The 144,179-nt window shown below is 43.9% G+C and overlaps 2 protein-coding genes and 1 pseudogene across 4 annotated transcripts; 1 reads left to right on the forward strand and 2 right to left on the reverse strand.

Annotated features, from left to right (window-relative positions):
* Positions 1 to 20,281: 20,281 nt before the first annotated feature.
* Adam19 (ADAM metallopeptidase domain 19) lies at positions 20,282 to 106,123 on the forward strand. Of its 2 annotated transcripts, none has more exons than XM_027938598.3 (23): positions 20,282 to 20,693; positions 24,770 to 24,855; positions 29,476 to 29,546; positions 57,182 to 57,260; positions 63,898 to 63,974; positions 72,671 to 72,863; positions 73,534 to 73,599; positions 78,378 to 78,449; positions 82,648 to 82,814; positions 84,660 to 84,744; positions 86,053 to 86,192; positions 88,208 to 88,385; positions 89,689 to 89,778; positions 91,395 to 91,590; positions 92,901 to 93,009; positions 94,600 to 94,804; positions 95,803 to 95,880; positions 95,976 to 96,084; positions 97,082 to 97,226; positions 98,052 to 98,136; positions 98,446 to 98,670; positions 101,827 to 101,979; positions 102,589 to 106,123. In XM_027938598.3, exons 1-23 carry the CDS (start codon positions 20,597 to 20,599, stop codon positions 102,640 to 102,642), a joined length of 2,760 nt encoding a protein of 919 aa, XP_027794399.1. In that variant the 5' UTR covers positions 20,282 to 20,596; the 3' UTR covers positions 102,643 to 106,123. The 2 variants fall into 2 exon arrangements, with proteins under 2 accessions (XP_027794399.1, XP_027794400.1); XM_027938599.3 differs by lacking the exon at positions 20,282 to 20,693 and adding an exon at positions 21,362 to 21,876.
* LOC114095376 (large ribosomal subunit protein eL42-like) lies at positions 37,306 to 37,678 on the reverse strand (annotated as a pseudogene).
* Positions 106,124 to 109,256: 3,133 nt separating the features above from the next.
* Positions 109,257 to 121,594, reverse strand: Nipal4 (NIPA like domain containing 4). Of its 2 annotated transcripts, XM_027938762.2 has the most exons (6): positions 121,543 to 121,594; positions 117,978 to 118,217; positions 114,757 to 114,813; positions 113,492 to 113,582; positions 110,979 to 111,139; positions 109,257 to 110,533 (listed from the first exon to the last, which is right to left on the reverse strand). In XM_027938762.2, exons 1-6 carry the CDS (start codon positions 121,577 to 121,579, stop codon positions 109,905 to 109,907), a joined length of 1,215 nt encoding a protein of 404 aa, XP_027794563.1. In that variant the 5' UTR covers positions 121,580 to 121,594; the 3' UTR covers positions 109,257 to 109,904. The 2 variants fall into 2 exon arrangements, with proteins under 2 accessions (XP_027794563.1, XP_027794565.1); XM_027938764.2 differs by lacking the exon at positions 114,757 to 114,813 and having other exon boundaries at positions 121,543 to 121,579.
* Positions 121,595 to 144,179: the final 22,585 nt, after the last annotated feature.

Raw genomic sequence — 144,179 nt, forward strand, 5'->3', positions numbered from 1 at the left:
AGGACTAGCAAAATCAAATGCCTACAAAAGAAATGAATGATGTGTGCTAAGAATCAGGGTGTCTAGCAAAATGTTCCACCTAAAAGGAGCAGCTTATACTGAGCGCTAGCCAATTGTCCCTGTGGAAGAAGTCAGGTTTACTATTGCCAGACCTGAGGGTTCAAAAGAAGCCAGTATCTAGATTTTAGAAGAAGAAGAAGAAGAAAAAAAAGTGTGTGTGTGTGTGTGTACATACGTGTATGTGTATGTGTATGTGTGTGTGTGTACATACATGTATGTGTATGTGTACGTGTGTGTGTACATACATGTATGTGTATGTGTACGTGTGTGTGTGTGTGTGTGTGTAGTTTTTGAATGTTGACAGTTGTTAAGAAAAATGACACCAAACTTGGAAATATGGCAAAAGGATGACTGTAGTTCTTTCAAGTGACCTCCAGGAGGATGTGGTTATCCAAGTGTGCTCCCCATCAACAGCATCAGCATCACCTGAGAGTAAATCATCAGCATCTGCCCTGGACCTGCTGCATCAGAAGCTCCAGAGTTGAAGATCACCACCGAGTTGTGAAAAGCCCTCCAGGTTTCCACCTGAAGATTGGGTTTGACAACTACTCTCTTTCCTGCTCAGAGCACTGTGGAACTCCAGGGGAATGTGGGATTGCGTGGCTTACGACTGGTATTTTATTATTATTATTAATTAGGATCCTGGAATTTTATACCTCCAAGAAGCTGGATGTTAACTTGCAGAAAACCAGTAAAATGCCAGTGATGTTTTTCTATCTGATAGAGCTACAAATGATTTTTGTCTGGTAGATAAATGTGAAGGATGTGATTTTGCTGCCTGAAAGCCATTAATCAGTTTTGGATTTCACATAATCTTAGAGTTCCCTTTTTCCAGTTTTTCCTATCCTCTTTTGAACTACGTTGGTCATCTTGCTGGCTCTCTTATTAATTAATTAAATATAATTTGGCAAATGCTCACTGGGTATTTTTATGATAATTATAGTATTTTGAAAATTATTTTTGATATGACTATAATTCAAATTATTTTTAAAGTATTGTGTTGGTCCATTTGGCTAATAGATTATTAACTCAAGACTTCTGACCTATAAAATTCCACCTGTCTTATTAAGTGTACAGAAAGTATCCTTGATCTATTCTTCTCGGCTTCACCTCCCTCACCGCATTTCACTACCTTCCTCTGATCTTGTGGGGTATTTATTTGCCTTTTCCCAACACTGAGCCCTACCCATCTCTGTTCCTTTGCTCTTTATAAACTCTCCTCCTTCAAGATTCAACCGAAACCACCTCCTTCATGAGGACTTCTGCAATCCTTGCTCAAACCCAATCTTCCCTTTCAGAGCTTCCTCAATCCTGAGCTTCCACTCATTGCAGGATGGAAGAAAATGTTTCCTCTTGTCATATGTAAAAGTCAAGTCTTATTGACTATCTTCTAACAGTGACTTTCAAATTTTAATTTGCCCACAAATCACCCTGGCTTTTTAGATCTTGTAAGAATGCAGCTTCTGATTCAAGAGGTTGGGACTGGGGGCCTGAGACACTGCATTTATAATGCGCTCCCAGATGCTGCTGATGCTGCTGCTCTTTAGAGATTCTAGTGAGGATCTAGAGGATAGACTCTTAACTAGGCACCTTTATTTCAGGGCAGATTATAGGACTTTGCATATAGATGAGTGAAAAATTCATAGACTCAGAAGTCCCTTAGGTGTGGCTGTAAATGCAAAATGCTGCTGTTCTGAGATCTGTGCCTCCACTTCAATGCCATGGAGTGGAACACTCACTGGAGCTTTCTACCCTCTTTCCCCTTATTCTTAGGGATTGTGTCCTGACTGAGGGACTTTGGGAAAGATCCTCATCCTCTAGAATGCCAATTTCATATTCTCTGAATGGGATCACGAACACTTAGCTCAGGTCTTTTCAAATGGGATCAAATAAGAAAATGCAAGAAGTGTCACAGGAAACGGTTGGTGTAGCTGGGTGTATTGATGCATGCCTGTGATGACTTGGAAGCCGAGGCAGAAGAATTGCAGATTCAAGGCCAGTCTGAGCAATTTAGCAAGACCTTGTCTGTCTCAAAATGAAAAATAGAAAGGTAGTGGATACAGCTCAGAAGTAGAGCACTCCTGGTTCAATCCCCAGTCCTGGCCAAAAATAAACAAATAATAAAGAAAGAAGAAGAAAAGATTGGTGTAATCTTTGAATCCCCAAAGGCTTTATTTATCAGGACAGGAAAAAAAAAATATAGCTGGGGGAGGGAAACCAGTAGCTACTGAACGGAAACAGCTGCAGGAAGCTGGCTTCTATGATAAGTTTTACATCATTATCTCTATCAAAAATATTTGACTTCCGTCTTCTAGTCTGGCCTGTAAGGAGCTTAGGGGTCACCACTCCATCCCAATGACAAGTAAAAAGCTTAACAAACTAGAAAATCAACAACTCTTCCTAAGGTCCTGAGAGAAGGAGGGTTGCATATCAAACCCCTGTCCCCCAAATTAGAGACAGATCTGATACAGAGAATCCCAACTCACCAGAGCAGCAGCCTCCTGGGAGATGGCGCTGGAGTTTGAAAACCTGAACTCTAACTGGGGGACTGCTCAGGATGGACAGCTCTGAGCGTTAAAAACACTGGGGAACCAGTTTATGGTGACAGAGTTTTACCTCCAGTGGCCCTACTCAAACCTCACAGTGAATGTCAAAGCAAAGCCTCCTTGGAGGAAATCAAAAGGAACTGTTTTGAAGTAGGCCAAACCATTCTGCTCCTGTTAAGGCCTGTCCTCAGGAGAAGCTATTTTTACCAGGGCCTAAGCTGCTAGGGTGTTATTAGATCCTAACCTACCTGAGGAAGGGAAATACTAACTCCTCTTCCCTTCAGCCTTCCACATGGCAGAGGGAAAAACACAAGGCCAGCCCCTCCAGCCATCTTGTCCCACCTTGGTGGGTGTGTGGTGGGGGTGGGGAGAGAAGTGTGAGGGGAAATGAGAAGCACTGTTAAAATTCACAGCCCAGGATTGGGGTTGTCGCTCAGTATAGAGCGCTTGCCTAGCACATGTGGGGCACTGGGTTCCATCCTCAGCACCACATAAAAATAAATGAATAAAATAAAGGTATTGTGTTCATCTACAACTAAAAATAAATAGATAAATTCACAGCCCAAGGACACGGGCTCTCCAAAATTCCGAGGCCTACCCATAGGACCATATAATGTTTCTCTCCCCAACACCTTACTACTACGTCACTTCACGTTACTTCAGTTTTTTACCTTGAACATAAGATCTTTTCCAAATTTCAACCAAAAATACCAGGCATAAGAAAAGACAAAAAAAAAAAAAAAAAGGTTAAAGAGAATAAATAAGCACCAAAACTAGATATGGAAGGGATGTTGAATTTTTCATTCCAGGAATTACACAAATATTTGATTGTGTTAGTTTTTTTTATTGCTGTGACCAAAAGAACGGTTTAGAGAAAAAAATATTTTCAGCTTATGGTTCAGAGGTTCACTCCATGATTGGCTGACCCCATGGCTCTGGGCCTGATGTGAGGTAGAACATTATTCTAGAAGTGTGTCGTGAAGGAAGGCCACTCAGCATGGAAGCTAGGAAGTAGTGAGAGAAAGAGAGAGAGAGAGAGAGAGAGAGAGAGAGAGAGAGAGAGAGGGCAAGAAGCCAAGGATAAGATATAATCCCAACTTGCCTACAGTTACCATCCATTCAAATTATTAACCCATCAAATGGATTAATTCACCTATGTGGTCTCTCACTATTGCCTAAAAAAGCCCTAACTCTGAACCTTTCTACATCTGGGATGGTGCTTCCAAAACATAAGCTTTTCAGGACACATTTCTAGACCCAAGTCGTGACAACAATTACTAGGCTGGGGAGTTTAATGGAAAAAGTAGGCAACATGCAAATACAGATAAAAATGTAAGCAGAGAGATGGAAATCCAGAGAAAGAATCAAAAAGAAATGCTAGACGTGAGAAACCTAACAGAAGTGAAAAATATCACCAGGTACAGTAGTGCACACCTGTAACTCAGCAACTTAACGAGGCCCTCAGCAACTTAGCAAGACCCTGTCTTAAAAAAAAAAAAAAAGGACCTTTAGTAAACTGAACCCAGATGAGGAAGAATCATTGAGCTTGAGAGTATAACAATAGAAACTTCCAAGCCTGAAGAAAAAAAAAAAAAGAGTGTGTGTGGGGGGAAACCTCCCCCCGCCAAAAAAAAACACTAAGCAACAGAACAGAATACCCCCAAACTATGGGACAACTATAAAATATATAAATACATGAAATAAGAATACCAGAAGGAGAAGAGAAGAATAGAAGACATATTTGAAGCAATTGCTGGGTTTCTGTTCTCGCAACTAAAAGGCTCAGGGGTCACTCCAGTTAAACTGGGCTAACTGGGCTGCACGAAATTACCCCACAAGAGACACAAATACCTTTTTCTTTGGGATCACTCCTCTGACCTTAAGGGTCCGCAGAAAGAGAGAGAGAGCTCGAGAGCATGCGCTGACCCCTTTTATTGAGGAGAAGCGATTCAAATGAGGCAAGGGGTCAGGTTTCAGGGGGCTGAGTCTATCTTCATGATGTCCACTGTCAGCAGGTTGACTGACACCTGGGTAAGCCACACCCAAGGGCACAGTAAGAGGAGGGGACACACACAAGGCACTTCCATGGAAGATTCTATCCTAAACAGGGAAAGGGGTTATATTACAAAGGAACAGGTGAGCATAGCTTCACCCATGGGGCTGTAGCAAGACACACCCATGCCAGAGACACCGACCCTCGAACCCAAGAAGCGGGGGAAAGCTCTGCCACATTTCTATGACTGAGTGCCTCAGCACCCAGCCGGGGAGTGTGACTCAGTCACGTGTAAGGTTGGCCTCCCACAAGCAATAATGATGGATAGTTGCCCTAAATTCATATCAGACATAAACCACAGGTCCAGGGAGCTTAGACAACACCAAGCAGAATAAATGCAGAAAAAAACCAAAACCCCACAGAACAACAAAACAAAAACTCACACACACAAAAATGCCTAGGCTTATAGTATGCAAATTTGTGAAAATCAAACATAAAGAAAAAATTTTGAAAGAATCCAAAGGGAAAAAAAATATCACCTTACCAAAGGAAAAGCAAAGAATTAGAGCCACTTCTTTCCAGAAGCCATACAGAGTTAAAGATGGGAATATAATATTTAAAGTGTTAAGAGAAAAGTTCACCCATCCAAAATTCTGTGCTCTGTAAAATTTTGCTTCAAGAGAGTTGAAGAAATAAAAGTTTTCTCAGGCAGACAAAAACTGAGTAAACTTGTTGCCAGTAGACCTATTTTGCAGGAAACATTAAAAAAAAAAAAGAAAAAAGATTTTGTACAGAAGAAGAATGATAGAGCTCAGAAATTTTGATCTACATAATGAGGAGCATCAGAGAATGAGTCAGTAAAAGTAAAATAAAACTTATTTTCTTATTCTTAATTGGTCTAGGTAACAGTTTGTTCAAAATAATAATAATGGCCAGGCCAGTGGTTCATGCCTGTAATCCCAGTGGCTTGGGAGGCTGATCATGAGTTCAAAGCAAGGCTCAGCAATTTAGTGAGGCCCTAGGCAACTAAATGAGACCTTTTCTCTAAGTTAAAAAAAAAAGAGCTGAGGATGTGACTCAGGAAGCCACCCTGGATTCAATCCACTGGTACTAAGTAAATAAATAAAATAGGGGCTGAGGTTGTAGCTCAGTGGTAGAGTGCTCACCTTGCATGTGGAGGGCACAGGGTTTGATCCTCAGCACCACATAAAAAAATAAAATAAAGGCATTGTGTCATCTACAACTAAAAAATAATTTAAAAAAATAAAATAATAATAGCAACAGTGTATCTAAATATGCAAGCTTGTAAGCACACCCATATATTGTGCTATGCACACATTCTCCTTCAGTTCACATGGAACATTCAGCAAGATAGAGCACATTCAGAGCCATAAAACACATCATAACACATCTATGTGGCCCCACAGTATGGCCCCGCCCTCACATGGCTGGCCGAAACTGACAAGTTCCTCACCCATGCAAGGGGCACCACATCCAGAGGTTCCAGCCCTTGTGCCTTGCCCAAGGGAGTGGCATCTCAGTTGGTAGGAAAATTCAAAAACTCCTGTGGTCTAGGCCACCTGGATGCTTGCAGGTATCACCAACATTGATTACCGCTGAAGAGCTACACTGACACACCACACAAAAGACACAGAGCATATCCAATCTCCACCCCAGGACCCATCATCCTCAGACCACCTTTTACTACAGAAGCCACACTTGCAAATTGGTAGATGCAACTGACCTACCAGATGCACAAACACCTATGTAGGGATACCAGTAGCATGACACAAGGTAACACAGCGCCTCTGAAGTAACACCATAACTCTGTAGCAACAGACCCAAACGAAAGGAAATCAATGAATTGCCTGAATTGAATGAATTTAAGAAAACTTAATAACATACAAAGCATACAGATAGACATTCAATAAAATTAGGAAGAATTGAAGATATGAATCAGAAGTTCATCAAAGGGAGAAAGATCCTTTTTGAAGGCTGGGTGCTGGGTGGTACAGCCCTTTACTAGCACACAAGGCCCTATGTTTGATCCCCACCACTAGGGGAGAGAGAAAAAGAACAGGAAGAAATTTTGGAGCTAAAGAAGTCAATAAATAAAAATGAAATATATAGTTGAGAGTGTCAACAACAGAATTATTAGGGAGGAAAAAAAAGAATTTTGAGCTTGAAGATAGGTCTTGAAATAACCTAGTCAGGTTTCTTTTTGTTTGTTTATTTGTTTGTTTTTGTTTCTTTTAATGTTTTTAAGACCAAAGAAAGCCATTGAGACTTATGGGACATCCTTAAACAAGCAAATTTTCACATTATGGGTATTCCAGAAAGAGAAGAGAAGGGAAAAGACAGTTAAAAAAAAACTTAATGAATTAATTGCTAAAATCTTTCTAAATTTTGGAAAGATAGGGATACCCAGGTCCAGGAACCTCAAAGGACCTCCCTATGAGGCATGCTATAGGCAAACTCTCAAGAAATCAAGACAAAGTATTTTAAAAACAGTAAGAGAGAAGTATCAAATCATTTATAAGAGAATTCCCATTTAGTAGCAGAAGACTTCTCAGCAGAAAGCTTACAGGCAAGGAGAGAATGGGGTGATATATTCAAAGTCCAGAAAGAAAAATATTTCCAAGCAAGAGTACTATATCAAGCAAAGCTATCCTTTGGAAAGGAAAGGGAAATAAAGACTTTTCAAGATAAAAACAAGCAAACAGGGGCCAGGGCTGCGGCTCAGCGGTAGGGCATTTGCCTGGCATGTGTGAGGCACTGGGTTTGATTCTTGGCACTGCGTATAAATAAATACAGTAAAAGTCTATCAACAACTAAGAAAATGTTTAAGAAACAAACAAACAAAACAACAATAACAACAACAAAAAAACCCAAGCAAACAAAACATAAAACAAACAAAAACCCTTAGGGAATTCCTTCAAGAATGGCCTGCTGAAACTGACAGGTGCCTCACCCATGCAGGGTGTACCACATTCAGAGGTGCCAGATTGGCCTTCCAACACATGTTTAAGAAAGTCCTATGCTAGAAGCAAAAGGATGGTGACTACCACCACAAAAACCCACAAAAGCATAAAACCCAATAGCAGAGCAGATACCCAGAAGAGAAAGACAGGCGGATCAAGCCCTATTGGTACAGAAAACCACAAAACCATGAAGACGAACAACAATACAGGAGGAAATTAACTAAGGTTATACACAACAACTAGAAAAACATTGACAGGATGAGGGTGTCTTGTCAATAATAATTTTGAGTATAAATGGATTAAACTTCTCAATTAAAAAATATAGATTGACTGAATGTTTTTAAAAAAGACAACTGCAACAACAAGAAACCAAAAACCAACAAAACACTGCTTACAAGAAACAGTTTTCACCCACGAAGACGTACAGATGGAAAGTGAAGGAATGGAAAAAGATATCCCATACCAAAGAAATGAAAATCGACTTTAAACAAAAAATTGTAAAAGAGACAAAGTCACTATAAAATGACAAAGGGATCAATTCAACAAGAGGGAATAACAGTTTATATGACTGGCATATATACATTATATACACTATGTGTGCCTATATACCCAGTGCTCCCATTACATAAACATTATTGAATCTAAAGGGAAAGATAGACTCATATTAATATAACAGTAGTTAAGGACTTAAATTCCCTACTTTCATCAATAAGCAGATCATTCATAGCAAAAATCAACAAGGATACATTGGAATTAAACTGTGCTATGGATCAAATGGACCTAGTAGAACTTATAGAATATTTCATTCTATAGATTCAGAATATACACTCTTCTAATCAGCATGTGAAGCCTCGTCCAGGATCAACCACATGTTAAGGCACAAAATAAGTCCCCAATTTAAAAAAATGGAGTCATAGTATGTGTCTTTTTTGTCAAAAATGGAATTAAACTACAAATCAAGAAGACAAACTAGAAATTGTAGAAATACATGAAAAATTAAACAACATGCTTTTGAATGATCAGTGGGTCAGTGAAAAAAATCAAAAGGGCAATTTAAAAATTTCCTGAAATAAATGAAAACACAGCATTTAAAAAGTTATGAGTTACAGCCAAAGTAATAGAAGTTTATAGAGGTAAGTGGCAAGTGCCTATGTGAAAAAAACAGAAAGATTTTTAAGTGACTTAAAAGAACAACTTAAGGAACTAGAAAATCAAGAACAAATCAAACCCAAGATGAGTAAAAGGAAAGAAATAGGAAAGGACAGAGCCAAAATAAACAACACAGAGACAAAAAACAAACAGAAAAGGCTAGTAAAAAAAAAAAAAAAAAAAAAAACAAAAAAAACGTAGATTCTTTTTTTTTTAAGAGAAACAAAATTGGCAATCTTTTCCCTAGAGGTTTGCAGTAACATGGATGGAACTGGATGATGTTTTGTTAAGTGAAATAAGTCAGGCACAGAAAGATAGATAATGTATGTTCTCACATGTGAAGCTAAAATGTGTGTTAAAGAAATAGAAAATAGAATAATGGTTACCAGAGCCTGGGAAGGAGGTGGGGAAGGGCAGAAGGAGAGAGGATGGTTGATGGGTACAGAGATATAGTTGGACAGGAAGAATAACTTCTAATGCTCTATAGTGCAGTAGTTAATCTACTATGTCTGACAACCATTAGTTAAGTATTTCAAAAGAGCTAGTACAGAGAGTTTTGTATGTTCCCAACACAAATATATATATATATATATATCACCCTAGATATATGTATCTAGGGTGATAGATATGCCAATTGCTCTGGTCTGACCACTGTGCATTGTCACATGTATTCAAATATCACACTATACTCTATTGTTATAGTTTGTGCCTCAAATGTCCTCTAATGGCCCATGTATTAAAGGCATGGTTGTGGAACTTTTAAGAGGTAGGAAGTTAGGTAATTCAGGACACGCCCTTGAAGGGGATTGTGGGAACCTGCTCTTGGCCTCTCTGTTTGCATCCTGGCCATGAGAGGAATGAGTTAAAGGCCCTTTAGCAGGAAATATATGGTTTTAAACTTTACTCAAATTGAATTTATAATCCCTGTGACTTTCCTATATATACCTAACAAAAGAGTGTAGAAAAATGAGCAAATGCTAAACTATATTGATAACTTATTATTCAGAGTCTGAGGCTTTAGAAATCGTCCACACACTTGGTGTATTAATGCAGGTTCATCCACATAGCAAATGCAGCTCTGTATTATAGGATATAGATCAAGGGTGTACGAGTGCAAAGGTGGGGGTGGGGGTTTAGGTACTTTTGCTTGATTTTGATGTGACCCTGAAACTGCTCTGAAAGTAAACTTTATTAGTTTAAAACATTTGGCGGGAGGAGGGTCACATGGGAACAAATAAGTATTATCTATTTGCTTGGCTGTTCTGCCATCGAAGGGGGGCAATGCTGGAGTTTAAGCTCATCTGAGGACAGGCTGAATTCAAATTTCTAGAGTCATAGGAAAACAAAGAAAAAGAAAAAAAGGAGGGAGGCTGAGGCAAGATGATCGCAAGTTCAAAGCCAATCTTGGCAACTTAGTGAGACTCTCAAGTTTAAAAAAAAGAAAAAGAAAAGAAAAGAAAGAAAGAGAGAAAGAAAGAAAAACGTTAATTTGAGCAGGAATTTGAAGCACCTGCAAACCTGGGGCATGATAGAACTCACAGCCACAAACAAACACCTGCACCTCTTCAAGCTCATCTGTGGCTCTGTGGTAATAACAGAGTAGCACTGTGGGTGTTGACAGTGGCTTTGGTGTTATTAACATTTTGGTTTCAATCTAGGCTTGTCTCCAACCTAGTAGCTACATAAACACTCTCTAGTTACTCTTCAGCTGCCACCTCTGGCCTCAGTTGCCTCAACCCTGGAGTAGAAATAGCAATAGTATCTACTACAGAAGGTTTTCCCATGGAGAAAACAGAAGAATAAATGGACTAGCACATCATAAACTCTGTATGATCCACAGTAACTACACTACTAGTTGAACCATATGGCATTGCCAATGTTTGTTTGTAACTATATTAGATCATTTTTTTTTCATGACTAAAATGACATTCCTGTGACTAGATAACGTTATAAAGAAAAGAGATCCATGTATTTCACAGTTCCAGAGGGTCATGTGCATCATCTTGGCTCCGATGGCCTGGTACGTGGCACACAGTGGTGGGAGTGCATTAGGAACAAAAGATCATATCCCCAGATGGGAAATCAGAGAATGGGACTAGGGCCCCTCAATCCCTTCTGAGGTTATGCCCCCACTTGACCTAAGGATGTACCCCTAGGATTAAGCCTCCAACAAGTGAGCATTTGAGGATAATTCACATCCAAACCATGGTACTGACCTACTAAATCACACATTCGTGATATTTGACCTAATATCTCCTCATAGGATTGTTATGGGCATTAAATTAGATGATAAAGGTGCTCTGCTTAGCACCAGCCAAACTGCTCACTAGTCAATAGTATTGATTGTTATTATGTGGCACTTTGGGAACTGTGCCCCATGTTGAAAAAAATCAAAAGACCCAAGGTACACATCAGGAAACCTGATCATGCGCTGTAATTGGTCATTTAATTTACTTGTCAATTACTTCCTTCTTTTATCCCACCATGATCATTATAGTGGAGTTGTCTTGGACTTCTGTGTAGATTCTAGCAGATGCCAAGTACATAATAGAGGCTCAATAAATACCTCTTGAATGAATGATTTGAAGGAAGAGCTTTATGGCTGTCAAGGGGCTGAGGAGATTTGCTTCTCCTGTGGATTATTGAAAAAACAAACAGAAGACTAAAGTCTTTAACATAAGCAAGAAACTTGAGTAAAAGGCCCTATTTATTTATTTATTTATTAAATTTTAATTTGTTATCTATGACAGCAAGATGCATTACAATTCATATTATACATATAAAGCACAATTTTTCATATCTCTGGTTGTACACAAAGTAGAGTCACACCATTCATGTCTTCATACATGTATGCAGAAGAGGAATGTCCATCTCATTCTACCATCTTTCCTACCCGCATGCCTCCACCCTTCCCCTCCCTCTCTTTGCCCTATCTACAGTTCATCTAATCTTCTCGTGCCTCCCACCTCCAACTCCATTATGAATCAGCCTCCTTATATCATAGAAAACACTCAGCATTTGGGTTTTTGAGACTGGCTAACTTCACTTAGCATTATATTTTCCAGTTCCATCCATTTACCTGCAAATGCCATGATTTTATTCTCTTTAATTGCTGAGTATTGTTCCATTGTGTATATATACCACATTTTCTTTATCCATTTATCTACTAGGTTGGTTCCACAGTTTAACTATCGTGAATTGTGCTGCTATAAACATTGATGTGGCTGTGTCACTGTGGTATGCTGTTTTTAAATCCTTAAAAATGGTGTGGAATGAGATGAACATTACTAACCTAAGTACATGTATGAAGACACGAATGGTGTGACTCTACTTTGTGTACAACCAGAGATATGAAAAATTGTGCTCTATATGTATAATATGAATTGTAATGCATCTTGCTGTCATATATAACAAATTAAAATTTAAAAAATAAAATAAATAGTATAGGCTGAGGAGTGGGATAGCTGGGTCAAATGGTGGCTCCATTCCAAGTTTTCCAAGGATTCTCCATACTGCTTTCCATATTGGCTGCACCAGTTTGCAATCCTACCAGCAATGTACCAGTGTGCCTTTTCCCCTACATCCTGGCCAACAGTTGTTGTTGTTTGTATTCTTGATAGCTGGCATTCTGACTGGAGTGAGATAAAATCCTAGAGTAGTTTCGACTTGTATTTCTCTAATTGCTAGGGATGTTGAATATTTTTTCATATATTTGTTGATTGATTGTATCTCCTCTTCTAAGAAGTGTCTGTTCAGTTCCTTGGCCCACTTATTGATTGGGTTATTTGTTTTTTTGGTATTAAGATTTTTAAGTTCTTTGTATACCCTAGAGATTAGTGCTCTATCTGATGTGCTTGTGGTAAAGATTTGCTCCCGTTTTGTTGGCTCTCTGTTCACCTCATTTATTGTTTCTTTTGCTGAGAAGAAGCTTTTTAGTTTGAATCCATCCCATTTATTGATTCTTGGTTTTAATTCTTGTGCTATAGGAATTTTATTAAGGAAGTCAGGTCTAATCCAACATGATGGAGATTTGGGCCAACTTTTTCTTCTAATAGACACAGTATCTCTGGTTTAATTCCTAGGTCCTTAATTCACTTTGAGTTTTGTGCATAGTGAGAGATAGGGGTTCAGTTTCATTTTGTTGCATATGGATTTCCAGTTTTCCCAGCGCCATTTGTTGAAGAGGCAGGCTAAAAGGCCCTATTGTTTTAATTCCTTCCATCAAAATGGATTCTATTGGATCCATAGTATTCTAACATGGCTCCCTCACAGAATATTTGTAAAGCAAGAGAGTTCTTGGGTGATTATGCATCTATTCCTATGGCTCAAATCAAGAGAACTGGGAATACCAAGTCCTTCAACGATGCAGAGTGACAGGAGCTCTCACACATTGCTGATGGGAATGCCAAATTGCACAGCCATTTTGGAAACTAATTTTTTTGCAGTTTCTTATAAAGTTCAACATATGCTTAACTATGATATCCAGCAGTTCCACTCCTATTTACCCCAGAGAAATGAAAACTTGTGTTCATTTAATATTTGAATATTTATGGTCACAATATTCCTGATTACAAAACCAGACACACCCAGGTGGCCTTCATCTGGAGAGTGGATGACTAACTATGGAACTTCCATACAATGAAACACCACTGAGCCATCTAAAGGAAGGAAGCATCTGTGCTCTCCATGAAAAAGGAGAGATGAAAATGTCTACATCCTGCATGGTTCCATTTACAGGACATCTTGAAAAGGGCCACACCAAGAGATATGAAACAGAACAGTGATGGCTAGAGCCTAGGCAGAGGGGTGTAATGCAAGAGGGAGGTGGAAAACTTTGGGGGTGGTCTTGATTGTGAAAGTGGTTCTTCAAATGTATGTTGTTTGTTAAAACTCATAGAACTGTAGACTAAAAATTGGAGACTGTTCATGTGCATAAGTTATATCTAAATAAATAGGAATTTTAAAAAAAAAACGAGCTTGTTCCTGGAAAAATGAATCACAAAGTCAGTTATCACAGGGCAACGTTATTTCCATAACAGGGGCCAATGAAGACCGTTATCTTGTGGTGGCTTGGAAGTTGGTGCTGAGTCAGAATGAGTTGACTGTTATTAATTATATAATTAATCTTATTAAAATTTTGTTGCACTTTGTAAATGTAGGGTAGGCAGGGGATGAGAGAAGAACAAAGTCCCATTTCTTGTTGTAATGGACTCACATTCTAGTAAAAGGGAGTAAGCAAAAGACAGGGACAGTATGCCATGATCAATATCTGATAATAATTGAAGACTGAGTACGTGGTTGGGGAATGTAGCTCAGTGGAAGAGCACATGCTTAGTGTGTTTCATTTCCAGCAAAACACTCTCTCTCTCTCTCTCTCTCTCTCTCTCTCTCTCTCTCTCTCACACACCCACACACACACACACACAAAGAAGTATGGCCATAAGTCATCTAATGATGGGGACATGTTCTAAGAAGGGTGGCATTAGGTGATTTTGTCATTGTGTGAACATCATAGAGTGTACTTACATAACCTAGATGGTACAGGTCAGTGACGACATGGCCTCTTGATGTAATGGAGAGATGTAAACAGATGTTTGAGGCTGTGGCTGGATTAACAGTGCACACTATTTTGCAGAAAACTTTTTTTTTATAGTGATCTAAAATAATGATAAAAAAATATAGAGTGATAAATACATAACCCAGTGACATAATTGTTTATTATCAAGAACTGTGTCCTGGACATCATCGTGTGTGCTATACTTTTATACAGCTGGCTGCGCAGTAGGTGTGTTTACAACAGAATCACCATGAACTCATGAGCGGTGTGTCCTGCTCTGGCTTTTCTATGGCTATGATGTCACAACTTTCCTAGCTCCCTGCTAACCTCATGGGACCTTCTCCTGTATGCAGGCTGCCGTTGACAGAAATGTCTCCATGCAGTATTCTACTGTACATAATTAGACTTGTCATGCATTACATAACTGAGTGCATGAACCAGGCGCCGTGAATAACACCCACCCCTCTGCAGCAACTGGCAGGAGAAGGAGGGGATGATTAACTGACATTTGCTGACTGTTTACTGTGGAAGACCGCTGTTCTAAACACAGAGCCTGAAGGAGCTAGGAACTGTCGTTACCATCATCCTGTATAGATGAGGCAACAGAGTCACAGAAAAGTTGATTCCTTTGCCCATGGTCACAGAGCTAATAAAGAACAGAAAAGGAATGTGACCCCTGGCAGGACGACTGTCTCTTAACCATAATAGAACACTATAGCTAGGAAGAGGCAGTGATTCAGCCACCTCAAATCCTGAATTTTAGCATTACATGGTATAACCCTGGCTCAGTTTCCTCAACATCAGAGTGAGAAATTCAGTATATATAAAGAGGTCAATTATGCAAAATGCTCTGCTTAATTCAGCTAAGACTTCTCTTTTTCTGTTTTTTTTTTTTAAAAATATGTTTATCATTTACCTACTCCACTTACTAAAACAATCACTTATGGTAGAAAATTAGAGAGAGATTTAAAAAATCCAAATAAAACAAAACAAAAAATTCCTCCATAGTCTCACCATGCAGAGGTTACCCCCGCTAACATTTTGGCACATTTCTTTCTAGTCTTTTTAAAAAAAATGTCCTTTATTTACATAGCTGAGATCATACTTCAATGTAATTTTGGATCCTGCTTTTTTCCCACTTAACATCAGAGCCTAAACTCTCATCATTTTAAGTGGCTGCACAATAATCCATCATATGGATATTATATAATTTATGAACTGTTCCTTCACAGTTGCATATTTAGGTTGCTTCCAATATTTTCACTATTATAAATAACCCACTATGAACACTCTAGTCCATAAATCTGTGTGTGCGCTGCAGATTATTTTTTTAGGATGGTTTCCCAGAAATGCAATTACTAGGTTAAATGTCAGAAATATTTTAAAGGTTATGTAGAGATGTAGTATTCTTTATAAAAAGTACATACATTCTTTACAAATAAATGGAAAGACTTCCAGGAGTCAAGAGCCATGTACGTACTTGTTCCCGAGTTTTAAGAGTGGAGCAGGGTGGCTGTGAGACAACTAGGGACGCTCTGACTTCTCCATAGTGTGTTGATCATTGGGCTTTTTCTCCAGCTACCTTCAGCTTGAGCTCCTCAAGTGTTAGGGGCACATGCTGATTCAAAGATCATCTGGCTGTCAGCTAATGGAAATAAGTTTCACGTATGAAGTTTGGATGTCTGTGGGAATTGCTCACAGCATCAGTTAAGCATGGCACTTGAGCATGTTTTACTTCACATAGTTGGTCGCTGTCATTATTGTAACAGCTCCTCACAGCTCCTGGGTGAAACAGATCGGAGGGGAATATTCCCATTCCCAGGTCATTCATTAGAAGCCCAGACCCACAAAGGAGAAGTGACTTACTCAAGGTCACAGAGCTGGTTGGAGAGAGCACCAAAACTAATCTCAGAGGTCTAGGACTGTGGCCTCGCATACAGATTGAATTAGTCTCCCACTCCAAATTCCTATGCCGAAACTCTAAACCCAATATGATTGCATTTGGAGATAGTCTATAAAAAGTCAATAAAGGTTAAAAAAAGTCATAAGGGTGAGGTCCTGCTCTGATAGAACAGAAGTTATTGTTACTCTTTCTTTCTTTCTTTCTTTCTTTCTTTCTTTCTTTCTTTCTTTCTTTCTTTCTGCACTGGGGATCACACCCAAGGGGGTGTTTTACCATTGAGATGCATCCCTAGTCCCTTTAAAGATATATTTTTAAATTTTGAAACAAGGTCCCAGTAAGTTGCTGAGAGTCTTGCCAAGTTGGGGAGGCTGGCCTTGGGTTAGCAATCCTCCTACCTCAGCTTCCTGAGACACTGGAATTACAAGCCTGTGACACTGCTCTGGTGAACTGCTGTTCTTATAAGAAACACCAGAACTTGCTTGCTCTCTTTCCGCATGTGGAGAGAAGATGTTTGAGGACCTGCAACATGACCATCTATAAGGCAGAGAGACCTCACCAGAAACCAACCCTGATGGCATCTTGATCTTGGACTTTTAGTCTTCAAAATTAAGAGAAGGTAAGTTTCTGTTGTGTAGGCCATTTGGACTGTGGTGTTTTGTTAGCCTTAGCAGACTAATACTAATACTAATGGTGCTTCCATAACAATATGGAATTGGCTTTGGAAATGGGTAATGGGGAGAGGCTGGATAAACTTGGAGGTCCATGCTAGAAAAAGCCTGGATTACCTCGAAGGACTGTTGGTAGAAAAGTGGATGTTAAAGATGATTCTGGCAAAGGTTCAGGAAGAAGAGTTATAGAGAAAGCTTCTATAGTCTTGGGAAACACATCTATCACCATGAACGTAATGTAATAGAAATGTACATGTTAAAGGTGATTCTAGCGACATCTCAGGTGGCAACGAGACATGTTATTAGAATAGAGGAAAGGTGGGCTGGGGCTGGGGCTCAGAGGAAGCCTACTTGCCTGTCATGTGTGAGGCACTGGGTTCGATTCTCATCACTGCATATAAATAAATAAAATAAAGGTCTATCAACAACTAAAATTAAAAAAAAATAGAGGAAAGGTGACCCTTGTTATAAAGTGGCAAAGGACTTGACTGAATTGTGTTCTAGTGTTTTGTGCAAAGTAGAAATTGTGAGTGACAAATTTAGACACGTATTTAGTTGCAGAGATTCCTAAACAAAGTGTTGAAGGTGTAGCCTGGTTTCTCCTGGATGCTTGTGCAAAATGTGGGAGAGGGGATATACAGTGAAGGAATTGTCAAGCCCATAAGAACCAGAACTTGAAAATTTCAGCCCATTCATATTGTAAAAGATGAGAAAGCATATTGTGGAGTGAACACCAAGATTGTGGCTGAAAAATTGCTCTGTAAGATTAACCCCATTTTTAGCAGAAGTCAGGTATTGGGATAGGATTGTACAAGTAAAGACACTACCAGTTTGGATCAAAGGGAACAGAATCAGGATGAAATAAAGGAAAGCTCTCGGATTTCTGGAATTCTACAGGACAGGGCAATAGAGCTTTTAGGCTTAGAACTTGCTTTATCCTTCAAGAATGGCACCTGCCAATAATCCCAGTGACTCAGAAGGCTGAGATAGGAGGATTGCAAGTTCAAGGCCAGCCTCAGCAACTTAGTGATATCCTATACCAAAATAAAAAATAAAAACAGGTTGGAGATATAGCTCAGAGGTGAAGTGCCCTGGGTTCAATCCCCAGTACCCCCACCCCCCCAAAAAAGAAAAGGGAAGAATGACCCTTAAGGCATTTCAGAGATCAACTGTGCTGCCACTTCATCCATGGGTACAAAGAGCAAGGCTGTTCTATAAGTTGGACCCTCTCTTCTTTGGGTCCAGTACTTCAAGGGCAGGGCTGTGGCAAAGAGCTATGGGAGGGAGTCCACTGCTTAGGACTGTGCGGATGACACTGTTGTGCCAGTGGACTTGAGGGCAGACCATCCAGCCAAAGAGATTGCAGAGCTTTAAGAAATAGTGGACTTTTGCCAGGAGTGGTGGTGTACTACTCAGGAGGCTGAGGCAGGTGTTTTTCAAGTTTGAGACCAGCCGAGGAAACTTAGTAAGACCCTAACCCCTAAATGTGACTATATTTGGAGATAAAATCTATAAGGTTACATAAGTTCAGAAGAGTGAGGTCCTGCTAGGCTAGCACTGGTGTCCTTAAAAGAAGAGGAAGAGACACCAAACAGTGCTTTCTCTGCACATATAGAGAGTCCATGTGAGGACACAGTGAGAAGTCAGCCATCTACAAGGCAGGAAGAGAAGCCTCACCAGAAACCAACTCTGACTACACTTGGAACTTGAGAATTCAAGCCTCCAGAACTGTGAGATAATAATTTCTGCTGTTTAAGCCACTGTCTGTGGTATTTTATTATGGCAGCTGGATGAGACTTATACAGAGACTTACACACCAATGACCAGAACTACATGTTTTATTTTCCTCCTGGGGAACCATAGGCAGGCTTTGACACACCTATCATGGTTTTCAGGAGTTCTTTGGTCTTCCTAACACATAACATTTTGTTCAACTGTACAAATCTGGGCTTGATCAATGAGGCTCAGTGGAAGGAACAGATTCATAGGATGTCTGGGGCCTCATTTTTAGAACTGAGCTTTGCTAAAGGATCTTAGACAAATCACTTTTCTCTGGTTATCAGTTTCTCCATGGCAAAATAAGGTGGGTTACTTTGGATCCTGAAGTTGTAAAGATCTGGGTTTGAATCCAGACCCTGACTTATTTAGCCTCTCAGGTTTGATTTTCTCATTTCTAAACAAGGATAATACTCTTAATTAATTCATTAATCCTACTCTATAGGATTAGTGAATTAATTAAGAGATAAAGTATGCAGTATCCCTAGTACATATAAAGGCCAATAACAAACTTTTACATGGAACCACCATTTGAACAACTATACCCCTCCTTGGTATTCATCCTAAAGAATTAAAGTCACTATACCACAGTGATGCATGCACACCCATGTTTGTAGCAGCACAATTCACAATAGCTAAACTATGGAAGCATTAGCAGATGAATGGATAAAGAAAATGTGTTATATACACACAATGGAGTCTTATTCAACCATAAAGAAAAGTCAAATTATGTCATATGCAGGAAAATGGATGGAACTTGAGACCATTATGTTAAGGAAAATAAACCAAACTCAGAAGGTCAAGGGTCACATGTTTTCTCTCATAAGTGGAAGCTAAAGAGGAAAAGGGAAAAGAAGTGGGGGATAGGGAATCTAATGAAAAATCAAAGGCAGGTCAGTAGAGGCAAGGAGGGAATGGGAGGAGGAGAGGGAGGGGGGAAGTATTGGGGAGTGATGTTGGCCAAACTATATTGTTATATTGTGTGCATGTATGAATATGTAACAATAAATCCCATCATTGTGTACAACTACAATAAACATATGGAAAGAAAAAATAACAGGCCTTTATTATGTTAAATTAGTACACATAAGGTGCTGAGGGTAGGGTCTGATACTCCTAGCTGTGATTTTCTCATTCTAGAGATAAGTAGTCAGTAAGTGATGGTCGCTATTTTAGGTCTCATCTTCTATTTCATCCCAAATCCTTTACCCTCACCATCGGGAATTCTGCCCCCTGCCCCTCCAAGGTCCTTGGGCTTTCTGGCCTCAGCAGTTCGTCCAGTCTGGTGCTTCCGCCTAGTGTTCCATTTCTCCTCCTCCGGAGCTCAGATGTCTTCCCCTTGGGATTCCTGATCTTTACCCCCCTCCCCCAGCCAGAAGAAATGGCTGGCTCCTTGATTTGTGTCCTGCTAAGAAAACAACTCCATATAGTACTTAGTTCTCCGTGCCTAGTGGTTGGGTTAACTCTTTAGGAGCCTGCCTCCAAGAGTGGCGGCCTCGGGGGGCACAGCGCTGGGTCCGTTGCCTCTGTCACCCACAGCGACTAGCACAGTGCAGGACTGACTCAACCGACCGCGATGCAACGAGGGGTCTAGTTTTACTCTTAACAAACCCAAGCCCCCCGACTCTCCCCAGGCCGCATCCACCGTGAATCCATCTCCTCCGTGGGCTCGGGTGACCCTAGCGGAAGTCCCCTTCACCTGAGTCAGCCTGGCTCCCCAGGGGTTTCGTCGGCTCCTCCCCTGGCCAGTCCCAAAGCCCCCTCCCGGCCGCGCCTCCGCTCCTCCATCCCCTTGGCCGAGCCCCGCGGGGCTGGGGGCGGAGCGTCTCGGCAGAGGGCTGGGAGCCGGGAGCAGAGGCTTTTAGGCGAGCGGTCGGCTGCAGACGCGCCGCCACTGCCGCTGGGCCGGGGGCAGGCATGGCAGAGGGCGTGTGAGCACGGAGAGCGAGGGGCCGCCGTCACCATGCCCGGGGGCGCGGGCGCCGCCCGGCTCTGCTTGCTGGCTCTGGCTCTGCAGCTGCTCCGGCCGCGGGCGGCTCGGGAGCTGGGATGGACGAGAAGTAAGTGGCGGGGCGTTGGGGGGATGGAGGAGGGTGGGCTGCGTGGCTCAGGGACCTGGGAGTCTCCCCTGTCCCCGGAGCGTCGGGACCGCGATTTCTGCTCCCCCTTGCAACTCCCCGGGGCCTGCGCCTCGGCCGCCCCAAGCCTAGGATTCCAGGCTTTGTTTCCACTTGGTGCCCCCCGGGAGGTAGTGGAGATGGGGAGACCTGGAGCTAGCAGAAAACAGCCGGTCCTCTCGCTGGCTTGCCTTCCCCCTCTCTTTCTCCTTCCTCTGTTTTTCTGCTTTGGGCTTCTCTTTCCGCTGCTCTCCCGATCTCTCCTCTTTTCTCATGGTCCCTCATCCTCGCTCCGCCTGTCTCTAGTGTCCAGTGCCCTGGCCGTGCTCCAGCATCCCAACCGTCTGCCCACGCGGCCTGGAGAGCAGCCCCCTGGCACCATGCTCTGTGCCAGGCGCAGGCGGGTGGGAGAAAATAAAATGCCCCCGGGACTTGCTGGTAAGGTGTCTCGCTGGGTATCGCCTATTGTGATGTGCAGACCCTGGAACTGGCGATAACCATTGAACCACCCCACCACCCTACTGAATAAAGGTCAAGTCCAGAGCACCCCTTACACAGATGAGAAACTGAGGCCCACAAAAGGGAAAGGACTTGCCCATAGCTCCGCCACAGATTGAGGTTGTGCAGGCTGGAAACCAGGGCTCTCTTTCCATCCTATCCGACCTCATCCGGCCTCAGTTTCCCCTTCTGTATAAAGTAAAGGGATTGGACTCAATGCGTAAAGCTTTGTTCGGTGAACTCTGCTGTTCTCACAACTAGTTTCCCAGACATCACTCTTTCTCTGGGTCGATCTCAGAGGCGCTCCCCGGGGGCGGTGACCGTGTTCTTTTTATGACCCCAGAAACCTTAGCCCTCACTCTGCCGCCGCCGCAGACTGGCTGGGCAGACTCCAGACCGACGCTTGCAGGACCAACTGTCAGCGTTTTTAAATCAAGAGAGAGCGAGCCGGGTGGGGCCTGGACAGGCTGCATTCTCAGCCGAGGTAGAGCGAGGAGGCTGTGCTGGCGGGGACCGTGCGGAGCTTGCAGTGCGAGATCCCAAGGTCCTCCCGCGCGTCCGCGGGCGGATGGAACCGCCTTTTAAAGCTCTTGTGCCAAAAGGGAAATCATGGCCCTGGGGCTTCACGGTAAGTCCAAGAAATGAGAAATTCCATAATTTCTCCATGGTTAGGGGCTTCTTGAGAAAGAGGGAACTAGGTTCTATTCGTCTCTGATTTTGAAGTCCAGTGGGAGGCATGAGTCTGTGCTTCTTGCAGGAGAAAAGCAGGCAGAAAGGACAGGAAAGCCAGTGCTCTGAGTCTGAGTCCTCACAGACCTTAGCTGTACAATAACCTGGGAAGTAATAAAAAGTGGAAAAGAAATGAAATGACATGCAATCCCCAATTCACAGTTGCTATTAATATTTTTGTTTTCCCCTATCGTCTTCTTGTGTGCCTAAAAATATATATTGATAACATTGGAATCGTACCATAAAGTTTTGTGTCTTGCAGTTTTCACTTCACATTACAAGCATTTCCCAAATCATTACATTCTCCAAAACTACAACTGTTTTTTTCTTTACTTTTTTGGTACTGGGTATTAAACCCATGCTTTACCACAGAACTACATTCCTACACCTTTTCATTTTTATTTAAATTTTGACACAGGGTCTCACTAAGATGCTGAGGGTCTTGCAGATTTGCTGAGGCTGGCCTCAAACTTGCGGTCTTCCTGCCTTAGCTTCTACATTTGCTGGGATTACAGGCATGCTCCATCATGCTGAAAAACAACAACAACAACATACTTTTTATGACTACAAATTCCATCAAGAGACTGCAGAAATATAATTTTCAAAAAGTTAGAAACTGGACTCATACAAATGTGGCACAGATGTACTCATTTCATTAATAAGGCAATGAATAGGAGGGTAAAGTTGGTGGAAAGGAGAATTACAGTAACAGGGTCATAAAGGTATTGGAGAAAGAGTGTTGAAATCTTGTGGCTAAGACAGATACAGAAGTGGTGGATGCCCCAAGCATAAAATAACCGTAATTCTTGGTCATCTTTCTACCATGGCAAAATCATTTGTATCTTCCCAAGAGAAAACTGTAGTTCATATGTATCTTTATAGAGTATAGGCTTTTAGTCAATAGTGAATAAAAAGTCAAAGGTACATTCTTTTAGATAAGTCAGTAATCCATGGGAGGGCTCCAATCTGACACTAGAGAGAGTTCTGCTTTCTCCTTGCCTTGTTTCCAAGTTTGTACCAACTTTTTGATTGTTAGAAAAAGATGTGATAAATATCATTTAGTGCCTTTAAATATTCCATTAAATATCATATAATTCTTTTTTGTTTAAATAATCTAGATTTAGGATAGGGATTGTGCCTGTCTTTTCCCCCCATGAGTATTAAGCACCTAGCATAGTACCCAGCACATAGTCAAGAACTCAAAAAATATTTGGTAATGTGTTGCTTCTGATTTTTTTTAACTTGTGTTAGAAAGCTAATGCTTGTTGAATAAATTATTTTTTATGATTTTTAAAATTTTTTATTCTAATTTCTTATACATGACAGCAGAATGCATTTCAGTTCATAATACACAAATGGAGCACAATTTTTTCATTTCTCTGATTGTACACAATGTAGAGTCATACCCTTCGTGTCTTCATACATGTACCTAGGGTAATGATATTCATCTCATTCCACCATTATGATATATTTTGATTGCAAGTATATCACCTCAGTAATCTGAAAGGAAAGATAATAATCAATCATAATCCATCCTACAACTCTAATGGAACTACAGCCATCTTTTATATCACTCATTACATTCTATGTAATTGATAGGGTTGGTTTAGAATGAATAGTTTTGGAGCCTTTACCCCCATCCCCAGAAGTCCTTTGGGCTTAGCTTCTTCTTGAGACTAATTTGCTTAGGTCTTAGGAAATTCTCATTTCATTAAGATAATCTGGAACCCGTGTTTAACATCTGCTCTTCCCCTTGAATATATCTACCCCATAATTTCAATTCCCCTTCTTGCAATCTAGAAATACTGCTGCCTACTTCTCAGGGTTGGCGTGAGAATGATTTGTTGAGTAGGAAGTAAAATACATATGCAAACTTGCCATTAGCTCAAGTTACATGTGATTTCTCTCCAGTGGGAAAGGAATTTCACATTGACTTCCCCCCCAAACATTGTGAGATGGGCAGGTGGGTATCACTATCCTCAACGAGAAAACCAAAGCTCAGTGGGAACAATACCCTTGAGTTTAACCTCTAGCTTATACCCAGAATCCCACCACTTCATTCCTCTCCACTGATGTCATTCAAGTCTGAGCCACTGCCATCCCTCACCAGGGCTCCTGCTAGTCTCCAGCCTCCTTCCTGCTTCTACTCCCAGCCCCTCCATGCTTCCCCATCCCCCCACTCCCATTCTCCACTCAGCAGACAGAGTGATCTTTTTAAACCTAATACAGATCAGATTGCACTGTGTTTAAAACATCCATTGCCTTCCAAGTCTATTTATAATAAGATCCAGGCACTTTCCATGGCTTTACATTTATCAGACCCGCAGCTGTCTTGCTGACCACTCTCTCACTGACTTCCTTTCACTCTACCTTCTCATTCCTTAGGCCAAGTCCATTTCTGCCCAGGCATTGCACTAGCTGGGGGGATTGCTCTCCTGGGGACACTTCTCCCTCTGTCTCAAGTACGCACCATGTGTCTCTATTCCATGACCCTATTTTATTTTCTTCAGGGCACTTAGCACCACAGTGTTTGTTCCTTTTCTGTCTCTCACCTCTGTAAGGTAGATTTGGTGAGTACAAAGACCTTGTTTGTCCTGTTCACCACTTTATAACCAACACCTGGAAGAGTCCACAGCCCCGGAGGAGTATCAAGAACCTGCAACCAGCGGGTCTTCTGAAGACCCCCTGCAGAGTTCTCTCCAGGTGGCAGTAGTTGTCACAGAAAGTACATATATGGCTTGGCTAAGGTATGGAGGGTCGGCTTCCCATGGTTCTGCATCTTGTATTGGCAGGAGGAAGTGAGGAAGGCAGCCCCCAGCTACAGCATGAACTCATAATACCTCAGTGGAAGACTTCAGAAAGCCCCATGAAAGAAAAGGTAAGAGTCTAAAGCTCTCATCTTCAGGGGCAGGAGTTGACAACTCTGTGAGGCTTGGGGCCACTTACTAAGCGCTCTTGGAGGCTCAGTCATTACCACTGGTTCTGCTTTTCTCACTTGATCCTCTCTGGGTTGGTTTTGGATATCTTCAATGGGACTTTCCTTCATTGTATGACAAACTTCTAGAAAATTCCAAATGCTATTAGTTGAGAAAAATGAAAATTCACACTAATGCTGACACAAAAAAAGTGCAAATGTAATAGTGTCATGGAAATCACTTTTGATTGGAATATATTAAATATTGTCATTTTATTTTTTGCTTTGCATAATAGGTGCTTCGTTTTGTTAACAGGATTATGGGCTTGGATAGAAAAGGGCTAATCTAAACTCCTAATCTTTCTTTTTTTTTGTGGTACTGGTGATTGAACCAGCGTCTCACACATGCTAGACAAGTGCTCTATCACTGAGCTCTATTTGCAGCCCTTTAAAAAAAAAATGATTTTGAGAAAGGGCCTTGGTCAGTTGCCCAGGTCAGCCTCAAATTTGTGATCCTCCTGGTTCAGCCTCCTGAGTAGCTGAGATTACAGGTTTTTGCTACTATCCTGGATCTAAACTATTTTTAATAAGAAGCAGGGCTGGACCTAGGCCTGAGAAATGTATGTTAAAATCCTATAGTCTCCTTGGGCCAGAACACCAGTAAAATGTGGAAGCTTTATCAAGGTGATTGGGAACAAAACTGAAAATATTGGGACCTGTATGTCTAGGACACTGTTTCTGGTTCTGGGGTTCACTGCTGAAAGTGAGACATGAAAAGCAGAAAGGAAGATGTTCTTGTTATATGGCAGTAGGCTGCTATGTGATCTTCTAAAGAACTTGAGCTTCCTCATTTATAAAATGCATCTTAGAGGGAATAAGCAGGAGGAAAACTGGAGACAGGGACTGGCTTCTAGGAGCCCTGGGTTCAAACGGTGTGTGATTTATCAGCACTTAGAAGCAAGATGATAGCAGGAGAGAGATGCATCAGGAAAGACTTCAGACATTGTGGCTTTTGAGTCTGGAAACTGAGTGGAGAAGAGAAATGCCTAGCATTCTCTAAGTTATAGTGAGAGTGGTACACACATGTCCCCAAATGCTCCACTTGGGTTTATTAGGAGGAACTCACAATGAAACTTAGGGCAGATAAAAGCAAGGACATTTTGGCTTAAAAGCAGCAAATCATTTTGTCAAAAAGTAGGAAAGGCTGAAAATAATTTCAGGAACAAATCTAGACAAATTAATGAATGGCCATCCTAGAGCAGATTATTTTTAAGAATTCAGATCTTGGATATTTCAACCCACCATTATTGCCTGAGGAATGGATCTGATACTTTTTATAGAGGCTTCTTTGTTCCTTCCAGATGTGAGATGCCAGGCATCCTCAGGAAGGGCTGAGGAACAAAGCAGAGGACCAAATCCTGTCTTTGTTCCCAACCATTGTCTGCCCAGAACGTGGGCTATTGTGTTCTGAGGGAACAGTGAGCACAGTGCCCAGCACCATAAATATTTGTTGAATGAATGTCAGAGAGAAGGAGGGATGGATGGAGGGAGGGAGGGAGAAAGAGAGAGAGGGAGAGAGAGAGAGAGAGAGAGACAGAGAGGAAATCAAAGCTGGATTTCATTCAGATCTCTTATTCTATTACGTATTTCATTCATTTGCTAAACATGAGTTAGACTCTGAGATACTAAATGCTCTGCTGGATTTTAAGGCGCATATAAACGAATAGGTCAGGTTTCCAATAACTTATAGAGCTGAAGATCTATTTAGTCTAGCCCTAAACACAAAGGACTTTTGACCCTTCCCTTGGGCAATTTTGACAGAGGGTCAGCTCCCTAGGGTTTCTGGGAGAGCTGTTGCTGCCCCCTCCCCAGCATAGAGCTGGTCAGGAGGGCTGGACAGGGAAGCTTCATAGATCCTCAAAATGTAGTTTCATTTCAAATGTCCCCTGGAAACAAGCAACATCTTATTTTAAGTATCAGTGTCTAAACACCTTCCAGAGCAGAGAGAATTGTTTTTGGATTCCCCATATAAAAATAAGTTTTAGTACTCATGGGGCAGCTCGTGTCTCTTTGGGGGAGAGGTGATAGTGCTGCGAGTGTGCCAACAGTCTTTTTTTACGTGGGCCTCACGTGGTTGTCTGCCTCTTGGATAATTGCCACAGCTCTGTCTCTGTGTGCTCTTTCTCAAATGCTCACGTGGGGCTCTGTCCCTGGTGCTCAGTGTGATTGGGCAGGGCACTTGCTCTGGGGTTCCCTGGAGTAAAAGTGGCAAAGGACCTTGCTACCAGAATAGGTGCTGGCAAAGCTGAATCAAGGTGGCAGAAATGGAGAGGTGAATCTTTTAGTGAAAGTGATTGGGCAAACATATCCCCCAGCTTCCTGCCCCAGGGTTTGCAATGTCCCTTCTTAAAATGAGGTAATAGGATTAATTAGGCAATAGGTAGGTTGCCCAAGAGTCCGTGTTGGAACATTCAGAGTTCATCAGGGATGCTGGACCCTAATGGGGGGAGTGGGCTTTGCTACAAGGAAGAAAGAATGTGCTAGAAAAACGCAGGTGCCTAACCAGAGGTGACAGAACAGGTGACCCACTTTCTCAGAGATGCCAGAACTAAGTTAGAGTCACCCTTAAAAGGGGTAGAAGCTCCATAAGGACGTTTGTGGATTGAAGGGACTTTAAGAATCTATCAGTTCCTTGGTTCCAAGTTAGAAAACTCTAACATGTGACACCTGGTGACACTCCCAGCAACTCAGGAGGTTGAAGCAGGGGGATCACAAATTGTAGGCCAGCCTCAGCAACTTAGTGAGACCCTGTCTCAAAATGAAAATATAAAAGAGCTGGGGATGGAGCTCAGTGGTAAAGCACCCCTGTATAAATAAATAAATATACCCCAAAGAATATTTACTATTATTAATACATGAATGTTTTTTTAAACTTTTTAAAAGATTATTTCTTCAAGGAAAGTTCAATAGCCTTGACTTGAAATGTTTAAGCACTTCAAGGTTTATTATGATGTAGGTTTATTATGATTTAACTTTCGGATTTATTTGAAATTTTCTATTCTTAAATGATATAAGCAATTATAAACATATGGAAAGAAGTACAAAAGAAAATAAAGTTAACTCATAATCCCACTGCTTAGAGTAACTATGGTCACCTTTAGGTTTATTTCTCTCTACCTTTTCTCTTTACAAAAGTGTGTGTGTGTGTGTGTGTGTGTGTGTGTGTGTGTGTATATATATATATAAGTATTTTTTTGCTTATTTTGTTTTTAACTAATTTTTGATTGGGGCATTGTAATTATATATAAAAGTAGGACACATTGTGACATATTTGAACATGCACAAAACTTGGCCAATTTCATTTGCCACTACCTCCCTTTTTCCTCCCTCATCCTTTCCCTTGGTCCCCTTCCTCTACTCCACTGGCCTTCCTTCTATTTTCATGACCCCTCCTTTTTTATAAAACATATTTATTTATTTTTGGTATTTGCAGTTGAACCCAGAGGTGCTTTGCCACTGAGCCACATTTTGAGACAGGCTCTTGATAAGTTGCTAAGGTTCTCACCAAGGTGCCTGGGGCTGGCCTCTACCTTGTGATCCTCCTGCCTCAGCCTTCTAAGTTGCTGGGATTACAGGCGTGCACACCTTACATACCCATCTTACAAAAATGTATTTAAATAAAATATACAGTGTTAAATTTGAAGCCTTTTGCCTAATGCTTATTGTGTAAACTTTCTTAGTAATTTAAAAATTACTTAAAATCCCTGTTTTCAATGAGTTTATAGTGTTCTGTCCTATGAATGAGTCATTGTTTATTTGAACATTCTGCTTTGGGACATTTAGGTTATATTTCATTATTTATTATTGTACATATTAAGCATCTTTGTTGACAAACCTTTGCCAGTGCTTCTGTTTGTCTTCTTCAGCTGGTCTTATATTACTGAATAAAATGGTTTAACAATTTTTAAAACTCTTGGTCCATATAGTCAAATTATTTTCCAGAGGGTTGGTGTCAATTTGAATTCCCTGTCCTAGGGTACGAAATGCCTATTTTACTGCATTACGATTTGTGGTTTAAGATGATCTTTGTCACTTTGACTTCATGTCAGGTATGGCATATATTTTAGAGTGTGCGTGGGGGTATGATTCACCCATAATGTTGAGAGATTTTCATGTGCATGGGCCCTTTGTGAATCTCAAATGATCTGTTGTAGGGAGGGTTGGTGACACATCCAGGTTTGCACAGGTGCAGGTGTCAGAGCCAGGACTTGACTCCAAGGCTGACTCCCCAGGAAATTTACTGTTGAGGATCTTGCTTTCCTGTGTTTCCTTTGGCCAGGCCGCACGCATGCACCTCCACAGAATCTTGGCTTGTAGATTCTTTCCTTTGCTTCTCAGGAGAAAGCGGATGGGGGAAGGATTTGGGTCATTCTGGGACTGAAGTCAGTTCGTGTTTGGGCTGGAAATGCAATTGACCTTTTCCTGCTCGCTTCCTGTGGATCCATGTGTGAGCACTGTGCTGACCCTGGGAGCCAGGGTCCCTGCTTTTAGGAACTAACATTTTGTTGTTGTTGTTCCTTTTAGCATCCACTCAAAGCTGAGCTCAGGGTAATGGCCGAGGGGCGAGAACTGATCCTGGACCTGGAGAAGAATGAGTAAGTGGACTCCTTCTTTGTCTGAAATGAAACAATTAACTTCTCTGTCAACAAGGACACAGGTGTCACTGGGAAGGAAGCATTTAGTGGAGTGACACCAAGCTATCAATCCTTGGTCCCTGTAGGGGAGCATCTTGCCAAGACAGGGCTTTTGCATAGTCTCTTGACTTGCTGTGAAAGATGAAATCACTGGACTCCTAACGTCTTGCCTAAACTTTCTTAGGCTATATTTCCGGTGCCTCTTGGAGCTCTTTGCAGGCCCTGGTTGGTGTATATGTGAGGTTAATGGAGGGGATGAGCAGGAGGTGGCTGCCTTATTAGCTCAGGCCTAGCACTTGGCAGGAAGCGAAGGCAATCAGCAGAGAGAGGCCAGGCAGAGCATGCCGCCACTGGGCGCCTCTGGTCCATCTATCCTGGGTCAGTTACATCTGAGATTTGGCCAATAAGGACACTGTCTGCAGTCTCCTGGCTTCACTAGGCCCCAGCTCCTCCAGGTCCCTAACCTCATCCACCTTGGGTAGTGCCTGGCTCAGAACCGTTTCCACATTGATTTGCCACCAGGCGTAGTTGTGTCTTGATTTTATCATTGAGGGGTGAGTAGACATAACCCAGAACTTCCTTGGCTAGTCACGGTCTGCCTGGCCACTGAGCGGCTCTCCTTACTTGCCTGAGGGATTCTGAAGGCCTCTGTACTCTCCTCACCAACAGTCCCACTTTCACCCACCACGTGGACATTGAAGATAAGGATGCATGCCTTGGAGAGCTGCCCGTCTCCTCTTGGCAGCCTCCAACCCCCACTGGAAGCTGATGAGTAATCAAATACATCACTGCCAAGAAAGGGATGGAGAAGGGCCTTGCATGTCCCAGAGGATGGGAATGGTGCTTGGCTTGGGTGCAAAGGGACAATATAATTTATTCCAAATTTGGCCTCTCTGGACGCTTGCAGAGGAGGATGAGTGGTGTCCCAAGTGTGGTGCGAGTACAGCTTAGCAGTTGGGGTGATAAGGAGGCTTCCTTCACATCTCTCCTCTGCCCTGGGATGTGGCGGCCTTCGGGAAGACAGAGGGCTGGGCATTGCCATTACTTTTGCAACTCTCCTCCAGAGTGTAACTAGGCTTTTACTGGCTTAGTGGAATGTTTCTTTTCTCCCATTTTCCTGGAACCTATCTGGCTGGCTGCATCCCCAGAGGGTGCAGGACCTCCTTGCCCAGGGCTTCTCTTTGGTTGTCTCCCGGGGTCCTATAGGAAAAAGACCCTTACAGGGATTGTTCTGGAGAGCTCTTAGGGGCCTGCTTTAGTCCTTCAGTGCTTTGGTTCTGGTCTAAATGTTTCCTATTGTCACCTGAGTTTAATCTGTCCTGTTCTGCCCCCCGTACAGCCCTTAGGCTTCCTCTGGTGTTGGTGTTATGGGCAAAGACTTAAGAGTTGGATCAACCAAGCAGAGACCTCAGGACTTGAGACCTTGTTCTTCCCTCCCGTTTTGAATTTTTTTTGCAAGATCTAATAGGAAGTTAGAACAGGAAGACACCTTAGAAAGCATTGAATACAGTAGTCTATATGCAGCTATTGAAACTGTGACTCAGACAGGGATAGGCACTTGTGTAAGGTCACACAGCAAGAAAACAAGAGAGATAAGACTTGGGTAGCTTATTTGTATTCTTGGCTTCATTCTAGATTCACAGAATGTGACCTGGGGTAAACCATTACATCCCTCAGATTCCTTTCTTTCTTTTCTCTCTTTTTTTTTTTTTTTTTTTTGAGCCACATCCCCAGCCTTTTTATTTTTCATTTTAAGGTAGGGTCTCTCTAAGTTGCTTAGGACCTAGAGATAAATTGCTGGGGCTGGCTTTGAATTTGCAGTTCTCCTGCCTCAGCCTCCGGAGTCACCGGGATTACAGGCATGCAATGGCACACCTGGCAAATTCTTTGGAACTTCTGTGTTCTGATCTACAAAACGAGGATAGTGGAGCCAGCCTCACAGGATGGTTGTGAGGATGGGATGAGGTGGTCTCAGGAAGGGCTTAGAGGGCGGGAGGAGAGTGGTCACCCACCGCTGCCGTGATTTATGTTGCCCACGGTGAGGTTCTCTTGCCTGCTGCCCAGCTGTGTCTCAGTGAGCGCCTGGGGCTGGATGGGGTTGGTTCCCGGCCTCCTTAATTTGGCAGAAGCAGGAGAGTTGACAAAAATGGAAGCAGCAGAGCCAAGCAGCATGACCTCACCAGGTGTCCCTGGGGGATGGCTTCCTGCTATTTTCATCCAAATGGGGATTTTTGTTTTTGAACATGTGTTAGTGAGCGGAACTCCAACTGCACACGACTTCCTCGTGTGTTTATTTCCCAAAGCCCTCTCATTCATGGAGCATGTGAGTCTGGATTCAAAACAGCTTTGGAACGGGGGAGAGGCTTTTTCTGATTTTTCAAGCTGGCATGTTAAAGTTTCTCTAAGACGGTGACATCTGGGGGGCAACGAGGCCCTGTGAGTGATTTGTCAGGCTCTGGTTTGCACCCTCCTCCACCCATTCATTCATTCTTTTCATTACTATGCCTCTGTAAGTTCCAGGCCCCAGCACAGGCACTCTGGGTAAAGCTGTGGATACAACCGTTCTGTCTTTAAGGCACTTACACCCTAACTAGGGAAGACAGTGAGCAAGCCGGTGACTGGACAGGCTCCCTGGAGAGTCTATAAGGACAGGTGCTGTGACTGGGGGCGGGTATTGGTTATGATTGGTGGTCAGGGAAGTCCTTGTTGAACTGATATTTGAGCAGAGACCTGGAGGACCCCTGGGTCCAAGCCATGTGGACAGTGGGAGGGACAATTCAGGGAGAGGCCCTATAGATTATGAAGCTTTCTATCCTCCCCTTCCTCAGGATCCATATAGTATTTCTCCATATACTGGATTTTCAGGCATCTCAAGAGCAATGGGCAGGGGTTTCTGGGTCTCTGGGGTAAGGGAGAGGACAAATGTCTTTTTTATCATCCCGAGGTATCTGGCTTTCTCCCATCAAATCAAAGCCTATGTGCTAATGCATGGCCCAAAATAGCAGTGAGAGAGCCTTTAATGGAATTCACACATGGAGAGATCATTGCCAAGAATGGTGAGGATGGAGGAGCAGGATGGGCCAGGAGAGGGGGACGCGGCAGACGGAGCAGACCCGCAGAGCTCCCATGGCCAGGCAGCTGCAGCCTGTTCTCTGCTTTGAAGCAACTGGGGACAAGTGGCTGACATTCCTGAGAGAGATGCACTCCTTGTCTACTGAGTGCAGGCGAAAAGGAAGGAACTCTTAGGGAAAATGTGTGTGCGGCTTCATGGTGGACAGTGCTCCATTCAAATCCTGGCTCTGCCACATCACAACTGCGTGTCCTCTTTCAAAGCCTCAGTTCCCACTCCTGGAGTATAAGCATAGTCCAGTCCTAGAGCCACGGGGAGGATGAAACAAGGTGGTGCAGATGAAGGGCCTGATGTCGTGCCTCGCTTATAAGTACGTGGCAGCTGTTATTTCTCACTCCTTATTTCTAAATTGCAAAATTCATGGTACATCGCAGCTGTTATTTCTCACTCCTTATTTCTAAAGTGCAAAATTCATGCATGCTCATGTAAACCATGTAGCCATGCTACATGAATAAAAGGAAGAAAATTTCCCACCCATAAGACTCACTGTTAACTAGTGGGCTACCCTGGGATGCATTGAAAACACAGACATGGATACTCGTAGACACAGTTGCACAAAAACACAAGGCAGAAGCACACACGGAGACTGTTGATGTGGTTGGGGCAGGGGAGGCAGAAATGAAATTATGGTGCATGTTTAATTCTACTACTTGGTTTTTAGACCCAGCTGGAGGTTGTGAAGGCAGTACTCTACTCTAATGAATATATATGACATGGTTTATTACATGAATATTTATACACATGGAAACATGTGCTTTGCAAACCTTGGTGCCTAGCTGTGTTTAGGGGAACTGACTTGAGATTGGGGCATCCTGGTTCAGTGGACACAGCACTGAGCTCAAAGGCAGACAATTTGGAATTGGTCCACATGCCAGTCAGGCCCTCCTTATCCTCACTTTCTGATCTGTCAGATGGGGCTTTTGTCCCAGTTGGGTTTTAAGAGCTCTTTCTACACTACCTATTTAAAGGACACTGTGGAAGTGCAAAAATAGAAAAAGTCTCTGCCTCAGGAAGTTTGTTCTAGCTGTGGTGACCTCCCTGGTGATAGCGGGCAGTGGGTTGAAGGGAAATCGCACCCGAAAGCCATAGGACCTTGAGGTTGGGGATGAACTACTAGCTCAGGACTCTTCGGGTCAGGAGGGAAATTACAGGGCAGAAATGATAGGTTGCTCTTTCCACAGCCCACAGTTTTGAGGCAGAAATCCATAATATTTTTTCTCCTTGCCATTTCCCACGTTCTGAAGACTGCTCTATCAGCCCAGGGACCTTATCAGACAAAATCTTGTTTGCTGAAACGGATGGAGTCTTCCTTCCTTGGCGTTGGCATCCTGGGAGATGGATGGATGGATGGCCCTGGCCTTCTCCTCTCGTTTCTTGGCTTTTTCCCAAGGAGAGGGCATGCTGAACTGTTACCCTGCTTCCAGGATACTCGCTGGGTACACTGTGCATGGCAGGAGCACTCTATGACAAGGTCACTTTCGAAGGCTGATGACAGTTCAAAGGGTGGGGACTTTGCCAGAGGACCTGTGGCCATGTATCTCTGTTAGTCTCTTAAGCACACTCTAGGACCCTCATCTCTTCAGTGTACTGCCTGCCTTTGGGTCCAGAAGAGGATACTTCGGTTTGGGCTTAAGGAAGGAAGAGGCGTCCTTTGGTCTCATCCAGTCCAGTTAGCTAAAGAGAGGTCCTGTTTACAAAAGTCTAGCTGATATGAATGGATATTTGTTTTCCTTTGTGTTTTTTTTCTTCGCTGAACCCCACAGGGAACAGTCATTGTCAAGGTAGAATTTGAGCAGTCAGAGGTTTATGGGTTTTGATACCCACCATGACTTCTGATTTAATCTTTCTTCATATCTCAGAGACACAATGGGAAGGGAGATTGCTTTTCTTGTGCTGGAAATCAAGCTACAGCCTGGAAAAATAACAGTCCTTCACTGTTACCTGGGTGATCTAGTTCTCTATTTTCTTCTTTTTGCCTCAACTCTATTTGGATTGTATAAATGCTAGAGAAAGCGAGAAGGGGAGGATAAGCAGATGGAAAGTTTCTCAATAATAGACAGGATGGATTAGTTACACTTCTTATTCCTGCCCTTTTCTTCCAAGGGGTTCTGTAGAAATATGGGGCTGACATGGAGCAGAACCCTGAACACCAGCTAGGAATGGAGTTCCTTCTTAGGTTCCCAGCTTCTTTTGGGGTCAGGAGACCCTAACATCTTATCTAGGATAAAGGGCAGCTCTATTTCACCCCTTTCTTCTCAGGAGCTTCATTTGTTGTTGGCAAAATTCAATTTCCTGAATCAAAGAGAAGCTTAGAAGGGTTTAGATGGAGTCCCAATGCTCTTAGTGAGACCAGCTTCACCGACTTGCCCTTAAATGACTCACAGATGTATGGATTACATTCCACTTAAAACACACATGGCTTAAGAAATTAAAGGATATCATTCTTTAACCAAGTATTTGGCAGATCCAAAGTATTCAAAATGTTTTTCCAAACTCTACTCACAGCTGGGCTCCCCATTCCCTCCAGCCAAAATTGTATGAGCCAAGGCGACCAGTGCAGAGGAAACACTTGGATGGATGGGTGGGGACACCAGAATTTGATGGGAGTTGCCTGTGGAAGTCTAAAATTTCCTTCTAACTTTTTTTTTTTTTTTTTTTGCTGGGGGGAGTATCAGGAGTGGAATTAATCCTGCTGCATTAAAGGCAGTGAATGCATGAGTGAATTTAAATTCTAAGTGCAGTGCTAGGTACTTTGCCCTAGAGAGACCTAGTGGTCCTCTTGGAGGTGAAGTTTCCACCTGTGGCTTTGGAGATTGAGATTGGTTTCATTTATAATTCCCATCTTGTATGAAGCCCCTAGAGTTTCAGAACAAATGGATTGTTAGACAGTCTGAGGTGGTGTCTATCCAAGCCAAATTCTCAAGCACATCTCTGCATCCACAGGGTTTCTAGTTGCAATAGACTAAGTGATCACATTGCTTGCAAATCCATCTGTTGGAATCCTAACCCCCAGTGTGATACTATTAGGATGTGGTGCCTTTAGAAAGTGAGTAGTTCATGTAGGAGGCCCAAGTGTCCTTATAGGATTTAGAGTCCTTGAAAAAGAGACCCCAGGGAGATGGCTCACTCTTTTACCATAGGAAAAGACAACTAGAAGTACCATGTGTGAAGCAGAAAGTGAGCTCTGATCAGACATCAAATCGGCCAAGGCCTTGACCTTGGACTTCTCAGTCACTGGAACTGTGAGAAAAATAACCATGGCTTATAAGCCATCTGGTTTATAGCATTCTGTAGTAGCAGCCTGAATGAACTAAGTCAGCATTATTTTTAAATCATGGGAAACACAATATACCTTCTTAGGGCCCATTGTTGAAACACAGTCTCAGTAGGGGTAGTGGTGATCTGAAGAGGTGCCGCTATACTGTTGCCTAAGCAAGTGTCAGGAAGCATCCCAGATGGAAATAACACAGGTGTGTTGACTCTGAAGGCCATGAGCACATTAGCCCCAAACTAATGTGCATTGAAAACACAGACATGGATACTCGTAGACACAGTTGCACAAAAACACAAGGCGGAAGCATACACAGAGACCGTTGATATGGTTGGGGCAGGGGAAGCAGAAATGAAATTATGGTGCATATTTAATTCTACTACTTGGTTTTTAGACCCAGCTGGAGGTTGTGAAGGCAGTACTCTACTCTAATGAATATATATGACATGGTTTATTACATGAATATTTATACACATGGAAACATGTGCTTTGCAAACCTTGGTGCCTAGCTGTGTTTAGGGGAACTGACTTGAGATTGGGGCATCCTGGTTCAGTGGACACAGCACTGAGCTCAAAGGCAGACAATTTGGAATTGGTCCACATGCCAGTCAGGCCCTCCTTAGCCTCACTTTCTGATCTGTCAGATGGGGCTTTTGTCCAAGTTGAGTTTTAAGAGCTCTTTCTACACTACCTATTTAAAGGACACTGTGGAAGTGGTAAAATAGAAAAAGTCTCTGCCTCAGGAAGAGACTGTCTGTGGGGTGGAATAGGCTCCAAGTTAGGCACGGGAGACCCATATTTAATTTTAGGCTCTGATGCCTCCTGGCTAGGTGGTCTTTAGCAAGTCACTTGCCTTCTATGTTTTACTTCTTTATCTGATTCCTAATAATATACTTGCTCTTTGGTAAGCATTTACTGAGAGCTGGCCCCTGTGCAAAGCCTCTGGACACAATGTCCTATTTAATTCTCATGGCACCCTTTGAAAGAGGAATTATTATTATTATCTACACTTTATAAATAAGGAAACTTAAGCATGAGGAGTTTAATTAAATTAGACAAAGCCAGGAGTCAAACACAGGTCTGCCTGCCCCTCAATTCATTCTATCCCTGCATGGAAACTGCCATTAATACCTTCATGACAGGATGTTATAGGTTAAGAAATGCACTTCCTCCCCCCAAAGTATCCACATTCTAATGCTTGGAACATGTGATGGCATTGCCTTAAAAAAAAAAAAAAAAAAGTTTTTTGTAAGTGTGATTAGAGTTTTTTTTTTTTTAAATATAGCCTCAAGATTTTATTTTCTTCATAGTAAAAAACTTTATGAGGAGACTTGGAACTGGATCATGTGGCGCTTTCTCTTATTGTCTCTTGCTGGTTCAAAAGCCTGCATCTCTTGGTAACCAGCATTCTCTTTGAGCTGCAGTTGGGTTGGACACACTCGAGCCCCAACACCGTCTTCTATGGAGTTTCAGCATTGTTTGGAGCATCAGCTTAGTTTGCCCCCCATAGCCACTTTGCTTCCTATCAGAATGCCACTTTCCCTGGACATGCAGAGAATCCTTACCCTTCTTGGAGTGCGTCACTTGGTGGGATTGGTGCTAGCCACGCTTCTTACAGAAACTGTGCTATGTTTTAGGAGCGTTCACCACGTTTGCAGGAGTGCTCTTGACAAGGAAAGAAAGGGATGGCATGGAAACGGCTAAGTCAAAGATCTGGACATAGGAAGATTGTCCTAGATATCTGGGTGGGCCCTAAATGCAATCACAAATGTGTTTATGAGGGAAGCACATAAATGTGTTTAAGAGTGAGAGTTGGTCACTGACAGAAGAGATGATGGTGGCAGAGAATGGAGTGGTGCAGCCACAAGCCAAGGAATGCTGGCAGCCACCAGATGCAGGAAGAGGTAGGAACAGATTCTCCCAGAGGGAGCACAGCCCTGCTGACACCTTGATTTTTTGCCCAGGGATACTGATTTTATTCTTCTGCCTCCAAAGCTGTGAAAAAACCCCATCTTTCTATTGTTTTAATCCACCAACTTCCTGGTACTTTATTACACAGCAAACCTAGGAAACAAAACACACTAGGAAACAAAACACACAGGGTTTGTGGTTAAGAGAAAATATATTATGATGTGCTTAGTCTACTATCCGGCACTAGCACGTAGTATTTTAGTATATGCCAACTTTTATTAATACTGAGTCAAGGACAAATGTTTTCTGAAGTCTCTTGGTGATGCAAGGAATTACATGTGACCCTTGCTACTTTCTTCAGGCGTGCAAGTAACAAGAGAAAAACAGATTGAGAAACAATCTGTGTGGTTATTGCTCATCCACATTTCCTCAGTTTGGGTCATGTTCCTTGATGCCCAGTCCCCATAGGGAACTTCTGGCTGAGAGTAACTAGAATTGATAGTCAGATACCAGTAATGATGACAATGGTGGCAATAGTCAAGATGTAGCCATGCCTGTGTGACAGGCACTGTCATGCAATCTTTATGCGGTTCCTCTAATCATGACGACCACCCAGTGAGGCGTAGGTACCACTATTTGGCAGATGGGCACCCCGAAGTGTAGAACAGTGTGACTTGCTCAAGGTCACCTGGGTATAAAGGGCAGAGCCAGGAGGTGAAGCCAGGTCTGGTTGACTCTAAAGTACAAGGGCCTTAACCAGGTAATGATGTTATTCGCAGATGTCCCACCCTGGCTCAGTGTGCTTTGAGCTCTGTCTTGGTTAGAATCAGCATTGCTTCTCCTTGTTCAACCATCTCACTTTCCTTTCTTTTCACCTGCCCTGGTGAGAGTTTGAATGTTTGTGTAAAGTAGTGGCATAATCCACGTGTGGATCCGAACCTGGCTCTTTACAGTCTCTGGAGGTGTGAAAGTTAAGTAACTTTTTGGGAGTCTCGTTTTTTCACCCCCATGCTAGGGATATCAGTGGCTACTTCACAGGATGTTCTGTGACTTCAATGATGTAATGCTTTTAAAGGACTTACACTGTGCCTGCTGCACCATGAGAGCACAGTCTATAGCCACCATTATTTATATTTTGCAGGGTCTGAAAAACATTTCAGGATGATGTAAGAGGGAATTCCCCTGAGTTGATTTCCAGATGTAATTAAGATGAGTGACTTTAGAACCCATTGCCCCTGGGAGGAAACTCACTTCTGCTCTCCAGCAAGGCCTAGTTTGACCTACCTGTATCTCAAGAATGCAGCTTAGCAGTGTTCTCCAGTCCGCCAAACTGTACCTCTTTTGAGCGCTTGGCAGAGTCAGCACCTGGCCCCTCCCTGGGCAAGGCCCTGAACTGTCTGATAAGGAGGTTGGGATTTGTTCTCCAGTTCCGCCTCTATCTCCTTCCAGGGACCAGCAGCTTGGGCTGCCTGTGCAGCCAGGAAGGATGTGCATGGATTTCTTTTGTCTCTAGCTCATTTCTTTGGCTGCCCTTCAGCGGGAGCCCAGGGTAAAATGAATGGGAGGAAGCTGTCAACTGCCCTGTTGGCCTCAGATGGACCCTGGTCAGAGTGAAGGGAAGCTGGGGAGTTGGAAGAGGCCAGCGGTTCTTGAGTTTGAGAATCCCTTCATCATCAGCTGTTTACCTTAGAATAACAATAGCTAACATCCAGTGACTGGGCATTGGCCTTGAACTTCAGGTTTTACCTAGATTTTTTTTTTTAACCCTATCTATATTTAACCAAGTGGAGTCATACTCAGTTTTTAAACCAGTATTTTTTTTTTCACTTGGAAATATAGCGTGGATATTACTAAACCACTTTAAAAGATTGACCTAAGAACTTTTTGGAATTTTTGATATTTTTCAGAATAAAACTCTAGAATTCTAAAGAAAGTTACAGTTTTGAAGTAAACGAGATCATACTTTATATGCTATTTTATACTTTACCTTTTTATTATTTGTCTTCGATGTCTTTGCATGTTGGCACATTGGTGGTCCCATTTCATTCTCTTTAATGGTGACGTAGGTTTGCTGTGAATGGATGGATCAAAATTTATTGATTTTTCTATGGACCGTTAGGTTTCAGGTTTCTTATTATTACAGATAATGCAGCAATAATAGGCTTGTGTAGCGTCTTTCAACACATTTGCAATATTTCTCTAGGATTGGCATTTCAAAGTAGAGTTGCAAGATCATCTGGTACATAGGTTAAAAATGTTTTTAAATTATGAGGAAGGCACCTCTCACTTCACAGGTATCTCCCTAAAGGCTGTAACATTTTACATTTATATGACTGAGTGTGAGAGTATATTATGGATATATTTCCATGTATATTTATCATACTTTTTTTTTCTTTGAGATAGAACCCAAGACCTGCATGCTAGGAAATTGCTCTGCTACTGAGCTACATGCAGGCTCATTTATTTTTTTTTAAACATTTTGCAACAAGGTCTCACTAAGTTGTCCAGGCCGGCCTAGATCTTGCAATCCTTCTGCCTCAGCCTCCTGAGTAGCTGAAATTATAGGTGTGTACTACCATGCCCAGTTTATCATATCATTTTAAATGGCTGTATGGTATTACATTGCATGTGTATGCCATGATTAACTTTCAAAAATTCTTACAACAAAAAATTATCAAAGTTTTGATAATTATAAAAAATTATCAAATTATTAAACACAGAGTAGAGAGAATAACAGTGAATCCCTGTATATGCATCATCCAGTTTAGCAGTAACCAAGATGCTATGATAAATTTAATCACTCCTTATCAATGGATATTCAGGATTTTCCTTTTTTTAAAAAAAAAAAAAACTTTACAAACAGTGCTGGGCTGAATGCACTTTTACTCTTTGGATGTTACTTTTAGAGGGTTACCTTATAGAATAAATTACTAGGTCAAGGAGGATTTACTAGTGTTTTACTAGATAAAGGAAAATTGTCTTTGGTGTCTCTACATGTTCATATCCCACCATTCTTGTTGAAAGATCATGTTTTCATAAACTCCCACCAATAGTTTAATTGTTGAGCTTGGGCATACTTTTAAAAAAAATTATTCTTTTTAGTTATTCATGCCAGTAAAATATATTTTAATGTGTTATGCATACATGAAGTATAACTTCCCATTTTTGTGGTTGTACAGGCTGGCCTAGATGCACATGGAGTTACACTGATTGTATATTCATATAGGAACATAGAAAAGTTATGTCTGATTCATTCTACTGTCTTTCCCATTCCCATCCCTCTCCCTTCCCCCGCTTCCCTCCTGTCCAATCTGGTGAACCTCCTCTCCTCCCTCACCCTGGCTATTGTGAGTCGGCATCTGCATATCAGAGAGAATATTCAACTTTTGGTTTTGGGGGATGGCTTATTTAATTTAGTATGATAGTCTCAGTTCCATCCATTTATTGGCAGATTCTATGATTACATTGTGTATATGTACCAGAGTTTCTTTATCTATTTATCTGTTGAAGGACACCTAGGTTGATTCCATAGCTTAACTATTGTAAACTGAGCTGCTATAAACATTGATGTGGCTGCATCACTATAGTATGCTGATTTTAAATCCTTTGGCTAAATGCCCAGGAGTGGGATAACTAGGTCAAATGGTGGTTCCATTCCAGGTTTTCTAAGGAATCTCCATACTGCTTTCATGAGTGGTTGTGTCAATTTGAAGGCCCATCCGCAATGTATGAGTGAACCTTTCTCCCCATATCCTCACTAACATTTACTGTTTAGTTGTATTCTTGGTAATTGGCATTCTGACCAAAGTGAGATGAAATCTCAGTGTAGTTTTAATATACAATCCTCTAATTGCTAGGATGTTGAACATTTTTTCATATATTTGTTGACCAATTGTATTTCTTCTGTGAAGTGTCTGTCCAGTTCCTTAGCCCATTTATTGATTGGGTTATTTTTTTTTTGGTGTGTTTTGAGTTCCTTATATATCCTAGAGATTTATGCTCTATCTGAGGTGCAGGTGGCAAAGATTCTATAGGCTCTCTCTTCACTTTCTGGATTGTTTTCTTTGCTATGAAGAAACTTTTTAGTTGTATATCACCCCATTTACTGATTCTCTTTTTTAAGGAGAAAAGGTTTATTTAGGGGCTCATGATTTCAGAAGTCTTAGTCCATAGAAGGCAGGCTCCATTCCTCAGGGCTTAAGGTGAGGCAGAACATCATGGCAGAAGAGTGTGGCGGAAGGAAGCAGCTTACATCATCATCCGGAAGCAGATAGAGAGACTCCATTCTCCAGCTACAAATATATACCACAAAGCCACGCTCCCAATTCCCACCTCCTCCAGCCACACCCTACCATTTCAGTTACCACTCAGTTAATCCCTGTCAGGGGATTAAATCACTGATGAGGTTAAGACCTCACAACCCAATCCTTTCTCCTTTGAACCTTCTTGCATTGTCTCACATGTGAGCTTTTGGAGGACACCACATCTAAACCATAACACTTCACTATGTATATGTATATCAAAACACGATTCTTGATTTTATTTCTTGTGCTTTAGGAGTCTTGTTGAGGAATTCAGTTCTCAAGCTGACATGGTGAAGGTTTAGGCCTACTTTTTCTTCTAGTAGGTACATGGTCTCTGTTTTAGTGCCTAAGTCCTTGATCCACTTTGAGCTGAGTTTGTGCAGGATGAGAGAGAGGGGTTTAATTTCATTGTGTTACATGTGGATTTCCAGTTTTTTTCAGCACCATTTGTTGAAGAGACCATCTTTTCTCCAATGAATGTTTTTTGAACCTATTTCTAGTATGGGATAACTGTATTTATGTGGGTTTGTCTCTGTCTTCTTCTATTCTCTACCATTGTTTTCATGTCTGTTTTGGTTGCCAATACCATGCCATTTTTGTTACTATCGCTCTGTAGTATAATTTAAGGCTTGGTATTGTGATGCCTCCTGCTTCACTTTTCTCGCTGAGGATTTTGGGCAGACTCTTTAAATTGAAACCCTCCTGCCCTTTTTTCCCAAACAGTTTTAATGAGAAACAACTTATACATCATATACTTCACTTATTTAAAGTATACAATTCAATGTTTTTTAGTATATTTGTAGAGTTGCACAAATGTCACCATAAACTAATTTTAGAATATTTTCTTCACTTCCCAAAGAAACAGCAGTACCGTGGTTAGAATTGTGTCCCTAAAATTCATATGTTGGTGTCTTAACACCCAATACTTCAGAGCAGCCTTATTTGGGGACTAAGTTGTGGATGTATTCAGCTAAGGTGAAGTCATGCTGTAGTGTGGTGGGACCCTGATCCAAGATGACCAGAGTCCTTACAGGAAGAGGAAATTCACACTCAGAATGCCCCGTGAAGAATTGAATTTCACTGCCATTAGCCAAGGAACTCAGAATCTAGGAGAGAAGCCTGGAATAGATCCTTCCCTTACACCTGCAGAAGGAGCATGGGCTGCTCACACCTTGATGTTGGACTAAGCCTCCAAAACCATGTGATAATTAACTTCTGTTTTTTAGGTCATATAGTCTGTGGCACTTTGTTAAGGCAGCCCTAGCAAATTAATACAGTCATTCCCCATTCTCCAGCCCCCTCCTCCATACCAGTCCTACTGAAGCACTAATCTGCTATCTCTAAGTCTGCTTATTCTGGATATTTCTTATAAATAGGGTTATTCAATATGGACCTTTTACTTAGGGTGATGTTTTTGAGGTTTTTACATATTGCAGGATTTTTTTTTCTTTTTCTTTTTTGGTATTGGGAATCGAACCCAGGTGTGCCTTACCACTGAGATACATCCCCAACCCTCTTTATTTATTTATTTATTTATTTTGAGATAGTATCTCCCTATATTGCTGAGGCTGGCCTGGAACTTGGGATCCTCCTGCCTCAATTGAGATTACAGTCACTGAGATTACAGATGTGCACCACTGCTCGGGTCTTCATGTTGTAATATGTTGCAGTCTTTTCTTTTTTCGGTGCCAGGAATTAAACCCAGTGGTGGTTAACCAGTAAGCCACATCCCCAGCCATTTTTTATATTTTATTTAGATCCTGTCTCAATGAGTTGCTTTAGGATGTCATTATGTTGCTGAGTCTGGCTTTGAACTCGAGATCTTCCTGCTTCAGCCTCCTGAGCCACTGGGATTATAGGTGTGCACCACCACACTCAGCTGCAGTATTTCTTTTTGTTGCTCTTTAGTATTCCAGTATGTGGATGTACCATGTTTTGTTAATTTTAAGCCTGAGCCAACTTTTCTCTGTGCTACCAGGTTGATTTCAGGGCTGTCCATTGAGCACCTCTGTATAGAGTCCTGTGCTTGGTGCTGTAGGAGGTAAGGATGAAAACACAGCTACCTTTGTCCCTGTAGCAGAGGAAACAATGTACAAAAAGCATGGTCCGAGGAAGATAACAGATTTACACAGTAGAACTGAAAGTCAAATGCTGCAGAGGCAACAGGGAAGAGAAAATTTATGACAAAATTTGAACAAGCTTCCTCAAAGAGGGTCATTTGGAGTTAGCTCTGTTCTTCAGGGTGGGGGCAGCTTTAAAGAGGGAGAAAGAAGAGATGAGAGGGAGAATGAGTAAGGAATTCAGACTGAGAAAATAATATATAAATATTTGGTGTGGATCAAGAGAAACTCAAAGCTCTGGTGCTCGTAATGTCTTAGGAATTCAGTATTCCTAACTAGCCAAATCATCTGAGTTCAGAAGGTGATATGTCAAGGTGGGGAAGGAGTTGCTTTTCCTTCCACAGCTGGCTACCAGAGGATTTGAGTGATGGAGCGCTCAATTTTTTGTTCTTCTATTTTGGACTTTGAGTTGGGTTCTCTCTTGCCTTAGGTAAAACCATGTGGTCCACAAAGTAGGTGGACTACTTCTAGGGAAGACACTCTAAGACTACTTTAAATCTAGGCTGTATTTTCTTTTCTTTTATAGGCAGTTGCAATATCTTTATTTCGTTTTCATGTGGTGCTGAGGATCAAACCCAGTGCCTCGCGCATGCTAGGTGAGCACTCTGCCTCTGAGCCACAACCCCGCCCTAGGTTGTCTTTTCTATACTTTGATAGATTTTCTATATTTTGATAGTAGGTATCTTTCTATATCCACTAAAGAGAAATTTGGGCTGAGCCGATGTTGGAGGTGTACCTGGCAGAGGGAGCTCATGACTTCAAGGGCTGAGCACAGGGTGAAGATGGCTTTTTCTTTGGAGTCTGGTGTTACACGCTTATAATCCCAGAGACTTGGGAGGCTGAGGCAGCAGGATCAAAAGTTTGAGGCTAGCCTCAGCCACTTAGCAGGGCCTTAGGCAACTTAGGGAGATCCTGTCTCAAAATATAAATGAAAAAGAACTGGGATGTAGATCAGTGGTAGAGCACCCTGAGTTCAATCCCATTACCTAAAAATAATAAATAAATAAATAAATAAATAAAATAAAAATGGGGGCCTCTTCACAACTTGGCTAGATGGGAAATCTCATGAGAAACAGGGTGGTGGGGAGGATGGAGGATGACTGCTTGGATGGATGGATGGACATTTTGAATTGGAAGATGCATTGGAAGTGACCACCTTCTACCTCCCATTTCTCCAAACTCCAAGGATGTAACTGAACTCTTTACCTTAACTCCCTGGAAATCAGGATGTTTCCTACCCACTAACATTTCTGCTTGGACAATAATGCCCAACTCTCCTAGGGAAAAATCTGAGAGGTGAGACCAGTACTGGGTTTCTGGACTGGTTCTGTCCTGAAAATGAAACCACATGTACATCTCATCCGGGAGATACTTTGACTTTTAGAAAGTTAGTTTTATCTCTATTTAGAACTCAGTGACATACACAGACCTTTGGCTGACCCTCAAGTGCTCAATGAATAGACTTCTGGGCAAGTTGGGGGCAGGTCTTGCTCTCACTCAGTTGGGGACGGCTGTGGGTGATAGAATCTCTGGCGTTTTTGATGAGAATCTCTAATGTTTGAACTTGAGCTCTGGACTGCTCACTGAGAATACTTCACTTCTGTTTTTACTTCCTTCATTTGACAGATGTCGTGAGAGCTGACCATGTAGCAGGCACGGGGGTAGCTGTGGGTGTTTCTGGGAGAAGCAAGGAGGGGACATACACAACCTCTGTCATCATGGGGCTTAGAGATTAGTGGTGGAGATGGTTGCACAATTACTGAACAACGTGGGGCACTCCAGAATGGAGGAGTATGGGGAAAAGGAACTGGCTCTGGATTGGAGTCAGGGATGGCTTCTAGGAGGAAGGAAGAACTGAAAGCTTATGGTGGTCATAGAGGGTGTGGCGGAGTTGGCTCGTTCCATGGGGGGGGGCGGGGGGTGTGCATGTCAAGTAGCACAGGCAGCTTGAACACAGGCCCTAAGGCCAGAGTGACATGTGAAGGCAAATCGGCTTCTCCAAGGTTAGAACCGAACAAGAGGAAGGAAATGAGAGGTTGCGGAGGCTGCTAGAGTGAGTTCTTGAAGGTCCTTATAGGCTCCTTAAAGAGTTTTCTTGCAGCTGAGTGTAATGGTGCATCCCTGTAATCCCAGCAGCTCAGGAGGCGGAGACAGGAAGATTCCAGGTTTGAGGCTGGCCTCAGCAACTTAGCAAAGACCTGTGCAGCTTAGTGAGATCCTGTCTCAAAATAAAAAATAAAAAGAAAGGCTGGAGATGTGGCTCGCTGTTTAAGCACCCCTGGCTTTAATCCTCAGTACCCACCCCGCCCCCTCTAAAAAGTTTCCTCTCAAGGGCAATGGGAAGTGATGATGGGTGTTTTAAGAGCCAGATAGTTGCCTAGCATGAGTAAAGTCATGGGTTCCGTCCCCAACGCCATGGGGAAAACATCGCAGCCAGATAGTGACAGCATCCAAATGCATTTTAAGAGGACTAATTTGGGGATGAGGCAGCTGATATGGGGAGAAGAACATGAATTCCAGAGATATTTATATGATGGACTCATAGATACTGGGAAGTGGGGGAATATGAGCAGAGGGAGAGGGTTATTCTGAGGTCCCCAGGTTGAACAAGTAGCAGGGCAATGGTGCCAGTCTCAAGCCTGTCCTTAGCTTGTGGTTGAGACCTCAGGCCACTTCTTTTGTTGGATCTTTAGTTTTCTCACTAGGTGAAGGTAATAATCCTAGTCATCACCCTTATAGAATCATGGTGAGGATCCCCTGTCCACTGATGAGATCCACAGGAGAAATAGGGTCTTGTACTCTCCATAACACTAAAGGGCCTAGCAGAAGCATAAGTCTGTCATTCCCTTTGTTATCTCTGTCTTTCCTCCTTATCTAAAATCCTAAGTACTTGTTCTCCCAGGAACTCAGCTCTTGGAGCAGCTGGGGCTTCACCGGGGGGCCTCTCTGGGGCTCTCAAACCCACTTTTGTTGAAAACAATGATATCATTGAGTGGGTGGAGCTGGGCCAGGCTCTCCTCAGCCATTTGCAAAAGCAGGGTCTTTATGACTTCTGTACTATGGCTCTTTTCCAGCCTCTTCCATGGCTCCCATGTGACCCATGGCTCCCCTTCCTCCTCCTTTTCCCCACTGAGATTGTGGGTTTGGCAGCTCCAGTGTTCTCCTCTTGCATCAGTCTCCCTGGAGAGAGGTCCAGATGGGCCAAGGAGCTATAATGACTGTATTATATCAAGCACGGTTTCTTTTTCCAAGGCCCCACCTCCTGGGGAAGGGCAGGGCAAATCATGAAAAAGGATTCCTTCAGAGAGAGACTCAAGCGCTGGAGAAAGGGTGATCTAACATGGGAGGGATGTCTTTGGGTTCCTTGTATTCCAGAAGCTCTTTATCTCTTGATGTACTCATCCTAGATGTGGGACTTCCAGAAGAAAGCAAAGGTCAGGTTGGCCACTCAAGTATGGGCTGATAGAAATATGGCTGGGGAAAAGGAGATCCCCAATGTGGAATGAGCATCCTTAGCTCCGGATGCTGAGGCCAGCCTTGTTCTCTCCCCTCAATGCACTCCATTGCACACTTGCACGCACGAACTCACTCCTCCATAACCATCCATGTAGGCAGCTTGTTAGGGGAGACTGGCAGATGGTCACCACACCAGTTTTCAACTATTCTAGGAAGGAAGGAGGAAAGAAGGACTGTGAAACTTGCCTTTTGGGGATCAATCAGACGTCTGCCCCCTCTGCATGGCCTATGAATGTTTGCAAGTGCTCTCATGAATGACCTCCTCTAATCTTATGGGAGATGCAGGTGCCAGGTGGAGGGCAGGAAAACCAGGCCTGCCTCTTGCCTGTTATCTTCCCATCTGTCACATGATCGGCCTCCATAAATATTTGTGCAGTGAGTGGGCTTGCAGATGTAGGGCTTGTGGTTCAGTCAGGGTACCACAGTTTGGCCAAGCACAAGAGCAAACACATGGTGAAAGCCAGCCATGGGGAACTGGGGCTTCCCAATGCCACGTGCCCTGAAATTTGTACTATTTTACACACACCCCCCCACCAATAAGCGATTATTGATGAGATTGCATGAACATTCTTCCTCTCTGTCTTCTGGGGCTGTCTGGATGGATGACTTAACTTTTGCATTATCTACTACAAACATTTAGATTATTCTAGTTTATCGAGACTGATTGGTTTAGAAACAAAATACAGCTGTGTGATGTTGGGCAAGTTGCTTTTATTTTTTCCAATTTTTTATCTGTAAAAGGAAGGGTGGGCAGGGCGGGTAGTATATCAAGATTGTTTTGTTACAGTAAACCCCATAACTTACACACTACTTGGGCCCCTAAGGGGCAAAAAATATTTTGGGAAGAGACAACGAATGGGCCACACATAGAATGAAGGAAAAGCTGAAGAAGGAGGGTTTGGAAGGGATGAGATAAAGGAATTAACAGTCCCTTCTACCACTGGGGACGGTGACTTCCATGCACATGACATTCTTCTTGAAATTCAGAGATGAGATCTGACTGACTGTCCAGGCTTGTTATGTCCCGTGCACATGGCCAGGCAAAGGCAGGAACCTTGGCTAATTTCAGGTGCCTCAGTCAGCAGTGCAGTGAGTGGGGAGTGTTTCTCTAACTACAGACCAGGCCACTGTCGTCCCTCGAAGGTGGGATGGATGCTGAGCAGACCAGAACAGTGGATGTCCCCTATGATCTGGGAGGACCTTTCAAGTCCTGATGTTCTTGACTTGTGCTGTGGTTGTGGTTTGTGCTTTAAGTTGTTTGGAAACATTGGGCACATTTATAAAAGTTACTGTGATATTTAATCAGAAGCTAAGAGGGACTAAGCACCGACATTTACGGCAGGTTAGTTTGGGGTCTTCAGTTACCTTTTTAATGTTTCCTTGCTTGCTTTTTTTAAGGATGTGGTTTACCTGTTTCCTTCTTAAGTATATTTTCAAAGGTTCAGTGATCGAAGAGGGTCCTTTTGTTCACTTCCCCTTGTGCCTTAACCACGGTTTATCTTTACAAATGCCAGTTTCTCACACCTTGTGCCCTAGCACTTCCCTTCCAGGTTATCAGTGCTATCAGCTAATCTGATGTAGGAACACAGTGGTTATTTGCCAAATGGTTGCTTGAGAAGCTGCTTTCAGGCAATACTTCTGCTTTCAATTTTTTTGTATTTCTGAGAAAATTTGTCATTTCTCTGAACTGGTTTTACCCACTTCCGGGAAGTACCCATAATGGGTCGTTTAGGATACTTTTAAACAAAATTGCAAACCCTTCTTGGTGAGGCATTTTGAGAGCCACTCAGGCCCCTGCCAGTTAAGCAACCAGATGCCAAGAAGTCGACCTATTTGTACAGACAGGTTACTCATCTTCACTGAGGCAGCCAAGAGAGAGAGAAGAGATTAAATAAAGATCCCGCTGGCCCAAGGAGTAAGCAGTACTCATCCAAACATCCTTTGGTGTATAATGTAGAAGCAAAACATGGGACCCGGAGCTGGTCGGAAGGGTGCCAGGTCTTGTGAGGACTGGGAGAAGATATAATTGGAAGCAGTGAAAAAGGAGTGTTGATTTAATGCATTGTTTGGAAACTTCCTTAATAGGAGGCTAAAGACAACATACAGAGTAGCTCTGGCTTTTTGCCGGATTTGCGGGTGGCGCCATCTTGCCTCTGTAGTGTTGCTTACAAAACTGATCCTTTGGCAGTGAGGCTCCTTGTGCATGTGAGTCCTTGGATTAGGAGGAGGTCCCGGCTCTTTACTATAGGAACAATTTTTAAGGTTGCCCCTTCCGTGGCCTTTCTGCTCCCTCAAAAAAGAATCTCTCTGCAACTAGGTCCCCGGACTTATCCATGCCTTATTTGGATTTGGGGCCATGCCTTTGGCATCTCTGTTTCCATTCCTTTGGAGTCAGAGGTGAGATGAGCGCTGGCCTGGAAGTCTTGGTTCTGAAATAGCTCCAGTTCACGTCTCCCTCTTTCTTTCACTTTCCAAAACCCAAAATAAGGCTAGGTACAGTCATGCTCACCTGCTAGACCCAGTTACTTGGGATACTGAGGCAGGAGAATCATAAGTTTGAGACCAGCCTGGGCAACTTAATGAGACTCTGTCTCAAAATAAAATAATGAAAATTAGAAAAGCTAGGGATGTAGCACAGATGTAGCTCCTAGTACCACAAGATAAATAAACATAAAAATAGAATAATACCGAATTTGTTATCTTTGTCTCAAATATGGACCAGCATAGACCATCACATTAAAGTAATACTCTCTGCTTTTCAGAAAGGATTCCCAGTGCCTGTCTGTCCTGAATCTTTGCCTTTTGATAGAAAGGGACAGGGAAGCTGAGTAGCCTATGACTTGCCCAGTATCTCCTAGCTAATTTGAAACATTAGTATCAGAATTTACAATCAAACGTACCCAAAAAAGAGAGAGACTTAGGAATAGACAAATGCCTGTTGTCTGGAGTCAACAATTATCTAGATTTTGCCACATCTGTTCATAGCTAATCTTGGAGAAAATGGTAACAGTTGATTTCTGTAGATTGCAAATACTTTATACTGCATAAAGAATTATTTTTAACATTTAAAAAATTTTATTTAACAAGTAGTCGTATAGCCTCTCTATATGCCAGGCACAGACTTTACAGCAACCCTGTTGAAGGAGATGCTGTCATTCTCCCCATTGTATAGATGAGAAAACCGAGATACAGACAGGATACTGTCTTGCTCAAAGTCACACAACCTTTAAGTGTCAGAGCTAGGATTTGAATGCGTTTTCTCATTTGAGCTTCCTTCATTGCTATAAGATAGTAATTATCACCCAGTTTATTGTTGCAGTCTAGGAAATGGAAGGTGTTTAGGTAGCCCAAGTGAAAATAATTCTTGTACAAATACACAGTCAGCACTTATCAAAATTTTATTTATTGAGTTAATGGAGTAATCAGCAAGATGCTACAACTGGTATAAAGCTAGGCATGGTAGCACATATCACAATCCCAGGAAGTTGGATGAGGCAGGAGGATAGCAAGATTGAGGACAGCCTGAGTAACTCAGCAAGACCCTGCCTGCCCCCCCAATTAATAAATAAAAAGGGCTGGATACAGCTTAGTAGTAGAGTGCTCCTGAGTTCAGTCTCTAGTACTGCAAAAAAAAAAAATAATAATAATAATAAAATAAAATATAATAAAAATTAAAAAATAAAAAAAAATAAGGAAAGCTCTGATTTCCCACTGGAGCCCCCAAGAACCTTAGCCAGGCCCTGATTTCTTTGAGAATTAAGACGTGACAATGTTTTGGTGTGGCCCTAAGAGGAAGCATCATCTTTTGCCTCATTTCAGAACTTAGAAGGACAGTCAGAAAGTGACACTGAAAGCAAAGCAGTCTTAGCCTACATTTTCCCTCAATGCTGTGCCTATATCCTCCTTAGATTTTTAAAAAATAAGTTGACACATAAAAATGGTACATATGTATAAATCAGTTTTAGGTTTTTAGAAGGTGACTAGGAGTCTGGGAATGGGAAAGAGAACTTGGAGTTGATAAAAAAAAAAAATCACCTGGAAAAACGAAGCATGCATATTTCTTGGTCCTTAATTAGAGAAAGTCATTCTCAGTAGGGCTGGGAGAGAGCCTTTCTGGATGGTTATCAGGCTGAGTGTCACCATAATGGTATTTAGAATGTGTACCTAGGCTGTCACTAACCCTTATTGGCTGAGGCCCTTTCAGGCCAAATGAGAGGGAGCAGCAAGGCTGTACCTCCCCAGGCATTACCAGGGTACAAGACTTGGAACTCCACAGAGCCAAGATCCTGGTGGAGGAGGCAGCGGTCAGGGTCAACCCTGGAATGATCAGAGCAACGCGTGCTAACGCTGAGCATGTGCATTCGAGAGAGCTCTTTCTCAAGGTGGTTTGGAAATTGTTATCATTTTATCTCCCCCAGTTTGCTTATTTGATGAGGGAGGAAGGCTGGTTGAGCTCCCAGAAGATGTTTTGCTGATTTATTTTAGTCTCTCTGCTCCTCCCTCCCAAGAGGGAGTTTTAGCTTAGAGAGGCTTTTGAAATTTGTCTGACAGTAAATCCTACTTAAAGAGACAGTCCTGGGTTTGAAGACTCCGAGCCTTAGGTTCCTGGCTGCTGGAACAGGAAGGTGTCAGATTCCCAGGGACAATTCTGTTCTTCCCTGGAGCGTGATCTTAACGTTTTATTTGGTATTTTGGGGGACAGCTTCTTTTCTTAGGTGGGATTCCGAGGTGGTAGCTTTGCCCCAGGACTCTGGTATCTAGCAATCTTGGTTTTACCCAAAGTCCAGTGCCACCTGTGGTTATTGAGAGGATACTGTGACAGGATGGAGAATCTTCTGCTGATCTCTGCCTGCCCCTGAGCTTCTGAGCACAGAACAGCTATATAGGGCTGGAGGTAATAGGATACAAAAGAATGGCTTTTCTATCAAAGCCAGCAGCCAAAGGAGGGGGTGGGGTGGGAAATCTTGGACAGTCTTCCTCTCTTCCTGGAGACACATCACTCGCGACTCGTTTCCTGAAAATCCTAATGTAATCCAGCGGTGAAAGACAGCTTCCTGCCGATGTGCTGAGCCAGCCCCTTGTCAGGGAGGAGATGAGAACAAGATGTAGTCAGAGAAAGGACAGCTGGGCCAGGCTGGGCCACTCAGTGTCCATGCTGTCTCCTCTCTGTGTGGATAACAGTATCCTTTGTCTTAAAAGCACCAGGGACCCACCTGGGTACATGGGCATGGAGACATGGACAGCTCTACCTAGGGCAGTGGGGAGCATTTGAAAGCAATATTCTATCCCCTCTTGGTAAAATCATGCAGAGAGGGATAAACCTTGACCTTTCCTTTTGCTTCTAGAAGGAAGGACCTGGCTGAGTCTGCAGACCCATTTGGGAAAAGGGTTATTTCAATATAATTAGCCCTGAAGTTCTTGTTTATCTACTTTTTCTTCTCAGCAGACTTTCACATCCAAGAGTTAATGGTCTCCTTTTTTTTTGTGATCTCACACATGACCTCAAGGTCACTTGTCATCACCATCAAATTACAGTTTGGTCTACAGGTTCTGGGCAATGTTTGAGTTTTATGCTTCCACCTACAAGAGTCAGAAAGTATTTAAAGATTGGGGCCCACAGACATGAGATGGAATCTGGCTCTGGTACCATGTTGTGGGCACGGGGAGCTTCCATGTCCTCAAGTACAAAACAGGGAAGGTATGAGGACCTACCTGGTGGGTGTGCCATGATGGAAAAATGAAACAAGCCAGGACCTAGGACTTGGGACACATGCAGACGGTTCCGATTGCAGACTCTCTGGGTTTCCCAAATTCAGAACAATCCAGGATGTGGTGGAGGCAGGAAGGTAAGGGGGGTCTTGGACAGTGAGACATGTTTAGGCATTTCTGAAGTTGGTTAGAGAACTTATGGTCTGGGGCGGTGATTCTAAACTTGATCCTGCATCAGAATCATCTGGAAAGTTGCTAGAACAGAAGGCGTGGCCCCAGCCACAGTTTCTGTCTGATTCTCTAAGTCTGAGGTGGGACTGGACAATTTGCACTTTCAAATAAATGTTGATTTGAAAGGAGGTTAGGTGGAAGAGAAAGCAGATTGTTCTCTGTAGGTTCAAAAGGCAGGATAAAAGCTGGAGGGTGCCTAAAGAGAGGAGGTTTTCAATTTGGTACTTAACTAGCTGGGCGAGGTGGCACACAGCTGTCATCCCAGCAGCTCAGGAAGCTGAGACAGGAAGATCGCAAGTTCAAAGACAGCCTCACCAATTTAGCAAGGCCCTATGCAACTCAGTGAGACCTTGTCTCTAAATAAAAATACAAAAAAGGGCTGGGGATGTGGCTCAGTGGTTGAGTGCCCCTGAGTTCAACCCTGGTACCAAAACAAACAAACCAACAACAACAACAAAACAAACACGCATAACTACTACCTGTGGTCAGAACTGGAGAGGGTAGTCTAATGAGCTCCTGCCCCTGGAAGTTCCAATGCTGAATGGATACCTTGCAGATTCCTATACTAGCTGGAAGTTTCATTCATTCATTTATTCATTTTTCCACTTATGAAATTCATAATAAACTTGGGACTGCCTGGTCAGAGCTGGGACCTGGGGGAGGGACCTTAAAAGAGCAGAGGCGCTTGCCTTCAGGGAGCCACGGTGGAATGGATTTCACCATAGAATAGCTAAGGTCCCTTTCAATGCTGTGGCTCCAAGAGTCCTATGAGGGTGGGAACAGATCCTCAGAATAAGAAGCTGCAGAAAGAGTCATATCTTCTGAGGACGTGTGTCTGACAGCTGACAAGAATGCGGACATTGCCAAGACTCACTTTGGATCACATCTAAATGTCACTGGATCCATGATTTCTCTCTCTGCTGATACTCAAAAGAGGCTGAGAATGTATGTACTATGAGTGCTTTTCCTGTGGGAAAATTGACATCTCCCCACTGGCACCCAGGATGGGCCATTAAACCCTGAACCCCTTACCAGCCATCCATCATGCAGCCTGTGAGGGAAGCCCAGGAAATGGGGCTGCACTGTGAACTCACTGTTTTTTATCACCTCCTCAAGTGGGGAGTGAAGGGCTGAGGAGAGTAAGGGAAACAGATACATTTCATCAGCTTTTCTGGCTTGTTCCATCATAATCCCTGTTGAAAGCAATAACGATAATCATTAAATTTTACCACACTTGGCTCTGTGCCAGGCATTGGGTCAGCCCGCTTCATGGATTATTGGGTTGCTTGATTCTTAAGACACCCTTATCAACTAGTGTATTATCCTCTTTGTGTGTGTGTGTGTGTGTGTGTGTGTGTGTGTGTGTAAGAAGAAACAAAAGTCTGGAGAGGTCAAGAAGCCAGCTTATGACCCAAGAGATAGTAGAAGTCAGAGCTAGATCAGAACATGAGTCTTCTAGAATCCAGACCGTGCTCCAGGCTCTGGGTCTCCTGAACCTGTCACTCATTCCTTCAGTCACTAGATACTAGTTCTTTCCTTACACAAAATTATGTGAAGCACTGATTCGTACCAGTGAGCAAAACTAGTTGGCCTCTGCCCTCATGGAGTTTGTTTCCTGTAGACCAAGGAGTGATTCTTCCCCTAGCTCCTGGGCTGCTTAGAAGCCAAGGAGGAAGAGGGAAGGGCTGGGAGACAGATTTTGGCATGTTCTTTGCTGACCCAGTATTTCCATGTGAATGAATTTCTCTGCACCAGCTGGGTTTTGTGTTTTGCTCCTTTTACATATCCCTGTTGGGTTTCTTTTCTTCTTGTGGAGTTTGGATGTTAGTATTTGCCTTCCAATTGCACCCTGGGGGGGGGGGTGAGGGAACCTGAGTCAGGAGTCAGAGAACTTGGAGCTGGAAGTAGCACTAGTGACTCTACTGATGACCTTCTCTCACTAGGGAATGTCACCTCTTCCCCCACCCAGGTTAGCCCTTCAGATTCTTTTGGCTGTCTGGGTTGGCCTCAGCCTACATTTTCTTCTTTTCAAAAGCAGTTTTGAATTATGTTTTCAGTTCAGATGATTTTAAAAATAGATTTCAGAAGCTTGTAACTTACGCTGTGAATATCTTCTGCAGTCCTGAGATAATCACCATTAACAAGAGGCATTTGTTTTTCCAGTTGTTTTCAATGCATGCACAAGTGTGTACGATTGTTAGTTTTTCAATAAAATGACTTCTAAAATTCAAACTTTTCTGGCTGGGAGCGGTGGCGCACGCCTGTAATCCCAGTGGCTTGGGAGGCTGAGATGAGAGGATCGCGAGTTCAAAGCCAGCCTCAGCAATGGTGAGGTGCTAAGCAACTCAGTGAGACTCTGTCTCTAAGTCAAATACAAAATAGGGCTGTAGATGTGGCTCAGTGGTTGAGTACCCCTGAGTTTGATCCTTGGTACCAAAAAAATGAAAACTCAAACTTTTTTGAAATTTACTGTTTCTATCTAGCTTCATTTTGGATATCTGTCCATATTTGTGGATAGAGATCTGTATCACTTTTTTGTTGTTTGGGGGTCAGACTCCAATTCTAGTAGTGTCTTTCATGAGAATCCTTTTTTTTTTAATGCCTAACCTTGACTCTCTATAGAATAATTGTGCCTTTAATGTTGCTCGGCTAATTGAAACATCCACTTGACTCTTTTACTTTTCTTTTGACTCCTGGAGAAATTCTAGGAACCTTGTTCAGTGTCTTCTGGCCTTTGGTGAGGATTTCTCATTCTCAGCTTCAGAGGTCTGTGACAAAAGAAAAACCAATGTCCCAGTTTAGAAAGAGAAAGAAAAAAAAAATCATTGGATGGGGGACGTACAGAATTACCAAGACTCAGGAAATCTGAAGCTCTAGTTCTCAAAAAATTCAGGCATAAGCAACAAGAGTCTGTTTAGACCTTGCAACACCACTCTATGGCTTTGCCTAAAACATGGGCCAAGCCCTTGGCCAGAGCCAGGTGGGACCCCTTGATTGATAATCTCACTACAGCATGCCTCAGAGAGAAAAGTTGAAGTGCTGATGCTTAAAATTGGTGCATGCAAAGTCGGAAAATCAATCAAGGGTTACAAAACCTAGAAAATGCTGCCTGTGTGTTCCTCTTTGTATTTTCTCGTGAACTAGAAAGGAAAAAAGAAAAAGAAAGAAAAGATTATTGCTTTAGTTCTATCAACTTTATCTGGTTGGAGTTCTCAATGTATATAAAATTAGTGAAACATTCCCTCATTTTCTTTTTATTCTATAACTCCTATGGCTGCCCAGTGTCTTCTGCATGGAGGTGCTTGGGATGACACTTCTGCTTCCATTAAAATGACCACCTGCTGTTACCAGGAGGTTGGAGTCTATTAACTATAGGTTGAAATGTTTGTTTTTCTTCTTTGCAGGCAACTTTTTGCTCCGGCCTACACAGAAACCCACTACACTCCAGATGGAAACCCTCAAACCTCCATGCTGAAACCTGAGGTAAATTCAGGTCAACAAATATCTTTTCCTGCAGTTGCCCTATCTGGGCACCACCCCTAGGGACTGAGGAGAGGTGTGATGGACATGGTGCCTTCTCTAAAGGAATTTCTTCCCCTGATTAAAGACCAAAGGAGCAAACAGGAGAAGCAAAACATGTGCTCACTGTACATTGCTGGCTAAAGTTGCTAAACAAATAGAATGTTTTAGGGTAATCACACCAATTAAAATTGGTGTAAAGCATCATGAAGATGTTGGGTGTTGTGTCAATTATCCACATATTAACAAAAATTTAAGTAAAATAATTTGCTCATACTTCTGTTATCTCACCCAATTACATTTTGATCAGTCCCCTCCCCCTTTTTAAGTAGATATTTAGGGTTTACAGAGTTGTAATCACTGTACATTCAAATTTTATAGTCTGCCTTTTAAAAAAATATTTATTTATTCTAATCAGGGATATATGACAGCAGAATGAATTTTGATTCATTGTACACAATTGCAGCACAACTTTTCATTTCTCTGGATGTACACAATGTAGTGTCACACCTCATGTGCAGTCACACATGTACCTAGAGTAATGATGTCCATCTCATTCTATAGTCTGCCTTTTTGATGTGCTTTTATGTTATGAAGGTTTTCTTATTTTGTGTCTGTCTTTATATCGGACATTTCTCCCTCCAAGTTGTTTTTGAGCCAGGATATATGCACAAAGCCGAAGGTTTATCAGTGACAAAATGGTCTTTTAGGTGGTCACATTGGTTTGCTTCATCACATCCCAATCGTGGACACTTAGGGGAGTGAATCATATGTATTTCATATCATATCTCATAGATGCCTATGAGATTTGTAGGCTCAGAACAGTGGTTCTCCACTAGGAGCTATTTTCCCCTTCTAGAGACACTTGGCAATACTTAGAGATGGTTTCGATTGTTCCCATGACTGAGGGGTGGGAGACACTCTAGCACGTAGTGGTCAGGGGCTAGTAATGCTGCCAGACATCCTACAAGGCACAGGACAAGTCCTCCATAACTGAGAATTGTCCATCCTCAAATGTCAACAGTGCCCAAGTTGAGAAACCCTGGGATAGAGTGGCCCTTCTATACTGACAGGGTGAAGTAAGGAAAGGCAGAGCAGGAGAGGCCATGGTCTTCTGCCTTTGGGGCAGAGTGAAATGGACTCCTGGGGCGTGTGGATCTGAGATGTGGTATAGAGAAGGGCAAGGACATCCTTCTGCCTCAGTGCTATTCCAGCAGCTTCTCACGGAACCTGAGATTCCCACATGGCCCATTCTTTGAGATTTCCCTGCTAGAGGGTAAATGTCTAACAAGACTACAACTACTATCAGTCAAGAATAGCTCAGATAAGTTTAAGAGATTACTCATGAATGGGGTAAGGGGTATAGAACAGTTAAGTTTTGGAAGATCTAAGGGCTGTAGAGTGTAGTGTTTTGGTAGGAGGGGCTGTGTGGTATTTCAGGGCATGAAAGTTAGTACTCAATGCACCTTTTCCACCAAGACCTTCTACCAAGAGTTGAAAGAGTGGCCAGTGTCCACAGCAGGCATGTTGGACTGTGTCTTCCTATCTTCCGGGAGGCTGTCCAGCTGTGACTCCACACCTCTTTAGTGCCCCTTGGTCAGAATTTCTCGTCCCTTCTTCAGACCTCAGTTCTGTGCCTCTGGGGCAGCATTAGGGGCTGAGTAACAGCCTGGCATAGAAATCCCCTAGTTATTACACCCTCACAAAAGCACCCTCCTCTGAGTTCCTCCCATTTCTGTGCCCACAGCTCAAGAATGGGTCTCAGTCCACAAGTTCCCCATGAGCTCATGCTTCCTGCTGTGAAAGACCCCCGGGGGTAACCCCATCAGACAGAGAAGCTGCATAATGCAATGACTTCATGGCTGATCCTTGACTTGTTCTTTGTGCTCTCTGCTTGTGCATTAGGCAGAGATGTTGTAAAGGCCTTTCAGAAACAAAGGAGTGGAAGAGAACTCCCCCTCAGCCCCAGAACCCTCCTCCTTCCTGAAGGTTGTATTGACGGAGGCACATCCTAGCTGAATCCTGGCACAGCTCACTATTTTCTTACATCCTCTGCTACCCTACTGCTGGCCCCTACCCAGACCCACGGGGCTGCCAGTCAGCTCATCTGGAAACAGAAATCCAGGAGCAATGGCAATGGGAGAAACCACTTAGGGGCTCTTGACCCAAATGGTGAGGTCTACACTCTGTGTCCACCGTTGGCCTTGAGTTCTGGGAACCTTATCAAGGCTGTAGCCCTGATCTAGGTCAGGTCACTGGGGGAATGGGTGTGTGAATGTGTTCCAACAAAAAGAGTTACAGGGCTTCAGGTCCCAAGCCAGTGTTGTAGTCTTGGCTTTAACTAGCTATGTGGCCTTAATCAACCCTTTGGACCATACCATTGTTGTTTTTTCATCTCAAAAATTGGATATGCTGATATCTGACTCTTGGGACTATTGGAAGGGTAAGATGAATCACTGATTTTTATGGGAACTTATAAACATCTCTTGCAGCTCCATAGTTTACAGATGAGAGAGTTGAGAGGAGAAGAGGAAGAGTAACTTGCCCACGCTCAGAAGTGGCAAGGCTTAGACTGGAACTTCTCTGTTTTGTTGCTTGAGATGCTGGAGGGTGACAAAGCTTTGGCAAGTCGGGTCCTATGTCATTATGATGCTGGGAGAAGCAGAGGTTGGAGTTGAGGGCTAGGCTGCTGGGATTCAAATCTCTACTTTGCTCTGTCACTTTGTGAGTGACTTAAGACCACTCTGACCTTTAGTTGTCTCCTTTTAAAATACGGGAATAATACTATCTTCCTCATAAGGCTGTGCTCAAAATTAAAGGAAAAAAAAAAACCTACCAAAGTTGTTTGTTAGGTAGTAAGAGCCGGAGAGCCGGCAGCGCTTACTATTACTAACAGTAAGTGGCAGGTGTGATGATCACGTGTGACAATGCGTGTGAAAGCCCTCTGTCAATTGTAGAGCCTGTTGTAAGAATCAGTTGTTTTGCTACTTTAGAGAGCATCTGGGCTGTGTACTGTTAGCATCAGTCCAAAAACAGGAAGCAGTACAGAGCTTCTTCAGAGCTGCCTCTGGATTTGAGTTCTCTTTGCCGTGTGAGGGTACCAGCATTTTGCAGCTTGTGGCTGACCTACATTTCTGAACTCCTTGACTCTCCAGTGTTGCAACTTTTATGAACCCCATTTATCCCTTACAGACCCGGCCCCCTCTCTCCCTGGGAGTACTCGGCCCCTTTTCCTCTGGTGAATGCACCTGTGCTGTGGAGTCTGTGGCCTCACTCTTGAGTTCTAAGGACCAGGTTCAGAACTGGATCATCTGATGATCCACCTCCAGGTCCCAGAGCCCAGGGGAAGGTAGAGATGCTGTGTGACAGGCTGACATTTGAAGATAGATGGACTCCTGGCCAGAAGGAGGGTTTTGTGTCTGCCTTATCTTCTTTCACAGGTGCTGTGGGACGTCCCCTGAGCTCAGTGAATTTCCTTTGCATTCCTCTGAAGGTCAGAATCTGACTTGTTAAAAGTCCAGGAGAGTTTGATGCAAAGAGGGGGCCGATGCCTGTTCCTCCTCCCAACTGTGTGGATGTTCATGGACAGAGGAGCCACATGGCTGCTCGGCGGATTATCAGCAGATGAAAGGGCACCTGCGGTCCAGAGAACTGGCCCGAGCTTAGAGTCAGCTTGGCCTGCATCCTCTGATCTGGCTGCACAGCTCAGCTGGACAGGATAGAATCGGCACAGCGAGAACCATGGATTCAGCCCCTTGGTGGGTTTCCACATCCCTCATTGTGCCTTGAATGAAGGAGGAGTTAATGATACCATGGTCACAGATGTGGAATGGCTGCCACTCTGGGCCAGGTATGGTGAAATCCCTCTGTCAATCCTAAAGCTTGCTCTTTGTATACAGTCCTCTGTGAGCAAGGCTGTGGACGCTGAAGGCCAGAGAGAGCCTGTGGAACTGCTTACACAGCTGGTGCCTGCAGGAGGCTGCGTTGAACCTGGCCTGGCTGTGCCGAAATGCTTGAATTTTGTTGTTTGGCTGTACTCATGCCTGGTGCTGGGAGGGAGGTGGAGGCAGAAAATACAGATAAGCACATCTCTGCCTGGGGTGGACAAGGAAACGGCAGGCAGCATGGACCTAGAGACAGGTCCCCTGGACTGTCACGTAGGTGAAAGCCCGAGCATTTACGATGTGCCTTGCTCAGGCTCAGGTGTTAGAAGAAGAGACGTTCCCACGTCTGCAGCTGTGTGGTTTACAGCTCCTTCAGATGTTTTCCGAACCTTCTTTCTATTCTTGGCAGCTCATCTCTGTGGACCTACTAGGGAACAAGCTCATAGGAACATTTCCCCTGTTATTGTCCCTCCATCTTCACCAGGTGTCTGCTTTAGCACTCTCAACAGTGCCTTAATTGCCTCGTAAATACTATAGCTACCCTGTTTATCAAATGCCATGGCTGTTCTGCTAGCACCCCGGACTTTTATTTGTAATTATGTTTTTAAAGCTTCTTCATAAATGAGTGGCTATAATAAGACCACAAACCCCTTGAAGACTGGAGCTGTGTGTCTCCGTTTGCTCTAGCCAGGGCCTGGCACGTGCTATTTGTAGTGATGGAGGAATCCAGCTGGGGTGGGGAGACCAGATGGCTGTGAAGCATAATGAGTAGTGAAGAGTACCAGGCCTCATGGACCTGAGTGCCCAGCCAGGAGGGATGCAGGTGTGGAGGGATGCAGGTGTGGAGGGATCCAGGTGTGGAGGGATCCAGGTGTGGAGGGATCCAGGGGAGCAAGAGCATCCTGAGCTCTGGAGGGCATGGAGTGTGTTCATTTCCTAGGGCTGCTCTAACAAGGCACCATGAACTTGAAGATTAAAACAACAGAAATCTTCTCAAAGTTTTAGAGGCTCAAAGTCTAAAATTGAGGTATTGCAGGACCATGCTCCCCCCAAAACCTCTAGGGAAAAATCATCCTCCTTTGACTCTAGTGGCTTCTAGTGGCTCCTTGGTATTCCCAGGAGCTTCCTCACTCCAGTGTGCCTCCATCATTTTTTTTTGTTTAATTTGTTTTGTATTCTAATTTGTTATGTATGACAGCAGAATACATTACAATTCATATTACACATATAAAGCACAATTTTTTCATTTCTCTGGGTGTACACAAAGTATATTCACACCATTCATATCTTCATACATGTACTTAGGGTAATTATGTCCATCTCATTCCACCATCTTTTCTATCCCCCTCCCCCCTCCCTTCCCCTCCCATCCCTTTGCCCTATCCAGAATTTATCTGTTCCTCCCATACTCCCCCTCCCAGCCCCATTATGAATCAGCCTCCTTATATCAGAGAAAACATTCAACATTTGGTTTTTTGGGATTGGCTAACTACACTCAGCATTATATCTTCCAACTCCACCTATTTACCTGCAAATGCTGTGAGTTTATTCTCCTTTATTGCTGAGTAATATTCCATTGTGTGTGTATGTGTGTGTGTATATATATATATATATATATATATATATATATATCTCACATTTTCTTTATCCATTCATCCACTGAAGGGCATCCAGGTTGGCTCCACAGTTTAGCTCTTGTGAATTGTGCTGCTATAAACATTGATGTGGCTGTGTCCTTGTAGCATGCTGTTTTTAAGTTCTTTGGGTACAGACCGAGGAGTGGGATAGCTGGGTCAAATGGTGGTTCCATTCCCAGTTTTCCAAGGATTCTCCATACTGTTTTCCAATTTGGCTGCACCAATTTGCAGTCCCACCAGCAATGTATGAGCATACCTTTTTCCATCTTCACACAACTTCTTTTCTTTTTGTATATGTCCATTTGTGTCCTCTCCTCTCCTCCTCTCTTATTTTTGTTGTAATCTTTTCCCCCTCATTTTTTATTGGTGCATTATAATTGTACATATTGTTGGAATTTGAAATTACATATTCATGCGTGCACACAATATAACAACATAATTTAGCCAATATCGCTCCCCAGCATTTCCCCTTCCCTCCCTGCCTCCTCCCCCTTGGTCTCTTTCCTCCACCAACCTCCCTTTGATTTTCCCCTTCTTCTTATAAGGACATAAGTTGTTAGATTTAGGACCCACACTAATCCAGTATGACCTCATGCCAACTTAATTACGTGAGCAAAGATCTTATTTCCAAATATAGTCCTATTCTGAGGTTCCAAGTGGACATGAATTTTAGGAGGATATAGTTGAACCCATTGCAAGGGATTACAAAGGTGATGTTGCGGGGGAAGTGGGATCCTTCAGAAGCCAGTGTTCTGTGGCTGACATCACACCATGGAAATCTCTCTGAACCAGATCTCCAGAACCTCTGTTCTCCAGCTGGCAGGGAGACCTTTGGGAAATCTCTGCTTCTGTGAGTTCAGCTTTTCCACCTATTCAGAGGGCATGATGACATTTGCTCTGCCCCACCTCTCAGGATTATTCTGAGAACCAAAGAAAAGGGTGGCTTAGAGAGCTCTTTGCATGTTGTAAAGGTTAGAGTAAACATAGTATAAGCTGTCAATCGTCTATCACCTTCATGAGACATTAACATTGCCATCCTTATCAGTGTTACTGCCTGACCAGTCCCTTTCTCTTTGCTAGGATCACTGCTTTTACCATGGCATGGTGAGGAAGGCGCAAGAATCCAGCGTCACACTCAGCTCCTGCAGGGGATTTAGGTAAGAGATCCTGAAGCTGCAGAGGGCACCTGACATTCTCCCCAGGAGTGGGATTTTTAAGACAAGCAGGAATAACTCACAGCAAGGACCCTGGGAAAGAGCCCACTGAGAGTGTGTGTGGATAACTCTAAGAAGGGCCCAGTTTGGGAGGTACCAGGGAAATCTAGATCATTCACATGTTAACTGGTCTTTGGGTTTACCCTTACTAAGGAACTTGATGTTTAAAAATAAAGGTTTTATGTTTACTTAAGAATCATAATGCCAACAAATTGGGAGATTTGACCAGAAGAAGAAGGGACACACTATCCACGAGGGCCACATGGGGATGTGCTGGGGTTTTGGAGAGACAGGAGCGAGGAGAAATGCGGGCAGGTGTCTTTATCGTGGTTTCTACAGGGAGGATCTGGGAGGCAGGGCAAGCAGGTTTAGGATTCTCTCTTTTGCTCAGTTTCAGGGGCTGTCTGTCCTTAGTTGTCTGGTGCCTGGTCCTGGGGTGATGGGGCAGGTGGGCAGTTACCCAGAAGGTGTGAGCTCAAGAAAGTAGATGGTGGGTTATGGGCTTTGGCTAGCCGGCCTGCATGAGAAAGTCTTTGTAGCTGGCAAGTTGTTTATTGTCTGTGGGAGTTGGCTAACTGTGGGAAGGCCAGTCCCTCCAGGGTCAGCGAGTCCTAGCTGTCAAAGCAACAGAAGACAGGAAATAAGTGACATGGTTAATAAACTTGAAACTGAGTTTGAGCATTCCTTCCCACTTCTAGTTCTTCTGTGGTAGAAGGATAGTGAAAATGTAGTCGGTGAAATAGAATAATAAGCAATTAGGGAAAAGAGAAGATGGGAGGAGAAGGGGAAGGCCAGGGTAATTTTCAAGACAGAGAATCAACTGAAAAGTTCTATCTAGATGGTGTTGTATGAGGGCAACTCTTCCGTCTCCAATCTGGACTTCCTGCTGGTAGGAGTTTACCAGCTGGGTGACCTTAGGTCTCCATGGTCTCATTTGTAGAAGGTGGATCAAGAGACTATATACATGATGTGAGGTTAAATGTGTTAGTAGACCTCTGACGTAGCACTCAATCTCCTCCAGGGCCTGGCTTCTCCGGGTGTGGTCTGTAGATGGACAGCATCATCTTTCCCTGGGATCTTGCTCAAAATGCAGTATCTCGGGTCCTACCCATTCCTACTGGTTTACAGTCTGCATTTTACCCCAGGTGATCTGTGCGCACATTACAGTTTGTACCTCAGACTGTGTTCCTTCAGCATGTGAATTATATTTCACATATTCATTTGTCTCCATCAGCCTTAAATATAGCAGGATCTATCCACGTAGAAGTGATAAATATCACTTTTTTAGGCTCCCCCTACTCTCCCTTCTCTATTTTTTGAAAAGGAGTGATGATCCAAAAACCTGGATTCTGGTTGCCTACGCTGGTGCCTGTATCCAGTATGCTAGAAACTGGCTCTATTTAAAAAAAGAAAGAAAAAGGGGGGGAAAAAATCTATGATTTGTAGCAACCATCTGTATGCTGGTAGAGTTGTTTCTTATCACAGCCAATTTCAACCTACCAATGTGACGTTATTGAAGGCAGAATTGGAAATACATGCCCACCACTGGCTTTTAGGAGCCAGTAGAAGGTGGCCCTCTTTTTTTTTTTTTTTTGGTACCAGGGATTGAACTTAGGGGCACTTTACCACTGAGCCACATCCCCAGCCTTTTTTTTTTTTTAATTTTATTTAGAGATAAGGTCTCACTGAATTGCTTAGGTCCTTGCCAAGTTGCTGAGGCTGGCTTTGAACTCGCCATCCCCTTATCTCAGCCTCCCAAGCCACTGGGATCACAGGCCAGCGCCAATGTGCCCTGCTCACCCTTCTCCTCATATCAATTGACTCATTCAATGACAACTTCTTTCATTCAACAAATTAGTATTGGATGTCTGTGGTATGCCCATGTCCTGAACAAGTGGAAGACAGTCAGCCACTGTAATTTTTGAAGTCCTCTGTTTCCTCATCTGCAAGATGACCATCAGTGACGGCTATGCTGGAGATTAAGTTTAAGTGCTTAGTTAAGTCTACAGAACTTTATAGGCATATGGCAGACATATCATCCCATGACAGTGAAACCATGCTAAGACAGCCACATTCCCATAAAAATCGAAGGCCCCTCTCCCTGCAGGCCCCACAAGTCTGTTTATGAATTGGGCCATGTCTCCTCTGGAAGGCCATGTGGTGAGTCACCAGAGGGAATCAGGCAGGAAATAGGTTTTGGCCGGGAGGTGATTAACAGAGTGGCCTCAAATCCCCCACTCAAGCAACTTGGTTGAGCCAAGCCAACTGGCCCCAGTGGTGTTTACAGGCCCAGCCACCACCACCTGCAGTCTGCAAGTAAACAAAGTCCTTCCCAAGAAAGAGGAAAGGGAGCATGCAGGTGTGACCTGCTTCTCTCTGCCTCATCCTCTGTCCCCTCCGTCTGGAGCAGTGGGAACTTGGCATGGCCTCTTGGAAATCATTCCAGCAGCCGCGCTGACGGGGGAAATGGGGTGAGCTGCCCAAGTGTTTCTGCTTAGTGTGCTTCCGTCTGGTGGGGCCTGCCAGCGTTTTTTTCTCAGCCTTGTCACTGCACACCTTAAGGAACCAAGGTTGTAGGCAGCCCGACTTAAGAGCTGGAGACTCATGCCAGATGGCTCCATCTGGACCCTGGAGGGGGAGCAGCTGCGACAGCAGCAGCACTCAAACCCAAGATGCTCAGACTCAAGTTGTTCCCTAAGGCTCATAGAACCAGGCTGCAGTGCAGAATCTCCATTGTGATCCTGTCTCTCCTGGAAACCTGCTCCTGTGATGGGGAAAAAGGGGCAGGATTTATACCAAGTGGGATCATCAGGCTGATGATACAAAGCTAGAGGAATTCAGTGGAGCTTCCAGATGGTTCCTGGGTTCCCTCCTCTCTCCAAAGCAGCTCTGTGGGTGGTTTTATGACTGAAGAAGTAATTCCTGGTCATAGAAAAAATAAATTCAAATAGTATTTAAAAAATGTGCAATGGAAGATGAGTCTCTTTCTCACCCCAGATTTCTAGATTTAAGTCCCCACCTCCAGCATTGTTATTGGCTTCTTGTGTGTCCTTTATGGAAATATTCCTTGCAGAAAAGAACCTGGACGTGTAAGATAGTGCTTTATAATCTTACATGAGCCTTTGACCCCTTTGAGAATTGGGTGGAAGCCATGGATACTTACACACTACACACATAAAAAGATGTGACATACCATTTTATTAGGAATGCCAAGTGTCCCCATCCCCAAGCTTGTCTCAGATGAAGTAAGGACGAGCCTCTAGATGTTACCACAACTTCTTTCATGTACAACAGCTTTGCAACTGACACTTGGTCTGCATGTCAGGAGTGATTAGTATTTGTGAAGAAATCTAGTGAGGTCAGGGATGAAGTGTCTTTGAGCCTGTGCATCCTGGGAAACTGTGCATATGAGTGTGTGTGTCTCTAGCTCGTGGTCTGTCAGCAGGAGGGGTGCCTGATTGTTGAGCTGTTGATTTTTGAAGGCAATACTTATTGAAAATTGTCATTCTATAAGTAATACAGGTTTAATGTTAAACATTGAAATGGCACAGGAACATATAAACTAAAAACAGTGAAAGCTCTCTAGCCTGCCTACCTTTAGTCCTACAGATAGATGGCTTAGTTCTGGAGGTGGGTTTGGACAGTAAGTGTGTGGACTCCATCCTCTCAGAATGAGCCTGGGCATTAGGAGACCTGGGATCTGCCCCAGCTCTGCAGTAACTCACTGGCTGACCTTGGGCAAGTTCCTTTTTTTTCCAGATTTTCTTCTCATCTATCAAATCAGGGAAGACCAGACCATCAAAAATACCCTTTATTGTGGAATCTCTGGGCTGCAGAGAGAAGGGGCAGAATCTCAGGGAGGTGGGGGCTGGAGTGGAAGGAGGTGGCTTGGGTCTACGCAGATAGCCCTTAAGAAGTGGCATGGTCCTTTCCACTTTGAAAATCTTACTTCCTCCTGCAGAATAGATAATAAATGTTCCCTTTGTGTCAGTCACTGTGTGAGTTAAGCCCCCAGAGGGCAACACCATTACCATGTGCAACCTTAGAATCTGGAGTCAGGCAATCATCCTGCTTTAAAACCTGACAAGCCACTACAGTTCTCCAGTCCCCATCTTCTCACCTGTCAAGTAGGAACATCAATATTGATGTCACTGGTGGATTTCTATTAGGTGATGGGCACCAGCTCCTTGGGACTTTGTTTTGATTATGCTGTATCCCAGAGGTTGGAGCTCTTCCTGACCCATAGCAGATGACCAGTGTGAATGTGTCAAAAGGCTACAGAAGAAACCATTGACCTTGCCTGGCGTACAGTAGTGTGCCCAATGACTATCAGCTATTCTTTTAAAATGGTACCTTTGATATTGGTAACATTGCCCATTGCTTCAGTTCTTTATCATAATGATCCCAGGAGATAGACAGTGTTATCAAATAACTGACCACAGAGCTTGAGGGCAGTAGATCTAGAATTTGAATCCAGGTGTGTCTCAGTCCAGAGCCAAAGCTCTCTGTCTGTGCCCTGTCACCCTGTCCCAAGGGAGCACAACACCTGTACACCTTCTCTTCTCCCTCTGTACTGACTTTGAAGTTCTCTGTATTCCCTTTTACATGGATGCAGATTGGGGGAGAGGGGAGACAGGGAAGAAAGGGAGCAGGGTGGTTGCATCTTAGGATAGGTCTAGATGCAGGGATGTCAGACATGTCCCTCTGGGTTTAGTTGAAAATGGGCATATTTTCAGGAATGGTAAGTGGGCAAATTTTCTGGCTCAATTCCTTGATGGATGGGATGCATTTGGTTGAGCCTTTCAGTCATTTGTGGGTTAAACACGAACTGCCTGCTGCCCAGCTTCCTCTATATAATTTCATATTTATCATGCTCTTAACGATGAGGAATAGGACAGACAGAATGGAGAATAGCGTGTGAGGTCCTGGCCCTCAGCCTCCCGGGCCCCTCCCCTGCCTCCTGGCTGACCTCTAACTCTGCCAGTTTTAACATTTAGCAAATTAGATCAACTCAGGCTCTTAAAAGGATAAATGACTGGTAGGTGCTCAGGGGAGGGTGGCTAGAGTACTTGGGGGTGATGGCAGCGAAGGGCCCCAGAACCCATTATCAGAAACTCCACCATCCACCCCCAGGCTGTCTGGGAGGATTGTAACTGAGACACAGGGCGAATCACCAGGGGCTGCAGTGGGGGAAGGAGGGGAGTGATCACAATATCCTATTGCCAGGTGGACCTTCAGTGACCTTCCAAGCTGATGTTTCTCAAACTAATCTGCATACTCCCTGAGACAGAATAGGTGCCTACTGCAGAGTGTGGGCTCCTGGCCAGAGTTTCTGAGAATGGTTGTGCAGGGAATCATCTGGGGACCTGACAACAGGTCCCCAGATGCATAAGCCTGCAGAGTCCTAGGGTGGCTGGGCATCTGTGTTAGCAACACTGTAAAATATGCTTATAACTCCCAAAGCTCTGGTCCTAGGGATCTCCAACCCACAGGTTTGGAACTCACCAATGGAGGCAGATAGCATAGAGGTTAAGGGTATAGGGTCCAGAGCCTATGGCCCTTAATCTTTAGCCCCATAGTACCTGTGAGAGCTCATTATTTAATCTCTCTGAGCCTCAGTTTTCTCATCTGTAGAATGAGACTCATGGTGATGCACGCCTTGTAATGTGATGTGGGAATAAAAGAAGAGTGATGTTTGTCAACACGGCACGTGGGACGCCATGAGCTCTCAGTACACCATGTCTGAGGACAGAATGTAGACTAAATGCTCCTGTCTTCTCACCTTCTCACGTCTTCAGACAGGCCAGTTGGGTAGTGGCCAATCAAACTTCAGAAGAGAGTTGCTGGCACCTTCTTTTGCAGCTGACTATAAACTGGGGATGCCTTTCTGATCCATGCTACAGAGCTATTGTGACAGGTCATGGTTAAAGCTGTTGAATTCAGAAGCAGAAGGCTGAGGTACCAGCCCCTACTTTTTACTCTTACTACCTTTATGACTTTCAGTTAGTTAATTGACCTTACTGAGCCTTAGTTTTCCCATTTATGCCATAAGGGTAACATTCTTAAGGATCATAAAAGTTGGTGTGAATAATAAAATGCCTGGTCTGTAGCAAAGGCTTAATAACTTATTGCCACTACAACGGTGGTTATTTACCATGCTCCAGACTTTTGCTTGGTCTCTTCTCTGTTTGGCCCAGAGGCTTGTTCATGGGATGCTGGGTCAACTGTACCTTGTGGCCCTATACTGGAACTCACCCATTCTCACATGGAAACTTCCACTTTCTGCTGTAATTCCAGCAGCCACACCCTGGCACACACACGGGAGCATCAGTTGGCTTGTGATCCAGCCTTCTGTGTTTGTAGCCTTTGAGGGAAACCAAGATGGCAGGAGATGTCCTGGTCAGCTGAGGTGAGAAGATAGCTTGGGAACAGGATGCCCTCAGCCACTCTTGCTTCTGCCCTTTCCTGTCTGAATCGGGGAGTGGATGTGACCCTTGCTCTCTCCGCTTCACCCCCAGCTGTTGTGGGAGCACCTTAGGTGACCTGCCAAGGGGCTGGGCAGGCACTGCTGCATCCGCCTGGGTGAGGCAGCTGGGAAGTGGGCAGGCCGCTGGCACAGGAATGAGCTGTCTGGGATGGGACCTGGGCAGGGCTACTGCAGACCAGGGGCTGGCATTGTTTTTCCTGAGAGCATCACAGACTTTTCCCAAAGGACAAAACCTGGGCAGGCATCCCAATGGGGTGGGGGTGGGGGTGGGTGGGGCCAAGATGACCTGAGAGAGAAGTCCTTCCAGATCATAGTGACGGACTCAGAGCTGGAGACACTTTAGGTTTGGCGCTATCTGGATGGACAGGAGTCTGAGGAAGGGTTTTGAAGTACCTGAAGCACTGTCAGGCCCTTGGGACTTCCTCCTGGGTTTCCTTCTGCCCAGAGCCTTGGGTACATTCTCTTGCTGTGGTGTTCATCTCACTGCATGGAGGATGCAGATACCTGCTGCCTGGGCCTCTCCTCATCCCGCCATTGATGATGTGGGAGAGAGCAGATAAGAAGGGGGAGCTCTTCCTCATGGAGTCTGGGTTAGCCCTCAGAGACCTCATCGGTAGCATCTGAGCATTCAGTCCGTCAGTGTGAGGGCTGATGAGTCCTCTTTACCATCTCCATTTCCATTGCAGTCACTGTCCCCAGGTTTAGACTCTGCTTCATGAGGGCAGGGGCTTTGCCCATCTTGTTCACCATTCCATTCTCAGCCCCTAGCAGGAGCCTGGCCAATGTTTGTGGGGTGAGTGGCTTTCCTCCTATGGGCCTTGAGTGATGGATGGTCTTCACATCCATCCGCATTTCCAATCAATCAGGGATGAGAATTTTTGAAAAAAACATTTGCATCTCTATTGAACACATAAACTTTTTTCTCTTTTCATCATTTCCTAAATAATACAGCGTAACAACTATTTGCATATTATTGGCATTGTTTTGGTTTTATAAGTAATCTAGCGTTTATTTAAATGGAGTGTTAGTAGGTTATATGAAAATTCTACACCATTTTGTACAGGGGACTGTGATTTTGAAATCTTTGGGGAATCTGGACCCAATCTCCCATGGCTTCTTAAGGACAAGGATTATGTCTAGATTTCAACTGGAACACGGTCAAAGCTTAGTGAGAGGAAGAATAAAATAAATGAGCACACATCTTTATTCTAATTCTAGGCTAAAATCTATGATCAAGGGAAAAAAAAATTGCCACCCATGCCTGGTTGTGGGTGTCACTTCACCAAACAGCTGCCATGCTGGCAGGGAGCCTTGGGGACTAGCAGGAACGTCTCCAGTCCTGCATTTCCAGCTTTGCTTCCAAGTACCAGGACAGCTGCCTTTTATTTTTATTAGGAGTCCTCATAAGTTAGTGAGTTACCGTTTTCATTTTAGGGTTGAGGAAATTGAGGCTCAGGGTGATTTAGGACATTTTCTGAGAAGCAAAGAGTCCCAGGTCTCCTAACTGCAGGCCATTGGGCTTTCTCCAGCCACTGCCTTTTCGGAAGAGTCTATAAAGTTCTGACCTGTGATTATCATAGGCCATGTTTGGTTTGGGAGACCTTTTGGGATCCTGATCCTACAGTCCTTCATCAGTTTTAACCGTCCTGAGTACAAGTTTTTAAACTTTTTTTTTTTTTTCTGTGCTGGGGATGGAACCAAGGAGTGCTCAACCACTGAGCTACATGCCCAGCCCTTTATTTATTTGTGAACAGGGTCTTGCTAAGTTGCCCAGGCTGGCCTCGAACTTGCAATGCTATTGCCTCAGCTTCCCAAGTCCCTGGGACTATAGGCGTGTGCCACCGCACCCAGCGTTTTAAACACCTTCTGACTTTACTAGTTCAGAGATTCTTAACCGGAAGCCCTGTGATGAATTTAGGGGGCCCCAGAGCCCTGAAATTGTGTGCCACATCTCAGGTTACAAGTGCATTTCTCTAGAGAGGAGGTCTGAGCCTGCATCGGGTCCTCACAAAGGGGTGCGTGGCCCCACAATAAGGTGAAGAACCAATGATCAAAACCAACTGTGCCCACATGCCTATGGGCCTGTACAAGGGACTTATTCAGGATCCTGGAAAAAATCTTTGACCAGATATTCTATTTCTTCTATCAACAGAGGACTGATCATGGTGAGCAGTAACCTCAGCTACATCATTGAGCCCCTCCCTGACAGCGAGAGCCAACACCTTATTTACAGATCCGAACATCTCAAGCTGCCCCCGGGGAACTGTGGGTTTGAGCACTCCAAGCTCACCACCAGGGACTGGGCCCTTCAGTTTACACGCCAGACCAAGAAACGACCTCGCAGGGTGAGTTCCAAGACTCTCTGTGCACTAGTCAACCTGGGGCTAGGCTTGTCCCCTCTGAGCACCCTTACTTTGAACCCAAGAGTATTTATCAATTGAAAGAGAATGGCGGAGAAGAAGGGAAGAACTTCTTTTTTATTTGAAGTCATGATCAAGTGTGAGACACCCTCATAAGAGAATAACTACTTTGGGGGGAAATGCTACTAGTTTTACAATGCTCTAATATGTTGATTGCAGAAACTATAAGAAAAAAAGAAAAAAGAGTATGTTTCCCCTTCTGAAATAACCACTTCACCTTGTACAGCAAATGTTATTTATGCTGAAAATCGTCTGTGGTCTTAAAGGGTATTGGGAAACTCGGTCATCAGCAGGCTCCCTCACAGTGTGTCGCCCTCTCCTCTACCTGTGCTAGTCAGGTCAGCTCATTAGTTTTTGAGAATAAAGGCCTGGATTCCATGTCCCAGAGCCGCCTCCAGCAATAACCAAATGGCAGGTGGACAGCGTCGTGCAGTGAGGCTGATGGCAGCCACAGCCCAAGCCGTTTCTAGTGCCCAAGTACAACGTAAGCAAGAAGGCTCACCGCCAGCTCACCAGCTTGTTTTCTCAGCAGATTTTAAAATGAGGCCAAGTTCACGGTTTCTATAGCTCTGATCTGCTTATATCTCTTCCTTAGATGAAAAGGGAAGACATACACTCCATGAAGTACGTGGAGCTTTACCTTGTGGCTGATTATGCAGAGGTAAGGGGGCCATGGGTTTGAGCATAGAATCTACTCTCTTGATGGCTTTGACACTCCAGGCTTCAGGCTGCTTTGGGGAAATGCTGGCACATTCATCTCTCTCTGATTTATCATATGATTTTTGACCTTAAATCTAACCATCCTTTTTTTGGCCATTTTTAATATAGTTGGGGAAAAAAGAGAAAATAAAACAAGGAAAGTCTCTCCTAGCTCCACACACTCATCAGAAGGAAAAGAGTAGGGCCATTATCTGGAGTGACATTTCTCAGACTGGGTCTGAAGTCCTAATTTAGGTCCTGATGCTTATTCTTACTGGGCCCATGAATTCTCTAAAAAATTTATTTTGTATAGAGATAATAAATATACTCTCTGTCATCTAGCTGAATACCAATTTCTTGCCCATGTGTGGGTCCATTTTTATAACCATGTGGCTATCAAATGAGAACATAAAGCCATGATTCCCAAAATATGGTTCCCAGGTTAGCAGCATCTGTAGCACTTAGGGACTTGTGAGAAATTCAGATCTTGGGGCCCTACTGAATTCTAAACTGCCAGGTTGGGGTCCAACAGTCTGTGTTTAAATAATTCAGTGATTTCTGTGCCCAGGAGAGTTTTGGAAACCCACTTATCTAAAGAAGTAGCAGGTGTCTTGGTCAGGTTTTTGCATTGTTGTGACCAAAATCCCCAACAAGAACAACTTAGAGGAGGTGAAGTTTATTTGGGGCTCGGTTTCAAAAGGTCTCGGTCCATAGGTGGTTAACATCATTGTTCTGAGCCCACGGTGAGGCAGCATATCATGGAGGAAGGGCCCAGTGGAGGAAAGCTGCTCAGCTTATGGTGGGGTCAGGAAGCAGAGAGAGAGGGGTGGCAGGGAGGGGTCTCTGGGAAGATGTATCTTTCCAGGACATGCCCCCAGTGACCCACCTCCTTTAGCCATGTCCCACCTGCCTATAGTTACCACCCAGTCCGTTCAACCTAAGATGAGCTGATTCCATTACAGCTGTCATGATGTGATTTTTTTTTGGGGGGGGGTGGATATGAAGGATTGAACCCAGGGGCACTTAACCACTAAGCCGCATCCCCCAGACCTTTTAAAAAAGTATTTTGTTTAGAGTCAGGGTCTCGCTAAGTTACTTAGGGCCTTGCTAAGTTGTTGAGCTGGCTTTGAACTCATGATCCTCCAGCCTCAGCCTCCTGAGCTGCTGATCTTTTTTTCCCCTAAATATTTCTACATTAACAGGAGCTTTTGGGGGAACATCTCATATCCAAACTATAACAACAGGGTAGACTTTAATTTATATTCCTTTCATCTGGAATTTGATGAAAACTACCTGGCTCACTCATTCATTTTCTTCATTCATCAATGATTCCCTGATTTTCTGTGATGGGCCAAATGCTCAGGATACAATTCTCAAGAAGTCAGACCCATCTCTGGCATCATAGAGTTTGCAGCAACAGCACAAAAGCTTTATAGTTCCTAACTGTGCAACCACCAAGGTTATCCCTTAGGGAGGATTCGAGTCCGTGGAGTGGAGAATCCCACATGGTTCAAAGACTTGGGGAAGCTTCTCTGAGGTGGCAATATTGAAGAGAACACCTGCAGACTGGATTCAGCCCCATTGGCCTAAATTAGCCAGATGCTACTTCCAGGTCTCACCTCTGTAGACTCAACCAACCACACAACCCAGCCCCACCTCTGCACGCTGGGCCTCCATGACCAGGTGCCTGTTCTCACGTGGTGTGCTTACCTGGGCTGCCCTGCAGGCAGGGCTCATTACAACTCCCCTCTGTGTTGTACCCCATGCAGACAGGGTTACCAGCTCCCCCAAAGGCCTCATTCTAAGGTGGCTCTACTCAGGGCATAATCTCAAAGCGCAGATCCTGGAGCAGTGTCAGATGGTAGGAAGAGCGCTGACCTTCAGGCCTGAAGAGTTGCCTCCCAGTGTGAGTGGCAGGAAGAGGTGGCCCTGGGTTAAAGGACAAGGAAGAGTTAACTGGGCAGAGGAGTGGAAGTGAAGGGCATTCCAGCGAAGGAATATTGTATTCCACTTTGAGAAGAGTTTAGTTTTTTAGTAACGTGTTTTTTCCAGCAAAGAGTATGTGTGTGTGTGTGTGTGTGTGTGTGTGTGTGTTTTCTCTAGGACTTTTGCTTCTTCCTAAAGGCAAGTGTGTGCAGAGGATGGGGAGCAATGTGGGGAACAAAATCAAAAGCCAGTTTCAAAGCCAGCCAAGGCGCCATGCTCCATCCCCTGCCCTGCAGGAGGGTTGCTGGGAGAGAGCTGAATTCTTTGGACTCCAGGACACATTTCCATTTAAACCTTGTGTCTAAGATCATCTAATAAAGAGGTCGTGAGCCTTTTCTTCTTCTTCTTCTTCTTCCTTTTTTCAATCCTTTGTCAGGTAGAAGCCCAATAGTGAAGTATATAAAACCCAGCTGTGCCAGTTGGAAGGAGGGGTGTTTCTCCTTTGCAGCCTTTCAGTCTCCCTAGGGGAACCTTGGAGAAGGGTTTTGAATATATTTATTTATTCACTGGTGCTGGGGATGGAACTGAGGGCCTCACGCATGCTCGGCAAACACTCTGCCACCGAGATACACCCCCAGGGAGGTGTAGGAATGTCCAGCAGCCACAGAAGCAGGGGTGCTGAGACAGGGCAACCTTCTCTGGGCTCTGCATTAGGGCATTGCGTGCAGAATGGGTAGGAACAGGGAGGCCTGGCACTGCTGCCTTGAGAGACGGTTGTCACTAGTGGAAATAATCCAGCAGCTTCCTGCTCCCTGGGCTCAGGTGGGAGCTCCTGGGGTGGATCTCAGCATGTTCCCTCCTTAGGTGAGGCAGAAGTCCAGGGGAGCAACCGAGAGTATAGTGTCATAGGAGGGGACAGAGCACCTGAAAACACAGGGCTGTAAAAGCCTTTCATGATACCTCAGAATGTGGGGTAGCTGAGAAAGGATGGATATACCATGCAGTATTTTCAGTGTCACCCTAGAAAACGGAAAGTTGAAAAAAAAATTTTTTAAGCCAAAGGGATTGCAAATCTAGTCTATGGCCACCCACCACATGTTTTTGTAAACAGTTTTGCTGAACAGAGCCACACCCATTGGTTTACCTATTATTTGTGGCTACTTCCGGTCACCAAGGCAGAGCTGAGTAGTTGTGACTGAGACAGTATGGCCCAAAAAGACTAAAATATTCACTATCTGGCCCTTTATAGGAAGTTTACTGACTCTTGCTTCAGACTGTGCTGGACAACATGATGCACTCCAACTATGGTGGCCTTATTGGGCCTTATTGTTTGAAGATAGGATAATATATTTGAAAGACAGCAAAACCTGACCCTAATGTTCTAATAAATGTTTACTAAATGAATGGAAATGATGCAATACTTTCTGTGCCACGAGGCCAGTTTAGAAATCAGGAAGGCTTCAAGATTGAAACTTCTGGGTTAACATGGAAAGGTCTATGTCACAGGGTCTCAGGATTTAACTCTATAGGAAGCAAAGAGGATAGTGAGATTTCCTTCTGATGAGTGACAGTTCCAAGGAAGCCCATAATCAGTGGAAGAAAATAAATGGTTGATTTCTTCCATGCATCAGGGCTGAGAACACAATCCTGGCCATACAAATATCCGACAATGTTTTATTTGTTTGTTCATTTATTTATTTTTTATTTTTTTGTTTTTGGCTTGGATATTCTTGTGGGGTGGGGTAGAGGAAGAATGTGAAGGTTTATATTTGAAGTGACATTTATGTTGCATACCTGTGGTAAATCATATAGGTACCCAAATTCTTTGTAACGATGACAGCATACAGGAGTTGCCCATCATTTGCAAATTCAAGTTGCAATTTTAGAAAAATCTTATCTTTACATTGTTAAGCTTTTCTCCATTATTGCAGCTGAAACAAATCTATCCTTTTGAGGCAGTAATGGTCCATTCATACTGATACATCATCTTCCTGGTACCCATGGCAGACATTTCTAATCAAGTAGAGGAAATTGATTAGAAAGTCTGGTTTTAGTCTTACTCAGTCCAAGTTCTCTGTAGAAGGCCCTGCTGGTTGATCTCAATGGTGCAGTCTGAAGTCTCTTTGCTTATATCTATGGTCCTGTTGTCAGCACCCATTGAGTGTCATTCAAATGCTCTCCATTGCAGTAATTTCTGTGAAGATTTTCTCAGCAAGTTTTCTTAATCCATTTTAATTGTGTAATCCTTAAATACAGGATCTATTATACTAGCTATTTCTGGTCCTTTCACCATTTTAATTGAAACTCCAGGACCGTACCTCACACTTCTTTGTGTCCTGCCTAATGCTAAACAGTGTCTTGCCCATAGCTATTATTCAGCAGTGGTTTGACCAGTGTTGATTGAACACATGTAGGGGAGCCTCATGAGATCTATGTGGCGGTGGATTCATATTGGGGTGATGACCAAGGCAAGAATCAGGTCAGTCCCTCTTCTAAGCCTCAATGGGAGTTTGCCAGAAGCTTTGTAATTTGAAGGGCAGGAAAATAAGATTTACTGCAAGGGTTAGAAGGTAATTCAATTCACTCCACAATTACTGCTTGCCTGCTATGTGCCCTGCATTTAGCTGGTAGGTACACATACCAAGATGGATATAACCCAAGTCCTGTACATCATGAGCTGTTGCTGTGGTGGAGAAGAGAGTTAGATGAGAAATGGCTGCTTACAGAAGACAGAAGAAAATAAGAAATTCAAAGACAAGTCACGGGTACAGGAAGGGCTCTGGGGTCTCACCTGGTTCTGTTTATTTTATGTAGTTTCAGAAGAATCGACGAGACCAGGATGCCACCAAACACAAGCTCATCGAGGTTGCCAACTACGTTGATAAGGTGAGACCAGGTGTGTACTTGGTGGGACAGGTGCCAACACGACAGTGGCGCCTCAGGACCGGAGATCACATGCACCTGAGTGCCATCTGCTGCATTGGCCTCCCCAGCCGGTTTTTGAAAAGGGCCAAGTGGTGCCATCAAGGCTCAGGGTGGTCATAAGGAAGCCCTGAACTGTGTAACCGTAGGCAAGTTGCTCATCTTCAGGTTGCAGGAATTTTTGTTTCTGTTTTGTTTTGTTTTAATTTATAAGGTAGAGGAATTGGCCTAAATCAGTGACTTTATTTATTTATTTATTTTTGGGTGGAATCCTTTTTAAGTGAAATTTTATGTCCATGTCTATGTAGAAGTCCTATGGAAACACACTGCTCTGAGTGAGGCAGGGGTGAGCACTGCCCCTCTCAGCCCTTCCTTCACCCCTGCAGTAGCTCCCTAGGGTATGGAGGAGCCCAGTTTAAGAATGCCTGAGAGTTTTTGAAGAATCCTTTCAGGTATAAAGCCCAAAGATTCTTTGAATTAGGAGGGAATTAAGGTAGGTCAGGATGGGAAAGGTACACCACCGGAAAAGTTGAGGAATGGTTTATTTGGGGCCAATCTGCAAAGTTTCCCTCTGTAAAAACTGCCCTAAAATGATTTCTTATCTCTTAGGGAGACTGCAAATGGTCAAGTTTCCCAGCTTATGACCTTTTACAACATACTTTTAAGAAATACTCAAAGTTTTAAATTTCACTAAAACACGCTGTCCTGGGATTTGGAAATACTTTGTAAATGTGAAAGAGGGTACTTGCTGGAGTACAGATTGCAGAAAAGGTATGACAGCAGCCTCTTGTCAGGCTAACAGTATATCATTTAAAAAGTAGGTTTGGGTATGTTTGGGGTCCCACATCTCTTTGAGGATCTCATAGCAATTTTATGTACAATTTCTAGACACTCATAAAACTGAATTCTGGGCCTGCTAGGGATTCATGGATCCCAAGTCTGAAGGGGAATTTTTAAAATTTTTTAAAAAATTGTTTACCTAAACATTGGAGGATAAAAAAGAGAATCTAAAATATATTTTTTAAAGGGACTAATAAGGAAATTTGGTGGTGTTCTAAGATCATCAGATGGGATGACCTCAAAGGCTTTGGAAACAAAGGCAGGTGCAAGTCAAACACTGGCATTTCCTGGAAGGAAGGACTCAGACACGGCAGAGTCCTCTGTCCAGCTCCCAGCTCACTGAAGAGCACCGTTTAAATAATCCTGCAACCCAAGCACTCAACATCTGGGAAAATGAGGAAAGCTTGTTTCCCTGGGGAATATACAGGAGCCAACCCTGATGTCATCCACGTGACATCTGTTCCCAGTCCTGGGGACGTGGCAGGTGGGGGACTTGACTTGGCTGAGCCTCCCCTTTGTGACCACTCCAGCTGGTCTAGGTGATGGAATCGGGGGGCACTGATTGGAAAAAAAAATAAGGAAAAAAAATGAAAGTAAAAGAGAAACAGTCACAAACCCCCAGCCATAGTTGAAACCCATGCTTTGCTGACTGGTCCACTGTGCGGGCACCACTTGCTTCTCTCCCTGGCAGCTGAGGTTAGACACTTTCTGGGTGTGTGTGTGTGTGTGTGTGTAGATACACCCACTTCTCTGAAGTTTGCTGACCCAGCTACTTGAACTAAAGGATTGTTCAATGAAAGCTGAGATGAACTGCACTCGTTTGCTGAATCATGAGCCCTGTCGAAATATTTTCCCCTGTGAGAAGGCCAAGTCTCTTTCCTTTCAAAGCTCCCTAGTGAAGCAAAGTTAAATGAGAATCTAAGCCCTTTATTTTCTGGAGTGAGTGATGTGGTATAAAACAGAAAAATAAAAATTCCCATAGATACTTTGTGGAGCCACAATTTCTCTGGGGCAAGAAGAAGGTCTGTATCTACCCCAGCCCTTTAGCCGTCTAAGGTCTTGAGTGGGCTCCGAGGTGACAAGGTGGGCCCTCATCCTGGCTTCCTTGTTTATCTGCATCTTGGGGTTAGAACACAAAATGCTTTTCAAACATTGGCGCCTGGGTTATTATTTTTAGGTGGGGCAGTATCTGCCAATTTTCGATTAAAATGGTCTCACCGGTTCACATGACTCATGCGGCCTCTGCATACATGATTTTCTAAATAAGTATTATAATCATCAGTGATATTAATTGTACAGATTATGGGGTTTGACTAACGTATCATGCTTTGGTCATGCCTCCCCCACCTCTCTTGCCTTTCCCTGTTGCCCCACCCGGATCCTTGTCCCCTACCTAACAGTCCCTCTTCTACTTTCAGGTCATTTTCCCCTCACATATGAGAGAAAACGCGCTGTACTTGTCTTTTTATGTTTGACTTTTTTCACTTAACATGGTGATGTCCAGTTTCCTGGAAATGACATGATTTCATTCTTCTTTGAAGTTGAATAATAATCCATTGTGTGTGTGTGTGTGTGTGTGTGTGTGTATATATATATATATATATATATATATATATATATATATATATATATATATATATCACATTTTCTTTATCCTTTCACGGGCACCTAGACTGATTGCATCCTTAGCTGTTGTGAATAGTGCATGGTGCTTTTCTTTTCTTTTCTTTCTTTCTCAGTAGCTCAGTAGCCTCTAAGACAGATGCATCAAGGAACCCCTTGAACCCACACCTTCCAGTGCCTTCACTATAAAGAAAACCCTCCTCCTGCTTCTGTGCACAGGAGAGAGGCTGTGGCATAGAGGTTAGGTGCAGCTCTAATGTTAAGGAGGCTGAGCGGTCTCATTTGTCGAAGTTCAGGGTCTCTGGGTTTGGACAGAATCCTGAAGATCACCTGGGAGCTTTGCAGTCTTATGCTCACTATCTGTTTGTGGAATCCTTGAAAAAAACCCCAAGCTTCTAAGGAAACCTGTTAGAATAAGCATGTCTGTCCTCTTATATATTATTCATTTATTTTTGATGATAAAAAATTTATTCCCATCTATTTGTATATAATTTTACTTATTCACTTCCAAAAATCAGGCAGTCTTCTTTTAATTAAAAAAATCCATATATAATTTCATATATCTACATAGGAATATTATTCAGTGATAACAAGGAAGGACAAAATGATACAGGTTATAACATGAATGAATCCCCAAAACATTATGCTACGTGAAAGAAGCCAGGGACAAAAACCTGTATTGTATGATTCTGTTTATTAAAAAAAAAAACGTTTCAGAAAAGGCCAATCTGTGGAGACAGAAAGAAGATTAATGGTTATCTGGAACTGAGGATTAGAATGGGGCATGACTATAAATGGACATGAGGGACCTTACTGGCATGATGAAAACATTCTAAAACTGGAGTATGATGATAGCTCTGTAACTTGGTAGAGCTTAATAAAAACTACTGAGTTGTAGTCTTGAAATAGGTGTGTTTTATGGCATGTAAATTATATCTCAGTAAAGGTGGGGGAAGGGTTGCGGGTTTTGGGGTTGTTGTTGTTTTGGGTTTTTTTTTTTTTTTGTATAGAGGATTGAACCCAGGGGCACTTCACCACTGAGCCATATCCCCAGCCCTTTTTATTTTTTATTTAGAGACAGGGTCTCACTAAGTTGCTTAGGGCCTTGCCAAGTTGTTGAAACAGTCTTCTGCCTTGGCCCCAAGTCACTGGGATTATAGGCAGGTGCTGCTGCACCCAGCCAGTAAATTTTTTTTTGTTGTTAAAAGGTTCATATACAAAAAAATTTTAGATACATATAAAAAAGATAAAGGAAGAGAAAATTGTGCAGAAAGCCAGGATAAGGGTGGATCCTACAGAAGTGAGCAGAGCTCAGCTCTGAGCTTACTCATGACCAGCTTTGTTTGAAAGCTTTCATCCTGTTTTAGTATGAAATTTGTCATCCTGCCTGTTTTGCCCAGAGACCCCAGCCCTTCTGGAAGACCAGGCCCAGCCACACTGATTCTTTTCACACATGATAGCCCTGGACATGTTTGAAGTAACATTATGTCTCCTCTACACAAACACTCACCAGTTCTGCACCAGAATATTAGGCATTTCTCTCAGAACCCCTTTCCCCTTCTGAACAGTGTGGAGAATTCCTGTCCCTGCTGCCCTTGGAGACACAGGCGAAGAGAGATCTGTGCTCTGAACTCTTAGGCCACACAGAGGCTGATAAATCCCACATGGCGTTTACGGTATCTTTTCTGTGTCTTTTCAGTTTTACCGATCCTTGAACATTCGAATCGCTCTCGTGGGCTTGGAAGTGTGGACTCATGGGAACTTGTGTGAAGTTTCAGAGAATCCGTACTCTACCCTCTGGTCCTTTCTTAGTTGGAGGCGCAAGCTGCTCACCCAGAAGAAGCATGACAATGCTCAGTTGATCACGTAAGTAGCTTTTCCCACATGTGTGGCCTCGGCCTTGGCTGCGATGCCTCTGCCCACAGTGCGTGTACTCAGTGCTTGCCCTTTCTTTCCCCAGTGCTGAGTGTTGGTTGGACAAGGAACCTGCAGGCTCCCAGGTCCACATCATCAGGCATTTCTCAGACATGTACTCTGTGCCCAGCACACCTCAGAAAATATTAAAAAGCCTAAGAGGCATAATGGTTCTATGAAGTGGTTACTGTCTCCCTAAGAAAATTAGCCTCACGTACAACCAGTTGAGCAGCTGAACCGACTGGCTGTTGGGAGTGACTGACAGTTGGTCATGGCTACCTTGAGACACACTTTGATCTAGGAGATGAGCTCATCTCTCACCACAGATGCAGGAGAGGGGCTTCCTAGGTCATCCTTCACTTGGTTCCCCAGAGGCTCAGAGCTGAGTGCCTGAGATGGTCAAAGTGACACAGAGTGTGGACACTGTGTACTTTGGTGGGAGCAAGACACTGGGTAGGGATTCATTTGGGTTGCATCAGTCCTGCAGAAAGGACAGACACTTCTGGGGTTGCGGAGGTACCTGACTGTCTCCTGAGGGTGATCATTTACTAGTCTTGGCTTCCAAAGGTATTTTTGAAGCAGTTATGACAAAGGACATATAGCCCTTTTTCTTCAGTTCCCTAGATGTAGCTCTGAATCAATGATCATTTAAACCTTGGTTTACCTTTTTTTAAAAAAAAAAAAAAAAAGTAATAGTCTCAAAGACCTGGGCTATGGGAGGTGACTTACAACAGAACATACATCTAGGAAGAGTCTTTGGTTACCAAAACTTTTGCCTGAGCTTTGGAAGCACAGTACTATTTTGGGGAAGACTTTAAATCTAGGTCTCCAGTTGGACTTCCTCAGAGCCATGTTCAAGTTTATAAAATACCAAGTAGGGTTTCCTTCATATAGATTGCATCTCTTTTGCATAATCCTTTGCATATTGTCTCTCTGAGTATAAGTCTGCCTTGAATTCAGCAAACGTTTGTTAAGTACCCACCCACCGTGTGTGAGATTCTGTGCTTGGCTCTAGTGGTCCCAAAATAAACCAGATAGTCTCATTCTCAGAGATTCCAAGGTCTAGATAAGAAGACAAACGTTGAGATAAGTACCATAATGCATTTCCATAGAGATTTCAAATAGACTACATTTTTGTGGCATGCACAAAAACACTGGTATTTCTTTTATTCCTTCTTGCCGACCCTGGATATATACAGCTAAGAGAGGGAGGTATTAAACTGGGGCAAATCGGGATGGCTGTGGGCAGATTAGGATCATAATTGCAAAACAAAGGCAGAAACAGCTCATCCTTGTACCCAGCTGTGCTTTGCAGGTTCCTGATGGGACACAGCTGTTTCCTTGGCCCCAGAACCTGTGAGAATGAAGTGGCACCCAATCTCCCCACCCCTCGGCCCCATAAGGCGTGTGCCACAGAGCTGGGGCAAGCCCTGGGGCCCTGGCAGCTGGTGGAAGCGGGCATGATTCACTTCAGCATCAGACCCTGCGCCACCTTCCCATCCGCTCCTCCCTGTGACCTTTTCCTGTGCAGAGGGAATGGGATGGAGCTCTATGGACCCTGCCTGTTTCCTTCCTGGGAATTGACTATGGGCACATTGTGGGGAAAGTGACCTTTCATTCAATCTGATTCTCTGGAGGTGAGAGGAAGTGAGAGGTGGGGTGACCTAAAGTTGCCCAGATGGCCAGGACACCAGAGCCCCTCCCCTTGGGAATGAGCTGGGAATGTCACCCACTCCTGCACACATAGGAGCAGCCCTTCCAGCCCCCACCTGAGTCACCTCTCTTTCCTTCCTACAGGGGCATGTCCTTCCACGGTACCACCATTGGTCTGGCCCCCCTCATGGCCATGTGCTCCGTATACCAATCGGGAGGGGTCAACATGGTAAGTCTCAGTCAATACGTTGGGGCCACAGAATTTAATAAAACTTTCTCCCAAGACAGGAAGTCATCTTTTAAAAACTAATCTGATATTTACGGTTGCAAAAGTGAAAAGCTTTCACATCAAGAAGGGCAATTGTTTAAAATGAAGTCATTTAATTCTCACAGGTGGAGGTACTCAGGGGTGAATTTTCATTTATTGTAGTTTATTTTTGATTTTCAAGTGCAGGAGAGGCCTGAGAGATTGCATGAGTCCATCATCAGGGGCTGGAGGATAGTAGGAAGATAGTTAGTTTTTTTTTTTTTTTTTTATTCGAGAGCTTGCAGTTTTGTCATTATGAAACAAGAGCCCATCTCAAAATCACAGTTAGGAAACTTCTGTTGAAATTCTCTCTGACTTTAGGAGAGTGTTTTGACTATTCATTTCTAACCTGCGAGTAGATATCAGGAAGGCTGCTATCCATCTGTTTGTCCATCCCTCCACCCATCCTGTATTTATTTATTGACATAAAGGTTAAAAATCCAGGATCTGGAGTCCAAAGGGATTAGTTTCAAAGAGCATCCATGTGACTTTGGATGAGTTAACAGGTGTCCTCAGTTGTAAAAATAAAGATAACTTTATGGTTTATAATATTTGGGTAAGAATGGAAATTAAATGAAATTATATAACAAACGTGTGTTTAATAAATCATTTTGCTGCTTCTGTTTTGCTGTTCATTTTTTGTTTGTTTTGAGATGGGGCTCACTATGTCGCCCAGGCTGGCCTCTAACTCCTGGGCTCAAGCCATTCTCCTGCCTCAGCCTCCTGAGTAGCTGAGGCTATAGGTGCCAATCACTGTGCCAGCTCTGCTTGTTTTCTTCCTATTTCTGTAGCTTTTGCTTTTGAGCATTAAGTGGCACATGCTGCACCAGGGGCTCTCAGAAGACACTGAGTCAAGTGTACCCTATGATTGATCCAAGGTGGGGTTTCCCTGTCAATTGCCCTACATCCTGAAGAGGTACATAGGTTAAGAGGAAAAATGGAGGAAATCCTTGTCTTTCATTTATTCAGAAAACACTGGGAATATTGGTCTGGGAATTCATCAATGGTCAGACATGGTCTACAACCTTCAGGAACTCAAGAAACAGGAACTTTTAAGCATTTGATTTCCTAATAATAACAGGCTCTAAACTTGCTGTTGAAAGCAGGTATAGAGAGCCTTTTGCTCAGTTGTTGGGGAATCCATAGGGAGTCGCAAGGCTTTGACAAGGAAAAGACAAGAGATAGGGTGAGGAGGAGCTGTCCCCTTGACCTAAATCTCTCCCTGAACAGGACCACTCTGAAAATGCCATTGGTGTGGCTGCCACCATGGCCCACGAGATGGGCCACAATTTTGGTATGAGCCACGATTCTGCAGATTGCTGCTCAGCCAGTGCAGCTGATGGTGGGTGCATCATGGCAGCCGCCACTGGGTGAGTCAACAGGAAGGGTGAGGATGGGGAGGAGGGTGAGGCATGCACATCCAGGGTGACCTAAATTTTCCTCCCAGCTGGTCCCAGAGAGCCTCTGTTAAACCTCTAGTAGGGCCTTAGCAGAGAAGGTGGTTTTTACCACAAAGAAATTGGAAGAGGACCAAGAAGACAAGTGTTTAGAAGAAGTACTAGATTCCTAGTAGGAATTCCGGTGTTGGTGGAACCCTAGATATACTTAATTTCTGTTTTAGGGTCTTCAGCTGCAAAATTGGCCTGACCACACATGTTGTTTATCCATTCTGAGGACCCACTGTGATAGCCTTAGCCATTGGTCCTTCCATTCCAAAGAGTTCAGTTAGTGCTATTTACATCCCAGACTTTGCATCAAAGCTCTGATGTAGCTTCCAGAACAAGTAGAAGGAAGGGGACCATCCACATACCCTACAGTGACTCTTCAGGGAATTTGCAGGTTGTTATCCACAAGGAAAAAAAGACAAAGCAGCTATATCTCCTTGAAGTTGGGAGGGATTTTCTAAACCAGAACCTTTGAAAGAAGACTTCTCTTCAAGTTGTCTGGATATGGAGTTATCTGGTTGGGTTCTTCCAGGACCAAAGTGTCTCAGTGGAAGGCATCATGGTGGACCTTATGTTCCTCGCCATAAACCATTAGTCCGCTATGCTTCTTAGAGAATGGTGTTTCAGTGTCTCCAGGATGAAATGCTGCTTTCTGGGAGCTCTGGTGTCTAGTGTTTGTTCTTCCCTTCTCAGCTGTGACACCGAATGGATGGTATTGAATGGAGGATACAACTCCACAGATCATGCTCAGAGCCCAAGTGCTCAAGGGGAAATTCACCCCTTTCTCTTCTAATCTCAAAGGAGTATCTGTAGACAAATATTTGAGAGTTATATTCATTACTACTCCAATTTGTTTTTACCTGATCTGTTGATATTCATTACTACTTTAATTTGTTTCTACCCAATTTACTAATTTTGCTAATTTAACAATTATTAACATTCATTATAGCATACCTTATCACTGAAGGAAACCCTTCTGTATTTCACCTTTAATTGGCTAAGAGAATTGGGAGCAGGTAACCCTCCCTTTATAGATCTAAATTGTGGCACAGTAGCTTTGCCTTGTCTGCAGGGGACACATTCTAAGACATTCCAGACGCCTGGAATCACATATCACAGAGAACCTCATGTATCCTGTGTTTTTTTCCTGCATATATATCCCTATGATAAAGTTTAATTTCTAAAGTAGGTACAGAAAGAGATTAAAAACAATAACTAATAATAAAGTAGTATAATTATAACAATAATTAATTATATAATTATGTAACTATAATAAAATTTATTTAAAACTTATAAATTATTTATTTCTGGAATTTTCCATTTAATATTTTCAGATCACAATTGGCTTTAGGTAACTGAAACCATGAAAAGCAAAATTGTGGATGAGGGAGAACTGCTGTACTTTCATTTCTTTTTCCTAATAGCAGAGGACCCAGGAACTTTCATGCTCTTGTAAGATAAAGAGCACAAGTTTGTGAGTTTGATAGTTTAGTACAAAGTGTGCTCTGCATACATATTACTAGCTCGTGAAAAAAATTAACCTATGATCTTGACCTTTTTTGACTGTTCTTCCATCACAGAGAATATCCATCTGATATCAGCTTCAGTAAAATTTTGGGTTGGGTGATATTTTGTTCAGTTCTAAAGCTGGAGGCCTTGTTGTAAGGTGTGCGTTACCCTTTGCTTATTGCACCTCCCTCATACAAAGGCAGATACTGCTGTAATAATTCTCAAATATGTTTTCCATACAGAGTAAGAAAAATTAAACCTTATGGCATGGTTAGTATTTCATGATTAACCATGAAAGATTTCAAAATTAGTGTGTCTGAAAGTTCTAAGTGGGAAAATGTATGTGTGAGGAACTAGGGGGTCTGTGACCAGGTGGAGTCAGCCTCACGGGTAGCAGACCCCCAGCCAATTCCAGCCTTGTTGTCCACCAGGCACCCCTTCCCCCGAGTGTTCAATGGATGCAATAGGAGGGAGCTGGACAGGTATCTGCAATCAGGCGGTGGGATGTGTCTTTCCAACATGCCAGACACGAAGACACTGTATGGAGGCCGGAGGTGTGGGAATGGGTACCTGGAAGATGGGGAAGAGTGCGACTGTGGGGAGGAAGAGGTAAGACGGTGCTAGAAGGAGGGAAGAATTTGCCCTGGCTTCAAAGCTCCAGATCCAAAGAGAATGCAGTAAAGAATTACTTCTTCATAGGCCTTTCCTACACGTGACCATCAAAGACCCCACCGCGTGTCAGGTGTGGGCAGAAGCCTTCCAGGTGCACTGCTTCTGCAGCCTCTCTCTGGTTGAACTATTTGTGTCCAAGATCAGGGTGGCATTGCCTTTGTGAGCATCTGGTCAAACCAGAAACCACGACCCTGTGGCATGTTGTCTCTCTCTTCCCCAGTGGCCTCCTTGGCCCTCCAGCTGCACTGAATTTATTCTGGAGGCTGCACAGCTGGGTCTATGAACTTGAACATGAGCCTTAGGAGGCTGCTTAAAATAACAAGCTCATGCTGTTTAGCCTGGAGAAGGGATGATTGAAAGTGGATGTAGGAAGTGCCGGCGAGGCTGGGAAGGGCTGCTAAGAGGAAGAAGGGGCAGAACGCTCCTTCTTTACTTCTCATCTTCAAAGTGAGGGCGGAGGGTGTTGCAGCCCAGCTCTGTAGTTTTTAACAGAAGCATGTTGTTCTGCAAAAAGCAGAACTGGGTTGTTTCATCTCTATTTTTTGAAGGATGAAAATATGTCAGTTAGTGCATAATAATTGGGGAAGAATACATAAGTAACAGTACATGATAGGGGTGAAAGTGAGGGTCTGTGTATGTGGAAAAATCTGATTTTATAACTTCCTCTGTGGTGGGCTATTTTTTTGTTGTTGTTGTTAAATATGAGCATGTAACGTTCAGAAGTTAAAGATGATATCTCCCCCACTACCATCAGCTCAGAGATGAGCCCAGACCCTTCAGAAAGGAGGGAGTTGTATTAAAAGCAGTGTGAATACTATGATTTTGTAAAATAACTATAATCACATACACATATGTATTGGGAAATTTGTACCATGAGAGAAGGGGCCGAGTGTGCTCATAGCTCCTGCTGCCACCATTGCAAGGTAAGTGGACCTGTTCCCTGGGAAAATTGTCACACTCAAAATATTGTGCCTCTCCGTGGTGCCCCTGGGGATTGTGCATATGTGTACAGTCTGTGATACGTGCACATGACCTTGATGATAAAGCTGTTGAATGATGTTCTGGTAAGGAATTCTAGGGAGCAGGGGCTGCAGGGGCACATGGGGCAGGGCTGGGGCTGGGGAGGTGGCAAAAGCCCTCCCCCTGCAGGGCTCTCATTCTTGCCGCCTGCCAGGAGGACTCTCATTCTTGATGCCTGCCTGGCTGTCCAGAGACTCACGCCCACTCATTGCCTCCTCAGGAATGTAACAACCCTTGCTGCAATGCCTCCAACTGCACCCTAAGAGAAGGGGCCGAGTGTGCTCATGGCTCCTGCTGCCACCAGTGCAAGGTAAGTGGACCTGTTCCCTGGGGACCTGACCTGACAGGTGACTGCTGTGCTAGGGTGTGAGAGGCAGGTGTGGCCAGGCTTCAGCTGCCATGCTGGGGGAGTGATGGGATCGTTAAGGAGCTGGGATTTGGACCCGGCAAACTGGCTTCAGGATGGCTCCTCTTTGCTTCCAACCTGCTCCAGGTTGGTAGAGATATGTGCGCCTTGCAGCTTCTCCTCCACACACTGCCCCTGCTCACCACTGCAACTGGGGCCTCTGTCTTTCAGCAAGTAACTTGGCCTGAGCATGGCCTGCAGAAGGGCCCGACTGCCTTCTCTCTTGGGAGGACCTTGTGGTTGGTGTGTAGTCACCCAGGAGCAAAGGAGGGCTTTGTCCTCAGTCCTGAGTTTTCTTGCCTCGCTCAGGGGGAATTTGCAGACCTTCTGGTATGACTTTGTGTCCCCCAGGGAGGCTGTGCTGGGTCAAGTCCTTGCAGCCTTGGACCCAAGCCTAAGAATAAGCATGGAGTGTGATCATTTCATTTAGTGCCAGGATTTCAGTCTGAGACTCACAAAGCATTCCTGGTGTCTGAGACCTTGACTTCAAGCCCGGGATGTGTGACTTTGGGGGACTTATTAACTGAGTCTAGGTTCTTTATCAGTATTAATAACATGGATCACCGGGGGGGGGGGGGGCCTGTTAAGACTCAAATAGGACCAGGCATGATGGTGCATGCCTATAATCCCAGCAAGTAAGGAGGCTGAGGCAGGAAGATCACAAGTTTGAGGCTAGCCTCAACAGCTTAGCAAGGCCCTAAGCAACTTAGCGAGGCCTTGTCTCAAAATAGAAAATAAAAAGGGCTAGGGATGTGGTTCAGTGTTTAAGCACCCCTGAATTTAATTCCCAGAACCAAAAAAAAAAAAAACACAAGAAAACAAAAATAACTACTTAAGTGGAAGCTCAGGTTTTACTATTTTCCTGATGAGTGTTATTACTAATCAGGTTATTTGATCTGCAATGTGGGGTAAATAGCAGCACATAGCTCATGGGTAGCATAAGTGTATATAACATACTTAGCCCAGTACCTGGCTCAGTTCTGGGAATGCATTATTGCTGAAATGCTTTATAAATCCAGAGGTGCTGTAGGAATGCTGTGTGTGTATATTTGAATGTGTTAGTAGGCCTGGATCCTCTGCCATGACTAACTGTGAGACTCTGGATAATTACTTTACCTTTAAACCTCAGGTTTTATCATCTGTAAAACAGGGACAATTATATTACATAGGACTATCAGGAAAACTAAATGCACTATTATTGGCACTGGGCAACTTGAGTGGGAGCTGCATGAAGTTTGTTGTTGTTACTAAATCACATAGTAAGCCCTAAAACTGTTGCATAAATGTTATTTCTGACCTATTTCTACTTAAGATGGCTGCAAAGAGGAAGTGAGTTAGCACCTTGAAAACTCTGGAGTCACTGTTTGCATTAGAAGGCTCATGGGGTAAAAACTGCTATGATATAACCCTGGTGGCTAGAACATTCTGTTCTGCAAGAGTGATGCTCACAAGCCCTTGGCTAATGGGGTTAAGGGCAAGCAAGAAAATGACTGTTTTTCCTCCATCTCATTCAAATTCAGCTCCTGGCTCCTGGCACACTGTGCCGTGAGCAGGCACGGCAGTGTGACCTCCCAGAGTACTGCACGGGCAAGTCTCCCCACTGCCCCACCAACTTCTACCAGATGGACGGCACCCCCTGCGAGGGCGGCCAGGCCTACTGCTACAATGGCATGTGCCTCACCTACCAGGAGCAGTGCCAGCAGCTGTGGGGTCCTGGTAAGGGTTCTTCTGGGGAACACAGCCCCCCTCCCCCCAGAACTTTAGAGCCAGCCTCCCCTCCAGTCCCTCGGGTGGCTTACCATCTTGGCTTCAGAACACCCCTGGATACCACCTCTTTCACGGCCTGGACTCTGGGTGGATATTCAGGGAAGATGAATGGACAGCATTCTTCCCAGACCCTAGATGCTTTTAGTTCTCAGATGGGACAAACAGATGACAAGAATCCAAAAGACAAATGAACAGATGATAAGAGACAGAAAAGCAAATGAAAATGGCCCCTAAGCTATGGAAAGTTGTTTAACCTCGTCATATTAAAGGAAAACAAATTATAACCAGATGGAATTGCTCATGTATCAGATTTTAAAGACTGAAAGTTAGTTTAAGAGTATTGATGATAAAATAATAATATAACAAGAGTGATCATATATAGTGTTGTGGAGGATGTGAAAGTAAGAGATAGGTACAATCCCTATGGAAAGTAATTCGGAGATATCAAAATTTTAAATGCACTTATTGGGTCCATCAGTTCCACTGCTGGGAAACAGCCTAGGGCCTACACTTGTACTTGCTTATCTATGTGAAGATAAATTTACAAAGATGTTTTTATAGTGCTATTGTTAGTTACAGCATTATAACCTCTATGTCCTTTAAGAGGAACCCATTAAACTAATTCTGAAAAATTCATACAATGGAAAGCTATACAGCTAAAGAAATAGAAAGAAGGCTGCTCTGCATGGTGAATAAAATCATCCCCCACAAAAAATTAACTAAAAATGCCAGACACAGAACATTGGATACAATAAGCTTCCGTTCTTTATTAGATAGATTTTCTCTAGAAGGTACACATGGAATTTTGTACCTGGGAGACACACAAGAGAGAGATAAAATTCTCTCTGAAAGTAAACTGTTAATAATTATTGCCTTTCCAGGATAAAGGGGAATAGAGATTGAATGGCTGAGGAAAAATTCCAAAGCCATGCCATATGTTTATACTTTTGTGTATGCATTATCATTTTTTTAAAATCCTAAAATATGGCAATTCTTCTTCATTAGAGATAGTCCTAGCATGCAAACCCCCAGAGATATAAATCCTCAGTGGGGCATGAAAATGGATATCAGACATTTTCTACGAATTGGTCTTGATGAGAAATGGGAATGAAATAGCCTGATAAGAGAACAGAAAGAGACTGAGTTTTTCCTCCCCCCAAAAAACATTCTTAACCTCTTGATTTTGCCAAAGGCTAGCTTTGCCCTGGGGGCTTTCGGCAGGCTAGTGTATTGACAAAAGTTGTTTCTTGCACACCCAGGAGCCCGGCCTGCCCCTGACCTGTGCTTTGAGAAGGTGAATGTGGCAGGAGACACCTTTGGAAACTGTGGGAAGGACATGAACGGCGAACACAAGAAGTGCAACATGAGGTGATGAGTAGTGCAGACCCCATGAGAAGAAGAATGACAGAGTAAATCCTGCTCTGTCTGCCTTTCTCCTTCCCAGCTCAGCAGAGCACTGGTCCTAGAGCTGGGCCTCTACCCAAGTCAGCTGAAGTCTCTATTCTTGGCCTGCTGTTCAACAGTATACCAGTCAGCCCTATGGAATCAGAGGGAGGGTTGGCAAAGCTTGATGGAAAGCTGATCAGGCTTCCTTTTGAGCCTGTTTTTCAATAGGAGGGAGGGAATTGGCTTTCTGAGATCATTTGTACTGAATGCACTTATGTCCTTATTTGAGTGACTCACTGTCATTCATTCATTCCAACTGACCATGCACTCACCTATCTACCTATTCATCTACCTATGTACCTATCCATCCATCCATCCATCTCCATCCACCTATCCATCCATTCATCCACTCACCCACCTATCTATCCATTCATCCACCCACCCACCTATCCATCCATTCATCCAACCACTTGGATCCATTCACCTATCTACCCATTCATCTACCCAGTACCCATCCATATATCCATTTATCCATCTACCTATCCACTTATTCATCCACTCACCTGTCCATCCATTCATCTACCTATCCACCTATCCATTCACCCATCCAACACCTGGATCCATCCATCTCTCCATCCATCCATCTACCCATCCATATATCCAACCATTATCTATTGAAGGTTTACCATGCACAAGATACTGTGCTGAGTGTGTAGAGCTTTTAATCAGCAATACAGCGTGATACTGAGAATGTGGAGAGAGAGACACCCAACCCGACTTAGTGGCCTGGTGTGGTTTCCCAAAGAACTTATACCTAGGCACAGTTATGATGCAATTATCTAAACCAGCAGGGTCAGGGATGGTGCTGGTGTGTAGAAGAGTGTTCTAGGCAGAGAGATGGTTGGAAAAAAAACCAAAAACCTGACAGTTGGAAGAACTAACCATAGTTTGGTACACTTACGGTATAATTTAGAGGTGTAAAAAAGAGGGGATGATGAGAAATGAGCTTGTGCTGTTAAGCAGGAAGTAGGTCATGAAAAGTTCAGACTTTGGCCTGAAAGCAATGAGAGGTTAAACTCCTATGAGGTGAGACTGGAGGCAGGGAAATCAGTTTCCTACAGTACAGGGAAGAAAGGTTGGTGATGTGTGCTAGGGTGGATATGTAGGAGGGAGGATTGTTAGGGCTCGAAATCTGCTTGAATCCAAGAGCAGGGAAGAAGGGGGAGTCAGAAATGTCCCCAGGCTTCTGGCTGGAGCACTAGGTGGATGGTGGCCTAAAGAACATAAGGGAACAGATTGCTTAGGTCAGGCAGTTGTCCTTGAAGTTAGGACTTTCCAAGGCATCTTCTCTGGCTGAGATCGGCTCAGAGACAAAGAGCCTGCTCCCTTGCCTTGGTCTGGGTCTACACAGGGTCTCCCCTGGTGGCTCCCTTAAAGCACCCTCACCGCCTGTGTCTTTGCCCCACCCCACCCAAGCCTGCTCTCTTGGCCAAGAAAGACTGAAGCTCTGCCTTACCTTCGCTCTTTCCCAGCCTGATTCCATCTCCTCTCCTCCCTCTCTCTGGGGCTCAGGGATGCCAAGTGTGGGAAGATCCAGTGTCAGAGCTCTGAGGCCCGGCCCCTGGAGTCCAACGCAGTCCCCATCGACACCACCATCATCATGAATGGAAGGCAGATCCGGTGCCGGGGCACCCATGTCTACAGAGGTCCCGAAGAAGAGGGTGACATGCTGGACCCAGGCCTGGTGATGACCGGGACCAAGTGTGGCTACAATCACGTGAGTCCCTCTCCCCAGTCCCACTCAGGACCCAGGCTGCAGAGAGGAGAGGTTGAGAAGGGTGAGCTCTGAAAGGAGAGGCCTCCCCAGCTTCTCATTCTCAGTGGCTTCTAAAAGCTTATTTAGGGCTGGGGTTGTAGCTCAGTGGTAGAACACCTGCCTCGCATGCGTGAAGGACTGTGTTCAATCCTCAGTACCACATAAAAACAAATAAATAAATGAAAATAAAATATTGTGTCCATCTCTAGTTTAAAAAAAAGAAAAGAAAACTTATATAGCAATAGCAATAGACTGTCACTTGTAGTCTAAGGATTAAGTGAGAATGTTTCTGACACACTTAGGTGGGCCAGCTATTATTGATTTTTGTCTATATCATTAGTTATCGTGTGAATTAAAAATGGACTAAGTCAGGGAAGCCTTGGGGAATTCGTGTCAACTACCTCAGAGTTATGGATGAAGAATTCATAAAGAACTTTGAAGCCCAGGGTATAGTTCCTAGCACAGAGAAGGCTGCTGTCAAAATTGTTATTGTTAAACATAATATTAAAACTAGCACCTATTGATAGATATATATTATAATATAACATACATATCCGGGTTGGGGCTATAGCTCAGTGGCAGAGTGCTCGCCTAGCATGTGTGAGGCACTGGGTTCGATCGTCAGCATTCTGTCCACTTAAAAGTACAAAAAATTTTTTAAAAACCCATATATATCAATATAGTAGTAATATGGAATAAATATTTCATTATAATTGTTAAATTAGGATTTTAACAATATAATATGTGTTTTCCTCCCTAATCACAAAGGTAATAGCAGAATTTTGTTAATTCCTGTTCTATCTTTGGCTTTTTAAGCTCTTTCCATTTCCCACAGTAGTAACCTGAAGTGGGCTGCCTTTTCAGGTTCCTGTATGTTCTAAGTGCAAAACCCACATCCCATCTGCTAATTCCTGACCAGTGTCTGCTGTGCTGACAACTGTGCTTCCTCCTCCCTGCAGATCTGCTTCGAGGGGCAGTGCAGGAACACCTCCTTCTTTGAAACCGAAGGCTGTGGGAAGAAGTGCAATGGTCATGGGGTGCGTGCTCCCCTGGGCTGGTTTTGGGAGGACAGGCCTTGTGGGAGGCTGGGGCTCTCTGGCAAGCTAACACCCCTGCCTTTCCCTCACCCCAGGTCTGCAACAACAATCAGAACTGCCACTGCTTCCGGGGCTGGGCACCACCCTTCTGCAACACTCCGGGCCAAGGAGGCAGCATCGACAGTGGGCCCATGCCCCCCGAGAGTGAGTCCCCTGCCTGCTGTAAGAGGGGTGGCACCATGGGGACAGGTAGCATGTTGCAGAGTGTCTGCACTGAGACTGATGCATACTCCTGATTTTGTGGATGAGGGAACCAAGATAAAGGGGTGGGGGGAGGAGGGATCTGAGACCAGCAACTGGTTTGGGGACTGGGCTCAGTCTCTGTCTGTCCTTTTACTGAGGAGGTGATCCTGCTTAGTGGAATGAGAGATAAAGAGAGACTATAGGTCATTGAATAGTCACATCCTTTTTTGGTGGGACGGGGTGGTGACTAGTCCTATTTTGGGTACTTAAAAGTAAACATTACTGTGGGGTACATTCTGGTAGTTTAGACTTCTTTGCATAAACAAAGGTTAAAGTGGGAAACCGAACACTCAGAACACTTATAGTTGTTTCAGTAGGAAATCTCAGATACTCTAGCCCTGTGGTTTCTGAACCTTTTCCTTTAATAGTAGCAAGGTACTGTTTTCAAGAATAAAATCTTTCAAGGAAGAAGCTTCAATATATAAAACTGATAAAAGCAGTGTTTCATTGGTGTAAAGGTACTTTGTGCATTTAAATTTATAATTCATGAGAAGATTGAGTCAGTTTTGGTGAAATCGTGGATGAAGGGTAGGCGTCTGTCAGTATTTTGTGTTGGTTGCCTGGTATCCAGGAAAAATCACGATTCAGTCCAGAAACTAGTGACACATGATAATAGGGCTTGATCTGCTTGCCTTAAAAAAGACTATCTTCAATTAGACCAAAGTGCCTGTGGCAGATTTATATTATAAGGTCCCCTTGAAGCAAGTTAGCTAGCTATTTAAGCTAATATTAGTGGTGTCCTAGTAGTACATAATATGTGATTTTCATCATAATTTATAAGCTAAAATAAGCAATGCAAATTAAATGCAAATCAAGTCTGAAGAAGAATGAGGAATATATTGTTTTGCTGGAGCTCAACCAGCTCCTCAGTCTCTCACTTGAGCTCTCTTTCTGGAAGGTGTTGGTCCTGTGATAGCGGGAGTGTTTTCAGCCCTCTTCGTGCTGGCGGTCCTCACGCTGATGTACTATTGCTGCAAACAGAACAATAAGCTGGGCCAGCTCAAGCCCTCGGCCCTCCCTTTCAAGCTGAGGCAGCAGTTCAGGTAGGACAGGGTGCCATCAATGACTTGGGGTTCCCTTCTGGATCACAAAGTTCTCCGTAAGCAATATGTGTTGGAAGGGTGGTGGTGGTGGGTCTGATTCAGGGAAGATGAATGTAGAGTTCGTGCCGCTGTCTCCTTTGTGTCATGTTCTGTGACCATGCCAGACATTTACTAAGATGATCTCATTGTAATAGTCTCTACTGAGCCTGGTCATCACTTCCAAATCCTCTGCAGAATGCCCCCAACCAACTAAAGTTGGAATATGAGATAAAATCATTTGTCATCCTTTATCTAATTGATTTGCCCCCATTTTAAAGAGCAGGAAACTGTGGCAACAGAGAAGAAATGACTTGCCCAAGCCCAGTCATTACAGAGGTGGCTGGACATCAGCCCAATGTAGACTAATTTTTTTGCAGAGTGATGCCATCCTTAGGATATCGTAATGTACGTTCTGAGTCCCCTATTAAATTACATTTGTCCTGGAGGGAATTTTTAATCTCTGGTCTTTCTGAACCCCTGCCTGAGGGGAATTGGTTGACAATTCTTGTATCTCTGTAGGGAGGAAAGATCTACAGAAGGTGAAGATAAGGTGCTTGGAAAGCTCTGTTTTGTGTCAGGCCAACTTTCGTTGCTTAGCAGCTCTCCATTGACCATGCCAAATGTCCTTACATAGGGAGACGGAATTTGAGAGCGGACCAGTCCCACTTCCTCTGGAGTACACTAAGGAAGATTTAGCAGTGGGTTGGCCGTGTTTGGGTCAGAGGGACTCAGCCTCTGCTCCTTGCTGAACATCCCCTCTTCTCTTCCTCTATTCCTTGTTTCCAGTTGTCCCTTCAGGGTGTCTCAAAACAATGGATCTGGTCATGCCAACCCAACTTTCAAGTTGCAGACACCCCAGGGAAAGCGAAAGGTAAGGGCTTGGAGGTGTTGAGTTTTGCTACTTCTCCTTTATTCCTCAGGACCCTGTTAGATTTTCCCAAGGGTCTCTGTAGGCCCAAGGGACTGGTAATAAAAGCCATCTTAATGACTTGAGAGACATAGCAATTGGTTTTGGTGTCCACCAATGGCTTTAAGGTCTGACTTCTAGGATCCCAGGGGTTGTAACAGGTCAGCATATCTGTCTATCCCTGGGCTCTGATCATCTCCATGAGATGCCCACACAGGGCACCCCTGAGTTTTTAAATCCTTGTCTCAGGTGATCCTTGTCTTGTGCCTACAGGTGACCAACACCCCTGAAACCCTGAGAAAGCCCTCCCAGCCTCCTCCCCGGCCCCCTCCAGACTATCTGCATGGTGGATCCCCACCTGTACCATTGCCAATACATCTGAACAGGGCTACCAGAAACTCCCCAGGGACTGAGTTTCAAGTAGAGAGAAAAGAATCAACCAGGAGGCCTCCCCCAAGCCGGCCTATACCCCCTGCACCAAATTGCATTATTTCCCAGGTAAGTGGATTCTCAGTAGTTCTGGTCGGTGGGGGGTCATCACCCTTAAAAGGCCACCTGCAATTTGCAATGTCAGATCTGGGAAGATGGACTTGGAATTGACTGCCCTTCCAGCAATCTGGTGAATCCAGGGGACTCAGAGAGGATTAAAACAGTTTGAGCATGGGGAAATATAGTCCCTAGACAGCCTTTCAACCAAGGGCACTTTCTCCCTGCTTGGCCTATTTTATGACCAACCACTACCTACCTTCCACCCAAAATTAACTCCTATTGGTCCCTGGTGCTCGTCTCCTATCTACATAGCTGCAAATGCTGCTCTGCCGGATCCTCTCCTGCCCTCTGTCTGGCCAGCTCCCTTTGGCCCTTTGACGTGGTCTTATATGCCACTCCTCCCTGTGGCTTCCCCTGACCCCCAGGTCTGAGCTTGGTGCTCTTGTACTCTCTTCATAGTATTGTCCCTCCAAATTGTATCTGTCACTATCACCCCCTTATTGGAGAGTCTGTGTACCCCAATGCCTTGTTCATGGCACAAGAAGGGGGAGTGTATTCAGCTGCTAGGGCTGCCATAACAAAATACCATCTAATGGGTGGATAGAACCGTGGACGTTTATTTTCTCATAGTTCCAGAGGCTGGAAGCCTAAGATGAAGGTTCTGGCAGGGTTGTCTTCTCCTGAGGCCTCTCTCCTTGCCCTGCAGGCAGCTGCCCACTCACAGTGTCCACATGTGGCCTTTCCTCTGCATCCCTGGTATCTCTGTATCTGCATTTCTTCTTATAAGAACACCAGATTGGATGAGAGCCCACCCTAACGGCCTCATTTTAATTTAATCACCTCTTTAAAGACCTCAGCTCCAAATATGGTCACATTCTGAGGTACTGGGAGTTAGGAATTCAACATTTGAATTTTTTTTTTTTTTTTGAGGGAGTGTACACAATTCAACACGCAGTGGAAAGAGAGAGGAGCAAGGGAGAGAAAGCAACCCTGTAGAGACAGGGCGAAGGAGAGAGGGAGGCAGTGGCAGGTGTCCCAACATCCAGATCCCAAGCATGGCTCCCCCAGGACCTGGGGTTCAGATGGGGGTTCTCAAGGGAAGGCAGTGCGGGCAGCTGCTCTGAGGGGAAGTTGCAGGGATGAAATGGGGCCAGCCACCTCCCCCTTCAGAGCCTTTCCAAGAAGTGAGTTATTTCTACCCTCTTGTCTCACTTGGGTTGCTGAGTCTCACAGGGTCGAGGAACTTGCCCAAGATCACAGGGTCTGTGAGTGGAGGAGCCAGGACTTAAACCCAAGTGTCCCCCAGCTAAGTGAGATTCCCACCTCCCAGCCCTAAGGCACTTATCCTGTCTAGTCTCAGGCCAGACCTGAGGTCCACCCTCCTAGCTGGGTGATGTGGGCCTCCTAGAGAGGGGGTACTGAGCATTCAGGACGTCTTCTGTGCTTCCCACCCACGTGCTTCTGCCTGATAACAGCCATAATGAGCAAGCAGTTGCCATTCCGCTGGGGAAGAGGCTCTGGGATGCATGTAGCTGTGAGAGTGGTCAGTTTTGTGAAGAAGGGGTACAGGGTGCTCAGAAGGGCCACCCTGGGCTAGACATGGTGGCATATACCTGTAACCCCAGTGGCTCTGGAAGTTGAGGCAGGAGGATCACAAGTTCAAAGCCAGCCTCAGCGACTTGAGGCCCTAAGTAACTCAGTGAGACCCTGTCTCTAATAAAATACAAAAAAAGGGCTAGGGATGTGGCTCAGTGGTTAAGCGCCCTTGGGCTCAATTTCCAGTACCAAAAAAAAAAAAAAAAAGCCTCCTTGGGAGATTTGAGCTCTGGTATTTGAGCATTTGATTTGAGCTCTGGTGTGAAAGAAGAGAAGGAGGTAGCTGGACTGTGAAGCAGGGGAGGAAAGGGCCTTCTTGGTCCAGGACCCACTAGTAGGGAAACTCTGATGGCAGATGGCCCTGATGTAGGTATTACACTTCAGTTAAATAAATGTTTTTTAGGGGCTGGGGTAGTGGCGCAGTGGTAGAGTGCTCGCCTAGCATGTGTGGAGCATAGGGTTCAATTCTCAGCACCACATTCAAATAAATTAATTAGATAAAGGTCCATTAACAACTAAAAAAAATTTTTTAAATAGTTTTAGAGGGGCTGGGGTCGTGGCTCAGTGGTAGAGCACTTGCCTAGCATGTGTGAGGCACTGGGTTTGATCTCAGCACCACATATGAATAGAAAAAAATAAAGGTCCATTGACAACTAAAAAAATTTTTAAAAAGCAGTTTTAGAAAACAAAAAGGCCGCTGTGATGGCAAATGAGCATACTAATCAGCAGATTTAAACACTGTCCTCAGAAAGATGGTGGGAGCTTGCACTGAGGTAGGAATGGAAGCGTGGAGAGGATGAGTGACTGAGAAAAAGAGTAAACAGGACTTGAGGATCACCTGCAGATGGGCGTTGGCCCGGGATGACACCCAGTGTCTGCCTTGTGCAGCCTGACTGATGGAAGGGGACCCTGAGCCTGGGGCTGCTTTGGCTTCCAGGAAACAGTGCTCTGAGGCCCATGGCAGAGCTGAGCTGGGTCCTATCAGATGTGGCCTGAGGCAGATCACTGCTCTGCAAGGCCTGGTGCTGACATTCTGATAAGGCCCAGATAGCCACCCCCTAGTGGCTCATTTTGCATTTCCTCAACTGCAGGCAACATCTGTACCCGCATCACTTTCCCTAGAAGGTCTCTCCTGGCCTCCAGCAGCTACTGCAGTTTGGGAAGGGAGGGTGATCACGTTGGGAGTGGGAGAACATGACTTTTCCTGCTGTCTGAGTTTGTTTCTGCTCTCAGTTCTCTTACAGTTTCTTAGAGAACACGCTGGCCCTCAGCATTCTTCCTGGTCTCTCTGCTTGCTTGCCTTTAGCCCATTTTTCTACCCATTAGTGACCTTCTCAGGGAAGGAACTGGCTTCTCTTAAACCCTACCAACTTTGGGGCATCCATTCTTTGTCCCTCTAAACTTTTTTTCCCAGCTACATAAGAGATACATTCCTGTTTCACGAAACTTAACTAGTGTAGAGAAATGCATATTGATTTTAAGAAATCTAGTGCACTTATTCATCTAATTTGTGTTGAGTGCTTCCTGTATACTAGGCACCATCTGGAAGCTTGACTTGTTTCTCTCCAGGATTTCTCCAGGCCTCGGCCACCCCAGAAGGCGCTCCCTGCAAACCCTGTGCCAGGCCGCAGGACCCTCCCCAGGCCAAGTGGTGCCTCAGAGCTTAGGCCCTCTGCTGCTGGCCCTCAGCAGTCCCAGCCTCTGGTAGTTCCTGCCTCAAAGGTGAGTCCACAAAAGTCCCAGAGGTCACCTGTGTGGCTGAGAAAACAAACTAGTGCATGCTTTTTGTCTGAATGGAACTTCCAAAGCAAAAACCAGGAACAAAAGCTTAGCATTTTTTGGTGCCTGCTTGACTGTCCCTGAAATCAGTGATGGGGGTTTTGGTTTCATGTGAAAAGTAGCAGTTCGGTGCCTGAGCTGTGGTGGCTTCTACCTGCATCTGCACCGGACCTGCTGGGTGGCCCTGAACGAGTCCCTTTCTGGAGTGCCCCTTTGCTCATCTATAAAAGGGCAGTAATAGGCAGAAGTGGCTGTGATAGGCCAGGTATCCCTGGCCTCTCTCCTTACCTCTTCTCTGGGGCTGACGTTCTCAGCTTGCCAGTCCTGGGAGTGTGAAAGGGCCAAGGTGAGGAAGTGGACTCCTCAGCTTGCCAGGGGAGCCCCACCATACCTCTGCACAGGCTGATGGTCTAGGTCTTCTGCTGGAAGCCTTTCTTCTTAGTGCATGATGTATCTGCCCTCCATCTGTAAAAAGCAAGAGCACAGCTCCCGTGAATCCCCCCAGTGGACATCAAGCTGATTTCTTCCTCCCTGCCTTTGTGTTCCTTCCAGTTTCCTGAATACCGATCACAGAGAGCTTTTGGGATGACCAGCTCCAAAATCTAGACCCACCTAGAGGGTTCTTGCTTTCCTGGGGACTCTGGACACCACAGTTTCCAGGAGCACGGGATCTGGAAGAAGCATGTCTAGACACCTCTGAGCAGCTCCTGGCCTCCTCCTGGAACTACCACATCTCGGAAATTCTCCTTCTTGACTCATGCCTCCTCAGCTTCTTCAGAGGCCCAGAGGACTACTATCGAATGGCTTCTATATGTTGTTTTGTGCAATATACAACCCTGGGTAGGGAGGGGAGAGCGTGGCGGAGGGTGAATGGCAGCTTTGCCCTCTGTCCTCCCCGTTCAGAGGTGCTGATGGAGGTGCGCAAGGCCCTCTGAGCTGGTGAGCCAGCTGGGGCAAGTCCTGCTCAGCCCCTCTGCCTGGAGTTTAGCTTGGAGAAGTCATCCATCCAGGGCCTGTGATGGAGGGTACGTGTGAGAGCTTTTCATTGCTCTGTCTCCCTTGGAGATCCCAAGCTGAACAGAGGCTGGGCCCTTACCCATCTCTTTTAGCTGTTAGGGATTGAGAAAGGGTCCAAGCAGCCATTGCTCTGGTCCTGCCCAGGGCTTGGTCAAAATGACAGCCCCTGGCTATATGGCTGCATGTGACAAGCCAAGTCCCCTTCCCCCTATCTCCCAAGCCTGAGTCCCTTTATTCACACGGGTCACACTGACTCAGACAGGTACTATTTGTAGGCAATGTAGACAGCAGGGGGAGCACCAGACCTGGGCCTCCTCTGAGCCGTGATGCCAAAGGTTGCCACTGGACTCTTGGTAATTCTTGGTTGCCCTTAGGTTCTCTTCTGCATTCCACGCTTCTGCCTTCTCCTCCCCCTCAGACCCACTCTATCACGTGGTGCTTTGGTGAGTGGAGCCCCAGCAGTCCTGACTTTTCTAGCAATCAGGTGCTTGCGACTTACGAGTCAGGGTCCTGCCTCATGGGGTGGCCACTGGATTTTCTGCACTGGATCTCAAGAGTGTTGACCCAAGTGGACTTGGGGTATAGCCATGGGGGCCTAGCTTCATTTTTCCTTGTGTTTGTGACCTCAACAGGGCGAGCTTCTTCCTCTGTACTCCCTCACCTACATCTAGGTGAGGTCCCCCAGGGATGGCTGTGGTAGTAGTGAAGGAGGAGCATCAGAGATCCTTGGAGAAGGCAGCTGTCAATCACTGCAGTGAAACAGTCTGAGCTGGGGCAGCGTCTTCTCCCTCCAACCAGGCTTTTGATGTCTACTTCCTTCATTCTCTCCTCTGGTCACTGCTCTGAGCAGAAGAGGGACTGGACTCCAAGGACCTTATTCTGTCTGGAGCTCAGGAGGAAGTCTGTGGGGTGCTCTGCTAGTCAGACAATTTTTATAGCATAGCTGGGGGTGAGCTCTTAGAGACTTGTCTCCTACCCCCAGAAAGGTGCTGAGCAGCTCTCCAGAGGGGAGCTAGCCTAATGTTCACTCCTTTGAGGGTTTTCCAGGGACCTCCCACCTTCTTGCTCTTGAAGACCTCAGTGCAAAGAGGGGGCTGATCCTTTGATTCCCTGCTCACCATCCAAGGGCCTCCTCATAGTTCTCTGCAGATAGTAGGTGCTGAACTAATGTTCTTGGGTTTGTAGACAGGTAGGGGATGTGGAATGCACACCTGGGGACAAACATGGGGTGGGTTTAGAAAGATCTCAGGAAAATGCATTTCTCTTCCCTCAGGGTGGCTACGATACTCGGGCCCTCCTTCCCCCATGTCCATTCCCCACCTTCTTACTGCAAGATTCAGACAGGACACAGCCTTCTATTTAAGCATGCTGCACCCAATGCCCCGTGCCTCCAGACTGGGTCCCAGAAAAGGTGACCCCCTCATCCCTTGCAAATGAACCAACCAACCCCGTGTCACCTGGATGTTCCTGTGGCTGGTGCAGCCCTTCTCCCTCACATCAGGAGGTAGGCCACTCTGAAGTGACCATGTGGTGGCCATGATGATGTCATGAGCCTTTTGAACCCCAAATCCACTATCCCTGGAACCATATTGGAAAGAGCCCTGGTTTTTGTTCCCTTTCCTTTTGTTTTCTTTTGGGTTTTCTTCTTAATACCATCTCCATCCCATAAAATTATACTGTGAACTGGAAGATGGTGGAATCTTTTTAATTTGATGGAAACTTTGGGCAGCCAGTTCTATTTGCCATTTCACTCCTAGTTCAGTTCAGGGAGCTAGGAGTCATTTTCCAGCAGGTCAGAGAGGCTTCCAGGGAGAAGAGTGCCAAGAGTTACCATCCCTTGGTCACGCCTCTGCCTAGAGCGCTGCTGGGAGGGTTCAAGTACAAACATCTGGATTTAGGGAAGGCGGGCTTTATTCCAAAGGATTATCACAAGAGATGAGAACTTTGCCATACGGAGAGGAGAGTACCATGGCCACAGGGAGGATGCTCGGACCAACTGACTCCAAATGAACAAGCATCCCATGGCCCAGGCAGAGAAGGCCTTTTCTTTTATTAGAAGGAGTGAACATGGCTAGAAAGAACAGTGTTCCTGGGAGTCTCTGTCCCTGTCTTTTTGGGGAAGGGCTGTTACAAACAGCCTGTGTTCTGGCTTGGGCTGAGGGTAAGTGAAGGTCCAGGGTCTGGTGGGGAGGAGGGAGGCTTCACTCCAGTTTGGTCTGTCCATCAACAGCATGCTGTTTATTCAGATAAAGAAGGATGTAAATCTTTTTAGAAGTTAAACTAGGCTCCTGCCAGTTTTACAGCCTGGGAATGTTTTTCTCAGGGGCCTTGGAGCTATCTCTGAATGCAAACCTCAGGAAGACAGCCCCCTAGCCCCCTGGCTCCCTGGCTCTGTGGGACATTAGCCAAGTGGCACTACCTGTTTGCTGTAGGTTCCTTTCCTCCATGTTGACTTCTACCTATAAGAGAAAAGCCCTTTCCTGCCCCAACTCTAAGCTTCTTGCAGATCTCAAAGTCTGAGTATTCTCTGCATTGCAATTTCCCCCTCCCTGATTGCAGTAACTCCTCCTCATCCTTCAATAATCCTTTTTAATAAAGCCTCCCCTTAGGTCTGACCTAATTTCTTCTTAGTTGACAAAGGGTATGGAAGACTTGCATTTTAAAAATTGGGGACAAGTTCTAAAGCCAGTAATTGTGTTAAATATGTGTATAACAGCTCTGCGGGGCACCCACATAAGCCAAAGGAGTGCCAACTGGAAAGGGGTCCCATCCCTAGGGAAGCCTGCTAAGGAGAAGTTCTGCAGAATCCAAGCCCAACTCCCCCAAATCCACCCTCTGAACGTCCCCTCGCACCACCCACTGTGTGTACGTACGCGTTAGGGATCCAGGGCAATGTGAATTTTCTTTTTATTTGGGAGATGCTTAATGGAAAAACAGATCCTCTTCTCTCTTATCCACCTATTAATTGTTTACAATATTTGTACATCTATGCAAAATACTTGAATGGGCCGTGGTGCCTTTTTTTTTTTCCTTGTTTGTATTTAATTAAAACAAACTTTTTCATTTGGAATATTCTGGTTTGGCATCTCTTTTGTGTGTTTGTTTCAATGTCTCACTGCTTGGACCAGATAGAATCCATGACATGAGCTCTCCTCAGAAAGACAAAGACCATCAGTCCAGCCTACAAAGCCATTATGGTTGACTTTGAGCCCTAGCAAAGCCTGGGTTTCCCATGGCCAGGAGAGGGGACTATTTTCCTTTGCACCCAGACAGGAGCTGGTTTAGTTGAACTGGGTCTTGGGTCATTAAAGGCCTGAATGATCTTGGGTTCTCTGGTTTACTTTTCCTATACTATGCTTTAGAAGATGACTCATCTCATTGCTAAGGATGAAACTTTAGAGACACACTTGCCCAAGGTCTCCTGGCTGGGTAGACAGGTGCAGCCAGGGCCATGCTTCGTGGGCTAATTCCAGAGCCCTATGTGATAATCCAGCCCACATCCAGTGCTTTCCAGTTCACAAAGGGGTCTGCCCTCACACTCTCATTTGATCCCTACACGATCTTGAGTTTCTGTTAACAGATAGAACAACGGTGTGCCGAGGCTTGGGACTTAACACATGCAAGATGCTGCACATTTTACATTTCTTTATCTCATTTAATCTTCGCAGAAATCCTGAGAGAGGGTCCTTGATATCCGACTGTACTTTTCTAAGCTCTCATGGTTGTGAGGTCACCTAAGGACACTAAAGGCATCTAAACACAAATGCTTTCATGACTGTAACACTCAGGCTTGTGAAATGAGTCCCTACCCAGACACCTCTGCCTGTTTTATAGGACACTGTCTACTCTTTTGGCCAGTCCTCTGGGTTGATATCATCTGTTGGTTCTGACCTGAGTTCAAATCCTGGCTCTGCCACTTACAGGAAGTGTGAGTCAAGATTAAGTGTCAGAATTCTGAGTCTCCTTTTGTATGCAACTAAGAAGAATATTGCTGTAATTTGGATCTCAAATGTCCCCCAATTGGAGGTTTATTCCCCAGGAAGATGTTGTTGGGAGGTGGTTAACTTTTAAGAGACGGGGCCTAGTAGGAAGGTCCTCAAGGATGTCCCAAAGCAAAATAGGGACTCCAGACTCTTCTTAGTTCTCTCTTTGGCTTCCAGCCATGAGTGCCCTGCTATATGCGCTCTTGCTGTTATAGTGCTGTCTTGCCACAAGCCCGAAGCCACAGGCCCAGCCAGTCATGGACTGGAACCTCCAAAACCCTTGTACGTTTCTCCTTATAAGTGATTGTCTCAGATACTTGTTAAAGTGACAGAAAGCAGACTAACCTACCTACCTGAAAATCACTCTGTGTGAAAGCACCCAACAGTGCCCACCACAGGCCATGTGCTCAGAAGGTCCTCACTATGTTGGTTTTAGAGTCACTCTGCTTACCATGCTAGGTTTCTCATAGGATTGCCATGAATTGGAAACTGGCCCCCAATCAAATTCAGTTGTTGTTGTTGTTGTTTTTAATTCTAACTATATGTTAGGAACAAGGGATAAACAGTAAGCCCAGACTAACTCTCATGCAGTTCATATCTGGATAGGAAGACATCACAGATCTCAAGAAAGTAAAGTAGTATCAGACTCTTCAGGAGGGTGTAAGGTTAGTCTATTGGGAAAACACACCACCTGGTGGTTAAGACCGTGGGCTTAGAATCAGATGTCAACTTCCAAATCTCCCTGGCTGTGTGACCTTGGGCAATTATCTTCTCCAAGTTCCTTTTCTCATATATACATTGGGGATAAAAAAATATACCCACTGTAGGGCTCTGTGAGGAGATAAAATGAGGATTCACATGGAATGCCTACTTTGCCTGGTGCCCGGTAAGGGCCCAGGCATGAACTCGGGAAGAATTGCCTTCAATGGACTCTATTCCAAAAATGACCTCTCCAGCTCCAGTGAGGGCGTCACGGCAGACTCTGGAGGGCTTTTCTTAGGAGTCATGCTCTTTTACAGAAGGGGACTGACCTCCCAAAAGTAGAGGAACTAGTTGAACTCCTCCATGATCAAGGAAGGTCAAGATGCAAATATCAAACAAACACTCCAAAGCCTTTATTTTTGACCCTGTCAGCCCTACTCCCAGGACCCTCAGCTCACTCCTATTTTCAAGATTCAATATGTTGCATTGATTTTAATTACAGACAGAAATCCACATTCATTAAAACCTGGAGGTGCAGGGCTACAGGTGCGGGGAGCCAGTCTGTCAGTCCACTGAGCCTTTGGAGTGCCAAGGCCAGCAAGAGTTCAGCCTGGGCTTGGCTTCACTAAAGCACAAGATGTAAACATAGCACACAGGTCGGGGGTTCATAGGGAAGCTCTGCACCCACCTGGAGGCTGAGGCTCAAATCTTCCCTCTTTCTAGTAAACTGGCTCCTAACTTTCCTTTGTAATGGTTCTTGCAACAACTCCCATATTCTTGAAGCTAGAAGAAAAGGAGGAGTATCTCCAGCTGCTCCGATTTAGCAGATGCCCCTGGCTAAATGTAAGAGGACTGAAGGCAGCGCCCTTAGCTGGTGGTGTGGAGCAGCCCCCAGCACAGTGCTTCCTGGGGTAAACAGCTAACTCATTAGTGGAACCAGGGACTCCATGGCAAACTGGTCATTGGCCAAAATGCACCCATGTCAAGTCTGTGCTCCGACTCTGTCACTGAGATTCAGAGCTAATCCCACTGGCCAAGTCTCCAAGTCTGCAGCCCAGAAATTACCCAGAAGAGCCCTTTATACCTGGTTGGGCATAAGAGTAAACCCCAAAATGAGCCCCTGGTTTCCAGACAGCTTGTAACTATCTTCTGCCAACTCCCGACTTTTCTCCTCATGCTTCTTTCCACCTCTCCAAATCATATTTTGGTTGACTCCTTGAAAAAAATAAAAAGGTATTCTGTGGGAGACCAACCTTGCACATGACTGAGTTAACTCCCCTGCTGGGCGATGTGACATCAAGCACCCATGCACTCTGCTGAATTCCAGCTTGGTTCTAGTCAGATCACTTTTAAGAGAGAGTGCCTTTGCTGTCTCTGTCCAGAGTAGAGCCAAACAGGACATCAGATTTGGTCAGCAGAGCTTGGCTGTGGCACATCTTTGGTTGTTATTTTGAATTCTAAAATTATTGCCTGTCTGTCTTAGTGACCGGCTCCTTGGGACAGTCATAGTGAGGGAAGAGGTGACAATGGAGGGGACTGGATGGACACCAATACACTGACCACCAGGCTGGAGTACTCGGAGAACAGGCTGGTTGAAATTTTTTCCTGAGACATCAGGTGTCTTTCACAGTAAGGTCAGCTGAGGTCCTGCTTCTGTCTCCGAGAGGAAATGGCAGAAGCAACACTGGTTGGATAGTTGTCAGCTCTGGATGGGGTGGCTGACAAACTGGTCTCGGGAAGCTACCTCTATCTCATTCTTGGGCTAAGGAATGGCGATTCAGTCTCAGAAGGAGAACTGGTACAAAGGATTTCCTGAGGGCTAAAATCTCAGGAAAGTTCTTAGATTGTGACATTCAACGCGTCAAATTCTCTCTCTTCTTCCCAACACAGAGATGGCACCAAAGGAACCCGTGGAAAGGGAGGCCCAGGGGACCTGCTGGCTCCAATGTAAACTAAGATATTTGGTCACTGAGGCTGTTTCTAGGAATTTCTGCCACCACCTCTCCTTGGGTGGAAAATTTTCTCCTAGAAACAGTGATGAGGTATAAGTTAACATCTCAAGGAAAAACAGTCCATTGGCAACAGCTGCACCAAAAATAAGCATGTTTTGAATTCAAGAGGTCAGGTTGCACCATTGGGCTCATCCTCTCACTCATGTATTGAGCTTTAAGAATGGATTATAAATACTTTGGGCTTCTCCACTGGTGACGGAGTGCTGGCAAGCTCTATATTGTCCACAAGGACATTCTTATCTTCCAGTCTAATAACCGTGGGCTCTGGGGCAGGCGATGGCGGAGGGTTTCTGTGCGTGCGGGGCAAATTGGCCCAGCTGACTTCCAAGTCTTTGAAAGCATGGAGCATGAATACACCCAAGATGATGGTGGCAAAGCCAGAGAGGGTGCCCACGATGTCCACGGCAGACATGCTGTACCACTCCTTGAAGAGGATGACAGAGGAGGTCACCACCACCGTGGTGAAGAACACGTAGTAGATGGGGAACACCAGGGAGGTGTTGAAGATGTCCAGGGCCCTGTTGAGGAAGTTGACCTGAGTGCTGAGGGAGAGAGCCAGGACGAGGGACAGGATGTAGGGGAGGGGGTGCCGTACGACTGGCAACCCCTGGAAGAAGTTCTTAACGGTGATGCCCAGACCCTTGACTGCAGTCACTGAGAAGGCTCCGATCACGGAGCAGATGGTGATGTAGATGAGGATGTTCCTTTGCCCATAACGCGGGGCGACGATGAAGATGAGGATGAGGCAGGACACCAGCATAAGCACAGCAAACACGATGAACCCTGTGGGAAGGAGGGACTAGGTCACCTGTGAAGGATGTGGACAGCAACTAGGGCCCCAGGGGAGGTGGCTCTTGAGTCAGACAAACATGGGTTCCAGTCCCAGCTTCAAACCTTTCAATGACTTGGGTTAGTTATTAAACCCCCAAGACCCCAGTTTCCTCATGTATAGAAACAGACCAACAATAGGATCTTCCTTGTAGGGTTTTGTGAGATTCAGTGTGACAATGCATATGAAGCATTCAGGACAGTGTCTAGCACATAAGAAACGGTAAGTGGTGTCCACACACATCAGGCTAGGAAGCCACAAGCTCGCCTTGCTAACATGCACCAGCCTGCTTTAGCTTGCCTTCTCCTGCAGGGGTGGACCTGAGACGGTCAGCAGTCAATGGGAACTTCCTCAGGGCTCAGCCCTGGTGTTTGCTGCTCTCTCGTGCTGGAAGCCTACCTGTGTCTTTCAGCTTGGAAGCCATCTCCACCACGGTATTGACCTTCTCTTCCTCAGGGGCGTGTATCACCATCACTGTGCTGCCAGCCACACAGATCACACAGCCCAGCTTCCCCAGCAGGTTCAGACGCTCTCCCAGGAAATACGAGGAGAGGATGGCACTGCACACCGAGATGGGAGAAAGGGGTTAGTACAGCCCAAACCCAAAGAGACAGTGGGGCTGAGATCATGGAGAGCAATAGATTAGAGCTCTAATCTATTGCTCTGACAAAGTGAAAGCTTTGCTAGACCTCCCCAAAATGATCAAAACAGAAACTCATTTCTGGGAGGAGGAAAAGAAGGGAAAGTAGATTTCTTTCATTTTTTGAGACAGAAATCATTTGCAAACTGAAGGGTTGGAAAAGCTTTTGTCTTTCTATCCTGTGGATATATCCCTTGTAGGACTGCTGTGAAAAGCCTTTCAGTCTTGTCTTGTGTACCTCTGGTAGCAGGGAGCTCATCCCTTTTACAAGCAAAATGAGCTCATTGTAGGTTTATTCTAGTTATCCATCACAAATAGACCTTCTGGAAACTTCTACTCCTTGTTTCATTTCTGTTCCTTGGGTCATGGAGAACAAATCATTTGTATATGTCGATATGAATGACCACAATGACAATTCTAGACATAGTGTCTTGATCATATTTTCCCTACTAAGTTCTGTTCTAGGAAATTTACATTTATTATCTCTAAATATCACTAACATCTCACAATTCTTTGTGAAGTAAAATATACTGTCCCCATTTTATAGATGAGAAAAAAAAATGAGCCTCATAGAAGTTAAATTGGTAAGTCAGTGGAGTCAGGATTTGAGCTCCAAGTTCTGTCTCATAACCTCTACACCTCAGTGAAGAGGATCCCTGAGTCTTCACTTTCCTGGATAAAATACTTCCAGTTCCTTGCTCTTCCTTGGTGACATAATTCTATTCTCCTCTCATCCTCTAGATGAGACAGCAGAGGTGAAGGAAAAGGGAATCAGTCAAGCTGGGTCTGATCATTGGAGCTTTTTTTAAAAAAATGAAGGTGGCATTAGTGTAGGTCCAATCTGTTGGCTGTCCTGGGACCCCATTAAGTCTCAAAAAATTTTGGTGCAAAGTATCAGGAGAATGGATACTGATGTTTAAGTTCCTTTGTCTGTCTCCTATCTCTTCTCTAAAAATGCCCCAAACACTTAATTAAAATGTCTTGTTCAAAAAAGTCTGGTGGCATTTGCATTGGCAAAGGTCACACAATGCAGGATTACATGCTTCTCCCAACTTCCGGGGAGTGGGGATTTGTAAACCTATCAGATATGCAACAGAGAGGTATCAGCGCTTCATCAGCTAAAATCAGCTGGGCTAGTCCTACAGTGTGAGTCATGGTCATATTTGTCTTCCGACTGTGTAAATGTTGCAAAATTGTTATCATGATGGTGAAACAAAACAGAGGAAACTATGGGAACTGGGTGTGGAAGGCTGGGATTTACCAGGTTTCGAAGGTTAGCCCCCACATCAAGAACTCCTTCAAATGAAGTGTTGGCACTGTCGCAGAGGAACTGGCTCTGTCCGTAGCTCAGGAGGAGTGGGGGTGGTGGAAACACACCCTTTTAGTATCAGTTATTTTATTTTAGTAATTAGTTAATTCTCATGGTGGTGGGGACCAAACCTAGGGCCCTGGGCATGCTGGGCAAGCGCTCTGTCACTGAGCTCATCTCCAGATTAGCCTCAGTTATTTCCGAAATGATCAATCATTTGTGGAGTGTTTATTGAGAGGCAACATAGCATAGCAGCTAAGCACCCAGTCTCTGGTATAAGACAGCCTGGGTTGGAATCCTGGGCCGGCCACTTGGAACCTGGTTACCTCTGCCAAGTTGCTTCACCTCTCTTAGCTTCAGGTTGTGAGGAGTGAATAAGTTAGTCTAAGGAACACATGGAGAACACAGAGCACATAGTGAGTCCTCAGTGTAAGATGGCTGTGGTTATTCTTTGGTGCCAGTTCTGTTCTAAACACTTCCTGTGCAGCGTCACATGTAGTCCTCAGAACGGGGTCTCCAGGTAGGTACTACTAGCATTATCGTTTTGCAGGAGGGAAACTGAGGCTGAGAGGGATGGAGTGACTTGCCCAGGATAACAGAACTACTAAGTGTTCAAGTGAGGATTAAAACTCAGATAGTGTTAATCTGGGGTTTGTGCTCTTAATTTGCATGCTTCTCTTGGAGCGCCAGATATTCACATGAAACATCAGCCTACTGGCTGTGGGAGCCCCTACAACTGATTTGGGCTTGGCCTGCCCTTTAACCACCCATTAGTCAAGGAGATGCCAAGGCCAGTGGCCGCAAACAACTCAAGGGTTTGGAGCTTCAAACAGCACACTGCCTCTTTCTAGGGGCTGGGACCAAGCCAGGTCCCTGAATGCAGTTGATCTCACCAGGTAATTCCAGGTCTCAAGAAACTGAACCCATGAAAGAGCTGAAGATGGCTAGGGAGATGACAATAACCTTATGAGGACGCTCAGGGCTCCCAGGGGTGTGACAACTGTTGTAGGTGCAAATGCATAGGCCCCAAAGTTGGCAACTTCTCCAGCAGCCACTAGGAAATGAAGGGAAGAAAAAGACAAGGGTGACTTCAAGGAATCATCTCCATTCCAGATGAATCTGGGTGGAGATGGCTTCTTTCAGGCTCCAATCATCCCTAGAAACCCAAACCAGCATTCCTTAACAAGACCATGCATGCTCAGGAGATCCTTATGCTCTTTCCCTGACTATCCTGACCAAATCCTTCCATTTTAAAGATGGCGAGGCTGAGGTCTAGCTACATGCAGTACTTGTGAATAGAAACCTCCTCCTTTTCTTCTTCTCCTCCTCTTCCTCCCTCTTTGTTTCTATCCAGACACAGTTCAGTCTGTTTCAGGGACTGTCCATGTTTTGGACTATATCTTTAAGGTAAGTTCTAGACAATGTTAATTATCAAAGCAATGGTTAAATTTATTGATTCTCTGGTTACCAGTGGTCCTTGGAGCCCTCTTTCCCAGGAGAACTGTAGACAGTCTAAACCAACAGGCAGGTTTTTAGAAAAGCTTGACATCCCAAAGAGCTTAAATTCTCCCCTTCTGAGTTCTCAAATTGCAAATGCCCGTGTTTTTTCCATCTCTTTGCTGGGCAGATAGCTGCCTGGCTCTCCTCTTTGGAATCAGATGGTCACTGCAATAGCTCTGGCTAGGACAAAGATCAAAACTGACTTAGGGGATTATAAAAAAAAGGTGTTAGTGGAAACTCAAAAGAATTAGAGTTTGAGAGCCAGAGAGGGTGATGGAAAATGGGGGAAATGTGCGAGTGTGCACACCGCAAGTGTCAGACACAGTCATGGTCTAAATGGGCCAACAGATGAATTGTCCAGGGAGAGGGAAAGTTCTCCTGGGAGCCCAGCTTCTACCATGGAGAAGTCTAAGAGTCCACTATCAAGAGGCAGTGAGCCTATCTCCTTTTATTTCAAGGAAAGTTGAGAAAATACATCTTTATCCTTATCACCTCTGTACAAACCTCTCTGGGGGGTAGATGCTTCATGGATTAAAACTGATGTTAAGCTGAGAAAACCATCAGAGATTAGAGAGTAAGATATCAAAGTTTTCATGACTCACTCTAGGAATCTGGCCTTAGGTTCATATTTTCTATAATAGAGACAGAAATGCCCTTTCAACTCTTCCTTCATCTCCATCCCTTCTATCAATAGACTACTCTTATTAGTAGCAAGAGAATCCACTTACTGGTGAGAAATCCAGCCCACCACATCAAGTCCTTCAGGTAGCCATAGCCCCCGTCCACTGTAGAAGGAAATGGACACCAAGTTAAACGTGGCCAAACTTTCTCAGGCTCTTTTCCTGATGCTGCCTTCACTCTGTGTGCCCCAGGGTTTAGTTCTAGGACCTCTCTTGGGTGGTGCCATCCAATCCCAAAGTGGTAAATATCATCTATCTATGGTGCTTACTTCATATCTGTGGCTTAGACCTTTCTTCTGGGCCGAGATCCATATCCAACTGTTTCTCTGACATCTCACAGGTATCTCAATCTCCGTCCTAAAAGGTTGATTTTTAAATGCCCCGCCTACCTGCCAAATGAAACCCCTGGGGTAAATGGCACCTCCACGTACTTGGTTGCTTAATCCAGAAGACAGGGAATTGCTCTTGACCCTTCTCTCTCCTCCTCCTCTGACTTTGTCTCACACATGTCCACTTAACTCCCTCCATTCGACTCAAAGGCACCATTACCTCATGTCTAGGCTGAGACAATGACAGGTGACAACTCTGATTCTACACTTGTCCTTTTAATAATCTATTCCTTTCATGGCAGCCAGTGATCTTTTATAATTAAATCTCTGTTTACAGCTGGCCAATGGCTTCCAATTACTCTTAGGATAAAGACCAGAATTCTTAACAAGACCGTGCATAGTCTTGGCCCCGCTCACCTCGCCAAGCATACCTCCTGCCACTCTTCTCCTTTCTTTTAGTTCTTCAAAAACCATCAGCTCTTTCCTCCCTCAAGACCTTTGCATATACTTTTCCCTGTATCTAGAGTTCACTTCCTGCCAGTGTTTGCCTAAAACCACATGTATCCTGCAGATCTCTGAATGTTAATACCCCCTTTGGATTCTCTTTTATAACACCACCTCTTCTCCCTCATGGCATGTGTCATGTAAAAATTTGGTTGATCTGTGAATTTTCTGGCATTTCCCCCACTGAAATGGAAGCTCTACAAAGTTAGGAATTGAGTCTACTTTGTTAAGGACCCAACACATGGTCAGTCTCAAAAATATCAGTGATGGTGATGATGATGAAGGATGGATGGGCCTGAACCAGTTCTGTGAAAACCCAAAAATCATGTTTCTTTTTTGGAATGCTTCTATTCTTGAATAAGGAGAATATCTTTTGCTTTCATCCATTTCCAGAAGTGGTCAGGATGTTGTCTAAATGCTAAAAACTCTGAGAACATTTTATTCTAAGAGTTAACATTTCAGAAGACACTGGAATAGCACATTGGAGGGAACAAGGGATTCTGGGGAAGTTGTCTTTCTGAGTGGTTGGTGATACTTTCCCTGCTCTGCCCTGAGCATAAGCAGACATTTCCCTGGCACTTGCACTTGGGAAGTAACTGTCTTCAAAACACTTGACCAGAAGTGAAAAACAGAGTACCAATGGCCACTGCTTTCAATGTCCACCTGCACGTCACAGCTCTTTGTTTTTGAGCACACGCAGGCTCTGCCAGGGCCCTCCTTAGATAACAGCAATACCAATACCACTGTGTCAAGCATCTTTCTAAACAAGTTACAGGTGAAGCATCCCTAATCCTAAAATCCAAAATCCCAAATGCTCCCCAAATCCAAAACTTTTTTTTTTTTTGGGGGGGGGGCTGACATGATGCCACAAGTGGGAAATATCACACAATAAAACTGTTTCATGCACAAAATTATTAAACACAATGTATACAATTACCTTCCGACTATGCATATAAGGTCTGAATTTTGTGTTTGCACTTGAATCTCATCCCTAAGGTATTTTATTATGCCAATGCAAGTATTCCAAATCTGAAAAAAGCCTGAAATTCCTAGCACTTCTGGTCCCAAGCATTCTAGATAAGAGAGAGTCAACCTGTACATGTCTTCTGAGTAGCCCTTTAGGCTGGCAATTATTCTTATGCCTCTTTTATAGATGATGAAATTGAGGCATAGAAAAAAAAAAAAAACATTCCTTGCCCAGGATTCCATCACCAGAAATCCAGGAGCCAGAACTAGAACCCTGGTAGTGCACTTCCCCAGTGCAGTGTCCTGCAGAAACCTTCACTGAACATGTCCAAACTTGAATACATTCTCCATCTTCACTCCTCATGTTAGAAAAGGGCACCATTGGCTCCCCCCACTGCTCAAGTCACAAGCCTGAGTTGTCTTTGACTTTTTCTGTACCTGCTCCTGTAGCCAGTAAACATCAAAGCTAGTGAGTTCTGCCTCCTAAAACAAACTCCAGAATCCACTGCTTGTCTTCATCCCCAGTACCATTTCCAGACTCAAGTTCTGTCCTCTTGCTTATCTAACTGGACTCTCCACTTCCAGTCTTGTGCCCTAATCTATTCTCTACCCAGCAGCCAGGGATCTTTTCAACATAAATCAGACTCAGTCACTTCTCTGCCTAAAGCCTCTCAGTCACATAGCAATTGCATTCATACTCTGCAGCCCAGCTTACAAGACCATTCATGAGCTAGCCCTAACCTCCTCTTTCCCCTTACCTGAACTACTCTCATTTTCTAGGATCACTCATATTCTCTCACCTCGGAGCTTTTGCACACGCTGTTCCTTCTACCTGAAATATCATGTCTTCCTCTTCTTTTCCCCTGCTGACTCCTTATGACTTGGGTTTCAGCTGGAAGATTGACTTTTCTAGAAAACCTTCCCAATGCCTACCCTCCAGGTCTGAACTTCACTGATGATTTAACACAGGACTTCTTGGGAGGAGCAGTAGAGATTTTCTCAATAATAATTTAATGGATACACATTCTATTTTCCAAATAAGCAAGTCCCTTGTGAAAAAGGGACTCAATAATTGTGTTGTAGCCCATAGAAAGCTCAACTGGACAGTAAGTGAGGGCACACCAGAGTCTGACCTTGTGGTGGGCAGGGGCATTTGTACTACCATTTGATGGAAGATGTGGCTTGTCACAGCTACTAAGAAGCAAAGACAGGACTAACGAAGCCTGGAGTATCTGAATCTTGATCCTGAGAATTTTCCCTATCTTTACATCAATGCACAAGGTTCTCAGGAAATGCTGGATTATAAAGGGGGGTCTCCTGTTGGTGGCTGAGACTCTCAATAGGGTTGAGAATTTAGTGCCCACCTTCACCATATTCTCAGACTTAAGCCCTGATCTCTGTGAGGGGAAGTCAGCCATGGGCTCAGCTGCCCTGTGCCCCACCTATCCTCTCCTTTCCCAAGGACCTTACCAGCCCGAGTGGCCCCTGTGGCCACAAGTCGCAGGAGGCCTTTCTTCTTGAGGATGACACTGCTGCCGATGAGGAAGCTGGACACAAAGGTCAGGCCCAGGCCAATGTAGAAGCCATAGTTCTTTCTGATCCTCTCCTGCCAGCTGTCAAAGGTGGCATTGTTGGGCACCTCATGGCTGAGGCCACCAACGATCTGACACAGGACTTCTTGGGAGGAGCAGTAGAGACTGATCAGGGAACCTGGATGGGAAGACTACAGTGAGAGTCATGTTGGGGACATGTGTGCACTTAAAAAATCATGGAATTGACCACTGTTTCAGAACTTGTGCTTCCACCATGTCAGGCCTCTACTCACACAATGGGCCCCAACCAAAAATAATAGCGATGGTGAGTTAAAAGGTCACTCTGGCTAAGGGCTTTATTTGCATGAACATATCATAGTTTTATAGCTACCTGTCAAATGAATGATGTCTTCAGTTCCCATTTCACAGAGATAAAAATAGAGGCAATGAGAGTTCAGGTCACTTGCTTAAGGACACACAGAGGGTAGACTGCAGAACTCCAAAATATGGTACTGATGCCCCAAACTCCAGGCATTGTCACCCAAGTTCACAGGCATCATTAAGTTCAAACCCCAGCCCTCCAGCAGAATCCTCTCTCAGCCCTTTGTACATGTGGGCCTCCAATAGCTTATGATCCTACACAGGAGTCTCTTTACTTTCATGCCCCTAAGCTCCAGCTGCAATGGGGGACTGGTCATAGATAGCATGAGGGAGTGGGGCTAGACAAGCCCCTTTTATCCTACAAGGATGAGCTTCCTGTTTGACCATTCTCGGGCCTTGCTTCTGTCACTTCTGTGGCTGAGACCTTCTTTGGTCCACTCAAGGACCCGTGTCCTTGCCACCCTATCTTTCTTTAGTTTGTTCTCCAAGTCCCAGAGTCCCTGAGTGTCTGAATTTGCCCTTGTGGCCCAGAGTGACTCCCAACTGGCACAGATACTAATGACATCAAGGACAGGCCTGGGCACAAGGGTCAGACCTCAGTGAAAAACTAAGCTACAGAAGTTCAGTAAAATAGATCAAAGAACATTCAATACTCCTACATGGTACCATCCACATGGTCCTCTGTTCTGGAGTTTTCCATGAAGACTCCTAACAACCAATAAACAGGCATGGTGAATGATTTCCAGGTTTTTAGTCAAAGAGACTGATTTTGGTATTCATATATATATATATATATATATATATATATATATATATATATATATATATAGTAAATGGTGAACCTAAAATTAAAATCCATGCGCATTTGATGCCAAAGCCCATGATCACAATCACACACCACAGCCACCACAGTAAGCAGGCTGCAAGTGGGGAAGTAGATCCCAATTGGTATTGCTTATTTATTTTAAAATATGAATCTATAAACTGGCATGGTGGTGCATGCCTATAATCCCAGCTACTCTGGAGGTTGAGGCAGGAGGATAGCAAGTTCAAGGCCAGCCTGGGCAACTTAGCAAGACCTCAGCAACTTAATGAGACCCTGCCTCAAAACAACAAAATGGGCTGGTGATGTAGCTCAGTGGTAAAGCAATCCTGGGTTCAATATCAAAAAAAAAAAAAAATTGGGAGCTCTCCCCTGCAGATTCATATTTGGGGCTTCATTTGAAAGTCAAAAGAGCTACCTCACTGGGCATAACATCCCATGAGGCAACAACTATCTGTCCCTGAGCAGCGTTGACATCTTAGGACATGCTCTGTGCAACTCCTCAGAGTCTACCTGGCTCCCTTCAGCCACTTTTGTTATGGGCTTAGCTTCTTAGGCATTTGAGTTGGTGATCTCTAGAGGTAGAAGGGCCTTTTCAGGCTGTATAACAGAAGCCCAGGTTCCAATGCCAAGGATGTAAGCCTGGACCAGGCACTTCTCCCACCATACTAGAACTCCCAGCCAGTGCCTAGAAGAGCCCCAAAGTCCAAAGCCAGGAAGCTCCAGCTTTGGCACATCTGCAGCAGAGTGGCACCTTTTGGAATAAAACAAAGGTAACGTTGACCTTTCCTCCACGGCACAGAACCACTGACAACAGGACCATAAGAATTCTCCAAAAACAGTCAGTCTCACCCTGTTACTTTCAGCTGGGGAAACTGAGTCCCACCAAGGTAGGAGACTTACTTGAGTCATGCAAGTAAGTCTGGTAGTAGAGTTGGGTTTGGAACCTATTAGAAGAGACCTGTCTTTCCAACACCTGTGTCACAATCTAGGGAAGATGAGACAGGAAGCCATCATCGCAGTCCCTGATCAGACTGGTTCTGCATTGCTCACGCCTGTTCCTCCAGTTCAGTCCTTCTTGCCCAAGAGCCAAATCTGGGGAGTTCTCTGAGTCCCCGGAAATGAGCCAGAGCTTGGGAGGAGGTGGGCCAAGGAAGGCAACTCCTTGTGAGCAAGGCCAAGCCCATTCCCCTCCCTTCCCCAGCTCCCTGAAGGTGCATCTCTAGTGGTGGAGCCAAAGGACTCTATGGACCTGACTGTCACTGCAAGGCCTGCAGCACCTACAGGCTCAAGACCCTCTGTTGAGGGTCAAATTCTCCCACTATGGTGAATCAAGAGAAGGCTGATAGCCAAAGGAAATTCAATTCTGTAAGAAGTGCTTATCTGAAAAATGGGTGTTGGGATAAATGATTCTAGTCTATTCTTCCAGAATATTCTTGGACTGGGGAACACATTATCCCCTAGGATAAGGGGTGAGGCTGAAAATAGCTGCCTGATCACTCAGGAAACCAAAGTCAGCCAACACTCAACAGGCTGGCTTTGAAAACTTCAGGTAAGAAGGGCAGAAGTGAGAGAAATGGGGGTACCCCACCACCTGTAATTCCAAGATGAGGTGGGAAAGTGGAGTCTGAACAAGAAAGGAGCTTAGCACAGTCATACAGGTATAAGTTTTAGGATCCAAGAGCCCTATTTCATAGTCCATTTCCCCATTGTACTACCTTGAGCAAACACCTTTTTAGGGCCTCAGTTTCTATATTCCAAAATAGGGACAGTAAAAGAGTAACACTACCTACCTGCTGGAGTTGTTTCAAGGATTAAATGAGAGAGTTCAGGGAAGGGCCTAGTCCACTACCTGATTCCTGCTAAGAACTTGACATGAAGCCAAGCATCTTTCCTTAGTCCGGCCTGAGGATCTCCCCCACTGAAGAAAGGTGTATGTGGGTTTGGGGCTGGGGAGTCTTTGTGGTCCTCTCCCCTGTCTTGGGTCACAGACAGATCATGGCAATTACTAAAATCTGCATTAACCACACACTAACCCTGAGCCGCGCTGCACCCCCCACCAGTAGCCCCAATACGTTCAGTTTCCTTCCTTTCCTCCCTTTCTTGCTTGGCTACCTCAGCTGCGAAGGTGGACATCTCGTCTTAGTCACCAAGGCGAGTCTGAGAATTGGTGCGGGTCAGCTCGTACTGACCCTCCCCTTTCCTTCCTTTGGTTCCCGTGGCAGGGGATGAGATCGGGGCGACTGGAGCTAGGGTGCAAAGCGCGAGCCCGCCCCGTCCCCAGCCCTGCAGCACGCACCGTTCTCACAGCTGGCGTTGCCGGCCCGCAGCTCCATGGGGCCCTGGGCTTATGGACCCATGCGCCGGCGACGGCGCCCCAGGCTCCTCCGCTCCGGAGCAGGTGGCTGCGACTCGTCCCAGCGTCCCAGCGTAGCTCCGGAGAAGCCCGCGGGGTCGGTACCCAGGGGTAGGGAGAATGACGTGCCCCAGAAGGGAGGGTCCCCGAGGAGGAGTCACTCAAACCCTTGGGCAACTCCGGGCGCTGGGGGCCCAGCACTCCCGCCGCCCGAAGAGGGGCGCATGCCCTCCTGGGGTGCGGACCGGACCGGGCTCCTAGACGCAAAGTCACCGCCCAGTGTCAGTGGCAGGAGGCGAGGGGGGCGTGTCCGCGGGATCCGCCCCTCCCGACAACTGCGCTGGCATCCACCTCCCCCAGTGACAGAGTGGATGCTCTCCAGGATGGCCAGAGAGGTGGCACATTTCCCGCAGAGGGGAAGTGACAACGTGAGAGTTGGAAGGACCAAAGGATTCTGAGAACCTGGTTCCTTTCCTCCTTCTCCCTTCTTCCCTTGACATTCATTCAACATAGAGATCTGGTCTGTGTTGGGTGCTAGTAGGTAGCAGGAACACAATAAGTGCCCAATAAATGTACTAATTTGTTTGTCGAGTGAATGAAGGAGAGGAGGTTGGTAAATTGAATCAAAGGAGGAAATGAAGTGATTGGAGACTAAAATTAGCCCTTGTCCCCAGAAACCTTATATATTGATGGGAGAACAAAATGGGATCAGTTATTTAGAAACCAATACATAAAAATTTACCATTTAAAAATTGTATACGTGTGTGTGTGTGTGTGTGTGTGTGTGTGAGAGAGAGAGAGAGAGAGAGAGAGAGAGAGTATTTCTGTGGGTAATAGTAAAAATTTTAAAACACTCTACTGATAAAACTGCTTGCTATAGGTCAGGCAGAGTTTTAAGTGCTAAAAAATACAAGTCCATTTAATCCTTATGACAACCCTACAAGGGACATGCCTTTGTCATTTGCAGAAAGTAAAGTAGAGCATGGGAGACTTGTCCTGGGTCCCAGCTGGGAAATGGAAGTGCCAGGATCAAAGGCTACACTTAGCTGCCTGGCATTTCAACTGTAATAAACTCCTGCTCCAGCGCAGTGAAGGTATGGGGCCGCTAAGAAAGCAGGGGTCAGTTCTGGAAGTGTTGGTCTCCAGCTTCCTGGAGGAGGTGGCCTTTATGAAAAATCGTGCTGTGAATGGATAATTATGAATGTAATGCATTCCACTATTGTCATGTATGTAAGAAATAAAAAAAAAAGAAAGAAAAGAAAAGTATCTATTGAACCATTGCTGCAGGCAGAGGCTCCTTCTGGGTATTATCTCATTTAAGTCTCCTGTGAGGCACCATTATCTCCATGTGAGGAGCCAGGCGAGGACAAAGCTACTTGGCCCCCAGTCTATGTCTCCACTGTCATTGTCCTCCTCTCTCCTGCGAGTCCTTCTAGCTGGGCCTTCAGGGATGGGTTCTCCCAACATGTGACTTCTAACTTTCTGGATGACTTTAACTCACTTTTCATGAGAATCAATTTCCTTATCTGTCAAATAACACATCTCTTTTTGGCCCTTCCCCGGGTGTAGAAAGGGTATAGTAGTCCCAGGCACTGCCATCAGAACACATCCTGCACCGTGGGTCATTTATGTAAGCACACCCCAAGGGGTGTGGAACTGGAATTCAAATGGAGGTAAATACCTTTAAGATTAGTATGAACTGAACACAGAGCTGCAAAAAGCCTGGATAATTGGCTTCAGTGGGAAAAGTCACTTTATTATGGAAGAACGCGAGCACTGTGCAACCTGAGAGGGAGGATTTGACAAGAGAATTTATCTTTTCTCTTACCTAAGCATTCCTGCAGCACAAATCCTCCTGTGCTATGAATCAGTGTCCATTCTGATACAGAAACGGTACAGCCTTCAAACTGTCACTGCACCCAGACTCGATTGCGATTGTTTTTGTTCCAAGGACATAGAACAATACACTGAGAGTGTTTCCCTCTGGCTGTGTTTTCCCCAGCTTTGTTGAGGTATTGTTGATGATTACTAATTATATATTTTTAAGATATGATGCAATAATTTGATATAGGCATACATTTTGATATGATTACCATAATCAAGCTAATTGATACATTTACCTGCCTTACATAGTTACCCATGTATGTGTGTTTGGCAGGGGGGATGTTTGAATGATGAGAACACTTAGGCTCTAGCAGCCTCTCTTAATAGCCGGGTCTTTTTAAATCATAAGAAAGGATTCTTAGGATTGTAGTTGCCAGAGATGTACTCAGAACCCGAGATACAGGTACACTTAAGTATTCTTTGACACTTTTGTTTTGGTATGTGTTTGAGATTTGAAGAGACACTAAATTTAGGGTTCTGGCTAGGACTCCTTTTGCCTGGGGTTAAGGGCTACATGGAACTCATCCTATGCTTTGAGAAAGGTTTTTAGTCTCAGATGAATTTCATATTTTGGGCAGTGGTATAAGGTAGAGGACATTGGGATCAAGTGCAGGGCCTTCCACACCCTTTCTGGACTTCAGGCTTCCCATCTGCTCCAGGAGGGGGCTGGGCCTGCCCAGGCTGGCATTGGGGCTCTGACCAGAGCAGACATAAAGGGCCCCATTGAACCGCAATCTCCTCGGCTGCTGTCCTGACAAAGCCCTTTTCTCCTTGAACCACAATTGGCCCTGTCAGGCAGGTAGCAGGGCTGCAGCATTGTCTCTAAGAAAGGAACAACAGGGCTTACTGTCTGTCCCAGGCTCAGTCTCCCTGGGGAGGACCGATGGCTTTGGAAGGGTCTGACCAGTCAGGGACAGATGGGTTCGTCCTTAGCCCGCCCACAGGTCTATTGGATAACTCTTTAGGATGAGCAGGAAAACAAATTTACCAAAACCCAAGTTCCAAATTGTTCTGGGTTACAGAGCTGCACCATCTGATAGGGTAGCCACCAGTCATATATGGCTACTGAGGACTTGATAAGCGACTAATCCAAATGGGGATGTGCCTTAAGTGAAGCAGGTTCTCATAACATTTTGGAGCATTTAATCGTTCGATGTAGGGGTTTGGCCTGGGCATTGTAGGCTGTTCACATCATTCCTACGTGGTTCTCACCCTCTTGTTGCCAGGAACACACACACATACCTCTACTGTCTCCCCCCAGGTTTTCAAGATCAAAATCACCCCAGATAACTGCCAAAATTGCCCTGGGTTGAAAAAACACCCAGGTTTCAAAGATTTAGTAAGAAATAATAATAATTTAAAGTATCTCAATGACTTTTAAATATTAATTACATGTTGAAATGAGACTATTTTTGATACACTGAGTCAGGTAAAATAGATTATTAATTTACTTACTATTTTTTTTAACTTTTTATACAATGGTTACTATTGAAAAATGCCTATATGTCCTGCATTATGTTTCCATGGAATAATGTCATTATAGAGGAAGAAACTGAGAGCCAGAGATAGAAAGTGACCAGCAGAAAGTCACAGACACTTAGAATCAGGGTCCCAGTCTGGTTTCCAGACCAGCACCCCAGACCAGTCCAGACCAATTCCTTTACTCCACACAGCTTCGGAGCTGAAATGACACCCCAAAATGAGTGTGTTGGGTGTTTCCATTATGGCATAGTCAAAATATAATGAAGTAGGAGCCGTGACATGAGGAATGTAGGTGGGTATTTATTGAGGGCCTGCCTTCCATCATGTACATGCTCATGCAATCTTTGCAACAACTCAGGGAAGCAGATTCTGTTATTATCTCCATTCTCCAGATGAGGAAGTAGAAGTCCATTCAGGATCCTCAGTCTGTAGGCCAAGAAGCCAAGAATCAAACCCAGACACTGTTCCATCCTAAACACTCTAGTAACTCTCTATGGAGCTTGGGGAGGTCACTTCTCCTTTCTCCCTTGGCTGAGAGGACTGGGCAAGAAAGAGTCGCCAGTCTTTTCCTGCTCTGCAGAACTGGTCTTCTGGACAGGGTGGGGAAAGACAGATGGTGTCACCTTCTTCAGGCTGTTGGGGAATCGTGGGAATCTAGATCATTGGTATGCAGAGCCTGCCCACACTTTTCCAGGTGTGTCCTCAGAATGGCTGCTGTCCTCATAAAGAGCTCTATTGTCATCAGAAAGGATGGTTGGAATGAGCACATGTGCATTTGGCCTAGCTCTGAGAACCATGCCCAGTGGTGGGCTCCATGTGAAACTGGTATCAGTAATGATGATTAACATAGTGCTCTACTGCTGAGATCTTCCTCTGTGGGCTAAACACTTTGCATACATTAACTCTTGGGCTCATTACAATCTTGGTACTATTTGAAGTTGCACTTTACAGAAGAAGGAATTGGAGCTCAGAGAGATGAAGTGACTTTCCCAAGGTCACATACAGTGACAGACACAGATCTTCAGTTGGGCTGATGCATTCCTACAGCAGTTCTCTTAGCTACAATATTGGTTTGGTAAGACCAGAGCTCTGTTTCTGAGACCCTTCCTAGTCTTCCTCTGTGTGGGGTAACTGGGAAGATTGGGGCCATCCAGAAACCACTGGGGGTGCCTTACAGTCTTCTCAGCCACCCTCATTCAAAGTCCTACAAGGGCTCACCTAATCCAACCCTCTTGGTTTGCAGATGGAGAAACTGAGGCACAGAGCAGGACCAGGTCATGCCCAAATCTCTCAGTATACATCTCAGTATTGATCACAGAAGTGTCACTTCATTCAGAGTTACTTGAAACCTGACCCAGTATTTTCTTCTCCATACTTTCAGGGCAGAAAGGACTGATATGAGGCCAAATCATAAATATTTTTTAGCTCATGTTTTAAAGAATGAGCCAGTGCACTAAAATTTCATATGCATCATCCCATTTAATTCTCATAAGCTTGTGAATTGGGTGCCACTATTATTCTCATTTTAGAGATGAGAAAACTGAGGCTCAGGGAGGTGAAGTAACTTGACTGCAATTAAAGAGTGGAACTATGATGAAACCCAGCAGATTAATTCTAGAGCCAATTTCTTGGCCACTCTTCTCAAGCTAATCACTTTACACTTATGGTAACATCTTCCTGCAGGACAGTTTCAAATTACTGCAGAAGGCAGAGCTTACTCTGAGGCATGCATGTGGAAGTGTAGCATTGGTTGGCCTTGAAGTGGGTGTGCAGAGAGCCTACTGCACTTAAATCATGAATAAGAACTTCAGATCTTATCAAAATCCAACTGCAGTGAATATAATAATACTAACGTGAACTATTACTGGTTGCACAACTTCTAGGTTGCAGGTTTTTTTTGTTTGTTTGTTTTATGTGTATTACCTCTAATCTTTATAGTAATCCCATGTTAGGATAACCTCACTGTAAGTGAACTTCACAGTATCTTCATGAAGTTACCCTAATTCTACAGCTGATAATAATGAGACTTGTAAGGTCAAGTGCCTGTCTCCAGATCACACAGATGATAAGTAGCTAAGTAAGGATGTAGAAGGTTCTCAAAGTGCCTGCTGCTCCATCATCCTGGTTCCCTACTGTTTGCTTCTTTGAGTCACCAGCAACCTCAGGGTAGGGATCAAGGGAGATCAGTGACGCAGCTCCCCTGAGCCTGTGTGGACCTGCAGCCCTTGGCATGTGGGAACAGGGAGGGTAGGGACGCGCTGAGTTCTGAGCATGGCCAGAGGGAAGACTGATTGAAAACTGGGAAGTCAACCTGAAAACCAATGACAAACTGGGGCTCTGCCACTCCCCGCCCCATTTAATGAACCTATCTCAGATGCTGATCTTTGAGAGGCTAGTCTAAAAGTCAGGAGATGTGAGTTTTAGTTCACTGGAGGCATTTCCATTCTACCTGGGTCTCAGTTTCCCCAATATGTGCAACGAAAACCAAGATCACTGGGTTTTCTTCTCCCCATTATCTATTGAATCATTAGACTTATACATAATGATGGACTTTTATGCATTCATACTATATCACTGGTTTTTAAAACCTTCTTCTTTTTTCTTCTTCTTTTTGGTGGGATCAGAGTAGACAGCCAACTTTTTCCCCAAACAGAAAGTTACATGGAAGAACAATATACAAACCTCTAAAAAGAGCAACACCTGTTGTTTATTCAGATAGGGAGTTCCTCTTTTCCCAGGTGTCATCTGAATTCAAAGGGGAAATTTCCACTCCCTCCTGAGTAGATATGATGTGAGCCATGGTTTGGGACAGGTGTCTTGTTTGCAGGCCTCCATGGTGTCTCCCTGCTGCCCCTCCTTCATAGTAGCTCCTAAGACCTTTCCTACCCATGTTCAGACTGGGAAGATCCTAGGTTAAAGAGGGGGATTGTGTGGTCTCCTGGGCCTCCATCCCATGCACTGCCCATTGCTCTTACAGGATGGTTCATCAGAGCTGGCCTAAGCTCCAGAATAATGGTCAGAGACCTCCTATAGGCTTAAACCTTCTCAGTTCCCCAGGCCCATTTGTCAAGGTCCTGGAACCCAGCCACAATGTTGCCAAATGGGTCTGAACACTCCTGCATGGGTGCTGTGGTCTGAGTCCCAAAGGAAAAATTTTACTCATTTCTGAGTACCATGTGATGTGAGGCATGGCTTGAGAGTGGTGTTTTATTTGCAAGTTCAAATAAAATTGTGCCCGCCTCCCTCAGGGATTCTGAGTGGCAGGAACAAGTTGGCAGTTGTGTATGGGTCTCACCTTGGCCACTCATAATAACTCTGTGACCTTAGGCAAGTTACTCACCCTTTCTGGTCTTCAGCTGTTTTATCTGTAAAATGGGGATAATGATGATAATAATGATAATAATAATAGTAACCTCTTACTGAATACTTGCTGTGTGCAGATTCTATATATTTCCCCTGCATTATATCAGCAAATCCTCATGATAACCTTATAAAGTAGGTGTCATGTTACCCATTCAAAAAACGAGGAAACTAAGACCCAGAGGTTAGGTGGCTTGTTTAAATTCCCAAAGTTAAAGCTCTCAAATACCAAGCTAAAATCCAAATCCACATTTATTTGATTCCAAAGAACATTTTCATCTATATCATTATACCACCTGCTTACAATAAAACCTGCTAGAAAGGGCTATTTTGAAAATCATGAAAGGCAATTTACATTAGAATCACAGACCTGACATATTGTAGATGCTTAGCAAATGAGTTGTCTTTCCTCCTCTCCATGTTCAATATACCAAAGGCCCCTACAAGTTCCTCTCTTCCCAGAGGGTAAAAGTAGAGAAAGGGAAGAAAATTCTGTCTGAGCTCCGGAAAAATAAAAATTTCCCTGGAAATAATCTTTTTTAATGAGTGTTTTGCAGTCTGTGTTCCATGAGACACTATTCCAAATGTGGAATGTTCTGTGTTTTAAAAAGCTTGGGAAACACTACCTCCTCCACCCCTGTCTTGGAGATGCTCATTGCATATTAGCATATTAAAGGCACTGAGACAGCCTGCTGTAAAGTCTTCCAAATTTAGCTTGACCCAGATTGTTCCAAATCTAATTGGTCATGGAATCAACCCTGCCAATATACATACCATCTGATAACAGCCTGTACTACAGAAACATATTTGGGAAGGAAGATGATTCTTGTCCACTTATGCACATAAGACAATCAGAGGCCAGAGAGCCTCCCTGGGTTGTCCAAGTTCTTCCAGCTACCCCAGTGGTGAATCTTTTTGTAAAGAAAGCCTTATTCTCAAGTTCATTGCTGAGATATAAGGTAGAATAGTGGTTAAAAGAAGAAAAGTGGAGTCAGAAAGCCTGAGTTTATATGCTGTCTTTACCATTCTCCAGCTGTATGTCCTTGAGCAGTTTGTTTAGCCTCCCTGGGTCTCATTTTTCTTATAGATGGGGATAATATGGGGCAGGTCTCACAAGGCTAATTTGGGGGTTCATTGTGTTAATAAATGATGTGTTTAGAATAGCATCTGGTGCGAAGTAAGAAGTTAATTATCATTGTGCCTGGTGGAGTTTTGCATAAAATGAAGTTCACTTGAGTGTCCATGGCCCTGGAGGTGAGGCTGCTGTTAGAGAGCCTGCATTCAGCTCTTGTTGCTGGAGGGAGGCCAGGGATTAGCTGGCAGCTCTGGAGAGGCCTGTTCTCCAGCCTCAGCACTGGGAGGGAAATGCTCTTACCCACCATCCCCTGGCACCAGATCAGACAATTTCCATACATCTGACTCTTCTCCCTGTCTCTTGTCTAAGCTCAGATGAATCCTTGCTGGAATTGTCAATTTGAGAGACTAGACAGGTCTGGGAGCAGGAGCTGGGGTAAGCAGTACAGCATTACACAAGGGCACTGGCTTTTGAGCTGGATGATCCTGGTTGCCAACTCAGGCTATGGCACTTCCCACTGGCATGATTTTTGACAAGTCACTTAATTCCTCCTCCTCTCATTTTCTTCATTTGTAACACGGAGATAATAAAGGTACCTGCTTCCCAAGTTTGCTGTGATACACAAAGTGATGGTAATTCATGTTTAATAAGTATGTTTTATTTGACTACATGTCAGGCCTTGTTCTGCAATTCATGACAGTGTTATGACAGCAAATGTCACAACAGAAGGGCCCTGCTGTCATGGACCTTACATTCTAAAAGGAGTATATATGCCACAAATAAGCAAAGAAAAAATATGAACATAAAGAAAATAAAATAGGGTAAGAGCACGAGAGGGCCTGATAAGATTGTCCAGGAAGGCTTTACTGAGGGGCTGATATGGTGCTTAGATTTCAGTTTCTGGATTCCCTCCCCTTGATTCTCCCACTCCCTGTCGTGCACCCTTCCCTCCTGCTTCATTCCTAGGAGAGATACTGAGGACTAGGCATCTTGTCCTTCCCCTTGGGCAGATTCACAGCGCCTAGTCTCCTGAGCTGGCTGCTCATTAACTTTCTGCCAACACAGACACACTGAAAATTCTGGTTTGCAAGCAGGACCTGAATGAGAGACCCAAAGGAATCCAGAGTGTGCGTTAAGGTTTATTCTGAGATTGTCAGGTGAGGCAGTGGGGTGCCTCACCCTCTCCCACTCCACAACTTTCAAAGACTCCGCCTGGCAGTAGTCGAGGTGTCCAGCGGCCCAGCCCTAGGAGCCTGGGGATGCGGAGGAGGGACGAAGTCCCGCCCACAAGGGCGTGGCATACCCGCCTGCCTTTGGATTGGCTGCAGGCCCAGGCGCTGAGCCAATAAAAAGCCTCACCTTTTTTTTTTTTTTTTTTAGTTGGGCCAAAGAGCAACAGATGATAATTATCTGCATTTTGCTCCACAAAGAACTTAAGCGTTTGTGTCTCTTGTAACCCATTTTCAGAAAGCCTGGTCTGTAAAGTGGGCTGAGCTTTAGTCAAACCCCAGCAGAACCAGAGCTAGGGAAGGGTCTCACAGATCATTTTTTTTTTTTTTAATCTTTTTAGGGGCTCCAAATCTCTTTTAAGAATCTGGCAAAAAGTACTAACTTGCTCCAGAAACATACACACAAACACTTTGCACTGAATTTCAAGGGAACATGGGTTGATGACCCTTGGTTTTTTGGCTAAAGGGGAAACTAGTCCATGTTTGTATGTTTTTTGTGGAGGCAGAGCTTCATAGAGAATATTGACCTATGTTAAGTGTGAAGTTCAATGGATTTTTACAGATGTTCATACCCTTGTAACTATTGTTTATATTTTCTTTGCCAGCCCTCAGAATGGCCCAAAGAATTTTTGATAATACTTTTTGGGGGCCTTTCCAACACCTATCGGTAATAGAGATAAAAATCCCCACCAGCCGTACAAGAGGGATCCATATTTTATATAGTCACATCCTTTTACCTAAAATTCCACTTCTAGAATATATCCTAGAGGTGTAACTGCAAACATATATAAAGAAGTATGTTCAGGAATGTTCATTACAGCGGAATTTATAATCCTTAAGCTTGAAAACAGCTTGTCCTACTGAAAAAAACAAAACAAAACAAAAAAAAACCCCAGAAACATTTAAGTTAGAGATGTGCATACATTTCAACATTCTAAAAAATGTTCAGTATTCTAAGAAATAATGATGTATATCCATCTGTGCTAACTTGAGAAAGTACCCAAGAGAAAAGCTTGAGACCTGTATAATATGATTTCATTTTTTTTAAAGAATATAAATCTTTGTGGGTATATGTATGCAATTTCATGTATGGACACCAAGGAATTTGTGAATGATGGTGACTGTTTCTTAGACATAGGGTAGTCAGGGGAACTCATAGACTTCATTTTGTACCATTCTGAATTGTAATTTATGTGTTTATTTTTTACCCCAAATCGGAGTGACTTTTATAATTTAATATTTACTGTGTTCTGATATTCATCATTTTAAGCAAGAAAGGGATGGGGTGGAGTCACAGTTCTGAGGTCATCTTTAGGATGCTAGATTAGTATGCATGAAGAAGAGGACCATGTCTTTCTGCAGCTGCAGCCTTACATCCTCCTGCCTCCAGAACCCTTCTGCTAGAGGAGCTAAGAGGAAGGTTGGTTACAGTGGTATAGCTTTGGTATCAGACAGGCTTGGGTTTGTGTCCCAGGACTAGCATGGACTAGCTTTGTGGGTTTGGGCAAGACTCTTAACCTCAATCAACCTCACTGAGAAATGGTGATAGTGCTGCTTAGCTCATAAAGTTTATGTGAGGATAAAAATTATGCAATTAAGTATCAACCAGTAGTTAGCACTCAATGACTTGTAGTTGTTCTTATTAATAATATCAACCTAAAGAAGAAATAGGATCCTGAGGTCCCTCCTGCTGCTGCTGGTGGTAGGTTGAATATTAGCATTCCCCTGCAGCAGGTCTGATTCTTAATCCCTGAAGTCATTTTACATTATAAAAGGGACTTTTTGTAAGTGTGATTAAGTTAAGTATCATGAGCTGGGGAGAGTCTGCTGGATTTCCCAGGTGACTCCAATGTAACCGCAAGGTCCTTATAAACGGAAGGCCGAAGGGTCAGAGTCTTAGGATGGGGCCATGTGAAGTGATGTGGTGGTGAGCCAGCAGCCTCCAGAAACGAGGAACAAAGATTGATCCCTGGAGCCTCCAGAGGGAACCACCCTTGTGGACACCTTGGTTTTAGCCCAGTGAGTAAGCCAGATTGCTTGGATGTTTCAATGGCCGGAAGAGTAAGATTTAAGTTTGTGTTGCTTTCCAACACCAAGTAGTTTGTTAAAACAGCATCAGGAAACTAGCACAAGGCTGCATCCTCTCATTCCCACCCAAAGAGTAGTATTCCAAGGTCTTTCCAAACACTGCAGCTATACTCTAAAAAATCCCAGTTGACAGCAGTTGTTGTTAATCTGTTTGGATCCTTTTGCGGTTCTGAGGCTAAAGACCATTTTCTAAAGTAGAAATGTGCTTACTGTTTCAAGCTCATGGATGCTTAAGGCATGTTCCTGGCTCCCCTAAGTTGAGGCCTTTCTTTTAAGGACCTCGTTCTTTCCCTTTTCCTCTGCCATCTCCCCCAGAGCAGGTGTGGGTTCACATCCACAGTCTCAGCTTGGAAATCTCAGCCTGCCAGGACTGGAACTCCTCAGAGTAGCTGGAGTATTTGCTTACTTGAAAGATGGAGAAAATGAGGTCCAAAGAAGAAAACCTAGGTCTAGCTCCAGGTCTCGTCTCTCCCAGCTCGGTGTAGTCTTTTTGCCTATACATTTCCCTCTCTGAGAGGGAGTCTAGGGAAGAATTTGGGCCAGGGCTGAGCTGTTTTGTTTTTTATTTCCCCCCACCCACTACAGGGGTTTGAAACCAGGGGTGCATCCCCAGCTCTTTCTATCTTCTGTTTTGAGACAGGGTCTAAGTTTCCCAGATTGGTCTTGAACCGGTGATTTTTTTTTTTTTTCCCCCGTCTCAAACTCCCAGGTATCTGGGATTCCAGGTGTGTGCCCAGCTGAGCTGAGGTTTTAGAGATGCTTCAAATAACAGGTGAGTCCAGTTTTGTTAAGCACTCAATTTCAGGTAGTAAAGGACTCTGTGGACTCACCTTCACCTCTTGGGGTGGGGAATTTGCACATAGGAGGCCCATCCAAGGACTCCTGATCCCAGGCTTCAGATCCAGAGAATAAATTCTGGGTTCTTAGAGGCTAAGCAGCATGCCAAAGAGGGGCTGAGACAGGGAAATTGTTTTCAGGAACATATCTTTCTGAACTTCTGGTTTCCTGGATTCTGCCATAGTCCTATCCAACTGGTTTCTTCCACATCAGGGCTTTTGGTTCCCAATCTCTTGGAACATAGCTTTGGACTGATTGGAGACAAGGGGAGAGTGAGATCTTCCAAGGTGGACTGTGACCACCTTTAGGCAGTCCTGAGTGAAAACCAGGTTGGAAAGAAGGAAATGGGGCACTGAGGCCTGGCTAAAGCAGGAAGAGTATCTTCAGCTGGTGGAACCCTGTCCTCAGGTCCAATGCTAGTGATTGACAACTGACACCTTGTCAAAGTGATTGGTGCATTCTAGCATCTAATCCTTGCAACAGCCCAGGAGGTAGGTATTATTATTATTATACCATTATTTTTATTTTGTAGATAAAGAAACTGATACTTTCTAGTTTTCAGCCACTCACTCTCTCCTGCCTACATTGTTGGTTGAGGGGTGATCCAAGAGAAAGAACATCTGCACCAGCAAACCTTATACTCGGCTTTAATTCTGTTCCATTATCATTTGTCCCTGTCCCTCCCACCTCCTCCCTCCTCCTCAGTCCTGTTACCCACAGTACAACTATAATACTTCCAGCCAGTACCAATTAGCCCTTTCTTTCATTACAGCTGCTATATTATGGCAGTTAACTTGTTAATACCAATTACAAAGCAAGCTGTTTTTTGGTGGTGAGGGTGTAATAGGCTTGGGAAAAACAAATTAAGAAATGGAACATTTATGATGTGCCACCCACCATGCAAGGCCTGGGCATTACGATGATATGCAGGACAGAGGCAATCCTGTACTCATGGACTGGAGTAATTACATGGTCAGTTAACTTTGCATTAAAATTTGATGAAAACCAAGAAGGTCAAGGATGGAATGGTTGGAGAATATCTTTCAGAGCATCTGCAATCTAAGCTTCTAGGAGGAAGGAGTGTCATAAGTGAGACTTGAACAATGATGAAAAACATTAATCTGGAAAGACTAGGGATGGGGGTGAGGGAACATTTCTGGTAGACATTTCTGGAAGGTGTGAGGGTCCTGGGGATAGGGAGGAGCGATAAGGCTTGAGGAGAACTGAAAAAGGCGAGAGGTGAAGTTGTGTAACCTTTTGTTTTTGACTTTGCATCTTCACATACAAAAGGTGGAATATATTTGCACTGTGGGGACAAGAGGAATAAATTGAGAAGGTGTAGTAGCAGTCAGTGAGTGGAACCCGGGATGTCTTGTCCCGTCAGCCTGGGTTCACCATGAACCCTGTTTGCTTTCTCTGGCTCACTGGCAGGCTTAGCTTCTTATCTGAAAATGTTTTAGAAAAACTCCAACCAGGGTCTCTTTGTTATTCCCCCTTTCTTGTTGGTCTGAAACTCCAGAAGGCAGAAATCCCTGGGTTTTATTCTGACTAATGAAGGTGGAGTCCAAGGGCTGGGTTTCTGGCTCTGATAGCATCTCACAGCATATCTTCCCAGGGAAGCCCCTCCTTCCCCTGTTGAGAGGTCTAGCCAGACAGGGAAGCATCTGGGAGCCAGCAGCGAATCTGCCCAAAGGAAGCTCAGGCAGGAAAAACAGTAAATCAAACCATATGGGGAAGTGGGGACTGACTCTGGGAGTTGGTAATTCTCCCCTCCACATGGAGGGATGTTAATGTCCTGGTCCCTTTTCCACTATGGGCTTCATTCCCTTTAGTAGTGCTGAGGACAGAGCCAGTCCCAGCCCCTCCCAGAGTTAGCAGTATCTAGGGCAAAGGTACCACACACCATGTGCCTCTAAATGACTAAAAGTTCTGTATCACCTTAAATGTGATAAAATATCTGTCTTTCTGACTTGACATAATATACCTTTATTACACTGAATATAAAACAATTGTAATGTTTTTTATGACTGAAAGTTAGTGAAAATCCAACATAATTGAATTGAATTTACCATTCTATTACTTCTAAGTGTTCCACTGTTGGACCAGTGATGTTGGATGGATTAAATAAGGACATTATAATTCACTTGCTCTTATGCATGTAGTCTGTTTCAGTTTTCTTGCCTTCATTTAGCAATATTCTTATAATCAGTATTTTTTTACAGAGTTTGTGTTCTTTGTGATGGAAAATTAGACCACCTGTCTTGAGTCATTATTCTTGGACATTTTTTATTCATTCGGAGAAACGTTGAGGAAAGACACCTAAATTGCCATTAAATTCTTAAAGCAATACTTACATTTAGCAAAAAACGTGTATTTCAATGTCACATTCAACCACTTTAATGGGGTCATGATTAATTATTTTTTATTGATTTTTAAAAAGAAAATGAATGACAGTGGAATGCATTACAATTCTTATTACACAGATACAGCACAAGTTTTCATCTCTCTGGTTGTATATAAAATATGTTGATACCAATTCATGTCTTCATACCATGTCTTCATACATGTACTTTGGATAATGATGTCTATCACATTCCACCATCCTTGCTAATCCCCTGCCCCCTCTTTGTCCCTCCCACCCCTCTACCCTATCTAAAGTTCATCTATTCTTCCCATGCTCCCCCTCTCTACCCCACTATGAGTCAGCTTCCTTATATCAGAGAAAACATTCGGCATTTGTTTTTTGGGGATTGGCTAACTTCACTTAGCATTATCTTCTCCAACGCCATCCATTTACCTGCAAATGCCATGATTTTATTCTTTTTTATTGCTGAGTAAAATTCCATTGTGTATATATGCCACACTTTTTTATCCATTCATCCACTGAAGGGCATCTAGGTTGGCTCCACAGTTTAGCTATTGTGAATTGTGCTGCTATAAACATTGATGTGGCTGTGTTCCTGTAGTATGCTGTTAAGTCTTTTGGGTATAGACCGAGCAAAAGGATAGCTGGGGTGATTAATTATTATTGCAGAAAGTATTACAAAATATTTTCATCTTTTCATATAAATATCCCTTATAATTTTCACTGTCTCTTTAAACAGTATTTGAATTGGAGTGTTTCTTGAAGAGCTCTCTCAAATTTTCAGTCCTGGGGCATTGTTAGGAATTCTTCCTAGAAGCAGTAGCTCAATTTTTTCTTACCTTTAGTCAAGAGTATACTTTGAGCAATAAGAGCAAAAAAAAAAAAAAAAAAAAAAACTTGCAAAACAGGTTAGTTTAGGATTATTTGTATGTGAATTTTAATAATGTATAACTTTTTTTTAGCTTATATTTCATTGGAATGTCCCTTTGCAAATTCCACATGCATTTTCATTTAGGAAAACAAGGTGTCTAAAATTCATGAAAATGTTTTCGAACTCCTTTAAAACGGAAGATGCCTCTTTTTTGTAATGTTGATAGTAATCAGTAGTTCATACCAAATAATTTTAATTAGGGCAAATTAAAATTTCATTTTCTTCAAAGACCATAATTCATTATTTAGTTGAAGGTATTCCATTAGTTAACTCTTTTAGTGCATTTTTTTTTTACCCTGTCTAAATTTACTTACTTCAACAGCATTCGTCAGCAATTTCATCAAGCATCTGAAAGTTGTTATCGTGTGAAATCTGATGTTTCACCAAATGTTTTGTCTTTGAGCAAAGCCATGAAATATTTTCAATGTTCCTATTCTAATAACATGACAGAATTAGAGGAATAGTTGTAACCATGTATCCTGGAAACAGATTCAAACTATGTGCTATACATATATACAGAAAATGTTCCTGGATTTTCAGCTACAAGTTAGTGCCATGAACATTGGCCTTCCCCATGACCTTTTAAATACATGCATATGGTTGAAAGTTGGGTTTTCATGTTTTCCTTTATGATTGATGTGCCTTTTCTCTGACCTACAGGCCTCTGTAGCTCAATTTTCTATGCAGTTCCAGGGAATCTTCATCCTGCTAATGCGTCCACCAGCCTTGGCTGAACTTGGATGCAGTAGCCTTTCCTTCCAAGGATGTGCATGAGATGAAGGAAATTGCCACACTGGGGCCTGAATGATGTGTCAGAGCAGATGTTTGGGGTTGCACATAGCTCATAAGCTACACTGTGCATCGGATATTAAAGGTGACCAGTGCTTGTAATGCACTTATCGCTTAGAACAGTTGTGATATTCCTGGCCTACAGAAGTGTGGCTGTGGTAGAAGCACATTTAACTTGGTCTAACCTGGCAATGGCCAGGCCATCTCCTGGTCATTCTTTGTTGTTGGTAGATTACTTTTCACTTCTAGAGAGTGTCAGTGCTTCTCCTTCAGTGTCCACAAGTGCAGATTCTCGTCTTTCAAGTTTAGACTCGAGTGGAACCCCTTCCCTTTAGTCCTCCTGATCTTTCCCTCACCCTCTCTGTCTTAACCCAGCTGGAAGAGCTTTCTCCTTCCTTTGCTCTTTAATTCACTTGCTGAGGCCCGCTCTTGGGACCCCATGGGATTGAGGCACTGCACAGTGTATTGTCACATGCTTAGTGATTACAAGCTCAGATCAGGATCCAAACTTACCAGCCTGTGAATCCTAGCCCCATCCCCTACCAGCTGTGAGACCTGTGCCTCTCTCTACCTTCATCTGTAAAATGGGCAAATAATCCTACCTTCCTCCAAGTTGTGAAGTTTATATGAAGAAAGCACTTGAAGCTCCTTTCCTGATGCCTGTGTGGAGAAAGCTCACTAAGTGCTGGTCATTATCAGACTCGACATGTTCTCACAGGTCCCTGTGTGCATGTTTTATTCCTCTAACTCTATGAGCTCCCTTAGGTCTGTGGCCCTGGTGGATTGTTTCAATTTTTTATTGTGGCAAGATATGTCAAACCTAAAAATTACCATTGTAAAATATACAGTTCAGTCATAGAAGTTCATTACTGTTGTATAGCCACCATCTATCTCCAGAACATTCTTCTTCATTTTTTACAGAAATGAAACCTTGTATTCACTAAATAACATTCTATTCCTCCTTCCCCCAGCCCTGGAAACCACCATATATACTGTCTCAATGAATCTGCTTCAGGTAGGTGAAATCATAACGTGTGTCTCGTGATTGGACAACTGCACTTGGCGTAACGCCCACAGGCTTCATCCATGCCACAACTTTCAGAATTTCCTTCCTTTTTCAGACGGAAAAATGTTCCATTGTGTCTACCATATTTTGTTCATCTGTTCATTCACCGGTGGACACTTGTTTGCTTTAACTTGTGGGCTATAGTGAATGAACACAGGTGTACGGATATATGTTCAAGTCCCTGCTCTCAGTTCTTTTGAGAATAAACCCCTCAAGTGGAATGGCTGAGTCATATGGCAGTCCCCCACTTAATTGTTTGAGGAATTGCCACTTGCTGTTAGCTGTAGCAGCTGCTCTGCTTTACATTGCCACCAACAGTGCACAAGGGTTCCAATTTCTCTACACTCTTGCCAACATTTGTTATTTGAATTTGTTTTTTTGATATGAGACATCCTAATGAGTATTATTGTGGTTTTGATCTGTGTTTTCCTAATGATTAGTGATGTTAGCATCTTTTTTTCAGTTCTTTATTGGCCATTTGTATGTTTTCTTTGGAGAAATGTCTATTAAAGTCCTTTTCCCATTTTCAAATTGTATTTTTTATTCTCTATATATTCTGGATATTAATCTCTTATCAGATGTGACTTGCAAGTATTTTCTTTCATGCATAACCTTTCCAAAGGCCTTTGAGACACAGAAGTTACTTTTCATAAAATCCAGTTTTTTAAAATATATTTTTATTTTCAACATACTGATCATATTTATGGGGTAGAGTGTGATGTATTAATATGCATATAGAATGTATAATGATCAAATCACAGTAATTGGCTGGTCTGTCAGATACATATCATTCCTTTGTGTTAGGAGCATTCAAAATCCTCTGTACTAGTAATTTTGAAATAACAATTTAGGTTGGCAACCATGGTTATCCTCCTGTGCTATAGAACACTAAAAGCTACTCTTCTCATCCAACTGTACCTATTAACTACTACCTCTTCCTTCTCCCTCCCCTACATCCTTCCCAGAATCTGATAACCAATATTCTGTTCTATGCTTCTTTGTGATTAAAAACTAGCTTTTACAAAAATGTAAGACTGTGTGGTCTCGATTCCTATACTTTTCTCCCATGTCCCATGCAGGCTGTGAATTTTGGGTTTCCCTTGTGTGAAATGTGCTGGCTGAGAAATAGGGTGAAAAATCACACGACACAAATAATTTTGAAAAACGAGAGTGGGACGGCTCAGCGACCGTAGGAGTCCTGCTTTCACACTGGAAGGAGAGAGAGGAGCCCACGTTTGCTTTATTTATACAAGGGAGATTCAAAGGATTTCAATGGAATGTTCTTTTGTCAAATAAGTTAGGAGGAGGGCTGTCCACATCCAGTGGGTAATGCCCAAGTCTGGAGCTACAGAGCAGCCTCTCTGGCCCAGCGAAGACTAAGGTTACCATGTGCTTTGCATAATTAGCCACAAAGGGACTGGCAATGCCAGACCAAAATCTCCTTGGCTCCAAGGCCAAGTAGAGACTATTCAAATAGCTCAGGCATGGCCCCACTCAGTGTGGTATTTATTTCTGTGCCTGACTTATTTCACTTACCATAATGACCCCCATCTCCATCCAGGTTGTTGAAAATGACAGAACTTCATTCTTTATTATGGCTGAATACTATTCCATTGTGCACATATACTGCATTTTTTTTTTAAGCAAGTTACCTGCTGATGGATCCATAGGTTGATTCCACACCTAGGCTATTGTGAACAGTGCTGCCATAAGTATGTGAGTTCAGATATCTCTTTGTACAGATTTCAATTACTGATTTTTGGATATACACCCAGGAGTGGGATTGTTGAATCACACAGTAGTTCTATTTTTAATTGAGGAATTTCTATACTGTTTTCCATAATGACTGTACAATTCACATTCCCATCAGCAGTGTGCAAGAGTTTCCTGTTGTCCACTTTCTTCCACCACTTGTCATTTTCTGTCTTTGATAATAGCCATTCTTATTGGAGTTAGGTAGTATCTCATTGTTTCGTTCTTTTGTCATAGTTTTGGGGATGGAGTCCAGGGGCTCATGCATGCAAAGTAAGAACTTGACCATCACTGTGGTTTGGATTAGCGTGTCCCTGATTAGCAGTGTTGAACTCTCTCTCTCTTTTTTAATACCCTTATCTACCATTTGCACATCTTTTGGGAGATATGTCTATTCATGTTGTTCACCCATATTTTAATCGGATTGTGTCTTTTTGCTGTTTTGTTTCCAGATATGTAAGGAACTCGTCTCTTGTCAGATGAATAGTTTGCAAATATTTCTTCCCACTAGATTGGTTGTCTTTATTCTGTTGATGGTTTCCTTTGCTGTATGGAAACGTCTTAGTTTTTATATAATTCCATTTGTCAGTTTTTACTTTTGCATCCTTTGTTATTTGGATCCTATTCAAAAATAACTGTTCCCTTGTTCCCTTACCAATACCTTAAGCATTTCTCACACACACACACACACACACACTCTTACACTCTTGTTTTGGTACTGGGGATTAAAACCAAGGGTGCATAATCACTGAGATATATCCCCAGGCCTTTTATTTTTGTTTTTGAGATGAGGTCTTGCTATGTTGCTTAGCCTTTCTAAATTGCCGAGGCTGGCTTTGAACTTGCAATCCTCCTGCCTTAGCTTTCCAAGTCTCTGGGATTACAGGCATGTGCCACCACACCCAGCTTCCCTATATTTTCTTGTAGCAATTTCATAGTTTTGGGTCTTATATTTTAAGTCTTTGATCTATTTTGAGTTTTTTTTTTCTTATTGTATATGGTGAGAGAGAGGGATCTAGTCTCTTCTGCATGTGGATATACAGTTCTCCCCACACCATATACTGGAGACTTTACTTTCTCCAGACTTGACTTTTTTCCTGCTTGCTTCCTTGAAAATTAGTTGGATGTAAATATATAGACTTCTTAGTTTGCTATTCTGTTCCCTTGGTCTGTGTGTCTGTCTCTATGTCCTTACCAGGGCATCTTGTCACTAGTGCTTTGTTGTTCGTTTTGAAGTTAGGTATTATAATTCCTCCAGTTTTGTCGTTTGTGTTCAGGGTTGCTTCAGCTGCTTGTGGTCTTTATGGCTCCGTATCAATTTGAAGAATGTTTTATCGATTTCTGGGAAAAATGTCATTGGTATTTTCATAGGAATTGGATTGAAACTGTATATCACTCTGAGTGAGTAAGGACAGTTTAGCAATATTAATTCTTGTAACCTAAGAACAGGGGATGTCTTTCCTGTGTGTGTGTGTCCCCTCTTGGGTTTCATCAGGGATTTGTAATTTTTATTGTAGAGCCCATTCACTTCCCATTCACTTACCTGGTTAGATGTATTCCTAGATGTATGTTTCTTATTTTAGTTATTGTGAATAGTATTGCTTTATTGTTTCTCAGTAATTTTGTTATACTGGTGTATTAAAAAGCTACTGACTTATTTATATTGTTTTTTTGTATACTGCAGTCTTACTGAATTTGTTAATAAATTCTAAAAGATTTTTTTAATCTTATGATGTTTCTGGATATAAAAAAATGTCATTTGCAAGCAGGGATAATTTGGCCTTCTTCTTTCCTATTTGGGTATTCTTTATTTCTTTCCATGTCACGTTGTTCTAAGACTTCCAAAACTACATTAAATAAGAGTGGTAAAGTGGACATCTCTCTCTTGTTCTTATCTAAGAGAAAATGATTTCAGGTTTTCTTTTTTCAGTATGATGTACGATAGTCTGTACTTTTGACATATGTAGCCCTTATTCTATTGAGGTACATTCCTTCTTTTTATTCTTTGTAAATATAGTTTATTTAAAAAACATTTTACTAATACAATTGTACAAATTTTATTTTATACTTAATGTTTTTTATTTTTTTATCATGAAGGAATATTGAATTCTTTAAATGTTTTTTTTTTTTCCTATTGAAATGGCCATATGGTTTTTATCCCTCACTCTGTGTTCTATTTATTGGTTTGCATATGGTGAACCATCTTGCATCCCTGGATAAATGCTATTTGGTCATGATATACAAATCATATGTGCTTTTGGATTTGATTTGTTAGTATTTTTCAGAGATTTTTGCATCTATATTCATCAATAATATTCTGTAGTTTTTTTCTTTTGCATATGTGTATATCCTTGTTTGATCATTTTGGTATCAAGTTAATTCTGGCCTCTTTGAATGAATTTGGAAGAGTTCTCTCCCTTTCAGTACTTTAGAATACTTTGAGAAGAATTGGCATTAATTCTTCTAAATTTTGGTAAAATTCAGCAGTAAAATCGTCCAGTCCTGGGCTTTATTTTGTTGAAGACGTCTTTTAAATCATTAGTTCTTAATTATTGGTTTTCTATATCCTACTGGTTCAATTTTAATAGCTTATATGTATCCAAAAGCTTCTTTTAGGTTTTCCAGTTAATTGATATGTAATTGTTCATAGTAGTCAATATATTTCTTTTTGTTGTTGTTTGCTTCTTTGGTATCAGTTGTAATGCTTTTTTCACCTCTGATTTTATTAATTTTGATTTTCTCTTTATCTCGGCTATTCTAACTAGAAGCTTGTTCATATTTTTATCTTTTCAAAAACTTTCTTCATGTTAATCTTTTATATATTTTTAAAAGTCTCTTTTATTTCTGCTCTGATCATCATTACTTTCCCTCTATTTCTGGTTTGGTTCTTACTGTTCTATTTCCTTTAGTTTCATTGCTTGGTTGTTTGAAACACACACACACACACACACACACACACACACACACACACACACACATACTTACTGCTATAAACCTTACCTCTTAGTATGTTTTTTGCTGTATCCAATAGATTTTTGGTATGCTGTTTTCATTTTCATTGTTCAATAATTTTTAAAATTTCCTTTTCAATTTATTCATTGAACTATGGTAGTTTGAGAGGATGATGTTTAATTTCCATGTTTTGGTACAATTTCTAAAGTTCTTAGTGAATGTTACTTACTGAACTTACTAAAGTTCTTACTGAGTTTTAGATTTATTTCTCTGTGGTCAAAGATATATGCTATGGTTTTGGTTTTTAACAAAAAATTTTAAGACTTGTGGCTAACATACAGTCTATCCTGGAGAATGTCCCACATGTTGAGGAGAATGTGTATTTAGCAACTGTTCAATGAAATGTTTTGTGAATGTCTTTAGATCCATCAGGTCTATAATACAGTTTAATGCAAATGTTTCCTATTTGGTATGGGTGATCAGCCCATTGATGGAAGTAGGATGTCAAAGTCCCTCATCATTATTCTATTAGAGTCTCTTTTTTTGATTTAAAAATACTTGCTTTGTCATTACCTAGTAACATTCTTTGTCTCTTTAGTTTTTTATTTAGTGTCAATTTTATCTAATATAAGAACGGCTACTTCTGCTTTTTTTTTTTTTTTTTTTTTTTTTTGGTATGGTATTTTTTCCACCCATTCAGTAGTAAGCACACACAGACTTAAAGTCAATTGGTTTCTTACAGGCAGAAGAAAAATGGTCTAGGTTTTGGT

This window comes from Marmota flaviventris, chromosome 5 (genome assembly GCF_047511675.1).
Source record: "Marmota flaviventris isolate mMarFla1 chromosome 5, mMarFla1.hap1, whole genome shotgun sequence".
NCBI lineage: Eukaryota > Metazoa > Chordata > Mammalia > Rodentia > Sciuridae > Marmota > Marmota flaviventris.

Bases quoted from the DNA above. Each gene is read 5' to 3' on its own strand.
- Adam19 (XM_027938598.3), top strand. From the start codon at position 20,597: ATGCCCGGGGGCGCGGGCGCCGCCCGGCTCTGCTTGCTGGCTCTGGCT. The intron at 89,779-91,394 runs GTAAGTGGACCT...ATTCAAATTCAG, and splicing joins CCTGCTGCCACCAGTGCAAG to CTCCTGGCTCCTGGCACACT. The intron at 95,881-95,975 runs GTGCGTGCTCCC...CCCTCACCCCAG, and splicing joins AGAAGTGCAATGGTCATGGG to GTCTGCAACAACAATCAGAA.
- Nipal4 (XM_027938762.2), bottom strand. From the start codon at position 121,579: ATGGAGCTGCGGGCCGGCAACGCCAGCTGTGAGAACG. The intron at 118,218-121,542 runs GTGCGTGCTGCA...CTTCCCATCCAG, and splicing joins CAACGCCAGCTGTGAGAACG to GTTCCCTGATCAGTCTCTAC. The intron at 113,583-114,756 runs GTAAGTGGATTC...TTCATTTCCTAG, and splicing joins GTGGGCTGGATTTCTCACCA to TGGCTGCTGGAGAAGTTGCC.